The 144,179-nt window shown below is 34.6% G+C and overlaps 1 protein-coding gene and 1 pseudogene across 2 annotated transcripts; one reads left to right on the top strand and one right to left on the bottom strand.

Moving 5' to 3' along the window:
• Window positions 1-33,500: 33,500 nt before the first annotated feature.
• On the bottom strand, window positions 33,501-52,339 carry LOC149533007 (5-amino-6-(5-phospho-D-ribitylamino)uracil phosphatase, chloroplastic-like; annotated as a pseudogene).
• A 23,713-nt stretch (window positions 52,340-76,052) lies between these two features.
• Window positions 76,053-140,376, top strand: LOC149533006 (putative serine/threonine-protein kinase At1g54610). 2 transcript variants are annotated; one of them, XM_089807446.1, is made up of 8 exons: window positions 76,053-76,687; window positions 92,413-92,697; window positions 93,006-93,323; window positions 112,359-112,586; window positions 137,950-138,050; window positions 138,239-138,353; window positions 138,438-139,046; window positions 139,168-140,376. In XM_089807446.1, exons 1-8 carry the CDS (start codon window positions 76,250-76,252, stop codon window positions 139,486-139,488), a joined length of 2,415 nt encoding a protein of 804 aa, XP_089663572.1. In that variant the 5' UTR covers window positions 76,053-76,249; the 3' UTR covers window positions 139,489-140,376. The 2 variants fall into 2 exon arrangements, with proteins under 2 accessions (XP_089663572.1, XP_089663573.1); XM_089807447.1 differs by having other exon boundaries at window positions 76,130-76,687; window positions 112,368-112,586.
• Window positions 140,377-144,179: the final 3,803 nt, after the last annotated feature.

Raw genomic sequence — 144,179 nt, 5'->3', positions numbered from 1 at the left:
ACCTTTACTTTTTCAAATCTATGTTCTTGCTCTTTTCTCTGACTTGTCTCTCTCTTGGATCTTCTTTCACTTTGTACTTGGACTTGGTCAATTAACACCTACTCGATCTCCTTTCACTACTCGATTGTCTTGGTTTAATAACCTTCTTTTTCCTTCTTTAAGTTCATAGTCATGGTAATTTGACACTCCAACATAATCAACTTCTAACCAACACCTTAATCAACAACCTAAACTATCTTATTCTCCTTCTTAAATAGTTTTCTCAATGCTTCCAGATTCTTCCATCTCATTCCACTTAATCACCATCATTGATCTTAGGGGTATAACAAAATTCTTTCATTTAATAAATTTAGACACTCAAAAAATATATTTGGTATAGAACTTTGTGCACATGCTTATCCTTCTTCAATTTCCTTCATCAGATCCTTCTTGTATTTTTCCAGTCGTTGATCTTGTAACAAACTTTGACTTGTGTCTTAGACCTTCTAGAACATTCCAATTTTCCATCAATAGTCAACCTAAGATTCCACTTTTATAAACTTGTTCATCCAAATGTCACTTAATAAACATAACATTTACTTAGGTAACATAACACTTAGTTAATACTAACTTTCTTGGACAATACTATATTTTCCTTCTTCCTTGGCAATCGCTTGGGCAACACTCCAGTCACTTGATTAATATAGTCACATTTTATTAACCTTGTAAGTCAGTTATCATTGTATTCTTCAATACATTGAAACATTACATGATTTTAAAACAATCAAACCAAAAATACATCATCATTATCCAAGTCATTCAAGTACCCTTTGAATACCTTACATATCACTTATGTCTTCATCATACTTTCTTCAACTCCTCTTCATCAATCAAATTATATGGTACTCTACTGAGTTGGTCTAACCAACTAAGACTTTGACATAATGATAATATATCAACTGATATGACTCATTTACATAAATTCATAGCATTATCAATTAGCAATCTCTTGCTATCAATTACATTATAGGTTGTGGCCAACACTTCTATAGGTTCCAAATATCCCACCTATTACAACCAACTCGCCTCTTTCTTTAATGAATACTTAAGCTTCACCAAAATCCAAATTGACTCTTTAACTTCCAAGGCAACCACACAAGCATTCCTTAGGATCTCTCACCATAGAGTCCCTAAGATAATTTCAATGGCTTTCAATACCCATTCCACTCAAAATCAACCAATTCTAGTTATACAAGAAACATGGAAAATACCAACACAAATAGGCCTAAAAAGAGACCTAAAACAATTATTCCTTGATACACGAGCATTCAATGATGCAAAAAAATCTTGTATCACCCAAAAATATTCATAGTGATAGTTTTTGTTTAAATTCTTAGAATGTTTCTAGATTCAATTGTGTCAATGTTTTTGCATCAACATTTCATATCACAATCTGTGATCCATCATCAAGATGAAATATGGAGAACATGAATTACAAGTGATGGATCACAGAGTGTGATCTAAAATGTTGATGCAAAAACTTTGACACAATTGAATCCAAAAACATTTTATGAATTTATTTTTGGATTGTATAAATTTTCTCTCTATTAGATTTTGTTTAATTGTTTTTATATTTACGAATACCCATTTGGACCAAATAGAGATTCCAACTCTTAGATTTCCATTACTATATTTCTAGGTTAGTGTTTTTGTGCACTTAGGGATACGTACAAATGTAAAAAATGGACTATTTTTTTATAGATTGATAATTATGAAGAGTTAAAGGGTTAATTTTGGAGGAAAATTTGTAATTGAAACTTCAAGTGCTCCAAAAAAAAATCAAGTCAAAGGGTTTCATAGTTTGAAAGTTATTATAGATTTAAATTGCTTGGAAACCCCCTAGAAATACTTTAGAGCCTTATTTAAGGAACTAAATGGCCTCATTATAGGCATATAGAGTGCTCAAATAGACTTCTAGAAATTTAAATGATTAGTCAATCGAAGTCCCAGATCAAAAGTTATGCCTCCTAGAAGTTGGACTACCTTTTTCAGAACCTTCTATCTTGCAACTAATTCTAATGTGACTTCGCTTTGTTTTGATTTTGGATATGAAAATTTGAAATATAAAATTTATTCCTAACCCTAAACCTAAAATAGGCTTCTTAAGACCCATTCTTGAGGTGTAAAGGCAGTTTGTTTTTGTTGAGTTTGGAAGAAGGTATTGTGAGAAGGGTTTTCTCCATAACCAGATAATGTTATAGCCCATAGGTGTGTAATTGGGTTTTTTTCCTTCTATAATTCATGTATTATCTTCTTATATCAAATAATACAATTCTTATTTCCTATTGTGTTCATTTTCTCTTAATTTGTACCCTCGTCAAACGATATCAGAGCAGGAGTTTCTAAGTGTGTAAACAAACCATTGACTATGAGGCAATTTGCACCGGAACTACGGTTGTGGGTTCTGAGAGAGTGAGAAAATTCCTCTATGAAGAGAATTTTATGGAATAATTGGAGGTATCCCCTTTAGGTTAGACCCCTCCAAAGGCAAGTTCAAACATTGCAAGAAGAGATTCGCAAAGGAATAAATCTTGTTGTAAGGGTGAAAGTGAGGAGAAAAATAAAGAAGAAGGAAATGTTGATCAAGAAGGTGAAGGAGAGGGTGAAGTCCTAAACCAAGAGGAGGAAAGGATTTTCAAGGCCTTTTCCAAGATTGAGAAAATACCTAAGTTTAAGGTTCCCACATTTTTTGATTGGATCAATGACTTCAAGTCCAATACTTTAAGTATGAAGATATTGAGGACCTTTATAGGGTTAAAGTTTTGAAGGTCATACTGAAGGGTCATGCAAAAACTTGGTGGAAAGAGATTCAATTGGAGAGATATAGAAGAGGAAATGATAAAATCACAAGGTGGGATCGCATAGTGCACAAACTAAAGAAGCAGTTATTCATGTGGACTATGAGCTTGATTTGTTTAAGAATATGCAAGCTTTAAAGAAAGCGAGAAAATCTATCCAAGAATACATAGAGGAGTTATACTAGGTCCTTATCAGGATAAGGCATGTAGAAGCTAATAAGGAGGAGGTCGCTTCTTACCTTAATGGGCTAAGGTTGAGTATTTAGGACTAAGATGGTTGGAACTACTAGCATTGAAGAGGTGTACTAGCTCTCCTTAAGAGTTGAGGAGACTATAAACAAGAAGTTTTATGGAAAGAAAATAGGGTGAGGCCAAGGTAAAAGGCGTGGTGGTAAGTCTTTTGGAAGCCGAAATGAGGATCAGAAGAAAAACGAAGATGTGGGTACCAACCAAAACTAAAAGAATGAGAGTTTCAACTTCTTTTGTGAACAAAATTATGGAGACCAACAAGGAAGTGAAAGAGGAAGAGGTAGAGGAAAAGGTCAAGAAGAGGAGGCTTCTATGGTACATGTTTTCACTATGGAGAAGAAGACCATTGATCTTATGAATGCCCTCAATGCTAGGGAAGGACACATAGGAGAGCTAAAGGGGCTAGGCAAGGGTTGCCCATATCAATGAAGATGTCAAGTCATCACATTCATAAGATACTAAAAGAGGAGAGGTCCTTGTTAATCAAATAGTCTTGTTGAGAGGTGAGCCCAGACAAAGGAGGAGTATGTTTTGTACCAGTTGCAAATGTGAGAGTAAATGGTGTGGTGTGATTATTTATGGTGGGGGCACTAAAAATGTGGTGTTAGAAGAGATGGTCATGAAGTTAAAGCTCAAAAGGGAGAAACACCCCCACCCATACTAGATATCCTAGGTGAAAGATGACCACAAGGTCGTGGTCAGTGAATAGGGCTTGGTGAAGTTCAAGATTAGAAGCTACCATGATGAGACCTACTATGTGACATCACATTGATGGATGTATATCATATGTTACTGGGAAGGCTATAGTATTACAACAAGAATTTAGTACATGATGGTCATGAAAACAACTCTTCTCTGGCAAAGGATGGAGAATGTCAAAATGTCAAACCCTTAATAAAGGAAGAAGAAAAGGTACATGGTAGTTCTAGGGTATGTCTTGTTGATGGAAGAAATTTTTTGAATGGTGTAAAACATCAGTACTTATGTTATGCTTTGATTCCTAGATTGGATAAGGAAGGTGGTAGAGAAGTTCCAATAGAGGTTTCATATCTATTAAATAAATTTGGAGATATCCTATCAAATAATATCCCTGAGGGGTTCCTACGAGTAAGGTAAATTAGTCATTAAATAGATTTAGTCCTTGGAGCTAGTTTTTCTAACAAGGATGCTCATAGGATGACTCATATTGAGGCTGAGGAGTTGAATAGACAAGTTCATGAACTGTTAAGGAAAGGTTTGATTCAGGAAAGCCTAAGTCTATGTGTGGTACTTGTAGTACTAGCACCAAAGAAGGATGGAGAGTTGAGGATGTGTACAAACTTTAGGGATATAAACAAGATAGCCATCAAATATAGGTTTCCCCTACCAAGGATAGATGACCATATGGACTACTTGAGTGGAGCTCAGTACTTCACAAAGATAGACCTCAAGAGTGACTATCACCAGATATGGATCAGAGAGGGAGATGAGTGGAAAACTACATTCAAGACCAAGGAGCATCTATATGAGTGGTTATTCATGCCCTTTGGACTGACCAATGCACCAAACACCTTTGTGTGGCTTATGAATTCAGTATTGAAGAATGTTTTGAGAAATTGTGTTATTGTCTATTTAGATGATATTTTGCTTTTCAGTAAGGCTCTAAATGAACATTTATTGCACATTCGTATTTTCTTTGAGAAGCAAAGGGAAGAGAAACTTTTGATTAATTTGAAGAAGTGTATCTTTATCAAAAGGGAATTAGTATAATTGGGGTTTGGTGTCTCCCCTGATGGTCTCAAAATGGACCCAAAGAAGGTGAAGGTCATCCTAGAATTGCCTACCCCAAGGTCTTCCACTGATATGAGGTATTTCCATGGTTTGGCTATTTTTTATAGGAATTTCACTAGTATCTACATACCCCTATTTGAAATAATGAGGGGTACAAAAAATAGTTCAAGTGGACTTGTAATAACCCCTCTAGAATGAAATTTAATGTTAGATCATAATAATTGAAATATAATTATATATGTATAATTTATATTTATTATTAATAATACCTAATATTTTTTATCAGTATTAATTATATATATATATATATAATTCAATTATTCAATTAAATATATGCTTTAAAATAAAACATAAACACCAATTCAATAATATAACTAATATTAAATCAATTATAAAACACATCCAAAGTAATTATTATAACAATCACATAAACATGACTAATATGTAATCTATTTTAAGTGATTTACAATTTAATAATAACTGGCTATACTACCAAATAGTCAAAGGGCCACCTCAGATACCTCTGTTGGCAAAGGATGTGGCCCATTTAAAGGGGTATGTGGGTACTATATGTACCAAGACATCAATGAATAGGATGGGGATCCATTATAAGAAATAACTAACATCATCTACCTTGTAACCAAGGCTCCCACATGATAACATCCACATAATAAGAAGTACTCCAACATATGACACATCAGTGGGAAACATGGTGTATTATGCTTAAAGAAACATCACCAAGGATGTGGGAATGAAGGATCGAATGAGGAATAAGGGTACATGAACAATTTAACAAGATAAACATGCAATAGCTAAACACTGAATGTGACACTTCAAAAATAAAGACATATGAACATGTGGTTGTTTGTTAGGTCCCACAAGACAACAAAGGTAAATTAATAGGTATTGAAATTTATATATTTATCGTGGTGGAACCCTCAATTTTTTTACTTAAAATGACATTAAAGATCCATTTTTGTTAGTTTAGAAAAGTAAGAGTGAAGAGCATGTGAAACATCAAAAATTGGGATTTCACAAGTATGGTCCAAAAGATGGTGTGAAATTACAAAAAAATTCTAAATCATGAGTGGAAGGTTTAACTTGATCCAAAATTGTGATCAACCACTATTTCAAACTAATCTTTCGATAGATCTTGAGAAATTGTGATCTCGAGTAATAAGTAGAAGATATAATGTGAAGTAGTGAGATTTTGGAATTTTGTAGAGGGTGCTGATGTGACCCTATGAAATAATGGTTTTCAATAATTTGGGGAGCATGTGATACATATGATGTGAAGTGGCATTTTTTGCAAAATTGTAGGCCTTGTTTGAACCATGTCTCCAAATGGTGAAAAGAGGTTTTTTCAATGCATTAATGCTCATTGTAGTTTTAGAAAAAGGAGCCATATAAGAATGCAAAAAGGTGAAATTACTGTTATCAGAAAAATATTGAGAAGTACAAAGAAATTTTGTAAAATTTTAATTGGAAATGACTTAGATGTTGTACATATGCAACCAAACATGTGTGTAATGTCATTGATGGAATTTTTGAGTTAGTGGGTTATTAAATGGTGTTGTTTTATCTAAGGACCTTAGTGATGTTGTATTCACAAGAAACATTTCAGTGCCTATTCTCTGGTCAATTTATTTGAGGTGTAGAATTTTGGATTATAAGAGAAGAATGAGGTTACCGATTTAAGAATACCTAGCTAGTCAGGAGTGTAAACTAGTGACATAGCTAGACTTGTCAACAGAGGAAAAATATCAGTTCAAATTTGTTGATAGAATGTATTAAGTTGTATAAGAACTCACGAAGAATTACACTACATATGCCAGTGATTGTCATGAACTTGAGCTTGAGGAGGATAGGGTTACAATTGCGCAGATGTTGGTAGAGAGAGAAGAGCAGTCAGGTGAATGAGCCTACATCAATGACATACTTGACATGTTTTGTGGCCTTCTCCCTTAAGGATTTTAAAGATTTTATTTTTTTAACATCATAAATTTTAATGAATGATTGTAATTAGGTTAAGTTAAAAAAAATTTGAAAAGTTTTGAAGTTTTATCACACCTCTCCATTTACTATAAGGAGAGGTACCAAGGCCCAAAAAAGATATCATATCATATACCGATTAATATCATAAAATAGAATATATAAATCAAGGTAGAGTACAAGATGAAAATTTTAGTGTTGTATTTTAGTGGATATCACAATTAGCCACCACTCTATAGTACTCCTTTTAAAGTTAATAAAATACTTTGTTTCTCTCAAGAAGTTGTGCATAATTATCTTTTATTTCTCTTATAGATTGCCCTCTTAGATTTACATTGTCATTGATAGATTGAAATTCAATACATTCCTTTGATAAATTATAATTTACAAGCTTTGTATCTTTTATTCAGTTGGTCTTCTACGATTGAAGTTAAAAATAATTGAACTAGAGTTTGTATTTAAGTTCTTTGTCTAGTAATTGATGATTGGCGTGCATCGTCTCTAAAGAGTTTTGATAATCTTAAAACTATATTGGATTACCTCAATTCTTCCTAATCAAAGTAATGAATTGATCTAAATTAATTTCAATTAAGGGCATTATCCATCAAACTTGGTGGAGTTTAATATCATACTCAAAATGCTCTGCAATTTCTAAAAATCATATTTATCTAAACACGTCCAAAACATTAATTCAATACAACATATACCCATATATCATTGATTTCTACTTGGAAAATTACTTTCTATCCAAAGAGCATCAAGAAATAAAATTTTCACAATTCATAACAAACTCTTCCATTAGGTATACCCACTTAGGTTAGCAAATCTTGAAGTGAAGAGGGGTTTGCCTTTTAATTAAAACCCTAATTACTGACCAAATTGTGTTGGATTTCCCAACATTAAGCAAGAAAGGCTCATAGGTTTTCCAACCAATCATTAGAGGAACCAACATATCTCTCTCATATGTTAAAGAAAACAAATGTTTTGAAGAGTGTACTTAATAAAGGGGAGAGTGTATTAAGAGGAATTATTTTTCAATCACACAAGGAAAGTTTGGGGATCAAGAAAAGGTAAGCAAGGTATGATTCTAATTGTTTAATTGTAATTATAAATATATTATTATTATAATTATGAATATATTTCAATGTATAATTTATAATTATACATATATACAAAAGTATTGTTAGAAAGTAAAGTCCACCAAGTTAACTGAGAAGGGGGGGGGAATTAGTTATCCAACTATTAAAACATTTATCAACCTTATTTATCCTTAAGAATGTGAATATTATAATCAACAACCATAACAAGATACTCATACATAATAACACCAGATATGTTAACAAGGGAAACCCTTGATCAGAGGGAAAACCTCAATAGGGATGGTACCCACAAAATGATGTACTAATATAAATGTTCCTTGTTAGAGGATGAACTTTGTTAGGAGCCAATGAAATACATTTAGTACATATCAATTTCTATTAGGAGGCTTTGAATCCTTGTTAGGAGATTCCAACCATGTTAGGAGTTGTACCAACCCTATTAGGATTTGTAGAAGGCAGATGGACCCACTACCCAAATAGCCTCAAGGGAAAGACCATTGAACTCACTGTCCACTGATCTCTGTATGACTAGATTTCTCCTCTTCAAATCTTGATACTAGATCACCAACTTTGCATCCAATAATCACTTGGATTGTTTACTTGCATTTACAAAATACTTTGCATGACACACACTTGAATACACTTCATTACTTATATCACCACAAGGAAAATAACCTTCCTTTATACCATATCCTCAAAACAATTCCTTGAGTCGGCTTTGAGGCTTTCTTAATTAATTATAATAGGACCTCATTAAGATATTACAAAACTTTACATCTTTTTGTAATAACAAATCATTTTCGGCTCACAATCTTTATAACTTTCCACTCATGAAACCTCATAAGTTGTGCACTAATTGACATCATCATCAGGCTATCTATTGTCACTTTCTAACTGAGCTCAGCATGATTCTATCTCAGTAAAGAGATACAAATCAACCATCAAAAACCACTTATCACGTATTTTGTATGCTTACTTTCTTATGTCAATCAAGCATGTCTTTTGCATGTCTTTGGCTCTTTGTATGCATACTTATCCACATCATCAGGATATAGTATAGAACATGTCCTTAACTGCGTTTGACCTTATCATCAATACACAATTTGTACGACCTCATTCTTTGTCTGCTACTATGCTAGTCTTCACATAAACAATGCTATGTTGACCTCAATGACAAACATAGTCATGAATACAACATTTAATCATGCTAAAAATCTCCCCAAGTGTTATAGCAATGCTTAAGATACTCCCCCAAAGGAATACCATCAACATTCATGCTAACAATCTCCCCCTTTGGCATTGATGGCAACATATATGAAAAACATATAAGTTCCAAGAATACCAAATCAAACTCTTTTGTTTTTGCTATTATTTTCTCCTTTTCAACTTCTCTTCATTAATCAAATATGAAATCCACTAGAATATTGTTCTATCTGTGCTTCCTCTTTCTTAGAATTGATGTCAATTTTTCACACTCTAACTTTTATGAACAACTTACATGGATGGATATCAATTATTCACAACTTCTCCCCTATCAATAAATTTCTTTCCCCATTATAACACTTCTCCCCCATACATACATCTTCCACATATTACCAGAAAGATGTACTCATGTACTCTTTCTCCCCCATTGTACTAGTGGATGTTTTTCATGCAATCTCTCCCCCCTTAACATCAATGACAAAGGCTTCATTATGTTAATCATCTTATCAAAGTCTTCAATCAGCTCAAGTGTCAAAATACACTATTCCAAACCAACTATCAAGAGTCCTTGATGACTCTACTCATCTCAAATACTCCCCCATACATGAAGCATCATCATGCAGTCCAGATAAAAATAGTGATATGTACCATTGGATTGATGCACTCTCTACATCATCTATTCAGAAGTAGGTAGCAGCATAACCCCAAGCATACCTCTCAAGTACTCAAAAGTATCTTTAGGAAAAAGCTTTGCAAAGATATCTGCAATCTACTCTGTTGTGTTTACATACTCCAATCTAATCTCTTTCTTTGTACTTTTCTCTCTCAAAACATGATACTTGATAGATATATGTTTAGTCTTAGAATGCAACACATAATTCTTAGACATACGTATTGTACTTGTGTTATCACAATGTATGATAATAGGTTTTGAAAATTCCATCCCAATGTCCTTCAACATCTGCTTCATCCACATGATTTGATTACAATTGTTTATTGCTACTACATATTCTTGAAATACAATCCTATTTCTTGCTTAGCCAAGAAACCAATATTCCCCCAAGGAAAAACGCTCCACCACTAGTGCTCTTTCTTCCATCCATACTACCTACCCAATCCACATTAGTATAAGTACATAGAGTAAAATCACTTGATCTATCATACCATAGTCCAAAATTAGGTGTACCCTTTAGATATATGAATATCCTCATTATTGCTACATAGTATGATTCCTTAGGATCATCTTGAAATCTTGCTACTATCTCAACTGCATTTTCTATATATGGTCTGGTGTGGGTCAGATATTGCAAACCTCCAATCATAGACCTATACTTCTTTTGCTTAATTGTAGGTGTCTCATCTTATATAACTTGTGACCAACTATCCTAGGTGTACCAATAGGTTTACAATTTTCTAAGCCAAATATTTTCAATAAGTCTTTCAAATACTTAGCTTGTGATAAGAAAATGCCATCACTGTTTTGTATAATCTGTAAACCCAAGAAAAGTTTCATCTCACCCATACTCATCTCAAACTCATTCTCCATCTCATTAGAAAATTTATCACTTTCTTTATCATTACCTCCAAATATTATGTCATCAACAAATATTACAATGATCAATAATCCATTCTCAATTTCTCTCAAATATAAGTTACTATCAGTCGTACCTATCCAATCTTTCATACCAAGTTCTAGGTGCTTGCTTTAGACCTTACAATGATTTCTTCAATTTGCATATTATGTCCTTTTCCTCTATCAAACAAAATCCTTTAGGCTTATCAATGTAAACTTCTTCTTAAAGTTCTCTATTCAAAAATGTTGACTTTACATCCATCTAATAAACTTTAAACTTCTTACTTGCTGCATAAGCCTAGAACATTCTTATTGCTTCCATTCTGTAAACAAGGGAAAATGTCTCTTAATAATCTATACCTTCTTGCTATGAATATCCTTTGCATACCAATCTTTCTTTATTCCTCACAATTTCACTTTGTTCATTCATCTCATTTCTGAATACGCATTTAGTTCCTATAACATTCTTGTCTTTAGGTCTAGGAACCAATTCCCATGTCTCATTCTTCATAATTTGATCTAATTCTTCCTTCATTTCTTGAATCCAATTATCATCCTTACATGCCTCACCTATGCTTTTAGGTTCAACTTGAGAAATCAAACATAATTCCTCATGTACTCTATTTTTTTTCATCGCTTCTTTGTCTTTCCTTCCAATAATCTGATTCTCAATGTGGTTCTTTGTCAAGTTCCTATTTTGTGTGGGAGTTTCTATTTCAACTCTCACTTCTTCTCTTGGTTTCGACATTTGTTCTTCTCTTTTTTCAATAGTTTGAACATCATTCTGTAATTCATTGTTAGTCTCAAAGAAAACTTCAATATTCTCTTTGATAGGTTTAGTATTATCTTCTTCTTCATCAAAAATATATCCAACATTCTCTCTTTAACTCCAAACCTTTTTATCCACTTTCACATTCACACACTCAAAAATTGTCTTAGTTCAATGATTAAAACATCTATAAGCTTTTCTTTTCAGTGAATAACCAAGGAACATACCTTCATTGCTTCTTGCATCAAACTTACCAATATCAACATCTATCTTTATGTAACACTTACTTCCAAAATTTCTAAAATATTTTACTAATGGTGCATGTCCAAACCATAATTCATAGGGAGTCTTGTTTGTACCTTTTATGATCTGTACTTTGTTCATGGTCTATACTATTGTGTTGTTTGCTTCTCTCCAAAATGTCTTGGATACATTATTCTCAAACATTGTTTCTCTTTTTTCTTTTGTTACAAATCTATTCCTTCTTTCTACAATCTTATTCTGCTCAAGCGTCTTAGGTGTTGATAGTTGTCTCTTAATGTCATTTTCTTCACAAAACATGTTGAACTCTCTAGAAGTAAACTCTCCACCTCTATCTAATCTTAAACATTTTTATCTTTACACCAGATTCATTTTCAACTCTATTCTTAAACAACTTGAACTTTTTAAATGATTTTGGACTTTTCTTTAAGAAATGCTACCCACATCATTCTAGTGAAATCATCAACAAAAATCATAAAGTACCTTTCACCATAGAATCCTCTTGTTCTAGTAGGACCACTAAAATTTGTATGAACAATCTCCAATTTTCTTGTGGTAGTGAACTTGTTGCTGGGAAAAGAAACCTTCTTTTGCTAAGTCATAATACATTCTTTGTAAACAACATTAGTAGGCTTCATGATTCTACGTAAATCTCTGACTGCAATGTATTGCTAGCCTTCACAATATTATCAAAGTTTATATGAAAAAATCTTCTATGGCATAGCCAATTGTTATCCACTTTTTCAACTAAATGGGTCATCTCTATAAGGTTCAATTGAAACACATTACCTTTGGATCTTGTACCTATTCCAATCAACTTACCATCCTTATCTTTGATAATGCAAGTCTTCTCTATGAATTGCAACCGATATCTATATCAACCAAATGTCCAACACTCAATAGGTTATGCTTTATTCATCAACAAAATAAATATCAACAATGTTATATTCCCATCAAGAGTAACAGATCTTATTCTTGTGATGTGACAGGCTACATTGTTACCAACTCTAACAATTCCTCCATCATGATTTCTAAACTTAAAAAACTTATTCATATATCTAGTCATATGATGTGAGCACCCACTATCTATAATCGAAACAAATTTATTTTCAACTTGTGAAACTAGGGGTTTTTCTTCTCTATTTTCTTTTTTAGGATTCTCTTCTTTTAAAGCCACAAATCTTAATTAATCATCACTTTCACTTTGAACTCTTTCCACATATTCATCATCTTCATTTGCATATAAACAATCTCTAGGTCTTCTAGGCTTGAAATTCTTCTTATACTTTTTGTCTCTTTTAGGACACTTAGAAGCATAATGACCAAATTCATTACAAGTCCAACATTTAAAAATTCTCTTACTCTAGTTCTATTCTTACAAGTAGAGCAATTCCTTCTTCAATTATTCTATCCTCCTTAGATCTGGATCTGTTGTTGCTAGCATAGTCTCCACTAGTGCTTGCACTTCTTGATAAAGAATGATGAACACTCAATGCACTAAAGGTCATTTCCACTATGGTAAATTCTCTAGATTTATTCAAGCTCATTTCTCCTACTTCCAATCTTCCAAGTAAAGTCTCTCTGGTAAACTTCTCAGTGCAAGGTATCACTCACTCAATCATTTCTATTGTTTGTCTGAATGGTGGTGTCAATATTTTCAAAATCTCATCTTCATATTTAGATCACTGATAGGATTTAATTCCTACAACAATCTCTAATATTCTACCAATATAGCTTCTCACATATTCATCTTCCATCATTTTAGCATCTCGAAACAAACATATCCAATTCTGAAGTCTGACTCGTTTAGCATGCTTGTCACCTTCAAAAGTAGATTCTAAGGCTATCCAAATTTCATGAGATGTATAAAAGGATTTTACCTAACTGTATTCCTTCTCAAGAAGAGCTGACAATAATGCTTCTTTGGCAATCATATTGCACATAAATAGATATCTTTCAGCTTCAATGCATTCCTCAAGTTTTCTTTCCTTCGCAATCTTCTTTTTGTTCTTTGTCATCATCCAATGTCTTAGACCCATATATAGCAAATGAGTATTCATCTTTTCCTTCCAATTTTCATAGTTAACTCTATCAAATTTAGGACTTTCTTTACTGATGTGACCTACCATTGATCTCCCAAAGTTGTTAATCTTTTTCTTCAAGGATCTGAGACTCTGATACCAATTGTTAGGAAGTAAAGTCCACAAATATAACTAAGAGGGGGAGTGAATTATTTATCCAACTATTAAAATATTTATCAACCTTATTTATCCTTAAGCATCTGAACAATATAATCAACAACCATAACAAGATACTCATACACAATAGCACTAGATATGTTAACAAGGGAAATCCTTAATTAGAGAGAAAACTCTACTGTGGATGGTACCCAAAAAATGATGAACTAATATAAATTTTCATTGTTAGAGGATGGACTCTATTAGGAGTCAATAAAATACATTTAGAGCATATTACTCCATGTTAGGAGACTTTGAATCCCTATTATGAGATTCCAACCCTGTTAGGAGTTGTAGAAGGAAAATGGACCCACTATCCAAATAGCTTCAGGGGCAACACCATTGAACTCACTACCCAAATAATATTTGTATTATTTCTTTCATAATAATAGAAATGTATAGCTCCTTCTCTATCCTTTGACCAAACTTCTCCTCTTCTGATTTGAATACTATATCACCAACTTCACATCCAATAATCCATTAGATCACTTACTCGCATTTACCAAATACTTAGCATATCACACACTTAAATACACTTCATTAATTACATCACAATAAGGAAAATAGCCTTCCTTTATCCCAATTCCTTGAGTCTTTGTCAATTAATTATAATAGGACCTCATTAAGATATTACAAAACTTTACATCTTTTTGTAATTACAAATCAATGTTGGCTCACAATCTTTACAACTTTCCACACGTGTGACCTCAAACCTTATGAACTTGTTGACTTCATCATCAAGATGTCTACTATCACTGTCTAACTACACTCATCATGATTCTATCTCAGTAAAGAGATAAAAATCAATCATTAGAAACTACTTATCAGGTACTCTATCTGCTTATTGTCTTCTCTAAATCAAGCATATCTTATACACATCTTCAACTCTCTATATGTGCACTTATCCACATCATCAAGATACAATGTATAACATGTCCTTAACTATAATTGACTTGATAATAAATACATAGTTTGTACAACCTCATTCTCTGTCTTCTACTTTTCCAGTCTTCACAAAAATATTGCTATGTTGACATCAATGACAAACACAATCATGAATGCACCATGTCAATCATGCTAACAATCTCCCCAGTCATTCTAGCAATTCTTAGGATACTCCCCCAAAGGAATACCATAAAAATTCATACTAACAAGTATATATGTATATGTAGATATGAAGTCCTAAGAGAATTATACACATGATTTAATATGGTTAATTGTTAAGATCAAGAGAGTCCCTATTAGGGAAGAGAGTGATATTAATATAGTTAACGACCTAAGATCAAGAGATTCCCTATAAGGGAAGAGAGTGATCTTAATATGGTTATAAGGCCAAAATATTTCATTGAAGGTAACATATGCATATGTGAAAACGTCTCTAGATAGAAAATGTCTCTTCTAGGAAGGGCCTTAAAGGGAGCACTTCATAGAAGATAGAGAAGTAACCGAGGACCTAGAAATCCTTAGGAGGGTTATCAATCCTGATATGGTGACATCTTTAAGGTTGGGGTTAGGATAGAGGAAAGAATATTATAGTTAGTTTTATTATTGTTCAAATTCTAACATTTATTTTGCGTGTTACTTGTCCCAAGCTAATCCTAATGGTGGGGACATTACAGTGGTATCAAAGTATGATATTTCCATCTTTTAGGGTGAGTAAAATTATAAACAATTCAATCGAGAAAAGGTGAAATTGTTGAATACAGGTGATAATTTAGTCGAGAAACATGATTACATAAATGATGAATATAAGTTTGTGAATACAAGTAATTTAATGTCAAGATGGGAAAGGCGGAGTAAATCCTCATGAGATAGGTAAGGACATGGATTCCAATGCCTTGAGGAAAGATTCCAAGATAAGTAAGGAAATGGTTTTGAATGCCTTGAGGAAAGAGTCTAAGATGGGTAAGAACATGATTCCAAAGCTTTGAGGAAAGATTCCAAGATGGGTATGAACATGCAGTCCAATACCTTGAGGGAACCTACTCGTAGATGAGTATCTAGCATCCTATGACATCAAAATTTTGATCCTTATAAAAGAGGTCATGTAAGAAGGAAAACAGACTTGAGCTTAATATTTTAACTATAATCATTCTCTTTAAAAAAATCATTTTAGATGTATACTAATATACATTAATGTTTGTAAGAAAATAACCATGTATAGGAGACAATCACTGAAGAGACCATTAAATGAATTATCAAATAAATAAAAAATCTATTGAACTATGAAAATAATCATACATTTACCCATCCTAATCAAGGTTGAATCAACTATTTCCTTCAACATATACACGCTATCGATTTATCCTCCAACTTTGTGTTGTAATGTCGAATTCAAACTTGGAAATAACGTAAAGTAGTAATTGCTTAAGGACAAGCAATTTTAACCCCTCTAATAATGAAATTTAATGTTAGATCATAATAGTTGAATTATAAATATATAATTTATATTTATATTTATTATTAATAATACCTAATATTTGTTATAAGTATTAAACAATATTCTAAAAACTAAAACATAAATACCAATTCAATATAATATAACTAATATTAAACTAAATTATAAAGCACATCCAAAATAATTATTATAATGATCACATAAACATGACTAATATGCAAATCTATTTTAAGTGATTTAACATTTAATAATAATCAGCTATACCACCAAATAGTATAAGGGTCACCTCAGGCACCTCTATTGGCAAATGATGTAACCCATTTAAATGGGTGTGTGGGTACTATATGCACCAAGACATCAATGAATAGGATGGGGATTCATTGAACAAGATATAAGGAATAACTAATATCATCTACCTTGTAACCAAGGCTCCCACATGATAACATCCACGTAATGAGAAGTACTCCAACATATGACTCGTTAGCATGAAAAATGGTGTACTATGCTTAACAAAACATCAGCAAGGATGTGGGAATGAAGGATCGAATAAGGAACAAGGGTACATGTAAAATTTAACAAGATAAACATACAAAAGCTAAATGTTGAATGTGACACTTCAAAAATAAAGACAAAAGAACATGTGATTGGTCATTGGGTCCCACAAGACAGCAAAGATAAATAAAAAGGTATTCCAATTTATATATTTATCTCTCTCATATGTTAAATAAAACAAATATTTTGAAGAGTGTACTTAATAAAGAGGAGAGTATATTAAGAGGAAGTCTTTCTCAATCATAGAAAGAAATTTCAGGGATCAAGCAAAGGTAACCAAGTTATGATTCTAATGGTTTAATTGTAATTATGAATATATTATTATTATAATTATGAATATATTTTAATTTATAATTTATACTTATACATATATACCAAATTATATATGTATATGTAGTTATGAAGTCCTTAGAGAATGATACACATGATTTAATATGGTTAATTGTTAAGATCGAGAGAGTCCCTATTAGGGAAGAGAGTGATCTTAATATAGTTATAAGGCTACAATATTCTATTGAAGGTAACATATGCATATGTGGCAACGGCCCTGGATAGACAATCTCTCTTCCAGAAAGAACCTTAAAAGGAGTACTTCATAGCAGATGAAGAAGCAACCAAGGACCTAGAAATCCTTAGGAGGGTTATCAATCCTGATATTGAGACATCTTTAAGGTTGGGGTTAGGATAGAGGGTAGAATATTATAGTTAGATTTATTATTGTTTAAATTATAAGATTTATTTTGTAGGTATTACTTGTCCCAAGCTAATTGTAATAGTGGGGACATTACAATAGTATCAGAGCATGATCTTTCCATCTTGTAGGGTGAGTAAAGCTATAAACATTTCAATTGAAAAAAAATGAAACTATTGAATACATGTGATAATTTAGCCTAAAAAAATGATTACATAAATGATGAATTTAAGTTCATGAATATAATTAATTCATTATCAAGATGGGAGAGGTAGAGTAAATCCTCATGAGATAGGTAGATTCCAAGATAGGTAAGGACATGGATTCCAATGCCTTGAGGAAAGATTCCAAGTTGGGATCGAAACAAAATGATTCCAAAGATTTGAGGAAAGATTCCAAGATGGGTTTGAACATGTAGTCCCAATACCTTCAGGGAACCTCCTCATAGATGAGTATCTAGCATTCTGTGACATCAAAATTTTCATCCTTCTAAAAGAGGTCATGTAAGAAGAAAAAAGGACTTGAGCTTAATATGTTAACTACTGAATCATCCTCTTAAAACAATTTCATTTTAGATGCATACTAATATACATTAATGTTTGTAAGAAAACAACCCCATATAGGAGACAGTCACTAAAGAGACCATTAAATAAAGTATCAACTAAACAAAAAGCTATTGAACTATGAAAATCAAGCATACATAATTTACCCAATAAAGGTTGAATAAACTATATCATTCAATATATACACACTATCGATTTATCTTCCAACTTTGTGTTGTAATGTTGAATACATCCAAAATTATTATTATAGTGACCAAATAAACATGACTAATATGTAAATCTATTTTAAGTGATTTAACATTTAATAATAATCATTTATACCACTAAATAGTCAAAGGACCACCTTGGGCACCTCTATTGGCAAAGGACGTGACCCATTTAAAGGGGTGTATGGGTAATATATGTACTAATAAAATAGTGAATATGATGGGGATCCATTGAACAAGATATAAGGAAAAACTAATAGCATCTACCTTGTAACCAAGGCTCCCACACGATAACAACTACATAATAAGAATTACTCCAACATATGACACATTAGCATGAAACATGATTTACTATGCTTAAAGAAATATCAAAAAGGACATGGGAATGAAGGATTGAATAAGGAATAAGGGTACATGCACAATTTAACAAGATAAGCATACAAAAGCTAATGATGAATGTGACACTTCAAAAAATAAGACATAAGAACATGTGATTGGTCATTAGGTCCCAGAAGACAACAAACGTAAATAAAAAGGTATTTTATATTTAAATGTTTATCTCTCTCATATGTTAAAATAAATAAATATTTTGAAGAGTGTGCTTAATATATTAAAGAGGATAGTATAGTTAGAGGACGTCTTCCTAAATCACACAAGGAAAGTTTGGGGATCAAGCAAAGGTAAGCAAGGTATGATTCTAATCATTTAATTGCAGTTATGAATAAATTGTTATTGTAATTATGAATATATTTTAATGTATAATTTATACTTATACATATATACCAAAGCATATATGTATATGTAGGTATGAAGTCCTAAGAGAATGATCCACATGATTTGATATGGTTAATTGTTAAGATCAAGAGAGCCCCTATTAGGGAAGAGAGTGATCTTAATATGGTTAATGACATACGATCAAGAGAGTCCCTATTAGGGAAGAGAGTGATCTTAATATGGTTATAAGGCTAGAATATTTTGTAGAAGGTAACATATGCATATGTGACAAGGGCTCTAGATAGAGAATGTCTCTTCTAAGAAGGACCTTAAAGGGAGTGTTGGTGTAAATAAGTATTTACTTATTACACTTACTTAAGTTTAATTAGGTTTGTGCATTATTTAATTATTTTGCATTATTTTATTATTTTATTTGTGAGACACTTAGGAGTTTGCACACCTTTTGAGTTGTCATGTAGACAACACAGGAGTACGCAACTTTATTTTAGCACATGGTGTCTACAACACTATTTTGCATGTCACACCCTTGTAGGCTTATCCTCTCATCACTGCACTTACTTCCATGCTTAATGGAGGATAGCCCATATCTGGTGGACATGTGCTTGGTTGTATGACACATCATGGTGCTAATTATGAGACATTCTAGATGTATCTCAAAGGCCTTTATATACAGGCACTCCTAGTGTACTTTTACATTGCACATTGCATTAATGATGGCATATTGACTACATTGTCATTCTGATCATACTCTCTCTCTTTGGTCTACTGTGTGCTTGTGTTTGAGTTCTTAGTTCCTGGGTGAATTTTTCTCTTAGGCAAATTCTTACATGGTATCAGAGAAACTTGGAGACTTTCTCATCACATAGCCATTCAAGACCACACTTGCTTCATCACCTCAGCCCGAATCCAGAGTGTTGCAGAAATCGGGAGCATCTAGAGCCAGATCTGACCTCGCCATTGCATCTGAAAAGCTAAACCAGTGAAAATCAACTATAAACTCGGCTACCTTGGCCCAAAGTCGATCGTGAGGCAAAAATTTTTTGCAAATCGAAACCCGAAGGCCTTTGATTTGCACAACAAGTATGATCGTTTTACTTATCTAATTATTTATTTTCTCATATCTGAATTTTCATCTCTGCAATTAAGTATTTTTCAAAATTATTTTTTCAAAATTTAATTGGCTAGTCAGAGAAAATTATTTTTTGGCTGAACCAGGCAGTGACACCCCGACTCAACTCTTTGTATTTTGAGGCAGATTTAACATTTCTGCAGGGCTCCTTCACCAACCTGCGAGCCGCATTGTGCATCAAATCAGGGCTACCAAAATAGCACCTTTCTGGCAACATTCATCGATGGTACCGAATGCACCGGTAGCCAAGCCTAACCTCACCCAAAAGCATGACCCTTTGTTTTATTTGGTGCGGCATCCACTTATTAAACAATGCTTTAAGTGCTTACCCAATGAATGTGGGATAAATCCCACAAAACTTCAGCAAGAGTTTCAGTTCTCCAACATCCCGCGCTCAGAATTTTGGCAAGGTCTATGAATCTCGGCGAGGCTTTATCTTCTCTGGCATTCTTGCACTTCCCATTTTCAGCAATGACTTGATTTTTTTGGCACTATTTTAAAACCTTCGGAAGGTGGTTTCAATTTTTCGGTCCATGAGTTCATGTTTTTCAGCGATGTTTTTAGTTACTGCGACGAACTGTCTCCGGTGCTTGCAAACTTTTTTTGGCCGTGACCTACTATTTTCTCTGACCACGACAACCAAAGTAAATTCTCCAATATCTACAGTCTTCCCTAGTGCCCCATCTACTTTTCAGCCACGCTATTTGCAAAATCCATGAGAATTGTGACACGCAGCACTAATAACACCACATGGCACCCACCCACCCAGTGGACCCAAACACGTAGGACTCTTCAGTACTACCATGTTTTCCACATGGAAATCGATCCTCACAGTGCTACATCAGCAGTACGATTAGGCCACGTGCATATTTCGTACAGTACGAAAAGTTAGATTAGCCTGCCACGTCACCCCAAGGCACAAATTTTTTGCTTACGTCAGTAGAGCACTATCTTAAAATTAACGACTGTTTGATCATCATTTCCAGACATTTTATAACTATAGTGGTGGTCATTTGACCGTCAAATTTACACTCACAGTTTTCCTTCCAGACTCCTCTCCAGATTGCTTTTCAGTTTGGTAGCCTGACTTTGCGAGCCCATTTCTTGGACATTCGAACTCCAATTTAGGTGCAATTTTTTTTGAAATTAGGTAAAATTTCTTGAATTTTCTAGTGGTGGTGTTGTTTTCTAGTTTTGGTGCACAGATTTTGTATAATTTGCATTTTTAGGTGACTGTACCTACATAATCTTGCATTTTGTAACTTCAGAAGCTCCATATGGGCACATCTGTTTACTTTTTCAGGTTTCATTTTTTTTGAAAGTGTGTATTTTTTTGTCTACTTTCTAGATCTCAAGTCAGATTCTAGGGTTGTGTGGACCAATTTCTCACTTTCAGGATTAGGCCTTCTTTGGCATTGTAAAGCTTTGGTTCTTTTTCAAAATTGTTGTAAAACTAAGCTACAGTGCTTAAGTGAAAAATTTAAGCCTCATAAGGTAGTTGTAAAAGAAAAATTAGAAAGTCCACTTTGTTCATTTTGACAAGTGGCCCATTGTAAACGCACTACTTATAAAGTGTCAAAGCATCTTTTTTTGTGGGGGTCTTTTGATTGAGTGAAAAGGGAGGGTGTGTACTGTGTTTATGTGTCTCTCTATTATGCTCTTTTCATTTTTGCATCATGGGTTTTAAATGTCCTCCTTTAACTTCACGCAACTATTCTACATGGAAAGATATTACATGGAGTAGATTAATGGAAAAAGGATATAGTTTATATGTTGATGGTACAATTACCAAACCTACTGATGCTAAAGAACTCATTGATTGGCAAAGACAAGACCAATAGGCTTTAGGTGTTATCAAGAGTTGTGTACATGGGAATCTTCTCTTTCACATTAAAAATTGTTCAGAATCTAAAGAAGCTTGGGATAAACTTGACTAGTTGTATGGTAAAGTGGATGAAGAAAAGGGATTTTAGATTGAAGATGATCTACTTCTCTTGGATCCTAAGAATTATGACACAATTCAAGATTACATCATTAAAGTCAATGAGTATAGGGCACTTCTTAAAGATTGTGGAAATCCCATGAAGGATGATAAGTTGATTCATCACATCCTAAAGAGGCTACCTTCTGAGTATGCTAACTTTGTTTCGAGTTTTAATACTCACAGGTTTGCCATGGGATCTGCTTACCAGAAGCCTTTCTTTGATGCATTTGCAGACATGTTGATTGTTGAACAATCTCACTTGGTGGATTTTGGACTTCTCAAGTCATCTAAGACCAAAGCCTTGGTGGCTAGTGATGATCACAAATCTAGTCAAGGGGGAAAAAGCAACAACAAGAAGAAGCAGTGGAAGCAAAAAACACAATCTGGGACACAACAATCCTCCTCTCAACAAGGCGGTTCTTCTTCAAACAAGAAGGGAAGTAATGAAAAGAAGGAAAAACTCTTTTGTGCATATTGCAAAAAGCCAAATCATGATGAGCATCATTGCAAGACAAAAAGAATCGATGAGTTAGAAAATCTACTCAAGAAGAATAAGATTCAAGTGCCAGGTACTTCCAAGGATTCAACTCCAGCCTCTTCAAAAGGTAAAAGTCAAGCACTTATAGCAAACATAAGTTCTTCAGAATGGATACTTGACTCAGGTGCCTCCTACCACATGGGTTCTTCAAAGGGAGACTTTTCTTCATTGAAGCAGTCAAAGGTGCCACACATCTTTGTGGGAGATGATGCTAAAATGGAAGTTGAAGGGAAAGGACATGTGGAAATGGAAGATGGGGAATTCAAAGATGTTCTCTACGTTCCAAATCTAAGCTCCAATCTCCTATCAGTTTACCAAATCACTCACCTTGGAGATGGTCATAAAGTTGAGTTCCTTCCAGATTTAGTGATGGTGTGAAGTCTCAAAGATGATTCATTGGTAGTAGTGGGGAAAGTCAATGATGACAAGAGGCTTTATTCCTTCTCCCACTTTGTGCCTAAGAGTCCTTCCCAAGCCTTGTTAACTCACTCTACTTCAAACATCAACTTATGGCATGAGCGGTTTGGTCACCTTGACAATCACTCTCTTCAGCAACTTTGCTCTAAACATATGGTCAAAGGTCTACCCAACATCAGCTTTTCTAAGGGAGAGTATTCATCTTGTTCAATGGATATGAATCTCAAGGAGAAGTATGATAAAGGGAAGTCTTCTCAAGCTCCAGTTGTTCTTCAACTAGTTCACATGGTATTAGCAGGACCCTTTGCAGTGACTTCAATCAGTCAAGGCCGCTACATACTCACATTTGTTGATGACTTTTCGAGATTCACTTGGGTCTTCTTCCTTCATCATAAGAATGAATTGGTTCATAAGCTTCAAGACTTCAAGACTCATGTTCAACACAAGTCAAGGAAAGCCATCAAGGTACTAAGGGTGGACAATGAGAATAGATATGTTGACAGAAGACTTAAGAACTTTTGCAGAATTGAGGGGATTGATCTTCAGAACTCACCAGCATTCAGTCCACACAAGATAGATGTTGTAGCAATGAGGATTAGGACTCTCAAGACCATGGCAAGTTGCATGATTAATGCCAAGTCTCTTGATCCTACACTTGAAGTTGAAGCCATTAGCAGTGCTACTCACATACTTAATAGGTCTCCTCATCTAGCCTTAGATGGCAAGACTCCTTTTGAGGCATGGTGCAGCAAAAAACTAGTTGTGAGTCACCTTAGAGTCTTCAGTTGTCCAGCATGGGCTAACATATCTTCTAGGAGTTGCAAGGCACCGGCACCTAGGCCTTGTACTTTCATTGGTTATGAAGACAATGTAAAGGCTTACAAACTCATGGATCCAGAGACACATGAGATCTTTGTGGAGAAGGATGTACATTTTGAGGAGAGTTCACCAAGCTTATCCTCTACTCCTCTTCGCACATCATACATAGTGGAAACTGATAGTGACACCAGTGATAGTACTTCAATAGGTTCAGACACATGGGGTTCTATCGGCAGTTGCAATGAGAGGTCACATCAGTCCACTCCACATGCTTATATTGCCACAGTGAAAGGTCCATCACAGCATGGTACATCTTGTCTTCCAGCTCTAGCCACAGTTGACTTGGGAGACAGACTTGAGGACTTACATCTTCTCATTGATGATGATTCTTCTACAGTTGTTGTGAGGGCTCACTCTGACCCTCATGTCCATTCTCTACATGATAAATCTTCATAGGTTGTTGTGATTGTGGATCCTTATGAACAAAAATTATTGGAGGTCTCTTTGTCAGTTGAGGAGACAGATGGTTCAGTGGAACAGGTTCAACAGACATCCTTGACCGATCTGCATTCATTCTTTTCAGCACAGTTGCAAGGGTTGAACTTTAGCATCAATATAGGGATACTTGAGTAGGTTTCAGGGCCAACACACATCTTTAGGAGTGTACCTTTGACTTTGTTTCTTCCTAAGGGGAGGAACAACTTTCTACATTCATGGACTAGCTTCTTCATCGGAGCAGCTTTCACTTGTCGACATTCTTCTTTTGGGGGGGGGGGGGGAGCCTATTCTGTCTCTCTTCCTTCTTTCATTCTCTTTTGTATATACTGGATGTATGTTGTAATGGAGGGATCTTGATTACTCCATCCATCGATGCATCCTTATTTATCTCTCTTTTTGGGAGAGGGTTTTTCCCATGAGGTTTTCCCTCTTTCCCCGCTTTATAGGAAATTTGCATTTTTATTATGTTCATGGGTACCTAATATGGCCTAGTAGCCGGGACCCAGTCTGCATCTTCATCCTAGTTTCATAAGCTTAAGGGCATTCCCCTAAGTTTCACTTAAGGGGGGGTGTTTGTGTAAATAAGTATTTACTTATTACACTTACTTAAGTTTACTTAGGTTTATGCATTATTTAATTATTTTTCATTATTTTATTATTTTATTTGTGAGACACTTAGGAGTTTGCACACCTTTTGAGTTGTCATGTAAAAAACACAGGAGTACGCAACTCTATTTTAGCACATGGTGTCTACAACACTATTTTGCATGTCACACCCTTGCAGGCTTATCCTCTCATCATTGTACTTACTTCTGTGCTTAATGGAGGATAACCCATATCTAGTGGACATGTGCTTGGTTGTATGACACATCATGGTGTTGATTATGAGACATTCTAGATGTATCTCAGAGGCCTTTATATACAGGCACTCCTAGTGTACTTTTACATTGCACATTGCATTAATGATGCATATTGACTACATTGTCATTCTGATCATACTCTCTCTCTTTGGTCTACTGTGTGCTTGTGTTTGAGTTCTTAGTTCCTGGGTGAATTTTTCCCTTAGGAAAATTCTTACAGGGAGCACTTCATAGAAGATAGAGAAGTAATTGAGGACCTAGAAATCCCCAGGAGGGTTATCAATCTTGATATGGACACATCTTTAATGTTGGGGTTAGGATAGAGAGTACAATAGTATAGTTAGATATATTATTGTTTAAATTCTAACATTTATTTTTTAGTTTTACTTTTCCTAAGCTAATCCTTGTTGTGGGGACATTACAAGACTGTAGGAACTACAAGGAGTTTTGAGTTGCTAAAGAAGAAGGTAGTAGAGCAACCTATATTAGCACTCCTAGATTTTAACAAGGTGTTCCAAGTGGATTGTGATGCTAGGAATAGTTTCATTGGAGTTGTATTAAACCAAGAGGGTAAGCCTATTGCATACTTTAGTGAGAGGTTGAATGATGCAAAGAAGAATTATGATGTTTATGATCAGAAGTTCTATGAAATAGTTCAAGCCTTAAAGAAATGGAGGCATTAATTGTTACTAAAAGAATTTGTTTTGTATACTAGTCATCAAGCATTATAGTCCCTATAGCTAGGGTAAATTGAATGAGAGGCACTTGAAATAGGTAGAGTTCTTGCAAAGCTATACATTTGAATTGAAACATGAAAGTGGAAGATCTGATAGGGTTGTAGATGCATTAAGTAGGAGACAAATTTTATTGATAGAGATGTTGGTTTAGGTGGTTTCTTTAATGAACTCGAGAATTTGTATTTTGAGGATCCTTACTTTGCAAAGGCTTTGAAGGCTTGTAAGGAACATGTCTATCTAAAAAGGGCAAGATGGCTACACTACATGCTCGAAGATGGTATGTTGTTCAAAGAAAGTCATTTATGCATTCCAAGGAGTTTATGAGGGAGAACGTGATCAAAGAGAAACATTATAGAGGAATGAAATGACACATTGGCCAAGATAAGACCATTTCCATTCTCAATGAACATTATTTTGGCCTCAGTTATCACAAGATGTGAAGAAGTTTGTGCAAAGTTGTCAAGCGTGTTTGACAGCTAAAGGAGTCAGTCAAAATACTAGACTCTATTAGCCATTACTTGTTCCATCAAGGCCCTAGCAAGACATAAGTATGGATTTTGTTCTTGGGTTACCAAAGACACGTAGGGTAGTGATTTAATATTCATGGTGGTTGATAGGTTTTTGAAGATGGAACATTTCATTCCTTGTCATAAGACCTATGATGCGGTTCACATTGTAGATTTTCTTTTCAGAGAGGTGATAAGGTTACATGGTCTTCCCCATAATATTGTTTCAAACTAAGATACAAAGTTTGTTGGGTGTTTTTGGAGAACCTTGTGGAAATAGTTGAAGATGAAGTTGAAGTTCAATTCTCCACATCACCCACAAACTGATGGGAAAACTAAAGTGGTCAATATAAGTCAAGGTAACTTGTTGAGGTGTTTAATAGGGGATAAGCCCAAGGGGTGGGATCTAATTATAACACGGGAAACTATTTCTTACAATAATTTTTTGAATAGGAGTATTGGTAGGTCACCATTCCAAATTTTGTATGGAAGTAGTCAAAGGACTACACCAGAGTTGAGGAAGATGGAGCAAGGAGGTAGGACTAGTGCTAAGGTAGAGGATTTGTCGAACATGTCAAGAACTTACATGAAGAAGTAAGTGACCATATCGCCAGGATGAACATACAATATAAGGCTAGGGAAGATCAAAAGAGGAGGCATAAGGAGTTCCAAGTTGGGGATCATGTTATGGTGTACTTGAGAAAAGAGTGATTTCTAGTGGGCACCTACAACAAGCTAAAGTTGAAGAAATTTGGTCCCTACAAGATTCTGAAGAAACATGATTCAAGAAATGCATATGAGGTGGACTTACTAGATGGAATACATATTTCTCCTATTTTCAATATTGCAGACTTAACATAATACCATAAATATGGTGTAGAGGAGGAATTGATACTTGAGCCATGTCTAATTCCTACCTCTAAGAGGAAGGAAATTTGAGAAATCCTAGATAGTTGTGTAGGAAGGAGTATTAGAAATAGGAAATATGAGGAGTAACTTGTGAAGTGGAAAGGATGACCTGTAGAAGACTCAACCTAGTTATCCAAAGTAGAGGTTGACCATTTGGGTTTTCCTCAACCATCTAAGAAGTGGCAAGCTCACTTTTCAAATTACCATAGGCATATGATGTACGAGCATCCAATAGTGTAGGGGCAATCTTGTATCACCCAAAACATGCTTAGTAATAGTATATGTTTAATCTATTTGTATTTCTAGATATCCATTTGGGCCAAATGGATATTCCAACTCTTTGATTTCTATTATTACTTTTCTAGGTTAGTGTTTTTATGCACCTTGGGATACATGAAAGTAAAGAAAATGGATTATTTTCCTATAGAGCTAGAATTATGAAGAGTTAGATGGTTTTACTTGGAGTGAAGTTTAAAATTGAAATTTCAAGTGATCCAAAAAAAGAATCAAGTAAAAAGGTTTCATGGTTTGAAAATTCTTGCAAATTCAAGTTGCCTAGAGACCTCCTAGAAATGCTTTGGAGCCTAGTTTAAAGCACTAAACATACTTGTACAACCCCACAATATGGAGGAAAACATAGGCTACCAAAAATCATATAGGGCTCTTCAAGAGCTTTCCAGAAATATAAATGGTTCATCAATTAGAGTCCTAGATCAAAAGTTATGCCTTTCGAAAGTTGGACTACCTTTTCTAGAACCTTCTATTTTTGCACCGACGTCTAATGTGACTTCTAGAAGATCTATTTTGACACTGGCCACAAAATGTAAAAATGTAAAATGTATTCCCAACCCTACTTAAATAGGCTACTTAAGGCCCATTAGTGAGGTGTAAAGGCAGTTTTTTTTTTTAATGGAGTTTGGGAGAAAGTACTGTGAGAAGGGATTTTCACCAAAATTTGATAATATTATAGCCCATAGGGGGTGTAGTTGGGTATTTTTCCTTCTATAATTCATGCAATAGCTTCTTATTTCAAATAATATAGGTATTATTTCCTGTTGTGTTCATTTTATCTCAAGTTGTGCCCTCATCGACCCTCCTAATCGAATTTTTGGGTGATAAATCCAAATCACCCCAAGCACAAAATAGATATTCAAACACTCATTTTAGAGTTCTAAAAGGTTCCAAAGAATTAGGTCTCCAACTGCCTTCTATACCATTGATCCACAAAACCCTAGGGTTTAGCTCTAAAAATCAAGGTGTTCTTTGTTTCAAGACCTTTTACACAAAACCCACTTATCAAATCTCAATTTTGATGGTATGAATACTCCATATTCACCACAATACATCATTCCCCTAAATCAATTCCCAATCTACCTCTATAATAAGGCATTGGTATTCCTATTATAGGTTAGTCACGTATAAATGCCTAACCTATTCAAATTGTGTATGGCTTGATCATGGTAGGTGTCAAAACTATTGAATGTAGAATCATATGATATAGTGGACTACCTGCGCTCCTACTGAAGAACTCCATTTCACAAAGAGTCCAAAGTGAGTGAGATCCCATTTTAAAGTAAAACCCTAGGTATGGTCCAAAAGGAACATAGAATACTATAATCTAATTAGAGCATAATCCATCCACTAAACCGCTAGATAAATGTAATCAAAATAGGATAAAATAGAAAAAAAATGTTAGTTCATTCCCATCAATAAGTAGGCGAGTATGAATAACTATGCAAAGTAAACAATTAACTTCCTGGTAAGTATAGTATTATTTCCCACCAAAATCACATTCCAAATCTTCATTAGCTCTCCAATTTATATTCTCCAAAAATAATTATGCATGGAAGATGTCCTTTCACCTTCTGTAAAGGCATCTCCATGATGAAAACCAAAGGTGACTTTTAACCTTCACAGAATGACAAGAAATTGCAACTTTTGCAATTTTGCAACATTTTGTGCATTTTTCTAACCCAACCAAGTAAAGACCCATCCAACCATGACCAAGGGGTCTCAATTACATACATCAACCATAAATTACATCTCATGTCTAAATTTGATGAAGATTTGACCTTTCACTTACATTGACCTAGTTTGATCAAGTGGCTAACATCACCTTATTGAGTCCAAAACTTACGTACCTGACTCCAAACAAAAATAAATTTACTCCATTACATTTCAAACTTGAATTGATGTCTTATGACTGACTATCACACCAAAATTGGGGAAAATGATTAGGAACATCAATGGTGCACCTGCACCAGATATATGTAAATGTATGTATGTATGTAAAAAAAGGAAGGGAGAGGGAGAGATAGAAATAGAGAAAGGAGATGTAAGTATAAATATAGAAAGTGGGAGTCATAGGAAGAGAGTAAGATAAGAGAGATAAATGTGACTTAGAAAAGATAGAGGAGGTGAGAGAGATGGAAGGAGAGAGGAAGAGGGAGATCTCAAACATGAACCTATTTATAATGGAGTGAGGAGCATAATTATGTTCTATGCGTAGAGGTTTAGTTTAAGAAATGTTTGGATCTTTTAAGTGGGTGCATAGTTGATTTGAAGCTATCGCATACTATACAAATGTATACATAAATAGGTCAAATTTATGTTTAATTTATCTTTAAAATATCCTATTCCATACCAAGATATGATTGTTAGTTGTAACTTTTACTTATCAATTGTTCATATTTCAACTATCTAACATATCATATTATATATAATTCTTTATTTTATGTATTTTAATTAAAAATAATAATAATAATAATGACTACATGACATTTATATACCTCTAATTACCCTTAAAGAAGAAAATTGAACATATTTATTAATAAATAACTTCCTTTTAACAAATCCACTACCTTAATATTTATTCAAATTTATTAATATTCTTATAATAAAGTTTTGAAAATAAAAATTTCAAGCCAATAAACAATATCCACTAACTTAATTTTTATTCAAATGTAACAATATTCTTATTATAAACTCTTGAAAATAAATTTTACATAAATAAGCCAATAAACAATATTTAAAGATCTAAGATAACTAAATCAACTACCGCATACTTAAATATTGGAAATGGTCTTGAAAAAAACATAAGATTAAATAATTTATAGTCAAAAGATTGAATGCTAGTGTTTCAAGTATCAATGTAATTGTCCTGTAGAAAGTAATTCATGAAACCCATGAGTATTATTGTTGGAGAATGATCCAAATAATTTATTAAATAAATAATCTTAAAAAATTACAAAATATATTTAAGGTCAACCACAACTTTCGATGGTTTGACCATGCCTATGTATTGAATTTGTCGGCATCTATAGAGACTTTGCCTATTTCAACAAGAGGCGCAAGTGCCAAAGTTCCTGCTTTTGGTGTTGTTGTTGGCACAAGGACATGGAAAGAAGTTTTTGGTGTTGGTCTTTAATTCATAAATAGAAATTAAGCATGATATGTTATTTTTCTGTAAATATGAGTACAAGTTTGAAGGGGGGAAAAAAAAGAATTTGTGTATGTATAATCCTTTTTTGAACTTTTAGGAGAAGTACTGAAAATTTGAAGGACGTTTTCATCTAATGGTAAAAGGTTGTATTTGATAATAATAAATATTTAACTAAAAATATTGAAAAATGTAAAGAATATTTAACTAACAGAATTGAGAAGCTTATATATTTTAAATAATTTAAATTAATATTAGAATTCAAATTTATATTTGATGACTGAATAATATAATTATACTCATTCACATGGGAAAATAGGTACATTTCAATAAAAGATAATATTTTTTTAATAGTTCTCAATATATATTGCAAAATATCATTAGTAATTAGCATTGTAAGTTTTTATTTATAAAAAAAATATTTAATGAACAACTTGACACCCAAAAATGATATAAGATATTTTAAATTTTAAATACAGAAACAATAAACATAATTGTACTTACAATAACTACCATTTTCAAATTCTTTGTAACATTATTTAGTTTTTAGTTTTTAAATTCTTTGTCACATTATTTAGTTTTTAGTTTTTAAAATTTTTTGTTGCATTATTTAGTTTTTATTACTTTTAATTATTTTAAAAGATAATGCTTTAAGGACAAAATAAATCAAAAAAAATTGAGTTAGCGCATTCTATTATTATTATTAATTTGACTAATGCTAAAGTGAAGTGTGGTGTGACATATCTTTTATAATAATTATATTAATTGCACAATTAATAGAAAAAAGTTAGAATTTTAAATTTTCATTGATTTTTATTTTAAAAATTGAATTTCTCCATTACTATTTAGTTAGATCTAATAAGATTTTAATTAAAAACTATTTTGGTTTTTCAAAAAATAAAATAAAAATATTCAAACTTTATAAAGAATTTAAATTCTCAAATTCTTAAATGATAAAGTAAATGTAGTGTCACGTTATCTTTTATGATATTTTCAATCATAATAAAAAATTTAAATTCTGAAATTCTTGAAATGATAAAGTAAATGTAGTGTCACATCATCTTTTATGATATTTTCATTCATTAATTGTACAATTAATGCTAAAAGTTAGAGCTTTAAATTTTTCTTGTTTTTTTGCTTCAAAAATTAATTATCTCCCTTACTATTATTAGTAAGGGCCAATAAGATTTTAGTTAAATAGCTTTTTTCCATTTCAAAAAATAATCAAAATATTCAAATTTTATAAAAAACTTACGACTGAAAAAAATATTTGAATCTTATTGGTTCAAGTAATATATTTTATAGTCTTTTTTGGAACTAAATGATTCCATAAGATTTCCTGCCGTAGGTAGGAACTAAAAATATATCTTAGGGAAAAAATATTTGAAACTCCTTGGGTATGGTGATATATGATGAGATTCATCTCTTTTAATTTAATTTTTTTTCAAAATAGTTACTGTGTAATTTTTTAATTAGTTTATAAAAGAAATTGGGTGGTCTTGTAAATGTTTGTATAAAAACTAAAATAAAATTATAAGTATTGGTAATGTTTGTTTTGTGTCACTTATTTTTATTAGTTTCCACTGTGGGCAAGAAAACTTATGGAATCATTGAGTTCCATTAAAAACTAATAAAAAACTTCTACTGATGAATAGAATTTGAGAATTTTTAAGGTTTTCAATCTTTTCTAAATTTTAATTTTTGAGAATATTTATTAGAATTAGAAAAGACTATTTATTTAAAACTTTATTGGCCATGGTAGAAACAGAAAAAAAAAATCAATTTTTTGAAACAAAAATTTAAGAAATTTTTAAAACAGAATCTTGTATTTGTGTGTTGTTGTGTGCAAGAAGTGGTTGTGTGCAAGAGACAAAAGAAGTCTCCAGAATGCTCAAAAATCCCAAAAGAACAAATCCTAATTTACCAACTGGTAGTAGCTGCTAAATTTATGCACCTCAACAATTACCACCAACTTACACTATAATTTCTTGTTTTTGTTGTTGGCAATCCTACCTATATTCATTGCAGAAGCTACCGCATGAAATGCTTCCCATGGTAGTATATCCAGAATTTCCATATCCTACATTGAATCCCAAATTCTTGCAGTAGCTGATGTCTCGATAATAGGATCTCCTCTAGAAAGATTGCTGATAAAATCTATAAAATTTTACTCTCAGATAATAATCCACTTTTTCTGATTTCACAACAACAGACTTCACTCTCTTTTCATTATTGAATGTCTCCACTTTTACTTTTTGGTTAAACAAAAAATGGTTGAAAAAATCCATTTGAATTATTTCTCCAAATTTATTGTCATCTTGTTCCTCAATCTTCAACATGTACAATTGCTTAGTCGATATCCCCAGGATTTCCTCTCATGCTTCTTGAAAAGTAGTAATCCATGTTAATCTGGCATGATCTTGCAATTGAATTTGAAGAAGGTATCTATAGTTACATTTAGGGAAACTATTATTAAATCTTTCACAATGCTAGTTTCCATCTCCAAAGTTATTCACTTTCTTATTGCACTACTTGTCTCCAACCATCAAAGGGCAAGTAATGTAGAAAAAATTGCCAATCTTAATGAAAGATACAATTACTTTGATAAGATGTTTGCCTACAACAACAATACACTTCATTCAAATATCATGGATTGCTTCCACACTTGTCTTTGAGTTCCCAAAAATAATACAACACTCTGTTATAAAATTTAAAAGTTGTGTTGCGTATATGAACATATATGGGTCCATTTTACCCCTACATACATCTTTTGGTGCCACAACAAGATTGAAGAGCCCTTGCATACCAACAAATTCAATTAATGCTTCCAAATATTTTTTTGGTCTTATGGAGGCAATTGCAATTGGTGTATTATAATCCTTTAATGTAACTACAAGATCATAAGAGCTAGGTCAAAGCTGTTGAACACCACTCTGCATTTCCTAATAGAATTCATCCTCTGGGCAGCCAATTCTCTCACTTTCATGGGATCCCTTGACCAGTAGAGCACCTCAGATATAACATGCTTACTTTCCATTCCTTACACCCTTTTTAATATACAGTCCTCTACGAGAGCTAACCATGACATGTTTTCCATGTCAGAACCATCTTCAATTATCACTCCCTCCCACTCCACGATCACCGAAAACCAACCACAAGCCATACACTCCATCCATAATAAGGGATTGGCTAATGATGGATCATCTTCTCTATTGGGTTGAGGTCTAGGTATTGTTCTCAAACCACTACATCTTATAGAATATCCTCTTCTAGACTTTTCCTTTCTGTCATTTGGTAAAAATGATTGTGTTGTCTTTTTAATTGGCAGTGCATAAGCACCAATTGCCCTAGATTGTTGAAAGGACTTCAATTGGTAGCTCCCTTTCAATTTTTTCCCACTATAGTTATCCAGAGCCATCTATCAATCACAAGAGAAATAAAAGGAGACATATTAAGTAACTAAGCATATTATTTAAATTTGGTGCAAAAAGATGCATGTTCTTAGGATGGGTGTGTATCTGATAGTATAGCGTTGGTCAATATAGGACAAATTTTTAAACATTTATTGCTTGGTGCTACTGACACTATGAAACATAACAAAATCTAAGTTTACTTTTATGATCCTCAAAATAACCTAATTTTTCATCTTTCTTCTATTAACTTCTATTCAATTAACAATTAAATGTAGTCAAAATATTAATATCTATTGGTAACATTTATTTTAAGTTATATACATTTTTGTAACAATAGTGATCACTTCTCCTCTCCAAATTACTTATGTTTCTACCTAACCAACTTTACCAATAGATATAATGTTTTTATTTAACTAACTCTAACAACCTATATTAAGTTTTCACATAACTAACTTTGACCACCTATATTAATACAAATTCACATTTAAGATAAATGGTCTTATATAATATTAATTAAGATACAAAATATTTATATAAATTATAAGTAAATTTTGAAACAGACTCTAACTCATATCAATTGCATGCTAAACCACAAATGTTGAAAATTGACTAAATTATTTTCCTCAAAACCCAAAGATCTAACTTACAACTACCATTAATTGGCATTATTGTTTATATATATACATATATGTGTAAGAACTAAGCTAAAGTTTTGTTTCCAAAAATTGAAGAAATTTGTCAGAATTATGCTAAAGTTGTGTTAACCATGAATGTGCCCCTATTTCTTTATAGTTAAAAGTTGCAGGTCTAGCCATGGTGTCTTTAAAAAACCCTGCAATTAACTTTAATTATTTTGCAGTGTATATTTGCCTCAACTTCAAATTTTAATAAGCTTGAGGATCTCTAAAAGCCCACTATTACTAGAAAAAAAATTTAGAGAGTTTTTGGGCTCACAAGCAATACTTATCAGATGTGTGCCATCCAAGGAATTAGGATGCCTACCAATCTTATGTAGAGCCCTACCCATTACAATCTAAATATACAACAAAAACAAGTGATTCAAATGTCTATCTATAGAGCATTATTTTTCTTTCAAAACTTTTCCTTGATTTTATGTTTCTTCAATTCATTTGTCATATAAACTTTTTTAGAACTCAACCATGTATGAAACCAAACAACATGTACCTAGACCATACTTGTACTAGATTCAAACTAGATCCAACCTATTTATGTTCCAGTTCAGAGGCACAACCTAACTAAACATGTGTCCAATATTTTAAAGCCCTAGCATTCCTATCTGCCTAAATTTTCTACCAAATGATCAAAACCTGATTTAGAAATTTCATCTTAGTCATTCCTCCAATTCTATACTATATATTCAATGGAGTTAAGTCTTGATCGATCTAGCAAAATACTTTTTTCTTGAACCATTTTGGCATGTATACATATGCAGTAAATAAGATGAATGGTGTGTTTATTCTCTTTATTGCAAACAATGGATGCATAAAATAACTCTTACTTGCATTTTGTCATTAGAACATCATGACCTCATGCTTTTTAACTCAGGTTGTAAGAAGGCCTTGGGGCATCATACAAATGAAGGGTGTCAATGATTCGAGAATAAGGTTTCAATGTGCCAAATGTTATAATTGAAACATGTTACAACACCCAAATGGATTACATGTTCTTTTTGAAATATGTCCAACATTGCAATTGTAATTACAAGGCAAAGCCATTTGTACTTTATTTTATTCATATTTTGGTCGCATTAACCTATTTTTGTATTCATTTTCCATCCTTCAAACTTCTCAAGGATGATAATTAATGACGATAAGGGAAACCCTTTGCCCCATTTTAAGAGCTCTGTTGATTTTTAAAAAAATTATCTATGTTGCACAATAGTGTTTGGGTTTATTACATAAAATTTGGCTAATGTTTATTGAGAATATTGTTTGTTTTAATCTTTAAGCTCTTATTTGTTTTTTGGTAGGTGAAAAATGTCTACACACTTTAAGTGTGGAAAGGGCTTGAGGAGAGCAAAGTGACACATAAGTTTTTGCGTGATAATATCAAGTGAAATGTTTGTTTTTGAGTGATAATATCTAGTGAATTTCTAAGTGAGGAGTGGATATACCTTGTCCATCGAGACAGAGAAATGTTTGTACTCCTACACATTGAGCTTGCAACTATATTTACACACACACACACACACACACACAAGGAGTTTTTAGCTACATGATGGAGGCTTTGTAACACTCATCATCTATTCCTCATGCACCTACAATGACTTATTAAGCTACGAGTCAATGAAATTGTCATTTTCATCTTCTTATAACTCTTTTTAATTTGATGATGAATTATGAAATGTGGATGTCATAAAAATTCATTTTTAATATGGATTATATAACTCTAATAAGATTAAAATAAATTGTGGTCTATATTTCTAAACCCAACTTAACAGCTCAAATGGTTGTAACTCAAGCCTCTTACATACTGGCCGTCTGATCAGTCATCTATGTTACATAATTATTTTATCCTGAATTTTGCATTTAGACCTAATTTTTATCTTGCTTTAGACCTTACTTCTCTAATAAATCAAACCTTATTATCATTCTTTAACATGATCCATCTTATTCCCTTTACTTTTGGTACATGTGCTTATTAACTATGGAAACACATTATTGTGAAATCCATCTGCAAATAGTTATCTTTATTATTCTCAGCAACATGGTTTAAACATGACCTATAAATTTGAATTTTTAAAAAAATTGACCAATAAAAGTGGGGAATATTTCAAAATAACTAATAATGTGTTCTTTTATTACCCTTAGGTGGAATCCAAATGAGCTTGTACAATTGGAGAACCTTTCGAAAGTGTTTACTCTTCAAATATAGTAGGATAAGGTACAAATAAGAACATAAAAAATCCATGTTCTACATAACTTGCAATCACTATAGTCTACAAGAATGGGTTTCTTTAAGACTCTATGTTAACCAATTTATTGGTTTTGTCTATCCTCTTATTTTTTGTAGAAATATATACTAGAGCACCAACAACTACATCATATGAGTTTGACTTTTTTGAAGGAAATTTGTCGGTCTATGTCATTTCCCACCCCTGTGAATGCCTCATCAAAAATGAATTACCACTTTCAAACAACCTATCCATTTCTTCTCTAATCAAATCTCTATATTTGGCTCATGCCCACAATGATTTATCTAGAAACATTGTAGCTAGAATGTAGTTCAAATGTATATCTTCTTCAATGGTTATCATTATCTAGGAAATAACAAATATACTTGTATGAAATATTTGATGCCACATTCATAAGATAACCTAATATGTGGAAGCATAGACAAAACATGTGCATAGGTTAAAAAAAAATCTAGCCACACGACCTTAGATCAACATTACACAAATGATATCATTTTTATAATAGTTAAGAAAGGTTTTAACATTTAATGTTCTTGTTTGGATATTATCTCAAAGTGACAATGTTGATTTTTAATTTTAGGCTTAAGGTTGTGTTGTGGGACAAGTGATCTGCCATATTTTTGCTTGTCATTTTCTATTTCCTTTCATAGGATTTATGTAAATTTGTCTTTGAATACCATTTCTCTTCGAGGACTTTGACCTTTTTATATATTGTCCAAATGTATTTCAATCTTTTATTTTATGTTATTATTTCTCTCTAGGATGGTTATGTCTATCATATGGTTCAATTAATATCATCTAGCAGTCTACTCCTAATACTCTTAGTGAAGGATTTAATTTAATTTTGAGGTTGTCCTCGACATAAAAGATATTCAATGAGACAATATTTGAATCTTATAAGCATTGCCTTCATTATGTAGTTAACACCAGGTAATTACTATTATATATGTGTTGTATTGTATTGGTTCCAAAAATTTTCAAAAAATACTTCTCATATATATTTATACATGTATGTATATTTTCTAGCCTTTGTTTTACAATGAAGTCGAAGGAAACATAAAAAGCACAGGTAGACCAATAATTTTATTTTTCTTAGCAATTGGATATTTTTAATTATTTCTTTCAACCGATCTTAGTTTATATTTTTTATATTAGTTTAAACAACTTAAAACTTCAATTAAGCCATGCAAACATTTTTTTTGTAATTTTTCTTTGGGAAGTATTTGGATTGGTTAATCAAGAATATTTAATATTTTTAGTCTTTTGACAAATAAGCTTTTTTCTAAGTTCATAAACAAGAGATTGATAACTGAAGGATTTGAGCAATATAAATCCAAAAAACCTGAAGAACACCTACATGCAAGAACCTACCAAAGAGAAGAAAAGACAAAGAAGAGGCAAGGGTTTTGCTCTGAAAATATGGAAAATTATATTATCTAATTGAAAAGAATAGAAGAAATTTACAATTTGATCAATCTGTATAGAAGGAGATCGTAAAACCTAAAAAGGAAACCCTAAGACGTAAATGACATTTAATAATTAATATTTAATTATTAAATGGAAATGCAAGTGCATAAAGTGAAATCTTAAGAAGGAAGTAAAGGTAATTTAATTAATTAAATTAAATTAACGCTTTACTCTAAGACACCCCTCCCCCCCCCCCCCCCCCCTTAAGATGAGCAATAATGCAGCTACAAACAATGCATGGAAAAGTAATGAAACCACAATGAACCCTTTAATTTGGTGATAATAAAACTTGTATAGGTTACTAATAGAGAAAATATTACATTAATTATGATTCAAATCGCATGAAAATACTTTGGATGTGAAATAAATAGATTATAGCTAATCAAATGAATCTCTACAATTAAATTTTTTTGGCAATTTTGTTCGAATCCATTCTTCCTACAATTCATGTACTTATATTTCTACCCTTCCAAATCTATGCCCTATAATAGTTTTTCTTGTTTTTGTCCTCAATTGGAACCAATAATTCATTTTGGCACAAAATTGAACTATTTTTACTGTTAAAGTCATGCCCTTAAAGCACAAAATATGGGTCTTTTTAGTAACATACTCTATTTTCTATAGTGGGCAACAAACTCCCAAGTTTTTGGAAATATGTTTGAAGTAGATGAGTGTAAGGTGCCACATATGGGTTCAGTTTCTTTTCCCAACATGGGTTATGACCAACTAAAAAGCCTACTAGAGAACAACATGAACATGCATTAGTTATAGCAGTTGATAAATATGATATTATTTTCTTGTGAAAGACATGTGAGACTCATCTCTCTAATACTGTAAACACATTTGATGTTTTGGATGTTCTTGAGCTACCAATAATGTGCTTTGTTACTGAATTGAAAGAAATAGCCCTAAAAGCTATTCTATTAAGATGAAATAATCTACTCGAATAAATATGAAAGTTTTGCTCTAAAAAATCCAATTTAGTTTTTTTCTTACCATATATAAAACAAAATCATTCCCCATTATTAAAAATAGCTATTAGCATATTTTTTGGTGGGCATTTTGAGGGCTACTTTTATGGAGGTGAAACATTTCATTCAATCTATATTCTTTATGGAAAGTGAGCTTATCAAAGAGAAAATGCTCAAAGAATAATGTGATTGCATGTAAAATAATTGGAAAAGATACTTTGGAGATATTTAGTAAAAATGTTACATCATAAGTTTTATTGCATTAATTGTAACCACTTCATCTTAATTGAGGTCATTTTTAATAGGTTCTTTACTTATTCTAATGGAGGGTGATTTGATAACTATGAGTACAAATGATAATTAATATTTTATTTGATTCTAAGATAAGAAAATAAAGTTGAATACGTTTGGAATTGGCTTGTTAAAGTATTCAATTTGTATGGATCATTCCAAGTTTAAAAAATAATTATTATTTTATTCTTAACTTTTATGAATGTATAATAAATTTGGTTCGTAAGATTGTAATTGTAGAAATATAATTTATTATTTAATTATTAAATTTATCATTCACTATTATTGATGAAATCATTATTTTATTATGTACAAACACCTTATTAAAGTAAGAAAGTCAACACTTCTATTTCAAATTGAAAATATATTTGCTTGATATTTTAATTTATTAAATTATTTATTTTTATGTTATTATTTATATTATTCAAATTAGATTTTTAATATATTCTATCTTATAATAATATTATATTCTATTTTATAAAATAATTTTTAAAATATTATTTAAAAAATACAATGATAAATGTACATATTTGAGGATCAGATTCTATATTTAGGGGACCAACAAGTTGGACAATTGGGAATTGATTTACCTCCTCAAGTTCAGGATTCTAGAGACTTTCGGGGGTCATAGGGTATGAAGGGCTTAGTTCTAGTGGCTCTTGATCCCCTTACTCCTGAGGGGACTTCAGATTCTGTAAAGGGTAATAAAGCTCCTCATGTCTTAGGCATCCAGCAGAAATCCTTCAAAAAGGAACCTTTAGATAAACCAACAAAGAGTGGTAGGAAGACTAATCAAGAGAAGGTGAAGATCATGGGTGATACTTTGGTTGAGTCTGGGTCTGTGAAACCCATTGATTCTCACTTCTCCCACCCCCATAAATGATTGTTTTGTCATGGAATGTAAGGGGGTTGAACAACATCCCCAGACAAAAGGTTGTTCAATGATTAATTGAATCTTAGTCTCCTGATGTGGTCTTTATTCAAGAAACTAAGCTTATAATGGATCGTTTAGCTGATTGTGCTTTGCGTATTTGGCCCAAGGGCTCTTGGCAAGGGGTGGGTGCTTTGAACAGTGCTAGGGGGGTGGCTTGCTTCTGGAACCCAAGGAAAGTTTCCCCCTTATGGTGGATTTCTAGTCAGTCCTCCATTTCTTTGGTTGCCTCTAGTTTTGAGACTAGAGAAAGGTGTCTTTTATCCAATATTTATGCTCCTATTGACTTTTCAGGTAAGTCCCATTTATGGGCTGATATCAAATTCATCCAGTTCGTAGACCCATTCCTCCCATGGATTATGGCTGGAGATTTTAATGTTATTATTAGTCTAGATGAAAAATGAGAGGGGTTAGCCAAGTTGAACCCGTCTTCAAGTCTGTTGGTTCCTTGAATCTCATTGATGTGAAGCCAACCAATGGTGTTTTTACATGGAATAATCAAAGATGTGGTGTTGAGGCTATCTCAAAAAGGCTTGAAAGATTTTTGGTTTCCTACTATTGGATGAGCAACAGGTGGATCACTAGTTGTGAAATTCTTGACTAGAGAAGCTCTAACCACTGGCTTATTAAGCTCTCCATCACCTCTTATAGAGTCACCAAAAATCCTTCTTTCAAATTTTAGTTGATGTGGTTAAGAGACCTATCTCTACCACACCTTATGTTGAATTAGTGGAAGTAGGGGATGCATGCCCATGGGATGGCCATGTTTACTTTTAGTAAGAGGCTTCAACATGTGAATTACAGGCTTAAGAGATGGAATAAATAGTATTTTGGGAACCTACATGCTCAAAAGATAGCTGCTCAGTCCAAGTTGGATAATATTACTCGTCAGATTTAGGACCAAGGGTTGACTTCTGATCTAAGTAAAGTTGATTCCTTGGCTCTTAAGGGACTTGAAGAGTGGGAGTTTTGGGAGGAGATTTTTTGGAAGCAGAAATCTTGTGTTGATTAGCTTCAGGAGGGGGATAGGAACACTATTTTCTTTCATAACTTAGTTAAGGCTCAGAGGTAGGGGAATTCTATCTCCTCTCTTGACTCAATTGATGGAGCTCAAATCTCTTCTTGTGAAGAAATTTCCAGGGAAGCTATCAACTATTTTTCTAATCTTTTTACCAAGGAGGATCTTACTGTTGGGACCGAGGAGTAGGCTATCTTGGATTGTACCCCCACCTGGTTCTTGCTGAGATGAATTTGGCCCTCTTAGGCCCTATCTCGTTACCTAAATTGGAGAAATTTGTGTTTAATATAAAAAAAGGTAAGGCCCTTGACCTAGATGGATTTCTAATTGAGTTTTTTCAAGAATTCTGGGAAATAATAAAGTTTGATCTCCTAGATGTGGTTTAGGAATCACATAGAAACAAATAAATGTTGGAGTCTTTAAATTCTACCTTCTTGGCTCTCATACCTAAGAAGGAAGGGGCTAATTAGTTGGATCAATTTAGACCTACAACGTTATGTAATGTTGTCTATAAGAACATCACCAAATTGATTGCTGAGAGACTTAAACCACTCCTTGGTTCTTTGATCTCTATTGAATAGGGTGGCTTTGTTGAAGGAAGACAAATTTTAGATGGGGTTGTGATAGCAATTGAGGTTGTTCACTCTATGGCTACATCTAAGGAGAAAGTTATGTTCATTAAACTTGACATGGCTAAAGCTTATGATCGAGTGAGTTGGGAGTTCTTACAAAAAAATCTTTTGGGTTTTGGTTTTGATGAGGAGTGGGTGAATTGGGTTCTTAACTGTGTGACCTCATCCTCCTTCTCAATTCTCATTAATGGGGAACCTTCAGATTTGTTTGGTGCTTTGCGAGGACTTTAGCAAGGGGACCCTTTATCTCCCTATTTATTCATTATCATGGTGGAGGCTATTGGTAGATTTATAAAATCTTAGGTGAGGTAAGGTCTTATCTAAGGTTGGAGCTGGCAAAATAATTTTCCTTCCTAATCTCATCTTTAGTTTATGGATGACACTGGGTTGTTGGGCATGGCTAGAATTAGTGAGGCAATAAATTTTAGAAAAGCTTTGGATACCTATTTGAAAGCCTCTGGTCAAAGAATTAATGATGATAAGTCTTCCATTTATTTCTTTAATACTCCTTGGCTTATTCAGAGCAGGATTACCAGAATTCTTAGATTTCAAATCGGTTCCCTTCCTTTGATGTACCTTGGGGTTCCTTTGTCCTTGGGATCTCAATGTAGAGGCTACTAGCAGGGGATTTTGGATAAATTCTAGAGTAAGGTTAGTCACTGGACTTACAGATGGTTATCTTCTGCTAGGAGAGATAATGGTGCAATCTCTCCACATTTATGGGTTTTGTGTTCAGGTCCCTCCTTCCAATTTTGTGAAGGATTTTGATGCTTTATCTCAACAATTCCTTTGGTCTAGTAGCCTTCTAACCTCGAAGTGGAGCCTAGTCAAGTGGGAGTCTATGTGTGGGCCAAAGCATGTTGGAGGCCTTGGTCTTAGATTGATAGCTCTTGTTGTCATGGCTTTGGCTACCAAGCTGTACTAGTGGTGGTGCAATAATTAGGATCAAGATTGGGCTGAGATTCTTGCCCACAAATATTTTCCTTGTGTTGATTACTTTGATGTGCCACAACTTGCTTTAGTGGGTAAACGTTCTTGTATTTGGGATAGTCTCAAGAAAGGAGCCCAACTTAATAACGAGGGCCTCTTCTGGATTTGTAACAAAGGCTCGGATGCTCTATTTTGGCAAGACTCTTGGGATGGCCACCCTCTCATTCTCTCTAGCTTCCCCCAACTTTAGCCTCTTTGCCATATTTTTACTAATGATGGATGGTTTAAGGTGGAGCATTTTAAGACTGTCAAACGTATGGGTCAGGTGGAGGTGACTTGCTGGAAGGACCCTGAGGAGTGGCCCATGGGTGGTTCTAATGAGGATCATGTTCTTCTTTCTAAAGCTTTGGAGAGTAGGTTTTGCAACTCCCTTAATGTGAGGGATGTTTTGGCTTGGAGTCCCAGCTCGAAAGGTAAATTTACTGTGGCTCAAGGCTATGCTATACTTGACAGGAACTTACATGGTCCAACTGAGGTACACCAGTGGAAGAAGGTTTGGAATTACTTTTTGTGGCCCAAATGTAATTTTTTCTTATGGTTGTTAGCATAGAAGAAATGCCTCACTTGGGAGAATCTTTGCAAATGAGGTTTTTAAGGACCTTCTATTTGCTTCCTTTGTTCAAACAATGAGGAATGCACCTCTAACTTGTTTTTTCTTTACCCTTTTCGAAAGAGATATGTCATAGATGGTGGGAGGCTTGGCATCATGGTTGTATTCATGCTACCTCTCTAATTGATTTTTGGGAAAGTTTGGGCAGACCTCCAGTGAAGACTTCTTTCCTACAGGTAGCCTGGATGGTTGAGCCAATTTTCATTCTCTGGAACCTTTGGCTAGAGAGTGTTAGGAATAAGATGTCTCAACCTTGGATAATTCATATTCTTATTATTTGTTTGTAAATGTATTTTTTGAAAATAATGTAATTAAGTGTGAGTGTACATGTCTAGTTGGCATGTTGATGTGTCACTCCACTTGCATGTGTCGACATCTTGAATTATGTGTAAAGAAATCATGACTGAAATGCTTATGATGGATTCCTATGATGCATAAGAGCTACCTTTGGAAGATTTAATTATGTGTAATAAAATCATGACTAAAATAGTTATGACAAATTTGTATGACATGTAAGAGCTATCTTTGGAAGATTTAATTATGTAAGGAAATCATGACTGAAATGGTTATGATGGATTCCTATGACACGTAAGAGCTATTTTTAGAAATTTCCCTAAAAAATGGAAAACACGTTATATAAGAACTTTTAGGGTTGTAGATAATAAAAAAATGTGAATAGTGTATTCTTGGTAGCCACTGGATAAGTCTTCTATGTCCTGAAAGAGCTTGCACTGCAAGTGTGTTGTAACCTTTGAGTTGAAGATAATACATTATGCAGGTTTTGGAGGGGTGGGGTTGTTTTACCAAAAGGTTTTTCTCCACCAACATATCTTTGTGTTTATGTGTTATTATTTCTCTATCTATTTTACGTATTCATGGTTGACCACAATATTATTGTTTACATAATATTGAATCTAAAATTGTAAGGATTTGAAAGAATTTGCCCAATACTTTCCTTAAGGGATTAGTGTAGGAAGTTGTTTGCACACCTGAGTTTCCTTACAAAGAGGAACCACATAATTTTTTGTGAATCCAAATTAGGAAGTTTTCAATTGTGGAAGATGATTCTCAGTAGGCTTCAGGAGACTATTTTTTCAAAGTATGACATGTCTAAATGTATTGATCCTGGTGATCATGCTATTGTGAGGAATTTAAACCTGGGTGATAATGGATGGAGATGCACTCTTGGACAAAGACCTCGCCATATCAAGCAATGGGTTTCTTGGGATGGGAGGTGGACTCCTCCCCTGGCTGGGATCTTGAAGATTAATACAAATGGTTTTCTTGGGGGAACCCTAGACATGTTCGTATTGGGGGTTTAGGTAGAGGTAATGATGGTGGTACACTTTTTCTCTTCGCTATTTACAAAGGTCAACACTCTAATAATCTTATGGAGGCCCTTGCTATTAAGATTTTTATTGAGAGAGGATGCTCTTTAGGCTGGAAGAGGATCATTTGTGAGTTTGATTCTCAGATTGTTGTTGATATGCTAAATAAACAAAGTTTGGAGGATGTTAGTTGGCAATTAGCCTCTTTAGTTAGACAAACTCTAAGTCTTTGTAGTTCCTTAGACTCTATCACGTTTCATCATATCCCTAGAGAATGGAATAGAGTGGTTGATTGTTTGGCGAAGTGGGCTTTAGAGAATGTGGATGGTTGGGATATTAGTGGTAGGGATGAGTTACCTTTTGAGTATCGTGGGATCGTTGAGCAGTTGTTATTGGAAGACATGAATATGTAGTGTTGTTGTGGGCCTTTGGCCTTTGCTCTGTATTTTGGATTTGAATGAATAAATTTTTACCCCTATTTTTCAAAAAAAAAAAGTACATATTTGAAACTTTCAAATAATGTAACATGATATACACTATTCAGTATAATATAAAATTTATTGAAAAATATAATAGAAATATTTTAATTATATTTTACATTAGATATAATCTAAAATATTTATAAATTATTGTTTTTAGATAGTTAAATTTTATTATATACATTTTGACCTTACATTTAGTGTCTTTTAACATGAATTCACAATTTATTTATACTTGTTGTATGTTGGTATCTCTAAGTTTTGTTGTCTATTAGTGTCAAACACTTAATCATATATAAGGCAGAGTTGGTCAGTCATCACTGCGACTGAGTTACTCTATATAGGCCGAGTCAAGTAAAGACTTGTAAATAATCATGTATAAGTCGAGCTCTATAGGAGCCGAACAAGTCTTTGTTCACCGATTACTTTTAGTATAAGCTGAGCCTAGTTAATGTCGAGCAAAGAGACCACATGAATGTTGAGTCATACAGAAGGAGTCGAGTAAGTTAAGGTCGAGCATTAATAGGAAGAAAAATTATGACTGAGCATCATAGAAAGTGTGTACCGAGTAACACAAAGAGAACATAAATGTATGGAATGCTAAAAACTTTGAGGTTAACTATTTCAAGCTGACATGGCCACAACATTTAATAATCATAGAGTTTGTTACGAAGGTTGTTACACATTTTGACATGGATAATCGATCCCTGTAAGGGATGAACAACCAATCAGATGAAGAGGCTAAAAGGGAAGTGTCTAGAAGACTCTATAGATGTCTTTAAATAGGCATATCTAAACCCTATTTTGATATACAAATGATGCAGTGTGGATGAGAATGTGAAGTATTGAGCTAAGGAGTTAAGTTTTGGATGTTGCATGCGAAAATTGTGAAGAACATAGTTAGCGATCTGATAAAGCAGTGAAGGACCAATTAAAGATATATCAGATTGGAGATCAAATCAAAGATTGGAAGGAGAAGATCAATAATCATCAATTATAACTACAAATTAAAGGACCATGTACTGAATTAGTTTTGACAGATTGTATCAAGGAAAATCTCTTAACAGAGTGGTTTTAATAGACTTTTATAAATCTCCTAATAGAATCCTTACTTCATTGTAAGTGTAAAATCCTTTGATCAAGGTAAGACCTAACTATCTTAAAGCTTTGAAAAGAGAAGACCCCTCATAGGGTAGATCATCAGAAGTGATGAAAATTGTAGTCCTAACAAACAAACTTTGTTACTGCAATAGTGAAGATTTGTAGGTGTCATCTTCACCCCAGTTTTACATTCAACTTGAAGTGTTTCTGGGTTACCAAATCTTTTTTGCTATGTGTTTACATTTCATGGATGTGATGCATGCTTAAATTTATTACAACATTTGATATTTCAAGTTATGTTATGCATAAGTTAGATATGAGATGGTTAATGCGATGAATATAGTAAAGTTGTTTTGTGGGATAAAAGTTTTATAGATCATGATTCACCTCATCCTCAGTATCTCAATTTCTAGTAAACTTCCAACAGTTACAATCTACCACAAGATGAACCCAGGAAGAATTGTGATCTTGAAGGTTTCATTAGTGAGATGAAGAAACAAAAATAAATACATTCGTATGAGAATGGATCGCTTAAACAAGATGATATTATAAGATTACAAGGGCTGAAGAGTGGAGGAGAAATAATAATTTTCCATGTTTTGATGATTTCTCAAATATTGAGGATCTTGTTACAAGAGTCAATAAGATGATTTCTCATGTAGATGAAATAATTGAGGTATTTCCATAGTATATCTTTAAAAGAGGGTTTCGAGGACCAAAAGGAAAATGTATTAAAATTGTATCACCCTTTATGTTTTTGTCACCACAACCCACCCTTAAGCTGGAAAGTATCACTCAATAGATGTTTGTATGAGAAGGGGGATATGTTAATTTTGATCAAGCCTTAAAAGCAAGCCTTGATCCTTATCATGATAGAGTAATTTTGATAGAACCACCCTCAATTGATGAGAGAGACACGATGTTAGAAACTTGTCCTGTAAAGAATTTGTTCCAGATAATGAATTTTTTCATGCTTCTAAATTAAGAATATTTAAGTATAAATTTAGACTAGTGAGACGAAAGGTAAAATAAATCACCTTGACAAATGAAGATGATATTTTGAAGATATAGATTCAAAAATGAATAATATGACCATAAAAAGGGGAAATCAACTATGATAAGATGTTGGTGTTGTTATCTTTCTTGGATGGAATATGAGATCTAGTGTTGTTTTTTATAGCTTTTAAAAAAACTAGAACACAAAGAAGAAGATGTTGCTTGAAGATATGGAGAGGATGTAGATCAGCTTAAGATTTGATCTTGAAAAATAAAATCTTTCTACAATGGGCATTATACCCAAAATATAAGAGACCTATTCTCATAGATACAAATAATGTATTGGGGAGACATACCACTTGCTCATTGAAACAATGGTATCTAGTGGAAATGTCTCCTTGCACAACTTGAATTGCAAATAATACCATCGTGTCCTAAAAATATTCATGAACTCATACATTTGAATCTTTTCAATTACTAAATCACATCTTTTATGCTCTTTCCAATCTTTTAGAGCGTATGTCGTAGTCTCATAATTTTTTTTAAAATACTATTTAATTTCTAATTGTATGTGTACTATCCATATGTTGATAAACATTCCAAACCACCACAAATTAGACATGTGCCATTCAAGCATGACAACTTGTAAAATAGTTGACCATCCCCTTTTTCACATAAAATGGTAGAAATGAATTCCCTTGAAGATCTAGGGAGGCTCATTTACGTTAGAATCCTACATAACAAAGTTAGAATGCAAAAATACAAATATATGCCTTAAAACATAAAAATGGTTACAAAATTCAATATGTACCCTACAAAAACAAGTTGTGTGTGTGTGTGTGTGTGTGTGTGTGTGATTTATCTTCACATAAAAAGGTTTACCCATTTCAAAATATCTTTGATTAATTTTAATTTGAGGATACATTCCGATAAATTTTGTAAGAATTATGTTTGAGTTAAATGCAAAAAATGTTTTGCATGTAGATCACAATTTTTACTACCAATCCTCCTTCTTACAACATCTCTTTAATTAGGGGAGAGAAGTGTGTTATTCTTTCAAAAATCTTCAATCATTTCAAAGCTTCAATAATTTCTTTATCCTTTCATGGTAGTCTACCACTAAATGTCCATAACTCAATTTTTTGTTGGACCTTCCACTCTTTCATGCCTTCTAATGGCTCTCATTAGAGTACCTCTACCTATTTTCAATGTTTTACTTTTGTTTCTAATGAGTCAAGGTTTCTTCATTTGGGTGCTTACTATTGTTTATGTAAGTATGCATCTTGTGATATTATTATCTTTGGTGCATGACTTACAACCCACTTTGTCACATGCACTTATTAGATTCTTTACAATATTTATTTTGTTTGACTCATCCATCATTCTTAGCCCAAGAATCTTCATGATGGGCCTACATTTAAAATTCCTCATCATTTAAATAAATAATTGACATCTTCCCATTACATATAAGTCTTCAAAGAATAATCACCATATACAATTAACTTTTCTTTGACAAGTGGACTTTGGAATCTTTTCAAGCATTGATTACAAAATATTAGTATCAATATCAATCAAATATCTTGGTTTTCTAAAACAAATTGTAGAAGGTGTTCTAATCTCTTTAGTGGGCTCAATGTTTTGAGCACCAACACAAATTTGGGTGAATTGTGTACCTTTAACTGAAGATGATGTGCCTTGGCAATAAGATGTGAAAGATAGAATATGACCTACTTGGTATGTTGATGTTGTATCTTCAACATGACATGTTGGAGTGTGTATGTTGTTAGATGTAGAACACAATGTCTCTTCAACATCAGATGATGACGTGATTCCAATATTGGAAGATGATTTACCTTCACAATTTAATTATCCAATTGAGTGTAAGAGTCTCATGTGTTCTCTTTGTCTTTCCAATTCTAAATCTTTGCTTCTTTCTCTTGGTGGTTCATGTTCCTCTTCCAAAGACAAAATTTCATTAATGGATTGTAATTTTCTCTGTTCATGTAATACACTCATTTTATCCATTTTAATTGCCAAATCTCTCTCCTTGTTTTTTAGTGTTTAAATTTTTGCTTTCTTCCTTGGCATGGTGATGATTTCTACATGTTAAATCATTCAAACATATGAAATACACAGATTTATAAATATAAAATCATTCAAATATACGAATTATAATGATATCTATGAATACAATATATTACAACTTGTCAAATTAGAATAAAATGTGTCTCTATAGTCACAATGTACATTTAAAAAGTACTTCACTAAGGATTGGATTTTCCTTGGAGATCCAACCCAAAGGTTTGGTGGTCTTGAGCTAGTTTGATATGTGTTTTCCAACAAGCATACCAAAATGCTTATTTTTTCTTGTGTGCTCTTCATCAAGTTTCACTGTGGTTGAATATCGATAAAATCAGGTTACATGATATTTTTGATCTCTATGTTAGCTATATAAGCATATAATTAATTATTTTGAATTCATAATATTTTAAGCCTTTCAACTATAATTTATTTTGAATGTGTGTCCATTTTCTCTAAAAAATCAACGTGTAGTATTTGGGGGTTAGATTTTAGCTCATTTGTTTGATTTTGCAACAAGGTAGTTTTTTAGAAACTAGACTCCATTCTACACACTTTAAAAAAAAAAAAGTTTTGATTTTTATTAGTTTTCAACGATCTTCAGGGGGATTCGCAGATATTTCACATTTTTGGGATGTGTCCACTTACAAACTTCAAAGAGCTTAAAGTGAGAATGTAAATGCAACTAAGATGATGATATAAAGACTAAGCCATGATGTAATACAAGTACAAGGAAAGTAAAGTTAATCTAACAAGATGGGAATTATGGTCCTAATTAAACTGGGTGATCTAAGCTAAAATACAACAAAGGAGAGATTAATCTAAGATGCAAGTAATCTAAATGATAATGCAAGTAAGAGTGCTCAAGTTCTCAAGAAATCAAGTGAAAGTGCATCAACATAACAATAGCATGAACTCCAAAATATATGAGAGTGTGAGAAGAGAGCCTCCTTTTAGAAATAAATAGACATTGAGGGATTAAGAGACAAAATCTATGGAGGAGAATAATCCTCATTTTGACTTTAGTGCACAAGACTCCCAAGAGGCAAAATCAATGGATATGTTTGAGATGAAAAAGATGTGTGGAAGGGATTAAGAGGCAAAAGATATTCCACTTGACTTGGAAAGTGTGCATTCAATGTGTAGGAAAACATCTTTTTATTTTTATTTTTAATTAGGAAGTTCCTCTTTTTTTTTTTATGTGCACACATAGGATAAAGGGGATTTTATTTAATTAAAAGGGAGTGTGTTCTTCTAATTAAATAAAGACTTAGGATAAGGTGGCCAAACCATAAGTTAAAATTGAATAAATTATTTAAGTGATGTTTTGATCAAAGATAAATGATTAGTAAATAATTATAAATTGATTAAGCATAAGGTATAGTCTGGTATATAGATTTAAAATGTTGAAAAGGGGGCTTATAATTTACTAAACCATTTTTGGGTGATTACAATATATCTATTATTGCACCAAATTTAAGAGTTTGATTGATGTAATATTTCTTTATCTTACCTAGGTTTTCCATAATTTGCCCATGGAGCCATCCACTTAGATCACGTATGGCATGATTTTGTACGATGTGGTATGCTTCATATATTTTACCACTAGGAACATTATTTTCTTAGATTGAGTATTATATCATCTAAGTAATCACCATTGCTACACATCTCACTTCAGAGTCCCAAATGGCATTCACCATGCAAGCCCTTATATCTTGATGACCTCGAGTGAGCCTAGCAACATTTTTTGTGGAGATGGTCTTTGTGATTATTATCCCTCCAACAAAACTAAATATAGTTACTCTCCCTATTACATCCTTCATGATCTTCTATGATTTTTCCAACCACATACATTGATCTTGTATCTTGCTCAGCACATACCTCACCCAATCTTCATGAAATAAATTTGAAATATCTACAACTTGACGTAGGGTGGCTTCCTCCAAATGTTTGCACTTGTCATTTTTAAGTCCATTCTCACAAAAGGTTTCAAACAGTTTGTATATTTCCTTGTCACCCATTTCATGGATTTTGACATCCAAGTACCCGCTTACATCTTCAATTAGAATAACATCAACTGGGAGTGATGATATTGCTCCTCCAAAATCTATTTCATATGCCCTCATATTCAAAATGTTTTGTGACCCTCTCATTGACCAATATTGGTTTCTTCTTCCATTGGATATGATCTTTGATTGGTAGCAATCACACATCTTATCACAGTAAATTGCCTTGCAAATCACTCCTCGTACATGTATCTACTTACTCAATACAATACTTAAATATATGTAGTGGTTCATACTTGAAAGCTAGGGTCTCACAAATTTGAAAGCTAAAGATATTTCAACTTTGTAAAGTGGTGAAGGCTCGTAATGTATCTATTTAGAGCCTTGAATTTTAGCATTAGGGTTATAATGGTAAACAAAATTTTTACCTACCACTTATCATGTGTCAATAAATGCTTACGATCCATTGAGAAATAGTCATGTTTTTTTACTCATTCTCCATTTTGCTACATGTGGTGTATATTCGCTAGTGTATCTAACACTCAACAACCTTTGGAATCATATTATGTGATTTATCGATTTAGACTAGGGGATCGGTATATGACTTGCCTAGTTTGTATAACCCCTTAAGCTATGACAACTTAGTTTGACTCAAAAGTCTCACCACTGACAAGTGAGATCACAACCTCAATAGATTTGGCCTCTACTTTCTCATCTCTTTTCTTGATCCAAGTCTTGTAGAAATCCTTTTCTAGCTTCCTTTGTGTTCATAGCCTTTCTTTTCGCTTTACTATTAGGGAATTAGTTGTCTGGATGGCCTTTAATCCTACAATCTCTTGCAAGGTGTCCAACTTTGCCACACTTGAAACATGTTACCCAGTACGTCTCAATGGTCTAGTGTTGTTTCTCTAACCTAAACTCATCTTGTAATACGATGCAAGATGGCTTTGATTTCTACAAGTTGACCACATTTGTATGGGGAACCTGTCCCTTCCACTGAAGCTTGTTGACTTTGGGGATGATTGGTTTGATCTTTCTTTGGATGTGCAATCCTCAATTTTATACCCATACTTTTTGCAATAATAACAATATCTATCAATCCTTTTCTTATTAAAATGAGATCTGCACTATAGTGTTATGCGACCATAGCGATGACAATTGTAATAGTATCCATCAAAGGTACATTGAATACTAGGTGACACCTATTTGAACCAACATGCACTTGAAGTATGACCTATCTTACCATAACAATAACATGTGGCTTTTCCATAATTCTTACCTTTTGGTGATGTCCTTTCTTGCTTCTTGAAGTTTAGGTCTTCTCCTCCACAAGACTCATTTTCTTCAATCTTGTTATCACCTTCGTATCCAAGATTGTTGGTGCTTTTATTTCTCCTTTGAGATCATAATTATTAATCTATCTTCTTTGAGCCATCATTAAACTTCCTTATTTCTTCATTTCTCTCATTCATACTCTTCATCTCTTCACTTAGCTTGAGTACTTGTCCACTAAGTTATGTGAATTGCTCCATGCGAGGGTGGTTGTGATCCTCTTCCACTTGCCCTCTCTGAGCATATTTATTTCTTATTTATTCCCTAGTTATTTTCTTGACCTCTAGAGATACTTCTCAACACTTTCTCAACTTTACCTTTGGCTAGAATGGCATTATCTCTCTCTTCTTGCATTTTGCTCATTTTTGGCATTGTCTCCTCCTACTCTTCTTCATCAATGCAATAGTTTTGTTCAACTTCTCATTGTAATCTATGAGGTTAGTAATAACTTCCTTATATTCTTCTAGCCTTTATTGATCTTCTAGTTGTTCAATGAATTCTTGACTCTCACTGAGTTTCTCTACCAACTTCTTTCTATTTGTTAGGGATGTGTGTAGTCTATCTTTCAATACATCAATGGCGGCAAGAGCTTCTTTGAGATACTTCTAGAGTCTAAAAGATTCCATTAGATATTCCCTTAAGATGTTAATCTTGTTGCTATTAGGGTTTGAGATCTTACTAAAAAAATTGTCCTAAACTAGTAGCAAGAGAGGGGGGGGAGGGTAAATTAGTACAAACTTTCAAACTGGTTAGCTTAACTACAAACTGGACAAACTTTAACACTAGTAATGTAAAAAGTAGTAAAACAATAAAAGAAACACTATAAAACCATGAAAGTTCTCACAGAAATGCATTCATCAATAATACATGATTTTTGTACATAGAAACCATCAGTGATAGGATGAACACCATGTTAGGAGTAATATACACACTATCCTTTTAATGCATACAAAGGTTGCCTTGTTAGAAGCTACAACATTCCTTCTAAGAACACATTCTATTAGGAATGGTTATGACCCATGAGGATTACACAATGTTGTAAAAGATACCTGTAAGAGGATTTACAAACACTCCTTATAGGAGGTATCTTGCAAGAGGGTTTACAAAACCTTACTAAATAATCTTGCCTAGTTAGTGTCTTACAAAAGATGTAATGGTAAGAAATAAATTTAAATGAATGATCTAAGAATGACATAATCTTTCCTTATAGGTCTCCTTGATAAATATTTGAAGATTCTTTGATCTTCTTCCTTTCCTTAGCTTTTCCTATGAACTAAACTAGTTAAATTATTCCTCATTTGTTTGTCTGTTTGTCTATTGTTTTGCTCTCTGGTCTGTAGATGTGATCTCTTTTTCTCTTCTCTGCAATCACAACAACATCAGCAACACTGACAGTGTCAAATAGATTGTCAAAAGTATTTTTATGCTTCCCAAATCTCAGGTGCTAAAAACCAACTTTAAAAATCCAACTCATATTCAAATTTGAATTGTGTATGTGTGTGTCATGTAACCACTCATGATTACCCATGAGTAGGTGCCTACCTTCATAAGCATGTATTGTAGAAGTTGTAAAAACCAACTTCACAGATTGCCAAGAACACCTGCATGCAAATAACCTGTGCTGAAGAGAAACTAGAAAAGGAAAAAGCAGAGCTTGGAAAATCTCAACGGTGTGAGAGCAAAAAAACCTTATTCCAAGATGAAAACAAAAAGTACAAAAGTTCAACCTTAAAGGTGAACAAAACCTTAAAGGGAAATAAAGCTAGGTTGCACAATATAATTAATATATTAATTACATGCACCTAAGAGATAGCTTAAGTAACTAGAGTAATAAATAACTTAATTAATTAAATTAACATGATCTAATTTATAAGCGTAACAAATAATTACTCTAACACCCCCCCTTAAGTGAAGCTCAAGAGGTAAGCTAACCTAGCAAAGTTATGAAAGTAGGAAAATGGGTCTCGGCAATAAGGCCTGATCAGGTACCCAAAACAAGGAAATCTCTGTAAATCGGAGACAAAGGAGAAAACCAAGTGGGAAAAACTCCTCTCCAAAAAGAGATGAAAAAATAACAAAAAGAAAATGGCTCAAGAGACTCTCTCAAAGCCATAAGTACAACCAGCCCCCCCATGAGAGAGATGAGACACCAAAGGCCCCCCTAGAATGATGAAGACCCTGTAGAAATGAATGAAACAATGGAACTCCAATGCGGAAGAAACAAGGGCACAGAACAAGGAAACCACTGAATGACTAGAAGACCTAATTGATGCTCAAAGGAGAAAACATGAGAATCCTGAAAGGGAATCCCCAATGCATGTGTGCTAGCACTGTCATGAAAGAGGAGATGAATGTCCTCTATAGAATCTGTAACAAGTGAACCTAGAGGCTTGATGAATGGAGATAGAGGGTCTGACAGAGTGGAAGTAGAATCTTGTTGAAGAGAAAAAACCTCAACTAGATTTGGTGTGGTAGTCAAAACAAGGATCTCGAGAACAATACAAAGGTTCAAGTGTCCTAACTGCACCACATGATGCTCTTGCGAAAGGGAAGAGTTGTGCCTAACAATGGAGATGGTTTTCCAAAGTGTGAGAAGGTGTAGAGATGGGTGGTATGATCAACTATCCCTATAGTAATAAGACCTCCTGTTACACTATCCTGAACGAAGATTGAATCCGTTGTGAACTCAACTGTCTTCCTTGATCCACTGCGTGTAATCTAATAAATTGAGAGAAGGTTTGCAAACAAAGATGGAACATACAATACATCATTGAATGTACCATCCCGAATGCCAACTGAACCTTTCCCACAAAATATTAGGGCAGTGTTATTCCCCATGAGAATATGAGGAATGGGAGAAGCCTCAATAGTGGAAAAGACCCCTCGAGAAGATACCATATGGTGAGAAGCACCTAAATCTAGTATCCAAGGGACCTAGGAAGGGGATGCAATGGATGCCTGTAATGCATGACCCTATCCAAAATCTGGTGTAGATGTTGAAGAGATGGAAGAAGACTGAAAGGCAGACCCTTGTGAGGTAGAAGAGGATGGAGAGGAAACAGTGCTCTTTTGAAGAAGAGCTCGTAAATCTGCAATCTATTTCTCATAGCCATCAAATCTCTTCTAAAAATAATGTGACTCATCATTAGGTCCCTTTTGACAATAGGAATAGGTAGGAGTCTCAGTCTTCTTTTTCTCCTTAGAAGAAGATGATGAAGGACCATTAGAGTGCTGAAAAGAGGAATCTGATATCTACTTTGGCTTATGTGTGTCCTAAGGTGACTTGGCAAGTAATGCATGTGACTGTGAACCTATAAGTGAATCCATTTGAATGAGCTTGGACTACTCATGAGTTAAACTATCACAGAATGTCTCAAAAGAGGGCATAACATGTCGCACACCTAGAGCATCCATAGTGGAGTAGAAGGTAGAAGTGAAAATATGATAAGGACCTTGAAGCTTGGAGAATATCAGAAAGATACACTCATCATTTGACTTTGTCTTTCCAACAACCTGTAACATAGATCGAAGAGACTTGAATTTCATCAAGAAGTCCTCAATGCTAGTGAATAAGTTAGGAACCAAGGAGGTAAACTCTGCATCTATCTGTAGAACCCTGAACTGATTCATTGTGCCAAACAAGGTGGAAAACTTGTCCCACATAGCCCTAGGTGTAGTCAAACCATCTAGGTGAAATAGTAACCCATCTAAAATATTCATTGCAATGAGGCCCATTGCCTTATCCATCTTATTGTACTGCATAAGAACCTCATAAGGCCTCTATAGAATTGGCTAAGTTGCATCGAGACATGACCATAACCCCTTTACCATAAGCAATTTAGTCATCTGTCCTTTCCAAGTATGGTAGTTGTGAAGTGTAAGGTAGGTAACATGAGAGTCTGCCATTGAGAGAAGAAGACAAAAGTAGAAGGGTTGATTCTGAAGCAAATTACAGAAAAGAAAAAGCTCCCCCCTACAACATATAAATATATCCCTTGAAAAACAACTAAACAAAGAAACAACTAGTGAAAGCACCAAAATTGAGAAGAAAACCTAGACACGAGCTACAGGGAAGGAGGAAATAGAAGCCTCAACTTCAAAGAAAAAAATAGGAGCTCAAATAGACTCAGAACAAAATGAAACCAACATCAATGTCTTTGTATAGGAACTAGCTTTCTGGCACTTCTTTCGGATCAAAAAAGGCCTCCGTATCCAAAAAACCAACTCCTACTCCAAAAGACAAGCTCACTAGAAAATTACAGTCACAACAAAAAATTTGATGGTTGTACGGCCATCAGCAGCCTATCGCTGAAAAAAAGAATTTGGCTATCGGAATACTAACATCAGCGATTGGATAGTGATGTCATCCTATAGGAAAATAATGTCAGCAAGGTCAAAAAATAGTGCTAGAAAAGTGATGTGTACTACTAAAAAAATGGTATAGGCGTGATGTCATGCTAGTGCAGAGGGGATTGGGAGCACCACTGGCAGAAGTAGAGGCTTACGCTATCGTGGAGGTGGCAGCCCAGTAGAGCGGTGACCAGGTGTCAGCAGCACCACGGTTGAGCTGCTTGTGGAGGTGGTGCCTAAGCTAAGCCTGGGAGGTGTTGTGGTGGCACCAAAGTGGTGCCATGGTACCCCTAGGTGGAGTAGTTGTTGTGGTCACCCAAACAAATTTTTTTGAAAAAGTCATTTGTACGACCCTCTGGGAGGCCAAAAAAAATTTGCCTGATGCTGCAATAACCAAAATTCAAAAAATTTATATGAATCCTGACTGTAATGGGCCTTCTAAATGTAATGGCAGTGTTTGTTTTGGCCCAAAGTGAGCCAAAAAAATGCCCTCCTCCTGATTGAAGGAAAACACCTCAAAAAAGCTGGGGTTTTTGACTCCAAATCGTGGCTTCAAACTCTTCAAACCAAGAAGTAGCAGAGACACTCTAATACCATGTAGAAGTTGTAAAAACCTACTTCACAAATCGCCAAGAACACCTGCATGCAAACACCTGTGCTGAAGAGAAACCAGAAAAGGAAAAAGCAAAGCTTGGAAAATCTCAATGGTGTGAAAGCGAAAAAAAAACTTTATTCCAAGATGAAAACAAAGAGTACAAAAGTTCAACCTTAAAGGTGAATGAAACCCTAAAGGGAAATAAAGCTAGTTTGTGCAATATAATTAATATAAAATATTAATTATATGCACCTAAGAGATAACTTGAGTAACTAGAGTAATAAATAACTTAATTAATTAAATCAACATGATCTAATTAATAAGTGTAACAAATAATTACTCTAACATGTATGTCTTCTTGTGAGTCTATATCTAGCTTTGGTCCTTGTGTCCTTCAACCACTTCAACTGGGGTGCCTCTCACATCACTCTTCCTAACGATCCTTTTGTCATCTCATATCATTGGTGGCCCTTCATGCTCAATCCTCAACTAAATATTCACTTATCCTCTTTTACCTATTGTAGATCCTCATATTCACATCCCTTATCCTAACTAGTGTGAGGTCCTATCAATGGTGGTTCATGCTTGAACCCTTGGGCATATTCCTTTACTAGTTGCCTACCAATGATAACACTTAGAACTTTGTCATGTCGAGTATTAGTCATCACTTTTCACTTAGTCATTATGCCAAGTTAACTAATAAGTCCAACATAGGTTGTAATATCCATAGTGGAAAATGTTGCTTCTCCTATGACATATGCTTACCTTGTATCCCCAACAAATAAGGGATAAAAGAAAAAATAATGTTAATCCACATGATAGGGTAGAATGGAAGGAGTAAACACATGAAAGGGGATAAGTGTTATAGAATTAAAAATAATTTCTTAGATTTGTATTTATTATATGTAAGATAATAAACATCTTGTTAGGGATGTAGGGGCCCTACTAGAGTAGGCCAACAATAGTCTAACAAGAAGCCCCATAGGATATTAGGGTCAATAAATAGTATCTTAGATAATGTGTATGGTAACTCACAAGAGAACTTGATTCATACACCATAAAGGGGAAAAATTCCAATAAGATGAGCCCAGGAATGCCTATCTTGACTTAAAATGAATCTTATTCTAGTATAATAAGAAGGTTATGAAAGCCACCTTGGGCTTTACCTAGACCTTCAAGGTAGTTGACCTCAAAAGAGGAAGTGATAGCCTATCATGAGATCTTATGGTTGTTGAACACTCATCATACCTTGTATGATGTAACCTATTGACAAAGAGAACCTTCTACATGACTACATCCATGCACACATGACATCAACCATCACACCTCTACAAAAAATTCCATTGCTTATTGCTTGGCTATAAAGAGGAAAGGGATCTTTATATAAGGAGTATTGATAGGTATGAATTTTATGTCCATGTTGCATGACCTACCATTAGGTGGAAATATGGAAGTGATCATCACTCAATAAAAAAGATGGTTTAAAGCACCCTAAATCACATTTGGTTTACCAAAATCTGGACAATAGAATTTGTTGTGCTCTTGAGATTGATAAAATTCCAAGGATCAAATTGGCCCTTGCACCACCTTACTATCAAGAACAATAGGTTTATGTACATTGTATTTTAAGGCTTAGATTAAATATGATGGGATATAAAAGAACCAAATTAAGTAAACTATACAATTAACAAAAAAACATTTTAAGAACTAGAAATGAAATAGCTAAATCTTGAGATCAACTACCAAGCTTCACAAGCTCACTGTCCATAATGCATGCACAAGTAAAGGACTACAACATGAGTATAGGATGATAACATGACACACATACATATCACAAACATAGAGTACATAAAATGATATAGAAAACCATAATTTCACCTCCACAACAACCAAATAGAATGATAAGAGAATTTGTACAAAGTTGTTTTTTAATACCATGGTTGTTTACCACTTGCAAGAGTTTATATATATTGTGGGTTTATGCTATTGGAGAAACAATGTTTCTAAATGATTTATTTTTAAGGGTTATCCTACTAGATTGAGGACTTGAGAGGTGTTCAGAGTGTTGTTTTGCAATCACATAATGTTAATAATACAAGTCATTCATATTTTCTTATTGGATTTATTTTTCTTGCAAGGTTTTTTTCACGTAATCACAATGTTATGGGATCAATTTTCTATGGTGTTATTTCTTTTGTGTTATAAATTATTTTATTTCCTTTTGGTAAACACTGCTAGATTTTATTTACAATTGATTTAAAGTTTCTTTAATTGTTGCCCACCTCTTGATTTAATATTTTTGAGAGTGTCAAACTCCCAATGGTTAGAAAGTTAGTATAATCTCAACCACATGAGGAGCTTTAATATTTTTATTTTTAAAGGGTCAAAAGTTGGTTCCTAATCTTTAATACAAAAGTCATAGTCAGCCAACATGTATGGAACACAATTTATAATCTTCCTTTTAAATATGTTATGGAAGAGCCATTTGTCAAAGTCCTTACTTTTGTTCCTTAAAATTGATTTTTGTCAATCTAGTCCCCCACTTTGTTTAACATAGGCTATTATTCAATCAATTTCATGAAAAATGCCATCTCTTTTGGTTTTGGTATAGATCTAACCAAACCTTCTGCATTAATATCAAAAGTGCAAGAATTTGCCTTAGGGAAAAATTCACCCAAGACCAAGGAACTCAAGCATAAGCACAACAGTAGACCAAAAGAGTATGATCAGAATGATGATATCATATTCAATTCAATGTAAGAGTACATTAGGAGTGCTTGTATATAAAGGCCTCTGGAATGCTTCTAGAATGCCTAAAAGTTAGTAACATGATAAGTCATACAACCAGGCACATGTCCACTAGGTGTGGGTTATCCTCCATTAAGCATAGAAGTAAATGTGATGGTGAGAGGATAAGCCTACAAAGGTGTAGCATGCAAAACTATGTTGTAGACACCATGTCTATTTTAGTGAATAATTGTGTTTTCTACATGACAACTCATAAGAGTACACAAACTCCTAAGTGTCTCATCTAAGAAATAATAAAACAATTCATAATAATAAAATAATGCATTGACCTAAGTAAACTTAAGTAAGTGTAAATAGTGAATACTTAATTACACCAACACCTCCCTTAAGTGCAACTTAAGGGAATGCACTTAAGCTTACAAAAGCTAGGATGAAATGCAAGATGGGTCTTGGCTACTAGGACATGTTAGGTACCCATGTACAAACCAATGCAATGTCTTATAAAGCGGAGAAAGAGGGAAAACCTCATGGGAAAAATCCTCCCCCCCAAAAGAGAAATGAAAAATCAAGATGCATGGATGGATGGAGTAATCAAGACCCCCCATTACAACATACATCAAGTATCTACAAAAGAGAAGTATGAGAAGAAGAAGAGAGACAAGGAAGTCCCCCCCCCCCCAAATGTAGAGCGTCGATCAATGATAGTTACTCCAATGTAGACGCTGATCCATTATTGTTGAATAATGTTCCTCCCTTTTGGAAGAAGCAATGGTAGAGGTACGGGTGAGATGCTTCCCCTATGTCTAGAAAGAATCTTGATGATCAATGATGCCTCTAAAACTTGCTCAACTATCCCTGTGTCGATATTAACTGTTGCCCCTTCCAATCTTGCTTAAAAGAACAATGTTGGATCTAGCAAGGATGGATGTAGAACCTATCCCAAAGAACTAATTGTCTCCTCAAATGATAAAGAGACCTCCTACAACCGTTGTACATAAGTATCCACAATCATATCAACTTGTGAAGATTGATCATGTAGAGAACGGATATGAGGGTCAGAGTGAGCCCTTGCAACAACTGAAGAAGGATCTTCTTCATCAAAGAGAAGATGTATTTCATTAATGATGTCTCCCAAATCTGCTATGTGTGACTCCACAAACAAACCTAAAATATCAGTCAAGAAGTCCACTAATTCTGGAGCTAGAAGACTAGGTGTACCCTACTATGCTGGACCTATCACTATGGCAATATATGCATGTGGAATGTGCTGATGATGTAACCTCTTCCTATATATATCAATAGGATCCTACATATCGAAATCTATTGAATCACTATCACTGGTGTCACTATTAGTTTCCACAATGTATGAAGTGCAGAGAGGATTAGAGGATAAGCTTGGTGAACTTTCCTCAAAGTGAACATTCCTCTCTATGAAAATCTCTTGTGTCTCAAGATCCATAAGTCTATATGCCTTAACACCATCTTCATATCTAATGAAATTACAAGGCCTAGGTGGTGGTGCCTTGCATCCCCTAGAAGATATGTTTGCCCATGCTGGACAACCGGAGACTCTGAAGTGTTTCACAATTGGTTTTCTATCACACCATGCCTCAAAAGGAGTCTTGCCATCTAAGACATTATGAGGAGACCTATTAAGTATGTGATTGGCATTGCTTATAGCTTCGACTTCAAGTGATGGATCAAGAGACTTGGCTTGTATCATGCAACTTGCCATTGACTTAAGAGTTTGTATCCTCAGTGTTGCAACATTTGTCTTATGTAGACTAAATGTTGGTGGATTATGAAGATCAATACCCTCAAGTTTGTAAAAGTCTTTAAGTCTTGTGTTTACATATCTACTTTCATTGTCCATCTGAAGAACTTTGATGGATTTCCTTGATTGTTGTTCAACATGACTCTTGAAGACTATAAACTTATCCAAGACTTCATTCTTATGATGAAGAAAGTAGACCCATGTGTAGCATTGAAAAGTGGTCAATGAAAGTGAGTATGTAGTGAACCTAGCTAATTGATGTCACTACAAAAGGACCTGCTACTACCATGTGAACCAACTAAAGAACAACTAGTGCTCTTGAAGACTTCCCTTCATTAAACTTCTCCTCTAGGTGCATATCCACTGAACATGTTGAACATTCACCTTAGGAAAAGTTGATTGTAGGTAGACCTTTGACCATATTTTTTGAGCAAAGTTGATGAAGATAGTGGAAGGCAAGATGTCTATGCAACACATGCCATAATTTAGTTAGTGAATGAGATTGAGTCAACAAAGCATGTGAAGGAGACTTAGGCACAAAGTGGGAGAAATGATACAACCTTGTGTCATGATTAACTTTCCCCAGTGCAACCAATGAGTCATCTTTGAGAGTGTGGCCATTATTGAATCTGGAAGGAACTCAACTTTATTTCCATCTCCATAGTGAGTGATGTGGTAAATTGAGAGGAGATTAGAGCTAAGGTTAGGAACATAGAGAACATCTTTGAATTCCCCATTTTCCATCTCCACATGTCCTTTCCCTTCAACTTCCATTTTTGTATTATCTCCTACAAAGATGTGTGGTACCTTAGACTACTTCAATGAAGAAAAATATCCTTTTGAAGAACCCATATGATATAAGGCACCTGAGTCAAGAATCCATTTCGTTGAAGAACTTGAGTTTGCCATAAATGCTTGCCCTTTGCCTTTTGAATCTAAAGATGAAGATCCTTTCTCCTTATAAGCATTAGGTAGTGGAACATTGTGTTTCTTCATGATGGTAATTAACTCATCAATCTTTTTATGATACCACTCATGTTCATCATGACCCAATTTCTTGCAATAGGCACACTTTTTCTTCTCCTTATTAGTGTCCCCCTTCTTTTTTGAATTCGAGGAAGACTTGCCTTGTTGATTTGATGGTGGTGTTGTCTTTTCTGTATCCTCTTGTATGTTATTTTTCCACTTCTTATTCTTTCCCTTTCCTTTATTTGAAGTTTGAGTAGCTAATTTTTAAGAACCCTCATTATTGGCCACCAATGCCTTAGACTTGGATGACTAGAGAATCCCTATTGATTGCAACTTCTTTTCTTCATCATCCAACAATTGAGCATAACAATCAAAAGTGACTTTCTAATAGGAAACCCCTAATGTAGTATTTGTGGTGTTGTAAGAAGAAACAAATGTGCAATACTTAGATGGCAGCTTATTATGAATGAGATAGATTAACCTATCATTTTTAATAGGACTACCACTATCATCAAGCTTTGTTCTTAATTCATTCACCTTAATGATGAAATCCTATATAGAATCAAATGTCTTAGGATCTAGGGAGACAAGCTCATCTTCAATTTTGTAAACATCCTCCTCAGACACTTTACCATATAGGTTTTTGAGGGCATCCCAAGCATCCTTAGATGTCTTGTACTTCTCTATCTGATAGAGAATTTTGTCTTCAACCCCCAACATAATATCACCTAAGGCTTTCCTATTTGCAGATTCCCAAGCATTAATATCACTTTCAGATACTTGATCACCTGTTGGTTTAGGAAGGGTACCATCTACATACTGAGAAACTTGATTATGCATTAATTGACACCACATTTTAATGGACCATGTAGCATAGTTATGTGGTGTTAATTTTGGAAACTTAGAATTTCCCATGATGCAAGAAATGAAAAAAATGATAGGAAAAGAGGAACACAACACCAAGAAACACCCCACCCCCCCCCCACAAAAAAGAAGAAAAAAAAGAAGATGCTTTTGGCACTTTATATGCAGTGTGTTTACAATAGCCACTTGCCAATTTTGGCCTTAGTGGACTTCTGATTTTTCCTTTTACAACCTCCTTTTGGAGTTCAAAACTGGAACATTACAATGTATCTCAGATATACCACAATTCTAAAGTTATATCAAAGCATTACAATGCAAAAAAGGACCTAATTCCAAAAGTGATACTTTTGTCCACACAACCCTATAATTTCATTGCAGATTTGGAAAGTAGATGAAAAATAATGCACTTTCAAAAAACAAAAAAAGGAACCTTTTTTCGAGTCTAGATGAGCCCATACGGAGCAATTAAAGTTGCAAAATGTAGGATTGGACAGGTACAATTACCAAAAGATGAAAATTTTGACAAATTTGTGCACAAAAACCAAAAAATAACCACACCACTGAAAAATTTAGGAAATTTTAGCCAAAATAAAAAAAAATGCACTTGATTTGGAGTCTAGATGACTGAGATATGGCCTCCAAAAGTTGGATTGTCAAATCAAAAAAGAATTTGGAGAGGGGTCTGATTAGCAAAAGACAAGGTTAAATTTGACGATCAAATGGTTATCGCAGGAGTTCAAATTTGCCTAGGAATGATAGTCAAACGACCATCAAATTTATGACAGTGCCTAGCTAACATTAGCAAAAAAATGTCATCTAGGAGATGTGGCAGATGACATCAACATATGACTTGCTGATGTGGCAATTTTGTACTTACTGACATGTCATCCAACTATGCATATGGTTGGGCTCTCACTAGTTTGAGGGGTCTACTAAGTCAGATTGTGTTTTGCCATGTGTCGAGCTTGCAAGGTGTTGACATAGATGAGGGCAACTGAGCTGGCATCTTTGTTAGGAGTTCCACCGACGCTATGCTGGAGCCACATAATGCTAATGTGGCAGGGTTAAAGGCCAGGTTTGTGCTACATGAGCTGGCGGCTAAGTAGAAGTGTTGCGTGGCATGATGTGACTGGGCACTGAAAAACATGGCTATGGGCACCGATATTCAGCAGGTGGTGTTGGGAATTTTAAAATCCGTTGATAGGAGTTGGCTAGGCCAGTGAGGCAACGTCACTGAGAAGATTGTCAAGAACTTTTTGTGGGCAGCTGTCGATTGTTTTTGTGGGAGCTAGAAACTTTTAATGGGCGGGAATCATTGGGATTTTAATCCCACATTGCCATGGCAATGAAACCTCAACTATTTCAAAAATAACACCCCACGAGATTGAATTGTGACAATGCCACTGGGTCTTTAAATTGAAGCCGCCTATTGATGTCTGATTCTGGTAATGCTCACTGGATTTGTTGTTGCTGACTAAAATAATTAAATTTGCTCGCTATAATATATGAACACCAAAATTTGTAGAGATTCGACTTGATAGAATATGCCGAGTTCTCACAGAATATTCCACCTGGAGGGCTAGGATTTCACTGCCCAATTCCTGCAAAAAAAAAATCTTTGTAGGCCTGATGGGCTTTTTTTTTTTTGAAAATATTGGAATTTGAAAATAATTTTAGAGAAGAATAAAATTCAAATATGAAACATAAATCAACAGATCTAACAAATGACCATACTGAAATTGCAAATCAAGCCTTCAGGTGTCAGTTTGCAATTTTTTTTTGCCTCAAAATGACTTTGGCCCAATATAGGCAAATTTATAGTTGATTTTCATTGAATCGATGTTTCAGACACAATGGTGAGGTTTGCTTTGGCTCTAGATGCTCCCAATATCTGTGTCTTCTCCAGATCTGGGTCGAGGTGCTAAAGCAAGAATGGTCTCAAACAACTATGTGAAGATAATGTCCCCAAGCTCTGATACCATGTAAGAACTTGCCTTAGAGAAAAAATCACCCAAGACCAAGGAACTCAACTACGAGCACAACAGTAGACCAAAAAAGTATGATCAGAATGACGATATTCAATTCAATTCAATGTAAAAGTACACTAGAAGTGCCTGTATATAAAGGCCTTTGGAATGCTTCTAGAATGCCTAGAAGTCAGCAACATGATAAGTCATACAACTAGGCACATGTCCACCAAGTGTGGGTTATCCTCCATTAAGCATAGGAGTAAGTGTGATGATAAGAGGATAAGCCCACAAAGGTGTAGCACACAAAATTATGGTGTAAACACCATGTGCTAAAATAGGAGTGTGAATAACTGTGTTTTCTACATGACAACTTAGTTAATTATGTAAACTCCAGTGTTGAAGACACCATGTACTGAATTAGAGTTGCTTACTCCAGTGTTGTCAACATGACAACTCGTAAAAGTACACAAACTCCTAAGTGTCTCACCTAAGAAATAATAAAATAATACATTGACCTAAGTAAACTTAAGTAAGTGTAAATAGTGAATACTTATTTACACCAACAAAAAGAAATATGACCTTAATTCTTTGAGTTTAAGAGAAATTCTATTCACACCTTTAGTTGATGTTCTAGTCCTTGGGACCCAAAATGATTAAGGATTTGGGTGTGACACTAGCATCTTTTAGCTCACTTACATGTGTCCTCTGATTTTCTTCTTGAAGCCTTACTTTTGTAAAGAAGAACCCATCTTCCATTTGGAGTTTTCACCTTCATAACTATTCTATCTAAAGTTGCTTCTATAGAAAACCCCATCTAATTTTTTTCCCTATTTTTTTACTTGAATGTTGTTTTCATCATCTTAAAATTTATTTTCTCAATTGAGTTTGGTTAAGTTTTTTATCTCATTTTTTACATTATTTAAATTTGTATTAATTTATATTTAGATCTATTTTTTTATAATACTGATAATTATACATCTTTAGTTTTACAAAACCACTACATTATTCATAAGTTTACAATTATAATGTAATGCTTGTAAAGTTGTTATCTCAAATTACCATTTGACTTGACCTAAATTAGTATACCCTATTTTATTTATTAACTAGTCAATAGATACGATTATTGCAATAATATAAAAACAAGTGCTTGCAATGAATAATATTATTGCTATACTCCAAAAATAAACACTCATTACTAAATGACCCTTGATTATAAATTAAATTGAACAAAATGGATGTCAAATAAAGACATCAAGTTTCCACATTTTATGAATCTAGAACAACTACTTTGAATTAAATTGTATGCAATTTTTGTCATGCACTCCATTTCCAATCAAGACCACTTTAACCTGAGATGCTCACACTGAATACTATTATTGTAGGTCTTATTTATCAACTAGCCAACTATTATTCAATTTGTCCTAAATCATTATACCATGTCTTATTTATTGACTAGCCAATAAATATTGTTATTGCAATACTACAAAAACAAGTATTCACTAGAAATACTATTATTGCATTTCCAAAGACGTTTCTCACCACTAAATGAAACTTGTTTATAAATTTAATTGATTAAAACATAGAAAGAAAAGACATAAATATTCCACAAACCATGAAAATGTACCTACTACTTTGAATCAAATTGCATGTTAGTTTTTATTGTACACTCTATTTCCAATTAAGATCAATGTAGAGGTCTCCATTCAAAATCTATTCCTATTTTGTCAAAATGCTAATTCCATCAAAGAATCCCCCTTTCATAGCCACACACCAAATAACATCACTCTTTAATTATTTTAGAAAATAAACAAATATTTCGTATCATTTAAAATTTAAGAAAAAAAATCATATATAAAAAAATCATCCTTCCAATAAAATATCAATTCCAACTCCTTTTAAGTCTATTGTAAAAATATATAACATATCCACATAATTACAAATGATTATTTGGTTTGTCCTAAATTGGTATTGATGCAACATAGAACTGGATGAAACCCCCAATGGAGGTGATCTAGTTTCCAAAAATAACAACATAGTGAAAATACAACACAAGATACAAGATATGATACCAAACTCAGGTCTTGATTTGTAAACAAATGATTACATGCAATGTGCCTAGCTATAAATCCTTCTCAATTACGACCAAATACAAAGCAAGCAACAATTTTGCAAGATCCCTCAAGATCCAACCCAAACTCTAGCTAGTCCAGGTTTGCAACACACCAACAATCTGGTAGAAACACCGTAGCAAGATCTAAATGTGTGCTCACAAGCCACCAAGCAATCTACTTGTTTAACAAGTTGTGACTACTAGCTCTACTCACAAATTCACAACTCCAGATTCCAAACTTGAATCTCTTCTCTCTAACTGAATCGCTCCTACAACTCTATCCAAGCCCTCCTTAAATACTTGCACAACCACAAGTTAGCCGCTTGCAAATATAATCATCTAAAACCCAAAGAAATACAATATGTCATAAGTTGGCTTACAACAAACATTAAATACACATAAGATAAATCACCAAGACACAAAATAGGTCTTCACACATCTCTATGACTAATCCATGTCATAATCACACTCTATGTGCATTAAATGCACCAAGTCAGCTTATCAAATCCATGAGAATGTTATTCAGCAAACCTCATGACTGAGTGTCAACAAAACCACTAAGCAATCCAACCATCACCAAGCAAGCACGATGACCAAGCTCTCACAAGCATTGTCGAGCTCCTTTAGTTGCCAAGTACCTCGGTCAACACTACACTTCAAGAATGATCGAGCACTACAAGCTTCACTGAGCTCCTTTAGTGACCAAGTACTTTGGTCAACATTACAACTAGGAACTATCCCAATCATTATTGAGCAACATCCCTTCTTCAACCAATTTATCCAATTCTAAAGTCAAAGCCACTGCAACATGTAGGATTGCAAACTACCCCAGGATGCTCCTGCATGAGACAACCCAAGTGCAAAAAGATGTTCTTAGAGGCTTGAAGAAAATCTTGTAGGATTTAGCACATAAATCCCAAACTGGTTCTTCACACACAGGTCTCCCAAGTCTTCAACTTGCACACTCTTTCCCTTGTTTCACTTCTGCCAACCACTTCCAACAACAGTCAATTGTTTGCTCTACATCTTCACATCCTTCCACGGTGTACTACAGGTCTATTTTCCATGCTGATCTCTAACCCTCTCAGAATCCTTCAACATAACTCATTAGCCAAAACTCAGGTTCCTTTTGTCAAGTTCTTCATTCTACAAAGGAATCAGTGAAAAATTCCTGCCACCTTTCTCAACTATAAACACATTCTTGACACAATCATTCATAGCCCCACAATCACACTACCAAAGTCTACTGTGTAATATGTGACAACTACTCTTATCCACAATATCACACAACATTTGATCCTTATACTGCCCAATCTGAAAATCAATGAGACATTGCTCTCTCACTTCCAAAGCATGTTCATCTTGTAACCAACCAATCCTATAAGGACAAGGATGTCTCACTCTCTTCAAACCAAGTTTCTGAACCATCTCCTCAGCAACAAGGTTATCGGTACTACCACCATCCACAATCACATTACAAATTTTACCAACAGACTTACAATGAGTCCTGAACAAATTACTCCTTTGTCAAGGTTCTAGTACCCTTTTACCAAATAGTACTCATCAAGCCAACAAATTCTCCCCTTCCTACTCAGGTTTATTGACTGAGTCCACATTCTCATTTACCGCAACAACTCTCCCATCACCAACCTTTTGAGAACATTCAAAAGATCTATTACCTTCTTCTCCATAATGAAAATAAGTGCCCTTAAATTCATCATTGCCTGTCCTTCTCTTTTGCTCAATAGGTTTTGGTCACCTCCTACACTCAATTTATTCTTTGTTGAATGATCCCGCTTCTCCTTCCTTTGGGAACAACCTTGATGTCTTCTTTTCAATTTATCTTGATGAAGGGTGCTCCCCTTAATACCACAACACACAACAGAAACATATAAACAACACAAATTGAGAGAACAAAATATGGGCTTCTTATTATCTTTGCAAATGCAAAATTATAGATTTACAATATGCAAATGCATATGGTCCCCTTCCTTCCAACAATCTGCAAGACATAGCTATGACTATCACCCATAACTGTCCTAGATAAACTATGGCCCTTCCTTATATAGGAACTTTTAACCGCCCGAGAAGGTTATAAACACTAAGCCCTAACCCTTGAGGCAGACCAACCTCATATTATATTATTCTATTACATTTTATTATATGATTGGCTCAAGACAATTTACAAATTATATTTTTAGATTGGTCCACTTCTGCAGACCATAACTAGAAATTTTTTGACCCGATGGGCTATTATAAACCAATTGCAAAATTTGAGGTTTCACCTCATTTCAAATCCATTTAGGCCTTCATTGCTATGCCTGAAGTTTGGATATCCAAATTTCATACCGAAAATCTGTAATAACTGCACCAATACATATGATATGATAATAAAACTCATCCAATAGGCTGACATGTCAAAGATGAACCTCCATATATTAGATTAGAACAATCTGAGAACATAATACCAACTTACTAAAATTAGCAAGCCCCCACAAATAGCAACTCTATACAATAATAACTCTTATTAAAAACACAAAAATGGAAAACTAGAAATAGAAATATTTTTGGGTGATGCAAGATTGCCCTTACACCCAGGATGCTCCTACATCATATCTTCTACCTTTAGAGTATACTGATAAGCATCCTCAACTGAATCAATCTTTAGCATAGCAAACTCATCCTGAATATTGAATCTCAAACCATTAATATACTGAGCCACCTTCTTCTTAGAAATTTCTCTATGTCCAAATCGAGTTGTCAACTTATGAAACTCCTTGGTGTAATTCTTCATAAACAAATCCTTCTATTTTAGATTCTACAATCTCTTAAACAACTCAATACCATAATCAACATGAATGAACTTAGCTTTCAACTTAGTCACCATCAATCTCCAATGAGTGATCTTCATTTCACCTTCTTCTTCTCTATCTCTTTATACTTCTTTCCACCAAAGAGAAGCATGTCCTTTCAACCTAGTTTGTGCCAAACTCACTCTGAATAGATCACTAATATCCTCTAACTCAAAGCAGTCTTCCAATTCACCAATCCAATAAATTAGGTCTCCAGGATTCAAAGTACCTAAGAAATTAGAAACATCCATCTTATGCTTCAACTTCAAGTGGACTCCAAATCTATCAGACTAACTAGTTCTGCCTTCCATAGATCTCTCCGCTCAATCAGTTCTATCCTCACCACTAGATCTAGTAGCCTCAAAGTCTTCAACAACTTCCTCATAACCATATTTAGTACCCACATTACTCAGTACGCTAGAAATAGCTCTCATGATCTCATTCTTCATCAACTGCATCTTAGATCTAAAATTTGCTTTAATCTTCTCAGAAATCTTAGTTTCCACAACATCATAGAGATCATCAATCACCCTAGGGTCCAATATTCTTGGAGGCATCTTTCAAGATCTTTGCAAACCCAAAGTAACAAGTCCACAAGATCAACCAACTAGATCAAACCTTCACTCTAATAAGATCAACCAACTAGATCAAACAATTATTTTGATACCACTTGATGCAGTACAGAACCAGATGAAACCCCCAATGGAGGTGATCTAGTTCCCAACAATAACAACACATCGAAAACACAACATAAGATACAAGATCTGATACTAAACTCAAGTCTTGATTCATAAAATAACTATTTACATGCAATGTGTTGGGCTGTAAGGCCTTCCCGATTATGTCCAAATACAAAACAAATAACAGTTCGACAAGATGCCTCGAGATCCAACCCAAACCCTAGCTAGTCCAAATCTGTAACACAATAACAGTCTGGTAGAAACACCAAGCAAGATCTAAAGTTGTGCTCACAAGCCATCAAGCAATCTCCTTTTTTCACAAGTTGCAGATACTAGCTCTGCTCACAAATTCATAACTCCAGATTCTAAACTTGAATCTGTGCTCTCTAGCTCTCTGACTAAATCGCTCCTACAATTATACCCCATGTTAGTTTGTGGTGACTGATCAGGAAAGTACTGTAAAATTCAAATTTTTGGGCCGTGGCTAACGTTGTGGCCGACATATGGTTAACATGTTGTAACCTTAAAGCAACATAAAATTACTTGTATAAAAGGGCTTAGGGTTAGGTGTTTTCATAGTGAGTGATGTGAAAATTGGTTCTCCCAGCGATATTGAGTTGTAAGGAATTACAGATTGTAATTAGGTTGCAATCACTAGATCGTAATAATATCAGACTTGCTATTTAGTGGACGTAGCCTAGGGATTGGGTGAACCACGTTAAATCTTGGTGTCTTGTGTTCTTTTCTATGTGATCTGTTATTTTTTGATATTGTTTATATTTACATGTAATTGTTATTTCTATCCATGGTTTAATCCTAACAAGTGGTATCAGATAGAGGTTGTTCTTTCAGTTATCCTCTGTAGGAAAGTCTCGAGATTGAGTGGGAGTCTCATGGTTGAGTGGGAGCGATGGCAGACGAGGGTTGACAGGTTTAATGGGTAGAACTTTCAGTTATGGAAGATACAAATGGAAGACTATCTTCATCAGAAGGATTTATGGAAGCCATTGGAAGGCAAAACTAAGAATCAAGGATCTATGTCAAATGACGACTAGGATCTTTTGGACAGAAAGGCACTTGGAAGCCTTTGATTATGCCTGGCACCATTGGTGGCATCTAATATTACAAAAGCGAAGATGACAGAAGAATTGATGCAAACCCTAGTGAAATTGTATGAAAAGCCCTCCGCTTCAAATAAGGTATTTCTCATGAAGCGTTTATTTAATATGAAAATGGTAGAAGGTGGATCTGTTTCAGATCATTTAAATGAGTTTAATACTATTACTAGTCAATTATCTTCTATGGGTATCAATTTTGATGAAGAAATTAGGGCTCTCTTGATTTTGTGTTCTTTGCCTGAAAGTTGGAATGGCTTGGTAATGGTTGTGAATAATTTTGTTCTTAGATCTAGTACCCTAAAATATGATGATGTGATCGGTGTGGTTTTGAGTGAGGAAACTCGTAGGAAAACCTCAGGTGGATCTACATTAGGAAGTGCTTTGAATGTACAAAGCAGAGGCAGAATGACTGAGAGAGGAAGTAATTCCAGAAATCATGGGAAATCAGATTAAGTTGCAGAATGGGAATCACTGGCTACTACATGAGGTAAGACATGTTCCAAGGCTTAATCCTAACACCCAAGCCCTCCTTTAATTCTTGCATGGACACCTGTTACAAACAGAATCATTTAGAACCCAAAGAAATACAATATGCCACAAGTCGACTTACACCAAACATTAAATACACATAGGATAAATCACTAAGACCCAAATAGGTTCGCATACATCTATATGATCGCTCCACGTTACGATCACACTCCACACTCATTAAATGCACCAAGTCGGTCGATCAAATCCACAAGAACACCATTCGAAAAACCTCACGATCGATTGTCAACAAAACCACCAAGCGAGCCAAGCATTGCTAATCAAGCATGATGATCGAGCTCTCACAAGCATTGTCGAGCTCCTTCAGTTGCCAAGTTCCTCGGTCAACACTACACCCCAAGAACGATTGAGCACCACAAGCTTCACTGAGATCCTTTAGTGACTGAGTGCTTAGGTCAACACTGCAACTAGGAACTATCCCAATAATGACCAAGCAACATCCCTTCTTCGACCGGGTTCTCCAACTCCAAAGTCAAAACCACTACAACATGTAGGAATGCAAATGTTCCTACATTAGGTATAACCTATCTCATTTTTCAACTAGCCAAAAAATATTATTGCTGCAATACTACAAAAATAAGTACTCACCATTCATATCATTATTGGGATACTCCAAAGAGAAATATTCACCACTACATAACAATAAATAGACATGTGAGATAAAGACATCACCTTTCCACGATCCATGAAATTAGACACCTACTTTGAAAAAAATTGCACCTATTTCTAGTCAAGACTACTATATAGAGTCTATTCAAAATCCATTGCTATCTTGTCTTAATGCTCAATCCAACCAAAAATCCCCTTTTCATACCAAATAGTATCAATTTTGTTTAGTTATTTCATAAAGTAGACCAAATCTTATACCATTAAAAAAATTTACCAAGGAAAATAATTCATATATCCTCCTATAACTACACGGTAGTCCCATATTACTATAAATCATTTATAGCCGCACATAAAGAATACTTGAAAAAATGGACTCAAAGAATCTTTCAATGAGTACAAATCACCTCCATATTACTATAAGCCATCTGTACACCCATATAAAGACAACTTGATATTGTGCATTGTAAAGAAAACTTGCACAAGTACGAGGTAGTCCCATATCACTACAAGCCATTTGCACGCACATAGAAAAAAAAAACAAAAGAAGATAATTTGACATACAAGAGGCTAAACATAGCCTATGAGAGAACATGCCAAATTCAATAAATCAATTCTTTTTGCATGCAATGATGAGTGTTCCCAACTTCTCAATGTACTCTTCATTGAATAAGTTATGCCAAGAGCTAGTTGTTAAAATATTCATAAATTTATCCCTATCGTGCTTGTAAGCAACTTATTCAATAACAAAATGCCACATTCGTAGAATTGAAAATAGAGCACTCTCTCTCTTTCCAATAAAATGCCACATTTCCATAATTGCGAAAATAACACTCCATCTCTCTCTCTCTCCAATAAAATGATACATTTCCATAATTGCAAAATGAGCACTCTCTCTCTTACACACATTTTTTGACCATTTCCAACACTTAATCTCACAATGAAAGTACGAAGTAGTTGATAAAGACATATCTATACGATAGACTATAAAGAATCTTTCTATGGATACGAGACAATCTCGTATTATTATAAACTATCCATAGAACCCTATATCATATCATAACCTAAAAAAACATTTCTTTCCTTTTTCTCTCTCTTGGAATAAAATATGACCAACTCCTCTTAAGACTCATGAGAGAAACATGCATTTCCCCATCATCTCGTACACCCCACAACAAATCCCCACATAGCACGGCTGGCAGTCTTTTAGTCCCATTCCCCTATACGAGTCACATGCCTTTTCACATGTCTAGATCCTATCCAAACCGTTTCCATCAATTGACCTTAAAAGGCCGCAGTATGTTACCCCATCAACTAGACCAAAACAAATTAACATTTCCACTGCGCCTTTTATAGACCCCCTAATTAATTCATCTCCTTCCCCTTGTCCGCCCTTTATAACTGCCTCACGCAGTTTCAGCTGATAAACGTATTTTTTTCTTTTTCCCTTTTTTGGCCTTTTTTTGGCCTTTTTCATTTTTTTTGTCCCCCCTCAACTTTTGTTCTCGTGTTCATGGGGTGCGTCTGCACAAAGCAGGCATACGTTCTGGACTACACTGAAGATTCTCCCAAGGGCAAGAGTTCGAATCGCAGCTCCACCAGATGGCTCGTAAAAGAAGACGCAGAAAGTGCCGGTAATGGAAGCAATGCTGCTTCCGTGGAGGCCCGGAAATTGACGGGGAAGAGTCCCGGTGGATCATTTGGCGAGGAGAAGAGCAAGATTGCCAGGAGGAGGAAGAAGAAGAAGAAGGATGAGGAGGGGAATTTGCCTGATCTTCTTCTGGCGGAATCTGATGTGATGATCGGAACTTTTTTGGCTGGCAATTTGCCTAAGCATACGGAGGCCGAACAGGTGGCTGCTGGATGGCCTGCCTGGCTCACAGCTGTCGCTGGGGAAGCCATTAGGGGCTGGATCCCGCGAAAGGCCGATTCTTTTGAGAAGCTGTATAAGGTCAGTTTTATCAGATCCGCTGTCTGTTTTTTGTTCAGTGGGTGGATGGAATTTTAGGTTTCGGTTTCTGTCTTCTGAGAATGGATTGATTTGATGTATTCGTGAAATTGAGTTGATTGCGGGACGGAAATTGTAGCTCGTTTGAGGTTCATGTCTTCTGAAAATGTATTTATTTTGTGAGTTTGTGAGATTGAAATGATTGTGGGACGAAAATTGTAGTTTAGAACAAGTGTTCTTGAATTTGGTGGATAGTGAGAATTAATGTAGTGAGTAATCACAGCTCTGGGAAGTTGCAATTTAGAGCTGAATTTTTTTAATTTAAAGTTATTTTTGGTGGAGTTGAAGTCAATTTGAGGGAATAGGCCGCATAGTCAGGGGAACATTGTTTATTAGAATCAATGTTATTATTATTATTTTTTTAATGGAGAATTGGTCGATAGCAGTGAATTGCTTTCATGGCGAGGGGAATGTCATGTAGTAACATTGTACACCAGAATTTAGAACCAATGCTATTAATAATTGCTCATTTTAAGTAACTGTTGAAGAACGAGTCAATTTATATGAATTAGTCGGATGGAGTAGTACATTTTAGAATGGAAAGCTTAAACTCAAGTTAACGTGGTTGGAGGAGTAGTTAATTTAGTGAATTCGCAACATGCTAATAATAGCTTGGGGAAATTATTCTAGAATGGAGATCATTCAATTCAAGTTAACGAGTTCAGGTGAAATTTTTATTTAGAATGGACATTCAAGTATCTAAGTCAACTTGACCCAGAAGAGTTTTAGTGAACTGATGACATGCTATTTATGGCTGTGGGAATAGTATCTAGATCGAAGATCCTTTAATGTTAAGTTATTTTAGTCAATTGGTGGGGTGCTAATGTTCACCGAAGGGAAATAATGAATATGAACGATTTTTTTTCAAATTTGGAGAGAGTTAATTTAAAGAAGCCATATGCTAAGAAAGCTATTTTTGACAAAGTTAGATTTTATAAGTTTTATGTATTTTAGTGAAAAATGAGTCAATATAGTGAATTGGCTAGATGGTTTTGAGTTATGACAGCTTGGGAAAAGTTATATTTTAATATGAATATTTTAAATTTTAAGTTGTTTTGGACAGAAGAGAGTTGAATTAGCAGATTGGCTAGATTTATTGTTCCCAAGCTGTTGCATGGGGGAAATCATAATTTAGAATGATTATTTGATAATCTATGTTTCCTTTTCATAGAAATCAAATTAGTTGAGTTAATTGATGGATCCTTAATGTTCTATGATGCCAATTGAGCTGCTGTGAGGAGAAATATCACATTTTAGAGCAAAGGTTTATAAATTTGGGCAAGGTACTCTGGAACTTTCTGCACAGATGTTTCTTGGACCTTTGGCTCATTTAGAGCAGTGAGTAGTTAACTTGAAATATAGCAGGCAATAAACATCAGCGAATTAAACTCTAAAGTACCTTCGAGTTTTTCTATTTGTTTCTATATAATTTGATGGATTTTTATTTAATAATTTTGTGTTTATGAGTTTTTCTATGTTGCCTTAGGTAAAAGTTCTGTTGTAGAGCAATCCTCTAGCTCAGTGTAGGGTTTTTTGTGTTATGTCATTCTATGTTGACGAGGATTAATTAATCTAGTGAAATGCTGAGTTTTTAACATTGCATCAGGTCAATTGAGATAATTTCCTTTTCAAGTTTTTTCTTAAGTTGAATTGTCTGTCAGGACAACTGTAATGGGACATGCCACATGTTGACATATGCTATGGAATTTTACACAAATGCACGGGAAAACATCCTCCAAATCTCCCCTCTCCCACCTCACCCAAAACCCTGCATCTCTGAAATCTCTCTTGATGAGACACTACGTCTTGGGACATCTGTGATGTCCTTTAACTGTCCCAAGGGCATTCAGGCATCTCCCTTCTTTCTGCTGTAAAAAATTCAGTTAAATTTTTAAGAAAAAGAAAGAAAGGGTGTGGGAGGCCCACAAGGCACATCATGCTGCTTATTGAACCCCAAACACTCCATAACCCACACACCCATCTGTGGTTTCATGGAGGGGCTTTAGGAACCTTTTTTTATGGAGGAGACATTTGTTTTTGCTAGAAGATAAATTAGAATCTTTTTCAGTTAAACAGGGACCCCTACTTTTTTGTTTTCAGATTTAAGGGGGTCTGTTTGGGTCAGGGCCGGATAATTTTCCCACCAGCTTAGGAGATTTTTCTGCTAAAGTCAGATTACAACCAATAATTTTAGGAATGATTTTTAAATGAAATTCTTGTTCAACTACCGGGTTCCTACAAAACTTTGAACATATTTGTTTGCATTAGCTGTTGTTAAAAACTAATGGCACCACCAACTTCCATGAATATTGGAGCTTGAAATTTTTAAGTTTACCCAATCCCTGTCTAGGAAATCTGTGGCATATAGTAGTTGCAATTTTGATTTGAGGTGGAAAGTTCAGGGATCAATCACCAATTCATATGTATCAGGGTACCCTCTATTAATTTTATTTCCTATTAAATATCATTTACAAATCTTGTGTTCATTTGAACAACAACATGTGATTCCTTACGAACAACAACAAATGGGAGACTCCAAGAGTCACACCTTAGAAAGCCATAAAAATGTCACTCCTGGGATTTGAACCAAGGTCTCCACAAGGACAATACATTACTTCAACCAACTATGCTAAATTCCTTGGACTACCCTCGATTAAATTTTGGTTGAAGCGGAGCAATGAAAGAGTGAATTTACATAATGTTCACTGGCAACAATTGTGCTGTATCATATGGTTAAAACATAACATTTAGTTTGTTAAAACATAATGTTCACTGGCAACAATTGTGCTGTATCATATGGTTAAAACATAACATTTAGTTTGTTAGGAGGTTTCTGAATTCATATTGGAACTAAAATTGATTTGTATATTCATGAGATGGAAGCAGTTTATGGAGATGGATCTATTAAGTTAATGTTACTTGGATTGAATGCTAACCTGTGCAAATTGGGATGCACTAGTTGAAAGTTCAGTTGCTGAAGGGCTCTTAAACTCTGCAGCATTCTGAAAACGGGTAAATAAGCATATATCAGAATATCAAAAGAGTTGCAATTTAATTTCACTCTTCTTTAGCCTGGTTGTTTGCTATGTTTTGAAGACTAATATGACAAAATCATAAGAGAAGTACTGAAGTTTACAGTATCAGGTGTATTAACCAGGTAATTGCAATTTGCACCTAAGGCCGCTAATATTCATCCCGAGAAAACTATTGATACTGCTAATTAAAGAGCACAAAAAGATTTTTTTTTCAAATGATGAACTTATCAAAATTCATTCTCCTCTACCTAGTTCCATTCAGCAACTCTAGCAGCAGCCTGCACCATAGCATTTTCCTGCTATCAATCATCAACTGGCAAAAAACAAGTCTTTTTTCATTTGCTGATCTGAGGTAATCAACAGGGTCTCTTTGGATTGCATCTAGCTTACTTTAGGGCACTTGTTGATTGTAAGAGCCACATTGTTGGCTCTGTGGTCCTGAGGCCACCTCTAGTCACTGTTTTCATAGTAACATTGAATATATCAGGAATAGTCTGCCTTGTCCAGGCATTCAGCACGGACAGGTTTAAGGAGATCTGATATCCTCCAATTATTTTTTCCCTTTCCAACATGTCATATGTCTCTGACTTTTCGGGGTTACCCCCTAGCATCATAGGGCCACAGAACTTACAAATTCAGATATATATGGCCAATTGCAGTAATAGAAAGAAGAGTTGTGCGAGGACCTGGGTAAGCAGGTGATTTTATATTTGTCAATTTCTTAAGAAGCATTTTCTGTTTGTGATATATTCTTGTATCTCTTATTCGACATAGTATAAAAACTCTCTACTTGGAAAAAACTGTGATATATTTCAGGAAATTTATTGAACATCAAAATTACAGTAATTTTTACAAATATGCCTTTAAAAACATGCATAGTATTGATTTCTTTCATACATAGATAACAAATAGAGCTCAATATGCTTCATTGACCAAAAAACAAATTCAATATTTCAGTGCATATAAACACAAACAAAAAGTATCTTAACGAGCATGTAAACAGAAGTCATCTGAATGGGTTGATAACCATGATCACACAAATAATGAACAATGATGACTTGAATCCTCATCCAATCGCAAGAAATTAATGTGGGAATGCTTGTGAAAAATCAGACAATATCTACAAGGATGTCTAGATGAAAGGCTTTGTCATATCCCTCTGTAGTATTTATTGTTGGCAACATTAAATAAGATAAGATAAGATAATCATAATACTATTAATGTCCAACAAAAGACTACAAAAGGGTCTATGGGACTGAGAGCTTACAACAAGTGAGCTGACAGAAGCAGGAGCACCAAATGATGTCCAAGAAAAAGCAAGCAAGAAGCAAGAAGCAAGAAGAGAAATGCCAAGGCAAGGACTAGGGTCCTTCCTCGGCATAAAGAAATCGGTAGCAAAAGGATATAACCGTGGGTGATCAAGAGCCTTGGACTGTCTCTGAGAGCCACAGGAGGAGTGTTGCTGTTGGGAGAGACTGCTGCGGGGTCTCACAGACTTGAAGTGACTGATGGTGGTAGTATTGGACGACCTTTTCACACCCTGTGGTAGAGACAAGGGTGAGAAAAAGGTAGTGATGAGCTTATCAGAGGTATGACAATGAGGAAGTAGTGATTGTAGAGTATTATTGCGGAGCAAGGTGGCCTCTCGGAGGCAAAGTGCGAGGCACCACTGATCAATGTAACTGAAGAATGTTGAAAGAGAAACAATCTCAGAATAGGCAATAAAATCTCCCTTTGATCTTATAATAGATAGGGCAATAGAAAATAAAGTGAGTCTTTGTCACAACCTCCACTAAAGTACACAACCAACAAATCCGGTCATCTCTATTTATATGGTGGTTAGTTTGGGCCTGAAAACGGTGAGAGCCAACTCTGAAGGAGCCCAAAGAGATATGCAGGGCATGACACCAATGTTGAGATAAGTACCCAGGTTAAACAACAAACCTATCACGGATCTCCAGCGAATGCTCAGCATAGAAGGCCATCCTCGGATGTAAACATCCAGGAGGGTTAGTCCAAGTAGTGGTAATGTATTGTTTGTAGATATCAAGTCTGACATGCTCGTTCAACTCCTGACGTGAGGGGAGGAGGTGAACAGTGGCATCCAACGAGAATTGATGGAGGGAGGCGGTCAGTATCAATCCCAATCAAGTTCAGTAGAGAGGTTGCTTGAGCATATCAGCAGCGAGCTCTAGTGCTAGTATTGGAGCTTGCAGTTGTAATATAGGAGCAGTAGGCCAGGTAGGAGTATCTATATTGATCAGCAGTTGAATCCGCAAAACACAAAGGTGATGAAGAAACCAAATCAAATCAAATATGGCCACAAGTTTGAAGGGATGAGCATTGAACTCAGCTAATATAATACTACAAGGGGTGAGCTTGTGATGTCTGATGATACATCATAGAAGCAGAGTCTATACATGCTCGATTGAGGCCCAATCCGAGGCCAAAAGAGAAGGCCCCCAAACCACGGAGCTGTAAAGAATAGTCGGTTGGACCAAGGAATCTAGGAGGGACAACTTCGACGAAATGTCCTGAAAGTGATGTCTGAAGCACTGTCTCTCAAGCATGGCAAGGTAGCCCATGCCCTTATTGACTTTAGACTGGATGGCTGGTCTCATACTGAAGCGGGGTCTAGAGAACTTCACTTCGAGGTACATATATGAAGAAGTAATGTCAATCCCCTGGCCTTGAAAGAAAAAGTGAATATGAGAGGTCTTTAAGCAATTAATGACTATAACCTGAGTCTTATCCAGATTGACCACAAGTTGTTGTTGGTCACAAAAAGAAGCCAAACTATCAAGGAGCCTCTGTAAACCCACCGAAGAAGAAGCTAGAAGAACCACGTGATCCGCAAAAAGGACAATGGAGATCAAGACCTGATGTAAGTAACACCCATCACCGGGAAGCGAGGAGTTCATGACGAAGTCCTCAAGCTCATCAATATAAAAACCAAATAGAGTGGGGGAGAGAGGGCATCTTTACTTCACCTCCATGGTGCTATGGACTAGAACTGAAAAGTCCTTAGGAGTCCTGAATCTACCCACCATAGTTTCATGCAGTCTCATAATAGCAATTAACAACGTCTTAGAAATCCCAATCTCTCTAAGCCTCTGGAATAGAGCCACCCTAGGAATGGAATCAAAAGCCTTGCGAAAGTCTACAAAGCAGCAATATACTTTCGCCGAACGTTGCCTAGCCTCCTCAATAATAGCCTGCAATGTCAAAATGTGATCTATGGTTTGGTAGTTAGCCTGAAAACCGGTGTGGGCTCTAGCTCTACAACCTCTCTTGTCAAGCTCTTTGGATAGCATAACATTTAGTGTTGTGGCATAAAGTTCGGCAAATGTATGCTCGATCATGATGGTCCTATAGTTGCCAGGGTCAAACACAGGCCCGGTCTTATGAATCAGATAAATCAAGTGCCTTGACCATGAATCAGGGAAACTGGTACAAGCTACTCTATTAAGGAGTATAGGGAGGTAGGAGCCAAGGACCGAGGAACCAAACTTGAAAAGTTCAAGCCTGGAACCCCTCCTCATCAACTGCTCTACTGCATCTCATAGATCTAACAGCCTCATAAATGTTGGAGGGGGTGAACAAGTGGCAGTGGGGAGGCATAATGGGGTGGATAGATGGCTGGCTAGGAAAGTCATAAAGTGCAATAGTATGAGAGTTCAGAAAGCGAAAATCAAGGGTGGAGGGCGTGGGGAACAAGGTACACTTGAAGAGCTGGGGATTGCGGATAAGCGCAAAGCATAGGGACTTGCACTGAGACGTGACAAAGGACCGTTTCTTGCAGTGAAGAAAATGGAGATAAGAAGAACGCAGACGAGCAAAAGCGAGGGAATGGGCCTTAAAGCAGAATGTACGGAGCGATGGAAGGATTTGTAATCAGTGTTGAACCATTGGTTCATAGGACATATGTTTTGGTGTTTGGTTCTGCAGGAGAGAGAGGAGCAGTGGGGGGTGGAAAGGAGAGTGGACTCCCAAATGGCAGCAACAAGTAAATCAAACATGGAGGAGGCCTCACAACAATCGCTAAAGCAAGCAGGGTTAAGGACCCAGGATTCAAGAAATATTTATTTTAGATTGATGCTTCATTTTGGATTCAAGTATTGTTGGAGTTGGAATTATTTGCATTTTATAGAGAAGCTAGATAGCCGACTTAAAAAGATTGAAGTGTATTGCAAGGTTCAACAAATCTTCGATGATTCTTTCAAAATCTAGGTGGCTACTCTAGGAATGGGAGGTACTGCATTAGTGTGGTGGGAGATAAAGATCTGGTATGATCATGCTATGCATGGTAAAATCATTTCATCTTGGTATGAGTTTATTGCTTTGAAGAAACAATTTTATTCTATGGGTTATATGCAACAAGCTATAATGGATTGGCAAAATATCAGGCAAGTAAAAGTTAATCTATGCAAGAGTAAACACAAGTGTTCAGGAAAAGGCATTAACTCTTGGTATTCCTCTTTATTCACAAGAAACATTATTGAAGTTGTTGGCATAATTGATGATGTAATACAGTGGGAAGATTGTTGGCTGAGTTTATTAAAGAGAAGAATGTTTTAGTGATGTTACAAAATGAGGTAATATGGATTGGAACAAGATTTGATGACACATTAATCAGTTATATGGTTGTCGTTAATGTCAACTATTTGACTAAGTTTTTTTTAGCATGTTACCACATATTAATAGAGCGAAGGATGAGTTGCAGTGTGAATTAAGTGTTGCTATGTGATGCAAGGCTAGGATGCCAAGAGGAGGCAATCTCAAGCTACCCTCGCTAAGAGTTACACACAAAAGCCAACAATATAGGAGAAACCCCAAGAAATTATATAGATTCGAATGCAGATATGATGAGACAATCTTCCTTTAACATGCCAAGCATAAGGCCATTCATAAACATACAAATTGCGATCTATGAGCTTAGAAGCTCGGGCTTACAGAGCCAAATCTTATTATTTTCCTTCTATCTAACTTCATTGCTTTATTTCCTAATCCTAGATCTCAAAATATATAGCCAGCAAGACCACAAGTTTGTTTTGTGAAGCGAACTATGACAAAATATAGATCCTGACCCAAAGGAAAAATCAATGACCTTACAATTAAGCAAAAGAACATCCACGAGGACAAAGATAGGTCCACATGTGATCCAAGAAGGGATTCCCAAGGTTGTAGAAAGCCTTGATACCACACGTAACCTCGCTCAAGCCAAACCCGCATATTACTTGAGCCGTAAAGAAAGAACACGCCACAAGCAAAGAGAAAGGATAACTCCCGCATATGATTGAATTAGTTTCCACGAACTTAGGACAAGGATTTACGATAGGTCCACATTAAGGAGTCAACTGCGCAGAAAGAGAAAACACGAACGTCAAAGGCCATTCCTTAAATAACATAGAACAACTGAAAGGAAATATTTTTTTGGTTGATGCAAGATTGCCAAACAACCCAAGATGCTTCTGCATTACTATGCTACATAAAGGTTAATCTATGTGTCATGATGCTACGTGTATAATAACACCTATTTATGTGAAGAATTGTGTGAGTTATGTGAGAAGAACTCAAACTTGGTAATTGTTGAAGGAGTCAGTGACAAATAGTTAAATGATTTGAATGTTGCTTTAGATCGGTGATGAATTACTTGGATTGATCATAGGATATGATTGATGACATTGTCAAGATGATATAGTTAAGATAGCGCTGAATTATGTTCACAGGTAAAGGTACTTTGGTGATATGGAAGTGATGTTAAAAGGAATAGGTAAACAAGAACAAACAGGTGAATAGGGACAAATAGGTAAACTGGAAGAATAGGTAAACAGGAACAAGTAGGTGAATAGGGACAAACAACTAAACTAGATGAAGAGGTAAATAGGTGAATGTTGAACTAGTGAAGAAGAATAGTTGGTAAAGATTTGAGGAGCAATTGTGAATTTCAATTTGTCATTGGGATCGACAATTATTTTCAAGATATAGGAAGGTAGTGTGATTTGTGGAAAGGATCTAACAACACATTGAGTGAGGTAATATGTTTGAGGAAGATTGTTCAAAAAGTTATGTTTTGGTCAAAATGGCTTATGGAGTTGGACCAATTTCCAAGGCGTAGATTGAGTGCGAGTAGATAAAGTTAGGAGAAAATAATGTATGGATGGTCAGATGTGTTTCAATCTGGATTGTTGGATTTAGGTTTTCTTAAGGTGGTCGAATGTCTACTTAAGGGTAAAACAAAGAACCTAATTGCTGATTCCAAGTGTATTGTAAAATTGGAGAAGGTTGTGATCACAAAGCAAGTGTTAAAATCGAGTGCAATCAAGCCAAAGTATAGTGCGGTATGTTGTTGAGTTACAATGTATAATTAGATCTGATCTAGTAGAGGTAGTGCAAATCATAGATCATATTATTTCTGTAACTCGCTAACCACTGTAACAACAAAATCCCTTAATTAGGTGGATTGTAACAAGTCCCTATTGTAAAATCTTCTAACTAGGTCGCAAGTTAAAGACTTTAACAGTTCTATAGGTAAATCCCTTAACATGGTGACATTTAATAGTGCTTTTACAACCCTTAACCAGGCAAACTCCTAATAGGGTGTATTTGAGAAGAGTACACAATTTGTGGGTATCATCTCACATCATGGTTTTCAGGAGATAAAACTTGTGTCTACTTTGTGTGAATGACTTTCTTATGGTTACATGTTGTTTGAAGTTCATATTATCTATTGTGTTGATTGAATGTTTAAGAGGTTAAAGTGTTTATCAGTTTGGATTAGTTTGATTTAAGTTTGAATTGGTGATTGCTGATTCACCCCCCAGTAATTAGGCTTGTATTAACAATTGGTATCAGAGCAATTACATCATACACTCTTGATGTTTAATCCATCTAATTATGATGAAGTGTGTGTTCAAGCAACCCATATTGAAGCAGGTGGAGGAAACACAAGTTTCAATTCAAAGAAGGAATTTGTTCCTCTTGAAGGCAACAAGAAGGGTAATAAAATTGCCACACTAAAGAAAGACGAAGGTGAAAAACCTACTTGTTCACATTGTCAAAAGAAAGGGTACAAGGATGCGAAGTATAGGAAATTGCATTCGGAATTGAAGCCAAAGTGGTTTAAGAAAGATCGTAAAGGAAAGCAAAAGACCACAACTATCATTTAAGATATGGGATTGGATTTTATGATTTAACAAAGATATCAGTTGTGGGTTTGAAAGGTGAAGCTTTCATTGGCAATGACTCTACCACTAATGTTTCATCCAAAAGTCATGTTTTCATGAATTTAGTAAAATATGTGAACCTTTTCATATAAGGGTGATTTCTAAAATCACTAAGATCAACACTCTCATAGATAGTGGGTCCCAAGTTGATCTAATTTTCAAAGAAGTTGTTAAATAGTTGGGATTGGAATCTAAGCCACATAAAAGACCTTTTCTGTTAGGTTGGGTGTGCAATGATAATAGATTGCAAGTAACCAACCAATGTAATTTAAGATTTGCAACAACATCTAAGTTTATAGATGAGATTGAATTTGATGTGGTGCCACTAGACTTGGGTAGCTCATACTTATATGATAGGAAAGCTATCTTCTAGGAAAGCTATCTTCTACATGGAGCATAATAGGTATCCTTTGTTTAAGGATGGAATTGAATACATTGTAAACACTCATCACATGAAGAATGATGGATTAATTATAAACACAAAGCATTCAAAAATGATTATAAATGCAAGTAATAACTTGATTCTCATGTCTACAATAGTCAGTGATGGCCAAGCATCATCGACAATGGGTTGTGAGGATCAGTTGCAAGAAGGGGCAAGTCTTTAGCTAGTAATGGTAACAGAGGGTTTGAATAATTCATTTTCTAATAATGTTCCTATTCAAAAGGCCCAACAAGTTGACACTTTTTTTATTTCATCAATTTGTTCAATGTCATTGATTCTTTTCCTACTAGTTGGTACTATGTGAATGATGGATGTAATAATGAATATTGGTGGCTGTGTAGTTGATTGTGTTAACAATGCTATCTGATTATCCATTGTGCTTATGATGAGTCATATGTTTAGAATTCTAGTCGAGTGTACACATGATATTGGACAATTGAGGTGAACACGCCATCACTTGAGTTGTATGTAAAACAGACTTTTGGAGGTCCAAAAGCTTCTAGGGGAGGAATGATCAAGGTGGATCCTGAAAATTTTACATTCTCATATTCATAAAAACAACTTCAATGCATGGAGTTCCTTGACATGGTCCTAACACAACTTAAATGGGCCCCAAAGGAGTTCATGTGAAGAAGTTATGTGTAGTCAAATGTTCGATCAAATATGTGAATTAGGGAGCCATGGAAAAAGGTGAAAAACTGGTTGCCTCAAATCCAAGCAAAAATGACACCAAGTCATAGTGCTCATCACAATGACTCTAGAACTATATTCTGTTTTGAAAATAGAGTTTGTATGAGAGTTACAACTAATCAAATTTGCTAAGTAAAAGGGTTGACTAGTGATGTCAAGATGATGTGGCATGAAGGGTGAAGTGGCAATTTCACCAATCACATAGTGACACATGGAAGATCGTACACTTTTCATGGCAAGATGACATGACAGTTTGTGTTGATAACATGGCAAGATATGTTGTACAATTGGCCCAATTGGAGTGTGACACGTGTCATCTGACAAGCGAATATTATTTTGCCTTGTGGCATCCAGTTGGTTTATAGATCAATTTTGCTTGATTCAAAAGTTCATTTGGAGGTTTGAACTAATGACATGCGACATCCTACTCTTCCTCCCCATCAATGCACCATGCAATGTGCGCTTGACCACAAGCTGAAGACATTAATAGTTATCTACTTGGCAGGTTGTAGGTTGTTTACGAAAAGTGGTTGGTGGGGTTTGAACCACCAACCACCCCTATGCCAAAATAGTTGCCCTCTGTTGCACCTTTTGAGGATTTAGTTATAAGTGGGCAAAACTTTTTATTTAAACGAGTATAGACACCAAATTTTATTAAATAAGGCTTATAGTTAAAACTAATCCCCATTAATGGAGGAGGCTAAATTTTAAAATAGCAAAGGGATCTTAAAAGAAGTTTAAAGGGGGTTATGAACAATTTAATTCTTTTTAGAGGGTCATTTTGTTGTAATTTGGTTAAATAAGGATAATTTTAATGTATTTAAAGGGGGTTATGGCTTTTGAGAATTCACTATAGTTTGGAAAATTTTCTGAGAGAATTATTGTAATTTTGGAGGAGACAATTATGAAAGATTTTTTAAGCACGAAGATATTGTTAGCATCTTCAAGTGCAAAGTCCAAAGAAAAAGAGATTGCAAACAGGTTTTGAAAGCTTGGATGTTGTAATAAGGTGTGTTTTGCCTGGTGACATTATTAAGTGTTTGCATTTTTTTCCCATCTCTTTCAGATTCTCTCAGTTCTTTAAATTTTATTGGTCTCTCTTATATGTTTGAAGTGTTTTAAGCATAACTCAAGTTCAATTTCAATGGTTAAAATACATAACCACACATTGGTTTTGAAAGCTTGGATGTTCTAATAAGGTGTGTTTTGCCTGGCGACATTATTAAGCGTTTGCATTTTTTTCCTATCTCTTTCTGATTCTCTCAATTCTTTCAATTTTATTGGTCTCCCATTTATGTTTGAAGTGTTTTAAGCGTAACTCAAGTTCAATTTCAACTGTTAAAATACATAACCACACATTACTTCTAGGATCAGGGAACTTAAATCTGTATTAGATTAAGTTTTGGAAAAATTTAACCTCATAGTGTACAGATCATAGTCTTTGAAACTGTGATGTCTTCCTCATTTCATAATGAAACTTAGAAATTTAAGATGGTTTGGAAAGCTGATGAAAAGAACAAAATCTCCAAATCTTTTGAGGCTACAATTAGTATCATGAACAATTTGATGAGGAAGACGGTGTGAATCTAATATACAGTTGTCTTGAAAAAGTGTTGTTTGACAATTTGTCGATGAGGCTTGTGCAGGATCGTATGTTGAGGGGGTGACAACCAAGTAAATTTTATATCAAGTTTTGTTGATGCTTCAATTTGGTATATTTGAATTCTCCAAAGAGATTTTTTAAGAGATGGTTTGCTACTCTTCACAGAAGAGTAGTTTTGGTGCATTGAAATGTTAGATTGTCTGCTATTTATTCCCAAGGGCTGGAAATAAATCCAATTTATACAACAAACAATGCCATGTCATCCATGGACATACAAAATAGGTTTTTGGAGAAACAAAGGTTGAATTATTTTATATTTTCTTGTTGAAAATTGCTTTGAAAGATATATTTTAATTTCAAAAAATGAAAAATATTGGCACTGACAACATATATCATAATCTACATGAATTGGTAAGTTTCATAATTCCCATGTGTTGTATATATGGATAGTTGAGTATGTCTTGATCCACAAAACAAGAAGTATTGTTGTTGTGGATAGTTGAATATGCCTTGGCCCATAATTGGTTGCCGCTGTTGTACTATGGATACTTATGTCTTGATTCAAGTGCAAACTGTGTTTTCTTGTGGGCAGATGAGTGTTCGTAATTCATAGGCAATGATGTGTACTTGTGAATAGTTGAGTGTAAGTCGATTCACAAGTATTGTCTAATAGTCAATACATACATCGATGCCTCATGCCACTAGTTTGGTGTGTGTGGGGTGAGGGAGCAGATTTGGTGCAGACACTCCCTTATATTTCAGATGGGTTGCTATTAATAGATCAATCCTTTGTTCAAATTGATGTAGTGGGAGGGAGTATTAGAATATCACATCTTAGTATAGTATGTACTATAGAAGTAGAAATTATGATTAATTGCAAAAATAACAAAATGCCAGGTTTTCCAATGCCCCCCCTCCCAAAAGTATGCCATGGCCTATAATTGGTTGGTGTTGTTGCACTGTGAATAGTTGATTATGTCTTGATTCAAGTGCAAAAATGTTTTTCTTGTGGGCAGTTGAGTGTTCCTAAGCCATATGTGAAGATTTGTACTTTTGAATAGTTGAGTATGAATCAATTTACAGGTATTGTCTGATACATAGTTCCAGGACTCCGAGTCGAGTCACCTTTGGCTGAGACCTGGTGACTTGTGACTCTCCAGAAACTCGACCTAGGTAAATTGTCCAAAAAAACCTATTTATGTTGAGTCTTGCATATTTTTTGCTGAGTCCAAGCCTGGGAACTATGATATGATAGTCAAGACATTCATTGATGTGACTGTTTCTGTTGTGTGTTGGGTGAGGGAGGAGATTTGGTGTAGACACTCCCTTAGATTTTAGACTGGTTGCTATTAACGATCAATCCTTTGTTTAAATTGATGTAATGGGAGGGAGGATTGGAATATTGCATCTTATTATAGCATATACCATAGAAGTAGAAATTGTGACTAATTGCAGAAATTGGAAATTGCCAAGTTTGCCAATGTCTCGCCATCCCGCCCCCTCCCCCCCCCTCCCCCCTTCCCGTGTTTTTTAGCAAAATTGTGTGTCCTGCAATTTTAAATGAGTTTTTTGTGTGCAACCGTGGTAAAGTCCAGGAAAAAAGCAAGTAAAATTCATCCATTTTACCCATGCAACTTACCTATTTTGATCCCGTGATTGGCATTTATATGTGTTTTAGTTCTATGTTTTCTGGGAGTGAAGTTTGGTTTGCAGAGTCTAATTTATGGAGCATTTTAGCAAATTGTATATGCATTTGCAACTCTTCAAAATAACACATAAATAAAGATGGACAGCAACAGCATTACCATGTAGATGTAGTTAAAGAAACAATTTGTGTGATTAAGAACTATTTGTGGGGAGATATTTGATGTATCCTCCAGTTGTTTGTCTTCAAAATACAAGATGGTTTGTTTGCTGAGATATGTTTACAAGTGACATAAGTAGCTATCTTTTTTAATGTATGCACTGTCTTTGATGATGAAGTTTGGTTTGAAAAGGCTTATGGTTCACTGTCCTTTTGCCGTTTGAATTTCTTTTGTAGTTTGCAATTAGATTCGTAAGTCTGAAGTTTATAGCAAATGTGCAGAATTTTTTTGCGCTTTGTGAATGGCAATTTGAACCTGAAGATTGAGTTTGCATTAGTTGTCATTTCTCTCCAAAGCTTGAGACAACCTTGGACAACGATTAATACCTTGGAATCTTGATATCTTATCTTCAACCTAAAAATTGCTCCAAAACTTTAATTTGAATATAAAAAACTAAAGTAAAACAAAAATCCATGTTTGAATGTTTGAATGTTTAAGTTTCCTCCAGTGACAGAAGTCCATGTTCTTTAATGAAAAGAGTGTCAATATTTTACTTCAAGTTACTGGGATTGTGATTTCTAAATCCTTGGTTGCCTGGTATATTGTTTGATGTTGATAAAGGGCACTGTTTGCCTCTTATTAACTAACTGTTTTCTAATCACTATTTGGTTTGATTGGGTCACTTTAATTCTCTCAATTTATAAGCTCTAAATGTTTTGACATTTTAATAATAGCTCCAATTAGTTGCAATTGTTAATGGGTCTTGGCAAATTATAGTTTAATCTATTTGTAGATGCCTTGTATATTTTGGAGGCAGGATTAAAATATATTTAAAGAAAAATGTAAATGCAAATTGTTATGCAGATTGGGCAAGGAACTTACAGTAATGTTTATAAAGCTCGTGATCTTGATACGGGTAAGATTGTTGCTCTGAAGAAGGTACGATTTGATAATTTGGAGCCTGAAAGTGTTAGGTTTATGGCACGAGAGATTCAAGTGTTACGCAGACTTGATCATCCAAATGTTGTTAAATTGGAGGGTCTGGTTACTTCTGGAGTGTCTTGCAGTCTGTATCTTGTTTTTGAGTACATGGAACATGATCTTGCTGGACTTGCTGCATGCCCTGGGATCAAGTTTACTGAACCACAGGTTTGTTAATTCTTCTCAATTGATTAGCATCCTACAATTTATTTTTTCCCCATCCATATTAGGCCTACATTTGCACATGCATATAGCTGCACTCCTTAATTTTCTTGAAGGTTAACAGAAATAAGATGTTCAGGACTTATTATCTTGTCTAGTCAGATTATTGCTATTAGATACCAGACACATTTATTGCTCTCAATGTGGCAGGTTGAATTGAAGACTAAAGTCATGGTTGACTATAATTTTCTTATTTCATTTATCTAGTTTGTTTTCATGTGATAAGTGATCTGGAAATCACTTTCTTTTAACAGGTTAAATGTTACATGCAACAATTACTTTTGGGGCTTGATCATTGTCACAGTCGTGGTGTACTCCATCGTGACATCAAGGGTTCAAACCTCTTAGTTGACAATGGAGGAATTCTGAAGATAGCTGACTTTGGTCTAGCGACTTTCTTTCATCCTGACCAGAGGCAGGCTCTAACTAGCCGTGTTGTAACACTTTGGTATCGGCCTCCAGAACTCTTACTTGGTGCTACAGACTATGGAGTTTCTGTTGACCTATGGAGTACAGGTTGCATACTTGCAGAACTGCTTTCTGGCAAGCCCATCATGCCTGGAAGAACAGAGGTAAATTATTTAGTATTTACTTAGTTTAAAAGTCGATATGGATTGCAGAGGTGTTCATTGCACTTTTATATGCAAGTGTGATTTTAAATTTTACTTCAGAATACTAATTGTTTTGTGTTGATTATCTTCTCGTAGCTATCTCATTGATGTTCATATGATCTATTTGTTTAGTGTAAACCTCCTATTCTGGCAAGTCTGTGTGATACCCATGATTTATGAATTTAATAATTTATTAGTTGTTACTGTGCTTGCTATCCATCTTAATATTACTTTGATCCTGCTACAAATGCACAAATCCTGGCTCCAAGCATATAAGTATTTGCTTTTAAGGTTTAGTCCACCAAGCTTTCCTTATTGATAAACAATTAAATTTCCTGTTACATTGAACAAATTCTTGAATAGTTAATTTAACTTGGGCTGGGTCTTGAGTTATATACTAAGATCTTTAATTCCGGCTAATGCCAATTTTTAAAATATTGGTTTATTCATATAAGTTATAGATAATACTTGTCTTTTATTAGAGACATATTGTCTTGGCCAAATCCCCAAATAATATTTTTGCATAAATCCATCATTCAAAAATCTGATTCATGCACAGTGGTGTCAGATGATTAAGTTGGTGGCAGATTTTCCATGGCTATTATGTGCTAGTGTGTTGAAGAAGGTAACTGTTCTTGAGCTTGTGCTTGAAGCTGATAATATCTGGCCATATTTTGCCCAGAGAGACCGACTTTTAGAAACTTGATTGTCCTTTTGTACCTGAGGCTACATTAAATGTGTTTTTTGGTTAGGAGGTAGCACAGATTGTGTGAACCTTCTCGATTTTGAGGTGATGCCTTCTCATTGTATCTTAAAAAACTCTGAAGGCCTTTATTTATGAATGTGAATGCATGCTCATTTTGTAAAATTCTATTGCAAATAGATTATCCAATAGTGCAAGAGGTTTGTATCCCAGGCAAAATTCAGATGACTCATTCTTGACAAGACAGGCCAAAAAGGAGCAGTATGACTATATTTAACTTTTAAGGAAACCTAGAAAGGAGAAAAGAAAAAAATCTAAAATAACAAATGGGAAAAAATATAAAATTCTCTCAGTTCATTCCATGTCAATTATTGTTGATGGGCATCAAAATATATGGTAGAATTATTATTAAATAGGGAAATGATAACGAAGGTACCTATGACACCTTTACATGTGCACAATGTTCAAATTTTGATAACAAAACCTCAAGTATACTATCTCTTTACAAGGTTTCATATCTATATCTCTAGTCTGCCAAAAGCAAAGTGCAACAATTTATTAAGAAATTTTGGAGTCCAAATTCCAATCACCTTTTACTGGTTAGTGCTCACATATCATTGATCCAATGATGATGGGATTGAGAACTATACTTCTATGGTACTTCATCTACCGAAACAAAGTCTGTTGTCATGTATGCTGGCTTCTCAATTTGAAAGATCTAATCTGAAGTTGAATAAAAAAAAGCAACTAAGTCGTGTGATCATTGATGTTGTTTGATGCTATCGGAAAACTTTTAAATTAAGTAGAGGGACAAAATGTAGAATGATATAAATGTTTTAGACAACTAATATTTTTAAGCCTTAAAATTAAACAGAATCTCTATCAAGCATTTTAAGCTCTAACAGTTTAATATGAAGGCAGTGCTTTTATGCATTCGTAAACCAATGCCTACCACACATACAATCAAAAGCACAGCAGTTCTGACTTAAGATACAGAGACAAGCTCTGAGGCCTACGAGCATCAATGCCCAAAACGTTCCACCATGTACCTAGATTATAAAGAAGGCATTCAACCAATGATAAATCTCAAAATATAGAGAAGAGCCCATCATTCAAGATTCAAATGTTGCAAAATAAATAGTATCAATCAACATATTTTCCCGGGTCATCTGCTATCTTGTATGCATATTATCCGCTTGGATCCTCTTAATTTTGCAACTCCTCATTAGCTAGCCTTTGGGCTTCCCGGTTAAGTTAGAAAATTTGTATTGATTTAAAGTCTAAACAGCCCTTTGTTCACCTTGCATCATCACAGAGGATAGGAACGTAGAAGGAAGTTGGGTTTACAGATTCCAATAACACACAAAGAACTTTTGGGTTTGATTATGCCCCTTTTGACCAATGAATTTCTATAATGCATGTAACTTATTTGCACATTCCGATGTATTACTTTAATGGTCACCTTTAGGCTCTACCCTACCCATTGCCTCATTGTGTAACTTGTGGTGTTATTTTGACATCCTCTGTTTTAAGGACCTTTAATAATCGATTTGAACAATCTTTATAAGTAACCTGCCAAAGGGCAGGAAAACAACATTTGATGCTTCTATTACCTTCCACATCTTTTATATAATCTATTAATCAGAAACAAACATTGCCTTTAAATATGTCTTTGGAGAACTAAGGGATAAGAAGGATAGGGGAAATTGGTGGCAAATGTAGTAAAAAGCTGGACAATGAGCCTCTTGCCATATTTGAATTTGTTCATCGAACAGAGGAACTTTGCTATGACCAAAGATGCGTATTGCTAAATTCTTGTCCTTCTTGATAAAATATTTGACCTTTTAATATTCCAGTGTCTCCAAGTAAACAGGCCTTGCAAAGTGTAAGATTTTCAATATCCAAAGTATATGATCTGAATTGCATCATGGAAATGATTAAAACTTAATTGATTGATTTGATCAGTTGTATTTTCATAGTTGTGTCACAAGGTTCAAGTTCGAGTTTGGTAGCAATGGAATTTGGATGAAGTTTGGCATGGGAAAAAAAACTGAAAAAAATTTGCAATCAATTTTGCCTTTTATAAATTGACTTAAAAATAAATAAATAATATATTCACAAAATGCTAAAATAATTTACAATTAATAAATAAATTTAGATTTGTCCAAACAAAACAAATAAAATTATAGATATATGCATATTTATAGTGTAAAATTAGAAATTGGATTAGAAAATCGCATACACAATAAACAAAATCACCATAAAACAGATAAATTAAATATTAATAAATAAAATAATATTAAATTTTCAACATTTATAATATTGTATTAATAAATTTTTAAAAATAAACTTTACAACTAACATTTTAAACCTGTACTATTATATTAATAAACTAAAAATACCGAACTTCAAATAAAATTGTATTAAATATTAAAGGATAATAATGAATTCTTAAATTAATAATGGTAAAGATTGCGGGTTTCAATTGTTTAAGTTTTCCCTCGATAGGCATAAGCCTCAACCAATTGCTTTCTGAAATCGACATGTACCCACACTCCATACAGATTATCTGGGCAGCCGTGTTCACATGCCATGCAGAACTGTGGACTTTCTATATGCTGTTCGAAAAAAGGTGGGAAAAACACCCATAAACATGTATGGGAAAAAAATTCTCGATTATCTAAAGAAGCTGGGAAAGGAGTTATTTTGAAACCTAAAAAAGCCCCCAAAAGCGCTCATCTAAAATGTATCTTATTTAAAAAAACTATGCTGTTTTCCCCATACAAATATGAATCAAACTTTTATGAATTTTTAATAATTTGTTTATGTTTGCCTAATTTCAATCTAAATGGTTTGAAATTCGGTTAACTCTGGCTTAGTTTCACAGTTCATGATGCTAAAGAAGAGCTTGAGACATTCTTGTTGCCTTATTAAGATCATTAGGAAGGCAGAAATGAAGATTTGGATGCAAAAACATAGAAGACAGAAAAGCCATGTTAATTTCAAATAGTCAGGAACACTTGTGTACTGGCAAAGCCACTAGATAAAGTAGGGTGCTGATTGAGTTGCTGGTAGTTTGATTTGTGTTAGTGGCAGTATTGCATGTGCAATGGCAGTTACATTGGTGCCATTGCAGTTTTGTTCTTATCAATTCAGTTTTAATAAAAAAGGAAGCATGCTGGTAGAAAAATAATGTTTCTCTTGATGTTTGGGATGTGTTATTCACTTATTTCTATGTCTGCTTATGTCTTAGCATATGTATTCCTTGTAAGGGTCATAAAAGGCACTTGAGAGAATTGAAAGGAAATGGAAGTGCATGGAAATATACCCAGGGGTGAAGAATGATATAAGGGGGTTGTTGTGGTAAAATATGACTGTAACAGCAGAGTATATCAGTAAAGCTTGTTCAATAAGCAATTACTCCACAATAAGGTTGTCTGGGGAGTATTGTAGAGATGCTACTAAAGGCTCGGAACGATTGGGTGTTAGAAAATTGCAGGAATTATTTTCTTTAATATTTCCTACATTTTGTATCTCTAGGGATTTCACTAGTACATATTTTTCCTTTTCTTCATGTGTTGATTTCTTTGGTTGCTTGCTTCAATTCTATGCAACTACTTTATTATTTCAAGCACCTAACTGATAACGACCATAGCAGTTTCTCAATTAGAATCTCAATATAATTTTCAAATACGTTAACAATAAAACTTGCTGTTGCATTTTGTTCTTATTGAATAGAGAAAAAGATCTAAGTTGCCAGTTTGGGGATGGGTTTGGATTCAGGTATGGGATCGGGCAAAAAATAAAATAAATCCGTTTGGGTTTGTGGGGGGTTGGGGGGGGGGGGGGTGTGTGGGGGGGTTTGTGTGTGTGTGTATGCATTATATATACAAAACAATAGGAGAAACACACAAAAATGCAAAACTAAATCATTTCATAGTATGCATATATGTTGCTTGATCATTAATCAATGCCAAATGTCAAAGATTAACATTAAATACCCTCTCATTAATCTATGTTCACGATTTTAAAGAAAATCATACATTGAATTACTGAATTGCAAAATGAAATTTCAAAACATAGACTAGTTGATCAAATAATAAATTTTGAAACATGATGATAATACTCAAATATGATCCTTGGAAGGATTGGTGACTCTGCAATCAATCTCTAGCACCTTCTCTTCAAGCTTGCAAAATGGACACACCAAAATGAGAAATAAAATGTGTTTGATGTATTCTAATAGGCTCCTTAGGGTTATAGGAAAAAAAAAAAAAAAAAAAAAAAATCATTTAATGTGTTTTAAAGTATACTTTTTGGCCCCATGGGCTGTGGGTTCTTGCGGGTCCACAAAAGGTCCGCCTGGGCCCCTCCCAAAACCCTCGAGGTCTGTGGCGGGTCTGCGTAGAGTCCGCACCATGGACTATGGGTCCAAGTGGGTCTGCATGCCCAGACCCACTGTTCGTGGTGCAGATCCCACACGGACCCGCCATGGACCCAAACCGAATCTGAACCTGTGACGAACGCGGACCTGGACCCAGCTAGCAGGATTCGAACCCTGCAACTATACACAGATCCGCTCGGACCCAGAATCCGAGGTGCAGACCTGCTATGGACCCAACCTGAATCTGAACCTGCAATGAACCTGGACCCAAACCTGGCTGGCAGGACCTGAACCCTGCAACTTAGGAAATAATATTTACTTTGCAGAAGCATAGAGGGGTAATCAGTCTGATATGCCATAATTGTTGCAATGTATGTGACCATTTGCATAATTTCATAATAATTGTATGATACACACAGCAATCATAGAGCTGTAGGAAACATCAGTTTACAACCTTATTGTTGTTTCAGTAGTATAAAACTTGGGAACATCACATTAGGAAAAGTAAATGCTCACTAGTGAATTGTGTATTGGAATATTCAGGCTTATTATGGATTAGATTGCAGCATTACTAGTGGCAATTTGTGCACCAATCTTCTTCCTTTACGTCTGCCACAACTGTAAAAATTTAAACAAGGATGTGAATGTATGGCAGTGTCATGTCATTAATGATTACCTAAATGCAATAAGAAATGTTCTTCCTCACCAGCAAAACTGTGTGAAAAATGAAGTTTGTGATGAGTTCTTATGGACTTACTGTGTCAGTCACACTAATTAGAGATACTCAAACCTTTCTATATGTAATCTTCTCGATTTTCTTTTTGTGTGATACCAATATTGTTGAATACACATAGACGGTTGAGAGATAAATCACGCTGTTTTATATTCTTGAAGTAAAGTCAGTTGGAAAAGAGGTGAAGAAGTGAAATAAAAAAGTCTACAGATGACTGTTTTGAATTCATGCATTTGTATATATTTCTATATAAAATTCTCATCAATTCCTGATTGGAATAGAGCACAATTAATATTTTTTCCTACAGGATGATATGCCCCATATAGAAAAAAATGGCAGAAATAATGACTCATCTGGGGACTTGGAGTGATTCTGCTTCTATGTCTTTGCATGGAAGACATTCCATTTTTTCTTCATTGATTCAAATTTCATACCCATCTATAGCATAAATATTGGGTTATTTGGTAGTTAATTCCTTCTTCTTGAATACTGTTCTACTTATCTAAGGCAATGAAGAATTGGAGAGATATAATTCACTTGAGAGAACTGCACTCTACTCGTGTTAATTCTTCTGGTTATTGGGAGCTAACAGTAGAAGGTTATTTTCATGTTTCTAAAGTTTTATGTAGCCATTGAAGTTCGCTAAATTACTTGCAAGTGTGAGGATGCTTGAGAAAAACCAAAGGTTATGTACTGATATTAAATTAAATATTTTGTTGTTAACAAATGACATATAAAATGTTCTGAACTGTATTGTTTTGTTAATTGGGAAATTTTGTTTCGAAGTTAGCATCCTGATTGCAAGCCAATTCAGGATGTCACAACTGAGATCAAGTTAAAGATTGTAAAACAATTAAGCTGAATGAAGAGGATAATTTAAATGTTCCAAAGTAGTGGTTGTATAAAAGACAACATAGGGGTGGAAGATAAGGTAGAAGATAAGGCAGAATTATGTCTTTAATGTTATTTATTTTCTTCTTTGATCTCATTTCACTTACTTTTGGGAAAATAATAATGAGGTTTCAGAATTAAATGCACAAAATTTCCTGAGTCCATGATAAGTTAACTTGATGATTTGTGGATTTGACTCTGATTAATTTTTCCATTGTCTTGGATCATGCTCCATATTTCATCAGCAGGATGTTGCGACTTCTTCAAACACAAGATATAAAAGGGAGAAAATAAATTCATTTGAAGGGGGGTATGAAGGAAGGAAGAAAGAATGAATGGAGACAAGGAATTAAGGGTACATTAATGGAAGAAGAAAGAAATGAGAAGAAGATAAGGAAGTGACTCTTTCAAAGGGGCAACAATGATGAAGGTTTGTGACCCTTTCAAAGGGTGGTATTGTAAAAGGTTGTGACCATTAAGAAGAGCCATGACACTCCCTCACATTGGAGGATATAAAGGGAGAATGTTTTATTTGAGGACATCCAAAGGAGATCAATTTGGGGAATAATATATTATTCTCAAAGGCGACAACAAAAATTGGCGACTCAATCCTTATGAAAGGTGGCAACTCTTCCACTAATGAAGTATAAAGGAGGATTTATTTGCATTGAAGTGGACTTATTAATCATCACTCATGCATACCTTGAGGCATCAATCAAGAAAGATTGAACCATTGAGCAATAGCACTCATCCAAGCAAGTAGTGACCAGCATCCAAAGAGAGTAAGTCGGCAAAATTTATATTTACAAGGTGCTTGGACAAGATTTAGGGAAATCCCAAAAGTAGGGCATTATGCTTGTGGTTGTAATGTTATTGCTGGCGTGTACTGCAGTGTTTGACCCATATTTAGCGTTTCCCTTATCAATTGGTCTGCAACCTCAAAAATATGCGATTTTAACTTTTCACAGATTGTATTTCATATAAGATAAAAATAAAGCTTGTTGTGAGTAAATAGGCTGTTAAAAATTTAAACCTGCAGTGAAATTGCTTATTACAAGAGAAGAACATAGGAAAAATGTAATTCTTTTTTCATTTATAATAAGCCACTTTTAGTGGGCAACCTCTGAAATTCTTACAATAAGAACATAACTTGCAATATGATTTTCAACTATTATGGTAAAATAATGAATGTGTTATTAAACATAGATCATAAATGATACATATATACATACTAGTATACACAATTTTTCTATAATGAACAAAGAGAGAGAGAGAAACATTTTGAAGAGAAGCAAAAAGAGAAAATTCCCTTATTGAACAAAGATAGAATATAAAAACATAGGAGAGGAGTGACCATTAGAAATAGAAATAAATCTGTAGAAGAGAGAGGAACAAAAATAGAGAGATCCTGAGACTAAGGTGATGATTGAGATGGGCCTTTATCCTTGTGAAAGGATTGGGCTATAAATGCTTGTTCAGAGGAGCGATGCTACCAAAATGTTGTTTCCAACAGTCCCGTTGTAGAAGTTGGTGCACAAATCTGAAAATTAGAGGTCAATGTTAGTTGCAATAATATTGAGCGTCTCAATAAAGTTCTCATAGGATTGTGGTAGACTTTTTAGAGTAATGACTATCATATCCCCTTCCTCCATTGTACAACCAATGGCCTCAAGATGACCTTTGATGTCCTTAATCTTTAGAAGATTTTCCTTCAAGGACACATGCTCATTGATAATAATCGAGAATAGTTGATTCTTCAGAAAGAAAGCGTTGCTTTTATTTGATGTCTCATGGATGTCCTTTAGTGTAGTTTAGATCTTTGCAATTATCTTGCTAGATGACTCTTGAGGCAATTGATCATCAATAACTAAAATCTTAACGAGTATAAAAACTTCACGGCTACGCTCATCAAACGTTTCTTGAGTAGCATCGTTTGTGGTAGGATGAGTCTCAGTACCTAGAACAATCGCCTTAAGGCGACGATACTCCTAGATTGTCATCATTCTTTGCTTTCAGGTGTTGTTCTTTGCGTTGAACCACTAACTGCCTTCCAAGAGAAGATTGTTGAGAGATGCCATGACATGATTTTCGATGCAAAAAAAGGTGAATACTTGAAAAGGCACAAACTTCAAGGCAAATTGATGGAAGACCCAGGAAAAATGAAAAGAGACCCAAAAGAGAGCTTCAAAAACCCAAAAGGAATCTGATGTTAGATCCTGAATCCAAAGGATTGAAGATTGAGGTACGAAAAATGAGGCACTTCTACAACAGTCAATCCATCAATTACAAGTCTTCAGATAATAATCTTAAAAATCCACCAAGAATTTGCAGATAGATTTTGAAAATGACAAATAATCAGAGAATTTCAAAAGAAACCCTAGTTGTTTTTGAACACCCCCACCCCCCTCAAAAAAGAATTACAAAGATTCAAAACAATAGTGGAAGGTCTGGCTATTGATTAGAGATGGAGGTTTTTTTTAGAAACCCTAGATGACGCTAAAAGAGTGAAAACACCATTATTTGAGTCAAAAATTGTAAAACGTGTGGGCAGAATGGAAATAGGGGCCATAAAAAAAAGTGATTTGCATGGAAGAAGCACAAATAAGTTTGTAAAAAAATTGCCTAACATGTAAACACGAGTTGCAAACCTAAAATGACTCAATAATGAATGTGATTGTGTAGAGGAAAAAGTCCACGAAAAAACCCTAGCCAGGTTTTGATAGAGAGACAGGTCAAATTGATTTTTGAACACACCTAGGCAAAAAGATTTTGAACTTAGGAGTAACATTTCATGAAGAAATTAAAGATCTTCAAAACCTATTTCAAAAAATAACTTCAAACTTCAATGATGAAATTATTATTTTGTGAAAAAAATAGCTTTGATACGTATTATTTAAAAATAATAAATGTGTTATTAAATAGAGATTGTAAATGATCTATATATACAAGTATACACAAGGATGTTCTATAATGAACAAAGAGAGAATTAGAAACAGAAAGAGAGTTTCCATATTGAATAGACAAGGAATATAGAAATATAGAAGAGGAGTGACCATTAGAAATAGAAATAAATCTATAGAAGAAATAGAAACAAAAATAAAGAGATTTAACTTTAATGTCAACAACTATTTCCTATTTATTGACATATTTGGGCAATATTAATCATTCTATCCCAATGAGCCCGATCTAGCTTGTAGTAAACATGATGATAAATCGCAAAAGTAAAAATTATGTAACTTCTAGTCAATTATCATATGCCCCAATATATTCAATGGGCCAAAAGTGCAGCATGTTTATGCCCCTTTGACAAGCATTGTCTCAATGCATAACAATTGTGGATGCATGTTGAAGAAAGACTCACCTTGCCACATAGCGCCTTCAATAGACATATTTTACCACTTCATGAGATACTTGTGATTAACCTAGAGTGAAAGATATAGTTTCCATATGGGTTGCATATCAATTGAGGAAGGTTTTAAAGGCATAATGAGCAAGTTGCCTTCATTTTTGCCTCTTATTTTTGGGGATTATTCAGTTACATCCGACCCATGAAGACAACTCATGCATATCACAAGACACTTTTGGGAAAGTTTCCTTCTCTCTTGCAAAATTTCAACGAGATTCATCTAGTGCAAGTCTAGTTCCATTTTCAATTGAAGGAAAGCCATCTATAAGGCAAATGTAATTTCTTTTCTTGGATATTGTTTCTCTTTCTTCCTAATGCATGTGCAAAGGCTTAAAATATATTGAAACTCAAATTTCAAAGGAGAAATTTTATGTTTTGGGAGAAGCATTTTCATATTTGTAGCAGAAAACTCCTTTCATTTTAATAAACAGAGCATCAGCTCCTTCTTAAATACTCCTTGTTTTGGTATTATGAATGAATGATATTGATGGAATTATTGTGATTTATTTTAAAATTCTTTGATTTTTTCTCATTCATGTAATATTGCAGCAAGGAGATTGATGTTTGAAGCAAATCATAGGTTGTTAGAAGTTGAAAGCAGTAGGTTGTAGTTGTGAAAAGCATTGATTTTCCTTCAAGAAAGTGTTGGTTTCTTGCCTTCCTATGAGAAAATGTGTATTCATGTCATGTTTTGAGTTGTGAGCATAGACTTGTTTCATTAGAATGTATCGTGAGTTTGAACAACTGTTAAAGCTTCTCACAAGTTTGGTGCATAACCTTTAAATCTTTTGGCATTTTATTTCAAGTAACCTCTATCCATTTCCGTATTAAAAGAAGTTAAGTTATTTTCGAAGGAGAACCAATTCCCTCTAGAGCTCTACTTTCTCTATAGGTCATCCACAACCTGAAATTAGTCCCATGTATCACAATATGTTGAGCTCTCAGCTTATCATTTTGGGTGCAATCATATGTGATAACAATACCTATGTGGTGTTTGGAAAGGTTCGCTAGGGAAAGTCCAGAGCTGAAGTGGCTAGGTTGGAGAATCCTAGGAGATAGCTGATGTCATGTGAAGCCTTTCCTAACACTGAAGGCTTATGAATTGCAAACAGTGGATACAAATCTTGTAATATGGGCTCCTATTGAGATTTGCTTCGTGGAATGAATGTGTGAGAGGGACGTTGATGCTGGGATGATAGAGAGTCGTATCCACTAGAGTGAGCATTGGATGTTTTGGACCCTTAGTTGCACTAGAATGCAAGGAAGAGCAATGCCTCACCAATTCGTGCCTATCCTATGCAAATCATAAGCATAATGCCAACAATATTGGCAACAAGTTGAAGAAAGAAACAATCAATTGGGTAGCTATGGGATCACCATAAAGAGTCCCATGCTTGATTCTTGAGATCTCATAAAGAAAAAGGTTCAAACACTTTTGATGAAGGTAGCAAGAAAAAGTTGAAAGGGTTATCTATTGATTTGAGAGTAGATTGCACATTGGATAATAAGAAAATGCAGCATTGCTTTTCATGCTAGAAATTATGGTGGTTCATCTTAAAAGGAAGATGATGGAAATACACTTGCAACTAGAATATCAATGGGCCAAACAATGAACCCTTCAACAGCTTGTAAGAAATGTTTGGCATAAAAATCTAGTTTGGGGCTAATAGAAGCTATAGTGGGCAAGCCCAAGTGACCTAAATGCATTGACAGAGAATATCATCTTTGAGGGATTGATTAAACATCTCTTTACTTGGAAGGAGATAAGGAAGAACACACAAAGAGTACTGGAAGGGAGGGACTTGGTCCAAAAAAACATCTATTGATTAGAAGAATATGTGAACTTTGGAGAACGAACAACCTTGATGCCCAAGGGGCTCATAGAGGCAATCTCTTTTGAGGAACATAACACCAAGAAAGGGTATCTCGCATGAGACACAAGAAACCCATTCATGGATCTCAGCTTGTGTATAAATCTATTAATGTTTGGTAGTTTTAGTTGGATAAACTCAAGAGACTAAATGTAGTTATATATAGTTTATTTATATGTGTGTGTGTGTGTTTAAATTATAAATTATTATGGATATGTCCCTTGAAGGGATATGAGGGACATATCCCTTCATGGATTATGCTATAAGAGAGGGAGTTGCATTTTGGAAAACACATATCGAAGACGACAGTGCTATAATAAAATTAGAGCCAAATTTAATATAAAGTTCCTCTTAATAGTATATAGAGGCAAACTATTATTTTTTCCCATTATTGTGGAATATTGGAAAGTCTTTCAAACTATTACTGCTAACAGTAGACGGGCATGGAGAGCAATTTTATAATGACTAAGCAATGCTAAACAGGTAACTCAAGACATCTGGTTACAGAGGATCAAGGGGACAATAGCAACTCGGCTTGGATAAGAACGCAGGTTGAAAGGAGATGTTTATCATTGGATATAGAGGAGCGAGAGATTATAAGAAAAGAAGAGACATCTCTTCATAATATAAAGCTCAATACTGACAACACGCCTAATAAGTCTTAGACTCGGAGAAATTGCGACCAATGATTTGGCTGAATAGTTCAATATTTCTTGCAATAAAACATGTTTGGAGCTGATGCATGATAGCATATAGAAATGTTCGATTCAGCAAAGTCAATAGGAAAAGACATTGAAAAAGGATGATTCGTTGAAAAGAAACTCGATGTAAGGAAACATGGTGGTAATGACTCGTTAGCAATTCCCCACCTCTTGCAACGCTTGGCAAAGCCAATCTACTCCAAAACATGAGGAAGAGGAACACGAATCTTCCAATCTTTCCACCAAAGCTACAAGTGCATCTATGAGGATTGGGTGCTCTTGCAGTCTTGTAGGCATGCTCTTTGACCTATTAAGGTGACACTTGCAAGGAGATCTGAGGGCCATTGTTACGCCAAAAGAGTAGAGCCGAGAGAGAGATGGTAAGAGAACTACCAACATAGTATGAGGCTGCTTGGCAAGATTGACATTGATTTAAGGAAGAAGAGTGGGTCTTAGCAAGTATTAATAGCATAGAGTCCCATAGACCAATTAAGGTAAGCATAAATGCAAGGATTATCGTTATCCAATGTGGCATAGACTAGTAAATTCGATCATTATTTCTACATGAAGTGGAGATGACGATCATTATAGAGGGTGGAGCTAGCCTATTAAATATTTGGAGGAATTCAAACCTACATTAAGACTTAAGCAATGACTGGTTGATGCATATAGGAGGCATTGAAATAAAGAGTCGGGGATAATACGGAAGAAATAAGGTCATCAAGGGATTATGTGAAAAATCTAAAGTTCATTGATGACCAACACCAAAGATGGATACGAGTTTAATCAAACCCGTGCCCAAGTTCCTATAGTATTAGGAATTAGTATTGATAATAAGGAAATGCAATTTGTTTATTAAAGCAAAAATCATATCAAATGGTATGTCTCTTATAAAGAGAGGCATTCTTTTCAAGATAAAGGGGAGAAGTAGGTTGAAAGGGTTTACCCGTGAGACATTTCATACACCATAGCGTAAGGAGGACCACAATGAAATGGGTCCCGAAAATGTGTGTTTAGATTTGTATGTTACACAATTTCTTGTCCCGCTATATAAAAGGTAACATTAAGGTAAGTATTTATCTAACTTATTATGAATATATTTGTAGTTAATGAGTATTGGTATATTGAGAAAGCGTCACGACTTATATTTATTAACGAGGAAATAATAAATAGGAAACATAGATTAAAATAGTGAATATATGTATACTATATTTATCTATGATATATATTGAAATGATCCTATATCATTATGCAAACTATTTATTATTTTTGAGTATTATTGCAGTCTCTCTCTTATTTTTATTTATCTTTTCCTCTGAGAATGTTATTACTGGAAGGAGATTGAGATAAAGAGGGAGTCTGATATTTCAAGCAAACCTTGAAAGAGAGGGAGTCGATAAAGGATATGATTCTATCTTTGGTGATTTACAGGGATTAAACCATGTTGAGATGGATTCTCCAGTGATCATTAAGTTGTAGCAGTCAAGAGGACTATGATTCATGAATATACCACGTGACTATGTAATTTTAATAGGCCTACCCCCTGTGTACATCACAAGGAAGTGACAACTTCCAAATGATGTCACTTGTATCTATAGAAGTTATTGAAAGGTGACGATCTTACAATAACTTAATTTTCTATTATGATGGATATCTAACTTAGTTTTCTATTATGATGGATATCTTACAATATCTATGTAGATCATAATAGATTATACTTTTGCATGGTGGATATTTATATGGTAAGTATTATGAGAATGCGTGTGCACATACCTTATAAACACTTTTGAATATATGGTAAATGTTATGCGAATTCATGTTCTAGAGGCCATTACACAGAGTACGTGGTGAATTTCATACGACTTGATATTCTGGAGGCCATTACTCACAGTGCTTGGTCGATATCTTGCATCTCATTCTGGAGGCCATTATTCAATGAGTATTTGGTGAATATCATATATTGTTATTTTGGAGATCAATACTCAAATGCGATATCAAAAAATGGTGAATATCATATGTTGATATTCTACAAACCATTGCCTTATTGAGTACGTGATGAATATCAAGCATTGATACTCTAGAGACCATTACCCAGAGTTTTGGTTAATATCATATGTTGATATTTTGAAGACCAATACTTTTGATATTATGTGACATAAAAATGATGAAAATTTCTGATCAAAGATATCCTTAAAATTTGTCATGCCTAATATTACCATTGGTGTAATATATGTCTTGCATTTATCCTCCCTAGCTAAGAAGGAGTATTAATTTTTGGTAGCTTGAGTTGGATAAACTCAAGAGACTAAATTGGAGTTATGTGTGTGTCTGTTTAAATAATAAATTATTATGGATATGCCCATTGAAGGAACGTATCCCTTCATGGATTATGCTATAAGAGAGGGAGTTGCATTTTGGAAAGCACATATTGAAGATGACAGTGCTATTACATTTGTAGCAGATCCTGAGAAAACCAATAAAATCAAATGAGGTTGAAGATGGTATTGAGACGAAAGTGATTGGCAGCAAATTTGGCTTTGGACAATACACTGAGGAACCATCCATTTGCATTGTGGATGATATGTTGAAGCACAATTGTTTGACCCCATCCATTTTGAGCCCATTCACAACAACTTAAGAGCCAAGGCCCCAAATCCTGGAAGTATAATTGTTTCCTCAATTCAAGGTTGTCTTCTCTAATGAACAAAAAATTCATTACAAAATATGTACAAAAGCAGAATTTTGCTCAAATGAAACCATTCTATGACAATTCATGTCTATGTATTAGACTATCTGTGACAAACGGATTTTCATAATAAAATAAAGGTGATCTAGAAAGAGTTTTCCTCAACAAATTCTTGAACAAATATTCTGAATTACTTTTCATGGGGCATTAACTACTTTTAACTACCAATGTTTAACTGAAATAACAAAGCTCAACTGAAATAACTATATCAATGATCAACTGTAATAACTATAATAACGATTAATTGAAATAACTGTAACCATGATCAACTGTAATAACTATAATAACAAAAATAATTGTAACAAGGATCAATTGTAATAACTGATATAATGATTTACCATCTTTCCATACATATAAATAAATGCTTAACATGAAAAGAAGAACATACAAGTAATATCCGGTGAGTCTTTAGTTGGTTGTGCAAGCTTCGGCTTTCGGTAAGAGGAGAAGATTGACTTAGGCTTAACCTCCCAACCTTGGACCATACTTATCCCCACAAAATCTATTGAACTAGAAAGGCCCTCCCTACCCTGGGATCAGGCTTGGGGTACTTTTAGTCTAGCCACTTGAGCGTTCCGGTGTTTAGAATGTCCGCATAGTTATGGACAGACATGTCTGAATAATTGGCTCCACTGACATCAAGTGATCATAGATGGCAAACATGCCTTAAAACGACCTTGGCTAAGGTTTTCTGATGGATTCATTGACCCAATCACCACCGCTCGACTTGACAACAGGGGAACAATAATATGGACGAGCATGAGCTATTAAATGAAATTAATTTAAATTTATTGTCTCACATCTGACTTTTATTTCTCTGTCATTGCAGATTCCATTTCACCTCTTCACCTTTTCCATGGCTATACAGTTGGTGAGTCCTAGGTGCTCAGATTTTAGAGCAGTCGGCTCTGTCCGTTGATTCTCAATTGATTAATGAGTATTATATATTTCCAGCTTATCACAATTTGAGATAAGAAAAAATGTGTTCTTATAGACTTACAGGAGAAAATATCATTTGATTCTGGCTGTCTATGGCATAAATAAATAATGATTCCATGTCATGGATACTTTGCTTTTATTTATCATAAACAACACCTTCTTAAAGGGTCTAACCGATGATACCTAAGTATGCCGAATGTAAACTGTAGCTCACTGCTATGGAAATCAGAATGCAGTAACAATTGGTAATGAAATTTATAGCAATACTTGGAATATGATTGACTACATAACCCGGTGTAATTTGGGAAAAGATGGGAGTCTGGCTAGATGTTAATGTTTCAGCTCTTCCTCAAAATGACCTCTAGGTGCAAACTTTGTGTGAACATTAATCACGTCTTCAGCAAAGAAAGGAGTAATACAAGGCAGAACATGAAAGAGGTTGGCAATGTTCATAAATGCAGAAGTATCAGACGAAAATCTGCAGAGGTATCGGGCAATAAAAGAATGAAGATCGTGTGATAGAAAAAAAGTCGGGAATGATAAGGAAGTCTGGTGTTTGAACAAGGAAGTCGACTGATCGAAAAAAATGTATATCTACTGCCTCTCACGATTACATAATATAAAGAGATTATATGTCTCTTTGGCTTCCAATAAGCCGTAACATAAAAAGAAGTGTCTTGGCTCTTGGATGCCAAATAAACATGCCTAGTGTTCAATCGGTTTCAAGCAAGAAAATGAATAAAAAGATGGAAAAAGATTTTAAGGTTATAAATCGAAAATAACAATGGTTTATATCTATCTATATGCACGTAGATATACTTATGAGGTGGCATCATTATATTATAAAGAAAATAATATTATGGTGTCACTTTATTCTTATATCTATGTGTACGTACATAGGTATATATTATAATGATGTGGAGAAAAGATCAATGAAAAACCTTTGAGGTACGTATTATTTTTAATTAGATTAATTTACGTTTTAAATTGTTTATTTAATAGCTCATGCGGGTCCTTTAATTGTATCCTGAAGTTCAAGTCGCTAGGTCCTTACCAAGGCAATTTAAGGTCATACTTGTCAACCTGATGATTGGACTTAAGCTAGTATCCCATTCTGTTGATCTCGTTGAGCAATGCTTCACCCCTTCATCTTCTCCTGCAATCACATTTCCACGATAATAACAAGTTCCATGATAATTTTCATATTAACATTTAATATAGATAAAGAATTTAATTATTAACCATAATTCCAAAATCAAGCAACTCCTAAACATCACATGACAAATAATGGATAACGACCACCTTCATTAAATAGTTAATATAATGAATACAACAGATATAAATAACTACCTACTTCACATGATTATGAAAGGAAAATCCGTTCAATCTAACGGCTATGAATAAATTTAAAATTAGGTCAAAATTTGGGATGTAACACTATCTGTCACTCCTCCCTATTAACACTTGCTTTTCTATAAAAAATACAAGTACAATAAAAATGTGATCAATATGTCTCAACAGTTAAAACTGCAAGGCTTGATGTGGAGTAGATGACTGATACTTCACCTATAGGCAATATGTAGATGCACATTCCTTGGCATTAATTTCTGCCTTGTTACAACGTTTGGTAATTAATTCAGACTCTAATCAACTTATTGTATGGAGCCTCTTTTTATTAAAAGGGTCATCCCAGTGATACAAAAGTAATATGTTGAAACGATAGAATATCATGAATGATTAATGATGTCAAAGGTACCCACTTACTTGAAAATCACAGAATGATACTGAAATGATCTGCCCTTGAGAACATAATGGGTTAAGAGATCTTCCCTTGGGAATATTATGGGACAGCGCTGAAGTGGTTTTGCTTTCAAGTATACCTTGGGACATTACTGAATTGATTTTCCCTTAGAATATCCTGGTTTGATACTGAAATAGTCTTCCATTGACATATTTAATTATTGGTGTTTCATACTGATTTATATGAGCTAATTTATTTTTTTAATTTAAACATAGAAGTTACAAGTACATTAAATATAAATTTTTGGTTTTGCAGACATCAAATAATTAATAAATCTTAGCTTTCAGTAGCTTCTTTTGTTCAACAATTATATGATCATGATGCAAGATGGCAAGTTCAAGATGGTAATGCAATAGTTTGCAATGAATTTATTAGGAGTCCTGGATTGCCTACTACTCATCCCTACTTCAACAGGGATGCATATTCTCACCGTTAGCACATTTCTAAGTGTGTCTTTTCTAGTCCAAAATGATCTATCTCTGTCTCTGTTCCAAGCCACTCGTTTCTAATCCTAAGCCTGATTTAAATAGGAAAATTCATAAATTATTAGACATCTACCTGCACTATAGAGCTAATGCATATATTAATCTATGCTTATTGTGAATAAAAGGCCATTGTGTGATGTCTGAAAAAAGATTGCAGGACCCATACGTATGTACTGAAGTTGCAAAAAGCTTGAGTTGTGCAATACACATAATTTATATTTTGTCTTTCTGTTGAAGTAGTGCCTCTTTTTTAGAAAACAAAATTGAGCTCTTTAATATTTTGTCCATCTTCAATCTCATGAGTACAGAATAATATTAAATATTTGAAATGTTTAGGTGGAGCAGTTGCATAAAATATTTAAGCTATGTGGCTCACCATCTGAAGAATACTGGAGGAAGTCTAAATTACCACATGCAACCATATTCAAACCACAACACCCCTACAAATGTTGCATTGCAGAGGCTTTCAAAGATTTTCCTCCCTCAGCATTGGTCTTGTTAGAAACACTCCTTGCAATAGAACCTGCAGACCGTGGACAGGCAGATGCGGCTCTTCAGAGTGAGGTAAGTGCAATAGTTTATGCAGTGATTCTTAATAGATTTTGATAGCTTTTTGTAGTCAAATTCTTACTACCATTTTACAACATGTATTTCTAATAATGTTTTTAATAGCAAGTAATGGAAATCAGAAGCCTCAATTTAGAAATGCTTTATATCCATTTATGGTGGTTATTTGAGCTTATGGAGTAAATTAGACTCGAATCTAATATGGGAAACTTTTGAATATATTGAGAAGAATTTTCATTTGCATCAGGTACATTTTGTTTGATATATGGTGATGGAGTTGAGCTTATTTTTCTGTTTTTGCAATACAGGAAATTGTTTATATTTAGATACATAATTCAGGGAGAGGCATTGAGCATTTTTACTATACCACAGGTGATCTTTCTATGAAACGGATTGAACTAACTAATTTGATCAATGGCTGTAATTGTCTGCCTACTATGCAAGGCGATTGACTGCATCTGAGCCCTAAATGTCAAACCAGTCATTGCAGGCCTTTTTCCTTGTAGGTTATATCATGACCCTCCAGTGAATGCCGCTTAACGTCTAAAATTGGGAAAAGCCTGAAATGAAATGTTACAACTTTTTAACTGCAATGACATGGTCCCTAGAAGATATTGGCATAAAAATCTGCTTTAGCAGGTTTTCTGGAATTGAAATGAAATGTTTCAAGTTTTCCTGCAAACTCTGGCCATTTTTTTCTTGTTTGCATCATGAACAGCACAGCACGATATATGCAGAATATTTAAAGAATTTGATATGCGAGAAAGTCATGGATTCTCAATCTGTAAATATTAAAATAATATTTTGTACAACAATTATTTTTTCAAAATTATTTTAAATTGATATTATAGTTATATATATACATTGCATTCAATAATAGAAATTATTAAATATAAATAAAATATGCTATATAATTATTGTATAATATATATTTTATATAATACATATTAAGTTATATTTTATATACTTATATTGAATACTATATAAATTATATATTATGTTTATGCTAAATGAATATTAATAATGAATTATTTATTATTTATATTGCGATAATAGATAGTTTCTATATCTATTTATTTGTTATCTATTCTAATCTATTGTAAATATTAGAATCTCTTTAATATTTAGCTAGCTGTTAGTTATTTGTTAGCTAGAATAGAATGTGTCTATTCTTGACAACTTTTCCTAAGCAAACATCGTTTATTCATTTGTATATATTGATCATTTGATCTTTGTTAATAGCAATCGAGTTTTTACCAATTGCTTCCTGTAATACAGTATTAGAGCATAAACTATAATTTTTTTCGAAAAATTTATAATTTCCCACAAACTTTATTCGAGCAAATTTTTTGAAATTATTTTCTGCAAATCGATTTGGAAGTCCGCCATTTTTCCTATAGATTTTTGAGTTTTTTCAAACCAATTAGGGTTTTTTTGAAAACCCTAATATTTTTGTATGGTTTTGATTTTTTTTGTATATTCTTGATAGAATTGTCAAGAGCTCAATTGGTTGTTATCTATTTTTCTAGGTGCCTCAATTTTCTTGCCTCGATTTTCAAGCCAATAGATCCAGGATATGACATTAGATTCCTTCTGGGTTTCTTGAGCTCTTTTTTGGGTAGCTCTTCATTTTTTGGGTCTTTCGACATTTTCCCTTGAAGTATGCACCTTCATAGATTTTGACGTTTTTCACTACAAAACACGCCATGGCGTCATTGACAAATATTTTGCTCGAGGGAAATCATAAATTCAATGGTTAGAATTATGGCACTTGGAATTAGCGGATGCTAACCATCTTCGAATATCGCGGCAACGATCAAGTGGTTTTGGGGACTACAACTTGTCCTTCTCAAGCTTGTCATGATTAGAGTGTCTATGATCAACATAATCAGGAGGCAGTGATGCTTCTCAAATAATCAATAGCTGATGAACAACCCCCTCAGATTCCATGCAACAAAACAATTGCCGAGAGATTGGAGCACCTAAAGAAACTACATGAGACTTTCGATAAAAGCTGAGCTTTCTTTCTTAAGAACACTTTGTTTTCTATTGTTCTGGATGAGCAAAAACTACTTGAGGACCACCTGAATAGGATTCAGGAATTCTGTGATCAGTTGCTTGCCATTAGACACAAGATGGAGGAAGAGGACATTGTGGTAATCACTCTAAAATATTTACTTAAAGCCTACGAGCATTTTATTGAGACTCTCGACAACACTTCTATTGATGTCGACCTCAAGTTCATAGATGTCTACACACTTCTGCGTCAACAAGGCTGGTGGAAACAACAATTCGGTAGCAATTCCAGCTCCACCTCCATAGAGCAAGCCTTTGCTGCTAAATCCTTTTAGAAGGATAAGGACAAGTCTCTCATTCACTGTATACTTCTCCGTAGAAGTCCTCTGCTCTAACATTAGAAGGCTCCAAGAAAAAGAACATTTAGTGATACTACTGCCACAAGTATGGTCACATGAAGGCTGAATGTCAGAGATGCTTAGCTGCCTTTTCTAAGCAATTTGGTTTGCAACCCAAAGCGAACAGTGCATAGCACACTTACAAACCGAATCTGCCTTTTATGCCTTCATGGCTAAAACACTTGCAAATCATGTCAAGTCGTCTATTTGGTACATTGATTCAGGTGGCTCTCGTCATTTCACCCACCGCAAAGACTGATTCACTGACAACCAACCTTACTTAGATTTAGTTATTTTTGGTAGAGGGGAAGAGTACACTATTGTTGGGAAAGGCAACATTTAGATTCAGTCGACTGGGAGGAATCTCATTTTCCTTGATGTGTACTATGGTCCAAGGATGGAACTAAATCTACCCTTAGTTAGTCAGTTGCTACGACACTCTCAATGGTTGGATGTCACCTTTAGTTCACACAAGTGCACCATCATTGATAGTGAGACTCAGTCTGTTGTTGTAGTTGGCCTTGAGGATTATGATCTTTTCAGACTTGTTGATTCTTAAGACTTAGGTATGGTTGCTCGATGTTCTTTTGTTAGTTCACTTTGGCATTAGCGGTATGAGCACTTAAATGTGCATTCTCTCTCTTAGTTTGCTCAGGAAGAGCTTGTCCTTGAATTGCCAGAGATTCAGACTCAGTAGCTTGGAGTTCGTGATGCATGGTAGGCTAGGGAGCAACATTGCGCACCTTTCAAAAGTGGCAATTCATGGTAGGCTTCTCAGATGCTTTAGCTTGTTCATGCCAATATCTGCGGCCTTATGGCCATTCCTTCTGTTCTTGGGTCCAAGTATTTTCAATTGTTTGTTGATGATTTCAGTAGAAAGATGTGGGTGTATTTTCTTAAAGTGGAATCAAAAGCGTTTTCTATTTTTTAGAAGTTTAAAACTCTAGTTGAAAAAGAGTCTGGGAAATCTATTATTGCTCTTAAAACAGAGAATGGGGGGGAATTTTGTTCTAAAGAATTCTCTAGCTTCTGTGATATTCAAGACATCAATCTCTAGTTAACCACACCTCGCAGACCACAACATACTAGTGTAGTTGAACGTTAGAACATAACAATCACCGAGATGGCTAGATCTATGCTCGACCACAAACATGTTCCGAAGAAGTTTTGGGTAGAAGTAGTTCACACTACAGTCTACCTTTTGAACCGGTAACCCACTGTGGTAGTCAAAGGCAAGACTTTGGAAGAGGGCTGGTCAGATCACAAGCCTAGAATCAATCACTTGAAGATTTTTGGCTCTCTTGCCTATGTTTGGATCCTTGATGTGTCATACACCAAGTTGGATGCCAAGAGTTAGAAACTCATGCTTTCTTGATACAATAGTCTTCACAAAGTGTACTACTTGATCGACATTGAGACATCTTGTCTCTTGTACAATCGTGATGTAGTCTTTGATGAGCAATGAAGACTATTCATGCATGTTTCCTCTATTCCTGATCCAACAAATTGGCCTATGCAAGGCTCATGATTTGGGAGTTCGACTTCCATTAGGTCCACCAGTAGCTCCAGTAATACTAGTGATTCCTGTATAGACACCTATGACTTCTCTTGCAAGATCACCCAAATATGCACTGCTTCACCTGATTTTGATCCATATTCTTTTCGTGAGGAACTCGAACATAGAGAACCTCTTGACATTAATTTTGGTCTTCCTCTTTGGCCTAATTAGTGGGCTAAGGCACTAGTTGATCTTCGAGATGATGAGCTCATTGATGGAAGAATTGCTCAAAAATAGAGCAAACTAATGAAGACAATAAGTTTTTCTATCATGGCCAACAGTCATTGTCTGTTTGAACCTCAAACATACTCTGAGGCTAAAGGAATTCTAGAGTGGGAACAAGCCCTGCTCGTTGAAGTATCACATCTGGGTCCTTTTTGATCTTCCACCAGGGAAAAAACTCATTGGTTGCAAATGGGTCTACAAAATAAAATCCAAGTGTGATGGTACTTTAGAGAAGTACAAAAAGCTTGTTTAGTTGTAAAGGGCTTTTAGCAGTGTCAGGGTATTGATTACAAGGATACCTTTGGTCCTATAACAAAGATGAACACAATCAAATTAGTGCTAGCCATGGTGGCACAATTTGGCTGGAAGGTCCATTAGATGGACGTCAAGAGTGCTTTCCTGAATGGTGACCTACAAGAGGTCTACAGGACACAACCTCTTGGTTTCAAGGTTGCTGGAAAAGAACAGTAGGTTCTTAGATTGGTGAAAGCTCTCTATGGTTTGAAGTGGGCCCTTAGGGCATGGTACATGAAAATTGATAAGTACCTCAGTGATTAAGGCTTCCGGAGGAGTTCTTCAGACTCAAATTTGTACATCAAGACTACTGACAATGACATCATCCTTCCAGTCATTTATGTAGATGATTTGATCATCATTGGTAGTTCGACATCTTTTATTTAAGAAATCAAACAGAGTTTATGCCAGTCTTTTGATATGGCTGACCTTGGGCTCATGCATTATTGCCTAGGTGTTGAGGTTTGACAACAGTCTTTTGGTTTCTTCATTTCTCAGTCCAAAAATGCCAGGGCTCTGTTAAACAAGTTTCATGTGCAGGATTGCAAGTTTGCATCTACACCCATGTAGAAAGGTTTGAAGTCATTAGCCAAGTCTTATTCTCCTCTAGTTGATGATACTATATATAGGCAACTAGTAGGCACCCTCATCTACCTCTTTGCTACAAGACTTGATATCAACTTCATAGTCACCTATATCTCACACTTTATGACAGCTCCTAAGGATGATCATTGAATGACTTCAAAGCGTGTGAAGAGCACTACTGATTATGAACTCCTTTACTCTCGGAGACCTAATCCTAGATTCGTTGGGTTCACAAATTCAGATTGGGGAGGTTTTGTTGACAATAAAAAGCCAACTTCTGGATATGTGTTTATTTTGGGTTCCAGTGCCATCCCATTGACCAGTAAGAAGCAACAGACAATTTCTCTCTCCTTTATAGAGGCCGAATACAAAGGGACAATTAAGGCAGGTTGTGAAGTTGTTTGGCTTTGTCAGATGTCGAGGGATATGTAGATGTCATCAGCATGCCCGACAACTTTGTTTTTTGATAACAAAGGCATTATCAAGTTAGCACAAAACCCAGTCTTCCATGAGAGAACAAGCATGTAGATGTTTATTGTCACCACATTTGACAATTGGTTGAAGACGAAACAATAGACTTGCATTATGTTTCTACAACGGATCAAACTGTAGACATTCTCACCAAGCCACTTGGTCTAGATAAGTTTGTCAAATTCAAAGGACAACTTGGTGTAGTGGATAGCTTAACCATTAAGGGAGGTTATTACGATAATAGATAGTTTTTATATCTATTTAATGATTATCTAATGTAATCTCTTGTAAAAATATTAGAATCTTTCTAATATTTAGTTAGTTGTTAGTTATCTGTTAGCTAGAATAGAATGCTCCTATTCTTGACGACTATTTCCTACGAAATCATTGCTTATTCATTTGTATATATATTGATCATTTGATCTCTATTAATACCAATCAAGTTTTTTTACCAATTACTTGTAATAATTTACCATCTTTATATCTAATAATGTAACAAACAAATTTTCATACAAAATAAAAGAGAACTAGTATATGAAAGAGTTTTCCTCAACTAACTCTCGAAACAAACTATCTTGAATCCTTTTCATGAAACATTAACTGATTTAACTACTAACAATTAACTGAGATAATAAAAACAACTGAAATAACAATTAACTGGAATAACTGTAATAATGATCAACTGAAATATCTGTAACAATGAACAATTGAAATAATTGAAATAGTGATTAACTATCTTTCTTTGCATACAAGTAGAGTAAATTCATAACATGAAATAGAAAGAGGAACATACAAGAAGTAATTGGCAAGTCTTTAATTAGTTGTGCAAGCCTCGACTTTTAGTAAGAGGAGAAGCATTGACTTAGGTTGAACCTCCCAACCTCAAACCATATTCATCCCCACACAATCTATTGAATAGAAAGGCCCTCCCTACCCTGGGATCAGGGTTGGGATACTTCTAGTCTAGCCACCTGAGTATTCCGGTGTTTAGAATGTCTGCATAGTTATGGACGAACATGTCTGTCTGAATAACTAGCACTACTGACATCAAATGATCATAGATGACAAACATGCCTTTAACGACCTTGGCCAAGGTTTTTGGATGGGTTTAATTACTCGATCGCCACCGTTCAACTTGACAACAGGAGAAAACAATAAACATGAACATGCATGAGCTATTAAATGATTTTCTTTTTTAAAAAATATTTATGTGTTTGTTATGTCACATCTGATTTTGCTTCCATGTTACTTGCAAATTTCTTTTTCACCTATGCACCTCTTCCATGGCCATTCAACCAGGTGAGTCCTAGGTGTTTAATTCTTTGAGTTTAACCAACTCATTCTGTTGATTCCATAGTAGGTGTAATAATGTTTCATATTTCAATACATCACAGCTTATATCGCTTCAGGAAAATAAACTTTAAGACTTGCAAAAGAATATCATTCGATTTTGCTGTACAACAGTAAAATATATCATGATCAATGTTCTTGATTTGGTTTGAAAAGTTCAAACTGTCTAAGGAACTATTCATTAACAAATAACAATGATGATGTACGATATCCTATGGTAAGAATCCTTACTGCTGTAATACACGCACAGTACTGTAGAAAAGAATACAATATTTCAATCAGAAATAGTATGCTGACCACATAACCTGATTATCTTTTGAGAAGGATGAGCTTTTGCTGGACGCTATTAACCAGCCCTTACTCCTGAGATATCTTGAGTGCAATCTCGAAGTGAATAACAATCTTGACTTCCAGCGGAGGTAAAGAGAGGGAAAAACGTGGCCAAAAGTTCAGAAAAATAAAAACGTGAAGAAGAGTACAATTTGTAAAAAGACATATCTATGGTTTCTCACGGCTTCCAAATCTTTAAAGAGGTTTTCGATAAACTTTATGGCTTCCAAGAAGCCATAACTCATAAAGAAAAGACTTGGCTTCTTGAACGCCAAATATAATATGCCAAATGTGCATTTTGGTTTCTAGCAAGAAATTGAATAAATAGGGGAAAATATTTGAAGGTTATAAATCAAGGATAATTTACAATATATTTATCTACTTGCACGTAGATGTATTTATGAGATGGCATCATATTATTTATTTTATTCAAGGTCATATGTATTATTATGTATATCTAAATACATGCTTTATTTGGAAGATTATTTTATCTTCTTGTACATGTATTTAAATGTATGTATTAGATAGAATCTTGTGTAAAAATAATATTATGGTGTCAATCAAAAGCTGTTTGAGGTACGCATTATTTTTAATTTATTAAAAATAACCAATATTTTAAATGTTTATTTAATAGCTCATGTGTGTCCATCAATTGTATCCTGATGTTCCAAGTCGCTAGGTCCTTACCAAGATAGTTAAAGGTCATACTTGTTGACCTGATAATTGGACTAAGTTAGTATCCCATTCCATTGATCCTATTTAGCAATGTTTCTCCCCGTCATCTTCTCCTGCAACCACCCGTGCAACCTTTTCCATGATAATAACAAGCTCCACGATAAATCCATAATAACATTTAATGTAGACAAGGAATTTAATTATTAACCATAATTTTGAAACCAAGCAACTGCTAATCATCATATGACAAACAATGGATAACAACCATCATCATTAAATAATTAACATAATGAATATAACGAATATATTTAACTACCCTTTTCATATGATTATGAAAGAAACTCCATTCAATTAAACGGCTATAAATAAAATAAAATAAGGTCAAAATTTGGGATGTAACAAATAATTATGATTTTTTATACTATATAGTAAAATATAAAAAATAGTTAGTATAGGATATAATTATTATTTAATTAGTATTATATGTAAAAGCATAATATGTATACAATTGTTAATCATGTTGTATTATATTTGTATATAATACTATATGTTATATAAAACAAAATCTATGGTATAAATACAGTTCAGATATTAATTCCATTTATAAGAGAAACAAATAAATATTAAAGATATGATATACCAAACATAAATAAAATATAATTTTCAATTAAAATTAAATCATTTAGACAACACACTGATTACCACGTTTGTCTGCAATGTTACACATTTTGAGTTTGTTCCAAGTTTTATGAAAAATTCTGAAATGAAGCTACATGTAAAATCTTTTTATCAAACATTATTAAAAAAGTGAATGTACTGCGATGTCTCTTTTCAGTATCTTTTGGTGGATGTCAATCGCGTTGTTTGTCCATTTTGATAGACGAAAATGAATAGAGAGCTACCAAGGTGGATTTTTTGTCATATGTTAAAAATATCAGAAATAAAGAACGACCATCTCCATCTCCATCTCCATAACCCCCCCACTCTCTCTCTCACACACATAGACACACAGACACACACACACACACACACTTCTTTCTATTTCTCTGTATTTATCACTTACTATATCATTATCTTACATATGTATTCTTCTACCTCTCTCTCCATGTTTCTCCCTCCCTATGTCTCTCCCTTCGTCTCTCTGTCTTTGTCACCCTTTATATCTCTCTTGCCTCGTCTATCTCTATCTCCTTATCTCTCTCCCCCATATCTATATCTCATTATCTCTATATGTCTCACTTGTTCACTCCAGATCTCTTGCTCTATATCTCTCTCTAACTCCTCTCTCTATCACTTTCTCTCCCTATTCCTCTCTACTTCTCTATATCTCCCTCTATCTAATATCATTCCTCTTCATCCTCTCTCTCCCATTCACTCCGTCCCTCCCTCCATCTCTCTACTTCTACCCCCCAATCTCTCAATCTCTTTTCCTAGCCCTCTTTATCTCTCTATATATCACTCTCTCTATATCTATACCCACCTTCCCCCCTCTCCCTGTCCGTCCCTCCTATCTCCCCTCATCTGTCCCTTTCTTACTCTCCTACCATCCTCTACATCTCTCTCTCCCCTTGCTCTCACCCTTTTCGCTTTCCGTCTCTCTTTGTATATCTCAATCTCTTTCTCTCTCCCTTTCTCACTCTCTTACTATCCTCTACATCTCTCTCTCTCCCCTTTTCTCTCACCCTTTTCGCTTTCCATCTCTCTTTGTATATCTTAATCTCTCCCTCTTTCTCTCCATTTACCCAATATCTCTCTCCCTCTCCATTTCTATATTATCTCTACCTCTATATCCCTCTTCCCCTCTCTATCTCCTTATATCTCTATCACTTTGTCTCACCATCTATATCTTTACATATCACTCCCTCTCCTTTCTCTATATATGTCTTGTCCTTCTATCTATATATTTATCTCTTCCATTTCTATCTTTCACTTCTTTCTTTTTCTCCTTATTGTAAAATAACATGAGACTATTTCTAATGGAGCCTGATTTGCTTCCCAACTCAGAGGTCTCTCTCTCCTGTCACTACCCCCTCTCTTATTGTAAGCATAACACGAGACTATTGCTAATGGAGCTTGATTTTCTTCCCAACCGACAGGTTTTACTTCAGTTGTGTTTGGAGGGGTGCGTATTGATTTGACGACATCAGTTCTCACATTCAGACATTTGCTACACAAACAATTTAATTGCCTAAATGCCTACCAATTGATCTCGTACAACACAAATGTATGCAAATAATAGATCACAATATTTCGTAATTAACTTTTTACACCTCTTTGGCATACTCAGGGCACACTAAGGTGCAATTGCTAGTTCTTAAAAAGTTTTGGTTCTGAAAAGCTCGACAGCCTGAAATCTGTATGTTCATGTCATTTTCCCCCAAATCTCATGTTTTATTTGCCAAGACATTCTCAGGTACACTAATTTGCATTGGCTACTCATGGCCAAGCCCAAAATGTTGAAGACAAATATTTATCAATTTTGCATGTGTGCACTTGATTCTAATTTTTAACTATCATTACTATTGACGGAATATTGCATTTTGTTCACAGATCTGTATATAACCCTGTTTTTTAATCAATAGTAGAGGCATAGTAGCAAAGCTTTCCTAGGGAATAACTTGGCAAGTAAAGAAGTTGAGATTCTCAAAATGAAATGGGAAAAATTAGGTTAGGATAAAAAAAAAAAATGCTGCTAAAATAAAATAAAATAAATAGTAGGCTAACCTAAAACCCATTTTTGGTTGAATATTGGCTAGATCATAACTTTTGTGGAACTTTCCGAAAAGTGTTTTTTTTGTATTTCTCAAAAAAGGCAGATTTTTGGTCAAATTATCAGGTTGACTGATTTTTTGTAGAAACTCGCTGTTTTTGTTGAAAAAATTGGAGATGGGGGGTAAGGAATGATCAACTGTGATTTTGGAAATATTGCAGCTTTTACGAGTGTAGATATTAGAAAGAAAGAATGTTGTTTTGGAACTGTAATTGAATTGAATGAATGCTCAAATGTCTTTGTGGTTGCATTCATATTGCAAGTTGTCTTTTAGAATTAGGATGTTCTAAAGTTGTGTTATTACATCATAAACAATAAATGCATGCTAACATTATATTCATATCCCTTAGATTGAACTAGTGACAATTCTAGTTTTTTCTTGAAATTTAACAAAGGTTCAAGAGACAGGAACTAAGTATTAATGATATTATCACTATCAACCAATCGTCAAAAGTAGTGGTGATGACATCGGTGTCCTGGTATCAACATTTTAAGTTTGTGGTTTCACTAATTACAAAACTCCTTGATTTTAAAGGATAGTTAGAATAATTTGATAAAGGTGTAGGACACTCAAAACTTGGTGTAATCATATTGCTTCACAACTGACATTGGTAATTGCCTTGTACTTTGCTTTAGTTGATGAAGCTAGTGTGTTGCATCTTGTTTTTTGTGCGAAGCATGTAATGTTCCGAAGGTGATCTTTGTCAGGAGATTATCTTTGTCTGGAGGTGTTTTCCATTTGTAGGTGATTTTTGTCTGAAGGTGTTTTTGTTCAAAGTTGTCTTCTGTCTAGAGGTGATTTTTCTCTGGAGGTGACATTTGCCGAAGGCGTTTTCATCCGGAGGTTTCTTCTATCTGGAGGTGACTTCCATCCGAAGGTGTCTTCATCCGGAGGTGAGGCAGCTTGTATTTTTCGTACGGTATTAGTGCAACAATGTTGTACGGTGATTATGAAGTCTGTACAGATTGTTGGAAGGGTTGTACGGTGATAGATGTGGGTGTCTATATGAGTTGTTGGAGGGTCGTACAATTGTTTATGTATGTAAGAGTATTACAAACACAATCAATGAAAATAGGAAATACTAACAATAGCCTTGATTCAACAATAGAGAAGACCTCCAAAAAATGAACAATGTAGTGAGTGCGCCAAGATCATCAATTGGTAACCAAATAAGATTATAGTTGCAAGTAATGTTGGTGCTCCGATTTGTCAGATCCGAGAAAAGTATTATAGGTGATGGAATAGGTTGAGGGTTGATTCCCACTGAAACCAAAATAGCCAAGTAGGGAAGATCTTCCACTTCCGAAATGGCGAACAATCTAAAAATCCAACATGAATTCGCAAATACAAAGAAATGATCCAAATCACATACCAACAACTTCCTACATGCTGTACATAAATACCCCTTTGAAGAAAACTCTCGAAGATTTACAAAAGAGTGCCGACACGACAAACACCTATGGATAATTAATAAACATTGAGCCCCTTTATTAAATAATTAAAGGTCCAACTAATATTATTAAAATTTTGGGACCATTAATTATTTAAAGTATTTTATTAAAATTAGGGACATTACAAAGCAACCCTCGGTCCCAAAGAGAAAACAAAATTAGTAGCTGATCGTCAAGTATCAGTTGAGTCATGCCAATTAATATCTATCTATTTGTCTATATATATTATATATAGAAACATTGAAGCTTGTGATAGAGAATGCCAAAGTCTAGAGTGCCTTTGACATATTGCAAAACTCATCTTGTTGTCTGCCAATGAAAATGCTTTGGTTATGTCAGAAACTAAGAAAGGTAACTAACAAAAATAAATATATGATCATGTGGATGCAAGATATATCGGACTGCCCAACTATATATTGACTGATCCATCATGATGAATCATCATGCATTGACAATTTCAACTCAACTACCAAAGGTTTGGTGGAAATCATGCAATACCATATCAAGAGACTCAAGGGTCATGGAAATGTGTAACTAACGGTTTTTCATAACAAAAACAAAGACGATTTATAAAGAGATTTTCCCAACAATTATTGAACAGATAACTGAATTCCTCTTCATAGGACATTAACTGTTTTAACTTTCAACAATTATCTGAAATAACCATGTTCATTTGAGATAACTATATCAATGATCAACTGAAATAATTAGAGAAACGATTAACTGAAAATAACTGTGTCAATGATCAACTAAAATAACTAGATAAACGATTAATTGAAAGTAATTGTATCAATGATCAACTGAAATAACTAGAATAACGATTTACTGAAATAATTGTATCAATGATCAACTAAAATAACTAGATTAACGATTAACTGAAAATAATTGTATCAATGATCAACTGAAATAACTAGAATAATGATTAACTGAAATAACTATATCAATGATGAATTGAAATATCGATTAATTGAAATAACTATATCAATGATCAACTTAACTAAATTTAACTATAACTATAATAACAATTAACTATCTTTTTCTACATACAAGTAAAGTAAATGCTTAATATGGAAAGAAGAAAAAAAAACATGCAAGTACTATCCAGTGGGTCTTTAGTTGGTTGTGCAAGTCTTGGCTTTTGGTAAGAGAAGCATTGACTTAGGCTTAACCTCCCAACCTTGGACCATAGTTATCCCCACACAATCTATTGAATTAGAAAGGCCCTCCCTACCCCGAGATCGGGGTTGGGATACTTTTAGTCCAGCCATCTGAGCATTTTGGTGGTTAGAATGTCCACACAGTTATGGACAGACATGTCTGCATAACTGACACCACTAACATCAAGTGATCATAAATGAAAAACATGCCTTTAAACGACCTTGGCCAAGGTTTTCTGATGGGTTCAATGACTTGATCACCACCACTCAACTTGACCACAGGAAACAACAATAAGGACGAGCATGAGCTATTAATAAAATGATTTTAGTTTTTTCTAAATTCATCATATGTGACTTTTATTTCTATGTCATTGCAGATTTTATCTCACCTCTTCACCTTTTCCATGGCTATACAGCTGGTGAGTACTAGGTGCCCAAATCTCAAAGCAATCAGCTCTGTCTGTTGATTCACAACTGATTCATGATACACACACACACACACACACACACACACACACACACACATACACCAGCTTATCACAATATGTGATTTGAAGAAGATGTACTTAAAGATTTGCAAAAAATATTGTCTAACTCTAATTTCCAATGGCATTATAAAATTATGATTTCATAACATGGTTACTTCGCTTTTAATTGCCATAAACAAATCTAATTTAGAGAAGATCTATACTATAATATCAAAGAAGGTATTCATCATGATAAGAGCAATAGCTTACTGCTATGTAATTCAGTTTTGTTGTAACATTTGATCAAGAAAAATCATATTGCAATGTTGGATTTGGATATCCACATAACCTAGATTAATCTGGAAATGGAGTCTTGCTAGACGCTCAACAACCTGCCTCACCTTTGCTTGCAAAGATCTCAAACGCAATCCTAGTATGAGGTTGCTCATTATTTCTGACAGAATAACTGTATGTTCAAGAAATCGTGGGAAGGAAAAATGTAATGGTTATAAGTTGATAATTGCAGTGATATTGGCACTAAGAAAAAGGTAGTTGGTAAAATGTAAGAAGGCGATGATGAACACAGAAGTCCTATGCATAAACAAGGAAGTCGGGTGATGTAAGAAAATAAGAGTAATGTTGCCTTCTGTCTCCTTCGACTTCAAAAATATCAAGAGTAATGCGACTCCTTGGCTTCCAAGAAGTTGTAACACAAAGAAATATCTTGGCTTTTGAATGCCAATTAAAATGCCAAGTGTTCAATCGTTTCAAACAAGAAAAAGAATAAAAGGATGGAAGAAGATTTGAAGGTTATAAATCGAAAAAATATTATGGTTTATATCTATCTACATACATGTAGATATATTAATGAGGTGGCATCATTTTATTATAAAGAAAATAATATTATGGTGTCACTTTTATGTTTGTATCTATGTGTACGTACATAGGTATATATTATGATAATATGGTGAAAGATCATTCAAAATCTTTTGAGGTACGTATTATATTTTAATTAAATTATTTTATGTTGTTAAATTATTTATTTAATAACTCATGCGAGTCCTTCAGTTGTATCTTGAAGTTCAAGTCGCTAGTTCCTTACCAAGGCAATTTAAGGTCATACCTATCAATTCTGTTGACTGGACTAAGCTAGTATCCCATTTTGTTGGTCTTGTTTAGCAATGCTTCCCCCCTTCATCTTCTCCTACAATCACTTGTGAAATACTTCCACCATAATAACAAGTTCTATAATAATAATTTTTCATATAAATATTTAAAAGGATTTAATTATTAACCATAATTCCAAAATCAAGCAACTGCTAAACATCACATGACAAATAATGGATAACGACCATCTTCATTAACAATTAATACAATGGATATAAATAACTACCTACTTCACATGATTATGAATGAAAAATTCGTTCAATCTAACAGCTATGAGCAAATTTAAAATTAGGTCAGAATTTGGGATGTAACATACCCTCCCCCTTAAATTTTTCATCGTCCCCAATCAATATCACAACAAAACTTAAACAATATCTATTCAGATTATTTCAAGAAACCAAAGGTTCAGGTTCTAGCCTTCAAGAAAAGATGAGGGTATTTTTGAAAGATTTCGTGATAATCTTCCCAAGTGGCATTATCTTCTGCATATTGATCCCACTAGACCTTGCAGTGAGTCACCTCTCAATTTCGTAAGCATAGCTTACGTACCTTGAGTATTCCAGAGTGGGTCTATTTCCACCACCCCTAGTTCTTGCACTTGTTAATCAATTATATGATCATGATGAGTAATGCATTTTTTAAGGTATGACATATGAAAGACATCATGCATCCTTGCAAGGGCTGGTGGTAAGGCAATTCTGTAGGCTACTGGGTTCACAATTTCCAATATTTCAAAGGGTCTCATATACCTTGGGGCTAACTTGGCATTCTTACCAAACTTGATAGTAGTCTTCTGAGGTTTTACTCTTAATAACACCTTTTCTCCCACTGAGAATTCCCTAGGTGTTCTTTTTGCATTTGCATAACTTTTCTGTCAGTCATTGGCTTCCTTCAATCTCTGACAAATTTGAATTATCTGTTCTTCCATTTCCTTAAGCATTTCAGGGCCAACAATAATTCTATCTTCCAATCGATTCCAGCTCACAAAAGTTCTACATTTACGGCCATATGGAGCCTCAAAGGGGGCCATTTTAATGGTGGATTGGTAGGAATTGTTATAAGCAAATTCTACCAAAGGTAAATACATTTTCCACTGATATTGCCAATCCATACAGTAAACTCTCAAAAGATCTTCTAATACTTGGTTTACTTTTTCTGTTTGACCATCTGTCTTAGGATGATAAGCTGAACTGATGTTTAGTTTAGTACCTAATGCTAAAAATAATGTTTGCCAAAATTTGGAAGTTATCCTAGCATCCCTATCTAAAGTAATTTTCTCTGGAATTCAATGCGATTTGAAAATTTCTTTTATGAATTTATGAGCGATTTCTGGTGCTCCATCAATTAGATTTCCTGGTATAAAATGAGCAACTTTTGTCAATCTATCTACTACTACCAGAATGGTATTGTGTCTATTCCGTGTCATAGGTAATCCTTGTATAAAATCCATGGAGATTATCTGCCATTTCCATTTTGGTACCTCGTTTGGGTGCAAAAGACTCGCTGGGTATCGATGTTCTGCTTTCACGCTTTGGCATTCCAAGCATCCTGTCACAAATTTTGTTATCTCCCTTTTCATTCATTTCCAAAAATATAGAGGTTTTATAGATGACAACATTTTAGTTACTCCAAGGTGTCTTGAATATGGAGCTGAATGAGATTCTTCCAAATGCATTCTCCGAAGTTTAGTTTTGTTAGGTATATAAATCCTATTATGATATCTTAAAAATCCATCCTTTTCTATCTCAAATTCTAAATAGTTGGGGTCTTATGGGTCTTTGATGAGAGCTAGGCTGATCTATGCATAAAATTCATCATGTTCTAGATGCTGTAAAATTTGGTCCTTTAATTTGAAATTTATAGTAGACATTGTAAAAATTTGTCTCCTCCTACTTAAGGCATCTGCCACTTTGTTTTCCTTGCCTTTGATGTAACTTATGTCAAATTTATAGTCTGTTAAAAATTTTAGCCATCTTCTTTGTCTAGCATTAAGATTTGGTTGAGTAAAAATATATTTTAGGCCATGATGGTTGGATCGTAGATCAAAAGGTTTTCTAATCAAATAATGTCTCCACATTTGAAGAGCATGAACAATAGCTGCTAATTTCAGATCATGAGAGGCGTAATTCTACTCATAATTCTTCAATTTCCTATATTCGTATGCAATTACTTGCTCATCCTGCATTAGCACACCTCCTACTTCTCCTGATGCATTGGTTATAACAACGAATTTCTTTTGTGGGTTAGGTACTCTTAACATGGGTGTTGTGGTTAACTTTTCCTTCAAGTATTCAAAAGTTGATTGACATTTTTCCGTCTAGACAAACTTCCTTCCCTTTCTTTGAAGTGATGTAATCGGGTAGGCTATCTTGGAGAAATTTCTGACAAATTTCCTATAGAACCCTGCCAATCCCATGAAACTTCTAACTTCTGTCACATTTTTAGGTATAGGGCATTCTTTAATTGCTTTGATTTTTGACGGATTTACAGCTATTCCCTGAGCTGATATAATGTGTCCTAAATACGGAATTTCCTTTCGATATAAAGCGCATTTAGACAATTTTCCATATAATTTATGTTCTCTTAACCTTTGTAAGACTTCTTCCAGATGTTCTTGATGTTCTTCCTCGTTCTTTGAATAGATTAGAATATCATCTATAAAGACCAACACAAACTTATCTAGGCAATCTTGGAATATGCTATTCATTAAGTTCATAAAAGCTACTGGAGCATTGGTTAACTCAAAAGGTAACACTATGAATTCATAATGCCCATACCTGGTTTTTAATGTAGTTTTGTGAATATCTTCATCCTTAATACGAAGTTGGTGATATCCTGACCTCAAATCAATTTTTGAAAATACTGTTACACCTTTCATTTGATCAAAGAGGTCGTCAATTCTAGGAAGTGGATACCGGTTCTTGATAGTAACTTTATTGAGCATTCTGTAATCTATGCGTAATCTCATAGTTCCATCCTTCCTAACAAACAATATTGGGGTTCCCCATGGTGATACACTGGGCTGAATCAGTTTCTTGTTTAACATATCTTGTAATTGTATTTGCAACTCCATTAATTCGGTGGTGGTCATTCGATATGGTGCTCGAGAAATGGGTTCTGCTCCTGGTAACAAATCTATAGTAAAATCAAAGACTCTGGATGGAGGTAGACCGAGGAGTTCTTTGGGAAACACATCCTGATAATTCTTTAGGTAGGGATATTTTTCTTCGAAAGATTCTTTTAACTTTCTCTGATTTCCCCATCTTCAAAAACGTAGTCATCTCCATAAGTGGTGTTTATAGGATCTCTCATATCTTCAACTCTTACTGCAAAAATCTCACAGCCTTTTCTTCCACATTTCTTAAGTTGCATAGCAGATATCTGTTTTGATTTAATTTCATGTTTAATTCTTATAATGCTTGCTGGTTTGCCTTGGTCATCGAGGCAATCTACAGTTTTAGCAAGACAATCCACCTTGGCCTTATGCTCACTGAGCCAATTAAAACCTATAATAATGTCACAAGAACCAAGAGGTGCTACATACAGATTCAATTCAGTGGAGAAATTTGGAAAATCAACCCGAGCCTCAAACAAACACTGCTTTACCTTAGCCCTTGACTGGTTTGCATACTTGATTGTCCATGGTTTTGCCATAAAACTAGATCTCTTTGAAAATCTACTTAATAGTTTAGGCGACATAAAACATTCAGAAGCTCTAGTATCAATTAAAATAGAGATAGGGTTCTCGTAGATCTTACCCGGAGTTTCAATTGGGCCTATCTGTTGTTCTGCTTGTCTATTGTCAAGGGCTGCGTGGATTCTTTGTTGATAAACATGTTGCTGTTTTGGAAGAGGTGGTTGGTGCGGCTAATTGGTGTTGGGTTTGACAGGGCATTTATTAGCATAATGATCTTCCCCATAATTGTAACATTTTGAAGGTGGCCCCTTCTTTTCACTCCTCTTATTATTTTGACTTAAATTGAAATTACTTTTAATATCCTTGATTCCATTTCCTTTTGATTCTGGCTTACTAAACTTATAATCCTTAAACTGTTTCTTCTGAGATCCAGTATCTGTACCTTCTGTATTCCAGTTTGCTTTCCTTTTATTATCCCGATTGGAGTCATCTCTCTTGATTTTGTATTCCTTTCGGACAACTTTCTCTAAAGCTTCTTCCATGGTTTGAGGAGTGAGAACATCAACTGCTCCTATTCTATTATTTAGACTCATGATGAATTTCCTCACTTCCAGATTTCTATCTTGTTGATATGGTGGTACATACTTCAGTAGTCGGGTAAATCTCTCATAGTACTTGTGTAGAATCATGTCTCCTTGCTTCAGGTTTTGGAAATCCAATATTTTTTGGTCATAAAAGGTTTGAGGTAACTAACGATTCGTAAAAATGGTTACAAATTTTTCCCAGGTAATTTTAGTGGTTTTAATGTTTTGCTCAACCTTTGGTGTTTCCTCACCATGTAGCAGCTTCTCCAGTGAAGTGATATATTCGCCAAACCTCTTTTGAGGTTTCTGAAAAGTTCCTAATTTCAAAGTATTGTTCCATTTCAGTTAACCAAGCCTTTGCATCCTCTCCGGATTCAGAACCGACAAATTTGGGTGGTTTGATCTTCTTAATATCTATGGACAGATCACTGACTATTTTTTGTTTCTTTTATTTTTCAATTTGAGTGGGTGAAGAGGTTTTCTTGTTGTATCTGGAGACTTTTGTTTCTGTTTTGAGAAGAGGCGATGATTGCATTTCCTCTTGGTTATGCCCCATCTGTGCTGTCATCTCATTCATTCTTTTATCCGTATTATACAACTTCAGTTGCATTTCTTGCAAAATTTGAAGTAATTGGATGATTGTGTCTTTTCATGGACCATGTCATGATCTGCAACGTTCTCATCGTTGCTTATTTTGTTTGTTTACTGGTTTAACCTGGAAATTTACAAAATTTTGTGTCAATTTATTGTATACATATTTTTAAGTGTGCCTATAGCAAATTAAAAGAGTTTTGTGAGTGCATATAACACACGAATAAACCAATTTATTTGATTAACTTTAATACTTTTGCTGTTGCATTCATGGCAGCCTTATTTACAAAAATTTCCTCTACTGAGGATGTTTACATTATGGAATTTAATTTTCAGTATTCAGTTCCGATTCAGATTTGTACATATCTCGCACCATCCGAGATCTGTAGAAATGCAGAAGAGAGTTGCCCTGACGAGCGTTCCAGTTTTGAATTAGTTTGTTCCTATATGCTGCTTTATTAGCAGGAGTCCACTTGACTCTTTCCTTCATTCGTTGCAAGGCGTGGTTCAGAGTTTCATTGTCTTCGGGCATGGAGCAACAAGTGTAATCGAAGTTTGACATGTTTTTAATTAAGTACAAGAAGATGGGATGTCGAGCCTTCTTGCAGGGTGTTTTACGTACTTGCATCCTGTACATTTATTCTAAGAACTTTCAGGGTTATTAGGAAGTAGTGTGCCCTAGGTTCAATGTCAAACCCAATGCTCTAATGCCATATTGAACAAATGGTTTTTCATAACAAAAACAAAGACGATTTATAAAGAGATTTTCCCAACAATTATTAAACAGATAATTGAATTCCCTTTCATAGGACATCAACTGTTTTAACTTTCAACGATTATCTGAAATAACTATGATCATTTGAGATAACTATATCAATGATCAACTGAAATAACTAGATAAACGATTAACTGAAAATAACTGTATCAATGATCAACTGAAATAACTAGATTAACGATTAACTGAGAGTAACTGTATCAATGATCAACTGAAATAACTAGAATAACGATTAACTGAAATAATTGTATCAATGATCAATTGAAATAACTAGATTAACGATTAATTAAAAATAACCGTATCAATGATCAACTGAAATAACTAGAATAACAATTAACTAAAATAAATATATCAATGATCAATTGAAATATTGATTAACTGAAATAACTATATCAATGATCAGTTTAACTGAATTTAACTATAACTATAATAATGATTAACTATCTTTTTCTACATACAAGTAAAGTAAATGCTTAACACGGAAAAAAGAAAAAGAAAACATACAAGTATTATCCGGTGGGTCTTTAGTTGGTTGTGCAGGCCTTAGCTTTTGGTAAGAGGAGAAGCATTGAATTAGGCTTAACCTTCCAACCTTGGACAATACTTATCCCCACACAATCTATTAAATTAGAAAGGCCTTCCCTACCCCGGGATTGGGCTTGGGATACTTTTAGTCCAACCACCTGAGCATTCTGGTGTTCAGAATATCTGCACAGTTATGGACGGACATGTCTGCATAACTGGCACCATTGACATCAAGTGATCATAGATGACAAACATGCCTTTAAACGACCTTGGCCAAGGTTTTCAATTGGGTTCAATGACCCAATCACCACCACTCGACTTGACAACAGGAAACAATAATAATGACGAGCATGAGCTATTAATAAAATGATTTTTTTTTATTTTAAATTCATCATATCTAACTTTTATTTCTATGTCATTGCAGATTCTATCTCACCTTTTCACCTTTTCCATGGCTATGCAGCCGGTGAGTCTTAGGTGTTCGAATCTGAGAACAATCGGCTTTGTCCATTGATTCTCAATTGATTCATGATATATATATATATATATATTCCAACTTATCACACTATGATTTGAAGAAGACGTTCTTAAATATTTGCAAAAAATATTGTTTAACTCTAATCTTCAATGGCATAATAAATCATGATTTCATAACATGGTTACTTGGCTTTTAATTTCTATAAACAATTCTAATTTAGAGAAGATCTATCCTATAATATCAAAGAAGGTATTCATCATGATAAAAGCTGTAGCTTACTGCTATGTAATTCGGTTTTGTTGCAACATTTGATCAAGAAAAATCATATTGCAATGTTGGATTTGGATATTCAGATAACTTGGATTAATCTGGAAATGGAGTCTTGCTAGACGCTCAGCAACCTGCCTTACCTTTTCTTGTAAAGTTCTCGAACACAATCCTAGTATGAGGTTGCTCACGATTTCTAGTAGAATAACGGTATGTTCAAGAAATCGTGGGAAGGAAAAATGTAATGGTTATAAATTGATAACAGCAGTGATATCGACACTAAGAAAAAGGTAGTCTTTAAAATGTAAGGTGGTGATGATGAACACAAAAGTCGTATGCATAAACAAGGAAGTCAGGTGATGTAAGAAAATAAGAGTAATGCTGCCTTCCGTCTCCTTCGACTTCAAAATATAAAGACTAACGTGACTCCTTGGCTTCCAAGAAGTCGTAACATAAAGAAATATCTTGGCTTTTGAACGCCAATTAAAATGCCAAGTGTTCAATCGGTTTCAAACAAGAAAAAGAATAAAAGGATGGAAGAAGATTTGAAGGTTATAAATCGAAAAAATATTATGATTTATATCTATCTACGTACACGTAGATATATTAATGAGGTGGCATCATATTATTATAAAAAAAATAATATTATGGTGTCACTTTATGTTTATATCTATGTGTACATACATAGATATATATTATGATAATATGTTTAAAGATCATTCAAAATCCTTTGAGGTACGTATTATATTTTAATTAAATTATTTTATGTTTTAAAATTATTTATTTAATAGCTCATACGGGTCCTTCAGTTGTATCTTGAAGTTCCAAGTCACTAGGTCCTTACCAAGGCAATTTAAGGTCACACCTATCAATCCTGTTGACTGGACTAAGCTAGTATTCAATTACGTTGTTCCCGTTTAGCAGTACTTCCCCCCTTCATCTTCTCCTGCAATCACCTGTGAAATACTTCCACCATAATAACAAGTTCCATAATAATATTTTTTCATATAAATATTTAAAAGAATTTAATTTTTAACCATAATTCCAAAATCAATCAACTGCTAAACATCACATGACAAATAATGGATAACGACCATCTTCATTAATAGTTAATACAACAGATATAAATAACTACCTACTTCACATGATTATGAAAGAAAAATCCATTCAATCTAACAGCTATGAGCAAATTTAAAATTAGGTCAAAATTTCGGATGTAACAAAATGAAATGTTCACATAGACAAAACTTGACACCTGAGCATTACTATAAGAATCCTAAATCAGTAAACATATTAATTATCCTGATTTCATTCACTGCAATGCATTTGACCAGTGTGATGGCAAGATTGTAGACAGAAAATAATAATGTTCATCGCCATGGTATATGATATAGACATTGGATCAGAAAGACCTTGTTGAATCAGAATCTTGAAAATGTTCCTCAATCTTCAGGTCTTAGGCTCACAGGGCTTGTTAATCTCCTAGAAATTTAAAATCCAAAGAAACTGACAAACTATATCATCACTGTAAGAGATCTACAATTTTTCAAGCCACAGTGTATACAACTTCATTTAGACTCCTATTCGAGATCTTTGATAATCTATTGTGAGAGGTACTTTCCTGTTGATGGTTGGCATTTTTTCAAGGCAGTGTGGATGAATGTTTGAAAAGGGAACTTTATTTGCCTTGGAACCTTTGTCAAGATGACATTGATTGAAAATTCAAAATGCACCTGTATCGAGACAGTCTGATAATGGGGCATGTGTACTTCCAAGTAGTTATAGGATTATCTTGACAAGTGCTAAGAGATTGTCTTTAACTCTATAAACTCCTCAGCAGAATGAGGTGCTTGAGAGAAGAAGAAAGATTATTATAGAGTTGGCTTGATGCATAAGGCACTTCCAAACTTCAAGGATCAAGTCATCAAAGAAAGATTTTTTCAACAAGAAGGTTTTATGATGGTTATCAAATCAACAAGATTTGGAGCTGTTATGATTTCTGTTCTGAGGATCTTTCTATTTCGATTTATATGCTTAACAAAACAATAGTGAAAATGACATTTTTGTGGCTCTAGACGTTAAAGTTTTGGCATGTTGATTATTTGGGCTCAATTAAAATTAGCTTTTGAATATTGGTCTTGATTATGCGCCCTATGTTTAACTTTATTCTTTATAGACATTTCAGCACCCTATATTTATTCTTTATAGACAGCTTCCAGAAATGAAGGTTCTCAACATATTGAAATCGCGCTTCAAAACTTTCAGAGTGGCACAAAGTTTCAGCTTAAACATAAACAATTGCAATGGATTTGAAAATTCAGCACCCGAGCATCCAGAAATGCAGGAGTGAACAAGGATTGTTTCAAAATACAGATGCATTTTTTATGGTCAAATCTGGTCTGTGCTCTGCTCTATCTATACACCTGTTCTATGATATCCTCATGGTTTTCCCTGCAGAAATCGCAGTTGTCCCTGGATTGTGAAAATTGTTGGTCCTAACAGCATTTCTAAAATAAATATCAGTTTAGCCACTTGCTGTTTCAAGGACGGCCCTAGCAGCTTGTGTTTTGCATTCAACAGCCATTTAGGCTTTAATATTCACATAGCATTTATTCCTCTGTATTGGTGATTGATTTAGCCTTGTGTAGGGTTTACTCAATCTCATTTAGCATACCCTCACCTAGGGCATCCTCACTCTGATACCGAATGTTGAAAGATTAAATGTAGGGAGTTTTTGAATGGAAAACACTTAGATGAATTTATCTTTGGCATATTGGTGGTTGTTACCTTATAGGCTTTTAGAAATAATCAATGCTATGCTATTGCATTATCAACATAAGCAATACATGCCTATGTATACAAAGTATGTCTAAATTTATACTATTTATAACTTGTCATTCCGTACAGTCAAGAGAAATATACCTTCACTATTTCCATCAAGAGCCATCCATGGACTTTAAACATTACATACATAATCCCCGTTCACCAATAAATACAAGGTTGGCATTGTTGTGATACAATGACAATATTATTCTACCATAGAGTGTGGACAAGCCATGATTTGATTGGGAATGGTAGTAAGAAGGATGGCAAAAGAACACTATCATGCTGGAATATAATTTTGAGTGTTATGAGCTTTGCATTGCCACTAGGCCTTTACTTGAAATTGCCACCATTGTTAATTTTCTATACTATAGAGGGTGATGTGTTACATTCTGCAAATTACTTGGATTTGAAATCAGTGGCCCATTGACCATATCAACTGTTTCTTGCATTGTTCATTGGGTACAGTCAAACCCCACATTGGTCGGTGCGGATATGAGCTAACTAAACCATACTCAGCAGTCTTTATTGGAGACTTGAATAACCATGCAATCAGTTATGGGTAATATGATTAACCACCTTAATAATAATAATTGTTAATATCTCAGTTCAATTTTAAATACCTACATCTTTTAAATATGTTTGGATGCATGCTTTTATTCGTCTTTATAATGCTTTCGTCTTTGTAATGCTTATTATGTTGTTAATGAGTTAGTATGGATGGAAATCTCACAATATCTTTTTTTGTCTGATTTGGAGTTTTAGTTCTTCACTACAAAGCCACTTCCTTGTGATCCATCAAGCTTGCCTAAGTACCCCCCAAGCAAAGAGTTCGATGCAAAAATCCGTGCTGAAGAAGCCAGACGGTATGAGAAAATAGTTGTGATTTGTTCTTGTTTATATCATTTCTGTGCAAATGCTCTTATTTTTAAATTATGTTTAAAACTTGAAACTGCCTAAAACTTGGAATTTACACCCTTTCTTGATTTGCAAGAGTATATTCAAAATTTCAGTTTTGTTTTGGTTAGGAATCTCATAGTTATCACTTGGTCAGGCAAAGAGCTACAGGGGGGAGAGGTCATGGACCTGAGGCAGCAAGAAGAGTGTCAAAATTACCAAGAGCAGCTCCAACACCTGATGGTGCTTCTGAATCAGTGGCACCTGCACAGGTATATTTTGATGTTTTGTCATGTAACCCACAGGTGGATATTTATTTATGGAGCTTACTCTTGGTTTTGATTATTTGTTGACAGAAGCAACGACCAAGTTCTCATAGAACTTCAAATATCAGGAACGAGAACTCAAACCCACAGCCCCATGAATTACTTGTTGATCCTCAACGGTCTGTGCAACATTCTTATGAATCAGCAGATAGTGCTTGCCATGTGACACCTGTGATTGCACGCTCTGGACCTCTGTCATATGCCTATGGGAGTGGTTCAACTGCAGCTTTTGGAAAGATGCATAAAGAAGATAGTACAGATAAATATCCTGTTCGAATGTCAGCTCAATCATTGAAGTTACCAGTATGTTCTGAATTGAAAACCCAAGGAATTTACAGACAACAACCTGTGGGTGATTTATCAAAGGCTGCAAAATTGGCAGCAGGAAGAAAATATGATGTTACTGAGACATACAAAGACCAATGTAATGTTTTACAACAGAATATTGGCGACAGTATGGGTGGCTTGCAGAATGGCAAGCATGAAGGTTCAAAAATTCCAGACTTCTCAACAAAACAAAACATGGTTGAACAGCAGAGACACGAGTCATTAAAACGTTTAGATAGTTTTCAACTGCAGGATATGTCTGGATTATATCCTCAAAGGGGTGAAAGAGTTCCTGGTAGAGAACCTTTCATGGTGAGTTTTCTTGTTTTAGTAATTTGATTATTTAATACTTGGGATTTCAAGTAAAAAAGTCATTGAGTTTTGCATGTTCATTTTTTCCTTTTGTTAAAGGGCTTATGTAGTGGAATTGCAGGGATATGGCCATCAAGAGGAGAGAATTCTTTATTCTGGACCTCTGTTGCCTCCATCTGCCAATATTGATGATATTTTAAAAAAGCATGAGCGAAACATCCAACGAGCTGTACGCAGAGCACGCCAGGGTAAAGGTGAAGTGACAAAAAATGATTCATCTTTTTCTGGGAGGAAAGCATTTGAACAGAAAAGTTTTGCTTCTAATGTAAAAGGGCATAAAGGATCTTCAGATTCTAAAGGTGAATTGACAACATCGTTAATTGACAGTAGACAACACATGAGATCTGTTTTAAGTAAGGAACTTGCAAATGAGGAGGAATGAGAAACAGAGTGGAAAAGTATGAAAAGGAGCAAGAAACTCAATGTATGCCCCCGATTTCATTGTGTCACTCGCATATTGTTTGACTTTAATGTATTTCATGGATTGGTCAGAATGGGAGAAGTTTACTTCTTGTAAATTCTCAAATGCTTCGAATGGGTAATCACTGGTAGTGCATTTTATGGTATGTGCACTGGCTTTTGTTCTTCTAAGGTTCAGGTATAACCATTTTCTCTTCGTTAAAATCCCAAGGGTATTACCAGTCTACTGGTTCCTTCCTCTCCAGCGATAATCAGAGGGCTTCGGGATTTTCATCTAAAAGTTTTATATTGCACACAATTATCTGCTGGGGATACAACTGTTTCTTGGATCTAGCGATTGAAACATTAAAGGGTTATCAATAGAAGTTATTGAATTTGTTGCAGTTTTCTTATGATGTAACAACTGAACAGATAAATCATTCTCCACTTGCACCTGATGTCAATAGCTAAAGCAACACAATAATTACCTTTCCATTGTTTCTTCACAGTGGAACACAAAGTTGCCGCCATAGGTAGGGTTCCATATTTGTTCTCACACGATTAAATAAAAGCTTAGGTAATTGCACAAAAGCCTTTTTCTTGGAACAGTTTTTGGGCTTGAAGATTGAGGATTAGTTTCATTTGAAGGATTTGGAATTGGCTATGCGTGTAATAAGTTTGTTTCTTTCATCAGGATCTGCAGGCCTTTTTTGTGGCCTTGTATTCTTGTCAAAACATCCTCTGGAGGATGCTACTATTTTCTGTGAACAGGAGAAAATAGAAAAAAATGCACTGAGGAAGCAGCTGTCGATATTTATGTTGTAATTTAAAATTTGAATCAGAGCATTGCAAATTAAGCATTTTATCTTCATTCCGGAGATTAGTAATGTGGTTTGTTTTAAGCCCTGTATGGGTGGGGTATCATTTTTGAGTTTTTTTTTTTCTTTTTAAATATTTTCCTTTTTTCTTTTATGGCAAAAGCTTATATAATATTTTCTATATAATCTGTTTTCTTGGAACAGTTTTTGGGTTACATGATTGTGGAATAGTTTCATTTGGAGATTTGCAATTGGTTACGGGTATAACATTAGTTCTGTCATCAGAATCTGCGGGGATTTTTGTGGGCCATATATTCTCATTGAAGCGTCCTGATAAAATGTACTATTTGCCATGAAGTGAAGAAAACTGAAAATTGCATCGAGGAAGTCGCTGTCATTTTGTATATCTCCAGTGGCAGTAGAAGAATTGCAAAACTATGGACTTTTGATTTTATCCCCATTGCAAACGTTCCAATTGAACGACACGTGATGATAATCTAGATGATGGAACAGCCTTGTGAGATTTAGATTCCAGATAGATTCTGTAGTTTACAATGGACTCTATAGGACTCAATACATAGGACTCTGTCCTTCGTTAGACTACTAGACATTAACTACAAGCTAAGTTGCGATTGTAATTCCGGAAAAATAATGGCTTAAACAAATCAGTGACAGGTGGCAAGTTTTTACATCTTAGTATTTGCTATGAGCTGTTGGGACGTTATTTGTGCACATTAGATGTAAAATAATAATTACTTTGCTCAAGTTTGTATGCAATTTTGATTGGGTTTGCTATTTAATCTATAGTTAAAAATATTGGGCCAACAGTGGTATTAGAGCATTGGAACAAATCTATGCATGAAGCTTTTGAAGATTGGAGCATTTTTACACGAAAAACAAAATTGATTGAAGGGCAATCATTTTTGAAAGATTTCTAAAACTTGAATTCTTTGCTAAATTTTGGCAAATTTTTTTTAGCAATTATTTAAATTTGCAATCTGTGCAAATTGTGTTTTATTTTTGAACTCACAATGCAGTCTATTGTTTCATTGATTGGGGAAATATTGTCTGGAAAAGATAATTGGATAGAATGAAATAGAAAAGTAGAAAATACACTTATTTTTAGTGATATGTGGACCAAAATATGTGATGGAAATTCTCGGCCTGCAGAACCAACTGATGCTAAAGAAAAAGAAATATGACTATATAAAAATTCAAAACCTTTAGCTTTGATAAGGGCTTCTGTTAATGGAGAAGTGTATTGACATATACAGGGATGCACACTTGCTCGCGATGCCCTTCATAAATTGAAAAATTTATTTGATTCTCATTCAGAGTTAGAATTCATTCAATTGCAATTAAAGCTATTCAATCTTGAATTGCAAAATGGTGATGTTATGAGTCTAGCTTCAGAAATTAGAGGCATAAAACAAGGTGTTGATGTTGCAGGTGGGAAAGTTGATATGTATATTGCAGCTTTTATTAAAGTACTTCCTCCAACACATTCCACATATCTAGAATCTCTTCAAGCAAGCAACCAATTAAAAACTCTTACTTTTGATTTATTGTTTGAAAAGTTAGCAAAGCATGAGAAAGCATTTGGAAGAAAAATGATAATCAAAATGATAGGCAATTTTTACATTGTAAAAGATGTGGTAGAAAAGGTACGTAGTCATGAAGCCCGTGAATGCAAACTCTCTTGGGAAAAGATAGAAAGTTTTAAAGAAAATTATTTTAAGCACAAAGATAAAACCAAAGTTTATAATGATGATACACCTTCAAGTGATAAAAGTTTAGGAGCAGCTCAATTTGCTTGTGACAGTGATGAAGATCAAGATCAATATGTTCTTTCTGTTTCAGAATGTGCATCTAATTCCTCATGGTATGATAATTGGATTTTAAATATTGGAGCCACACAACATATGACATTTCAACGTGATTACTTTGAAGAATTTCAAAAAGTTGATTGTGGTCCAATTTACTTAGCAGATAAGTTAATTCTCAAACCTATTGGAAAGGGAACTATTTGGTTTAAGCGTCCCAATCTTCCAGATTTTGTGCTTCATGATGTTTTATTTATTCCTCAATTACAATGTAATCTATTATCACCAATGTTGATAAGACAAAAAGGACACTATTCTATTAAAAGATGGCCAAGTTGTTGTCAGAAAGCAATATAATAATGAAGTTGTATTGACTGGATGTTAGGATGGAAAATTATTAAAATTAAAAGGAACTTGTGCTCCTAATTTTTTTTGCATATCTTACTGATGAAGGTTGTCTATCTGTTACTATGTTATGACATGCAAGATTTGGGCATATTTGTTATGACAAAATTCATTTTATGAAAACGAATGGTGTTGATGGCTTGCGTATTTTGCCTAAATCAAATGAAAAATGTGAAGCATGTATTCTTGCTAAGCAACATAGAAGTTCTTTCCCTTCATCCACTTGGAGAGCACAAAGAAAATTGCAGCTTATTCATTTTGATTTGTGTGGGCCTTTACCAATAACTTCTATGGGAGGATCTCAATTTTTTGTATTGTTCATTGATGATTATAGTTGCATGACATGGATTTATTTCTTGCAGCAAAAATCAGAGGTTTTTGAAACTTTTAAAAGGTTTCGTGTTATGATCGAAAATCAAGCTCAATCTAAAATTGGTACTCTTCGAATAGACAATGGTGGAGAATTTACTTCTCTAGTATTTGAAGATTATCTACGTCAACATGGGATTCAACATCATCTAATTGTGCGAGGTAATCCTCAACAAAATGGAGTTGTTGAACAAATGAATAGAACCATCATGAATATGGTTAGAGCAATGTTGTATTTTAAAGGAGTCAAATTGCATTTTTGGGCCGAAGCAACAAGAATTGCAGTCTATCTTCGTAATAGATCTCCATCATTTGCATTTCAGCAAACAATTCCATATGAAGTATGGTTTGGTTATCCTCCTCCTATTCACCATCTTAAATTTTTTGGGTCCACTTGCTATGCTTTAATTCCTAAAGGAAAAAGAAGTAAGCTGCATCAACATAGTTTTAAATGTATTTTTCTTGGATATTGAAAATCCTCTAAAGCATATAGGTTGTATGATGAAGCTAATAATAAACTCATCATTACATGTGATGTTGTATTTTGTGAAACCTCTAAGAGTGCTGAAAATATTGAATGTCAGCTAAATGATATACTTTCTGAGGGGAACCCAACCTATTTAGCCTCATTGTTAATGGATTCACATGTGGAATATTTTTCTCAAGCCATCCTCAGTCAAACTAATCCACCTATGAATGAGCAAGAAAAAAATCTATTAAATGATCAACATGAAATTGCAGAACAATTGGCCACTATTGAAACATCTTCTGTGCAACCAAAATCTTCTCATAAGTGGGCAAAACAAGTCCAACAAACTTTGAAAGATTTAAGACCTGATGAAATAGGTAAAACAAGTACAAGAAGTTCTAACAAGGCAAGGCTACAGGCTCAATCCAATGTTGTAAATAACCAAGAACCTATTGATGAACTCAATTTCACAAGTTACTATGAACCAAGTTCCTTTAATGAAGCTAAAAATATTGCAGTTTGGAGGAAAGCTATGTAGAATGAGTATGATGCATTTATAAAAAATGACACATGGGAGTTGATTGATCTACCACTTGGTTGTAAGTGGATTTTTATAAATAAATATAAAGCAGATGGCGCACTTGAAAAATGCAAAGCTTGACTGGTTGCTAAAGGATATGCTCAAAAGGAGGGAATAGATTTTGATGAAACATTTGCACCTACAACAAAATGGACTACTATTCGTGCTTTGTTGAGTCTTGTAGCTCAAAATGAGTGGAAAATTCACCAA

This window comes from Cupressus sempervirens, chromosome 10 (genome assembly GCF_028749045.1).
Source record: "Cupressus sempervirens isolate cs-2001-9-10 chromosome 10, ASM2874904v1, whole genome shotgun sequence".
NCBI lineage: Eukaryota > Viridiplantae > Streptophyta > Pinopsida > Cupressales > Cupressaceae > Cupressus > Cupressus sempervirens.
Note: the sequence above shows the minus strand (reverse complement) of the source record. Positions and strands in the feature narration are given on the sequence as shown.

Coding starts and splice junctions, on each gene's coding strand:
- LOC149533006 (XM_089807446.1), top strand. CDS start 76,250: ATGGGGTGCGTCTGCACAAAGCAGGCATACGTTCTGGACTACACTGAA. Junction 92,698..93,005: donor TCAAGTTTACTGAACCACAG/GTTTGTTAATTC, acceptor TTCTTTTAACAG/GTTAAATGTTACATGCAACA. Junction 112,587..137,949: donor ATGCGGCTCTTCAGAGTGAG/GTAAGTGCAATA, acceptor TTGGAGTTTTAG/TTCTTCACTACAAAGCCACT.